The 115,405-nt window shown below is 43.3% G+C and overlaps 1 protein-coding gene and 1 long non-coding RNA gene across 3 annotated transcripts; both read right to left on the minus strand.

Annotated features, from left to right (window-relative positions):
* Nucleotides 1-40,892: 40,892 nt before the first annotated feature.
* Nucleotides 40,893-76,733, minus strand: WNT7A (Wnt family member 7A). The gene is made up of 4 exons (XM_068419912.1): nt 76,663-76,733; nt 75,543-75,769; nt 63,461-63,732; nt 40,893-41,372 (listed from the first exon to the last, which is right to left on the minus strand). Exons 1-4 carry the CDS (start codon nt 76,731-76,733, stop codon nt 40,893-40,895), a joined length of 1,050 nt encoding a protein of 349 aa, XP_068276013.1.
* Nucleotides 76,734-103,440: 26,707 nt separating this feature from the next.
* On the minus strand, nt 103,441-111,506 carry LOC137674562 (uncharacterized). Of its 2 annotated transcripts, XR_011049832.1 has the most exons (5): nt 111,433-111,506; nt 110,906-111,006; nt 106,275-106,363; nt 105,062-105,117; nt 103,441-103,595 (listed from the first exon to the last, which is right to left on the minus strand). It is a non-coding gene; the product is annotated as an uncharacterized lncRNA (long non-coding RNA). The 2 variants fall into 2 exon arrangements; XR_011049833.1 differs by lacking the exon at nt 106,275-106,363.
* Nucleotides 111,507-115,405: the final 3,899 nt, after the last annotated feature.

Here is a 115,405-nt window from a genome sequence, read left to right on the forward strand (position 1 = left end):
ATACAGAAAAAATCCTGTAAAATTGTGACTATCCTGTTTCTGCTTTTATGCAGTTCTTGAAAGAAGTTCTAGTCAAATAATGTCTAAGTTAGTTGCCAGGACTCCAGACAAATAAGCAATTTTCTCTGTTTTGGGCTAGTATGTGCCTGTTTTATTGCTTAATTATTTTTTCCAATTAAATAGCAGACAAACTTGTACAGAAATAATATTATGAAACAATGAAGAAATGTTTCAGCTAGTTCAGCTTGCAAGGTTTCAGCTCCAGTCAGACTCTGTTATCAGTTTAAGAGTGTTTGGATCAGAGTGGTAGGTCAGTAGTGGTAGCGACTTCAAGTACTCTATGAAGATTCAGATGCCTTGAGGTTTGTTGGAAATTATAAGATGACACTTTAAAGCTTTTAATAGAGATTATATTCCTATAGCTGGTGATCTATGATATCTTTTGTTGAAATTGGCAGATAGAGAGAATCTGGGTCTGCCATTTGAGAGGTGGTTACTCAAGGCTGGATATTTCAGTGTGCTTATAATTGCTGCAATATCAAAATGTGACACAAATATCAAAGTTCAGAGTTAAGGAAAGTTTCTCAGCACTTGTTTATATTTTATTGACTTTAATATACAAATTATTCTTATTTTATAGATGGAAATGAAGGTATAGGAATATCACTCCACATCATTCTTGGAAATTACTCTTGCTGAACAGAAAGAATGATAAGGAAGAGAAGTCACCTACCAAATCAAAAGCAGAACTCTCTGTGTCTGCATTTTAGGTGTGCGCCTGAATGTGTGTTCATGTGATACATTCAGCCAGCTGTTTGTGCTTCAAGCTCATAGTTTTATGAAATGCAACAGTTTGTTCTTACTCCGCCTTCTGCAATGTGACAAAAGCCACCAGGGCTCCTCTTGAAATACCAGCCCTTCAAAAGTGATGTACTTGGGCAGCACTGGAGTATGTTTATACTGATTTAGCAAGTATGTGAGGCAGCAGCATAGCAGTGAAGAGGTCTCCAGAGAGTTAAAGTGTTGTACAGAGAGATGGAGTGACCTTACTTCACAGTTCACCTGTATACCATGCTGAACACACAGTTGTCTTTTCAGACTTCCTAGAAAACCTTTTGGGGGCCTACCAGATAGGAGAGACTTGTTCTTCCCTACTTTATTATAGGACAGTGTCTTTTGTTCAACTCATCCCAGGTCCTCCACCCTAAGATTTTTCGTTGGGATGTAGAAAGGGGAAGGGAAAAGATCATGTGAAATGTTCACAGCTTGATTTGAAAGCTTTAAAATTAATAATGATCCTCTCCCTGTGATATCTGTGATCTAAAAGTTCTATCGGTGTGTGCACAGGCCATGAAGAGTAGCTATAAAATATCGCTATCTGGGCTTTGGTTTGTCATATGTATTCTTTTTGAGGCAAGTGGGTACATAAAGAGAACCACAGAAAGCTGTACCTAGTAGATAGGATACGTTAGGGTCTAAAATCATTAACACTAAAGACATTTTAAAGTGTTAGCTTCCACCTGAAGGAACAGTTTAAGTAAATTGCGTGTAAAATATCCCTGTGTTTATTCTAGAGTGAAGTGTTGCCTCACTTGACTCTGTAAAAATGTACTTCTTGAAACAGAAAGCTAAACTGAACTGGTTTTGTTTATCATATATGTGAAAGTGTATCACATTTCTTTCTTTCTCCTTCCCTAGGAGAAAACAGAAGGAAAAGCTTTGATTGCAGGTTAAATAGCGTGTGTCCTCTGACTGTTGCACCAAATTGTTTCTTATGTGCTTAATGCATTTACTTTGAATCCAAAGCCTGGAGGTTTAACTTTGGATGCCTTGAAATGAAAGTACACTTTGGTGATGAAGAAGGCATTTGCCTTCAGGTTGGGAAAAACTTAAACTACCGTCATCTCGGCATGATTAGAGTTTGCGTGTACTACTGACCTAGGGGCATGAATCAACAGGCAGGAGTCGGCAGAGACAATAAATTCATTCTCTCACTTTGGAGAGTGTAGTTATAACAAGGTGAAAATCCCTCCAACAAGAATAATAAAGTGCATAATTATTACAAAACAAAAAGATAAAAATATCTGGGAGTGACATTACAGCACTTACAGCATTCAGAGTATGGTGTGTGTGCAACGACATAAAAAGAAATTACTTTTAATCAATACAAAATTAAAGGTCAGTCTTAGGAGTACAACTTGGTTTAAAGAAATTATACTATGCTTATAGGCTTGCAGAGTTTGCACTTCAATTAACCGGTATAAGTCTGAAGAAACAGGCTTTTAAACTGCAGAATTTATATCCTTCTGCCAATTATTAAAGCCAGTCATTTCAGACTTACCACCTTTTCAAGAAGGGACCATCTTTTTGTCTTGTGGTTGTGCAATGTTAACACCTTGGCCCTCTACTTGGACGAGCTAATTAGCAAAGTAATAATACTGTGCTATTTCCACAGTAGAATTGAATCCTTGTAATAACTTCTAAGCTTGATTCCATTATCATACCGAAAACATATCGAGGTACTACTCTCCATTCTTTTTCTGTTCCTTCCTCTGTCTTTCCTTCCCAGTAGTTTCTAGCCATTAGAGCAGCTGGAGGTGGATGACAATGTGTCTCTTTCTTATCAGTAGCGTGAAGGTGACTCCTTGACTTTCAAATATCCACTGTAGCAGCTACGCAGACTGGTGAGGTCTCATAGAAATGCTGCGCTTCACGTGTAAACTCACATTGCTTTTCCTGTAGATGCATGTTGGCGTATTCCCTTTCTGTGTGCATAAGATGAGTGTAGATCTCCAGCATGAATGCTGTAGGGAAACGCACTCGTGTCCACAGAGAAGTTTCCAAAGAGCACAGAAGTGGCCAGGAAACTTTGAGGGTTAGGAGGGGTGGAGCAGAGAGACTGGCTCTCTGGTGGAGTTCAGGCACCTGCAGACTCTGGACGCCTGCTCAAAAGCCCTTGCAGAGCTTGCATAATTCCCAGCAGTGCTGGCACAGGGGCCAATGGGAGGTGTCAGCGGGTTTAGCGGGACCTGTTCTCTTTGTAACATAGGCTGCCTCTGCTTTCATGAACTTGGCAATTAACAGGCATCACGTCTGCACGGCCTCGGGCTGCCTCTCTTGGCAGCGTTCTTGCCCATTGGTTACTACACATTTCTCAGCTTGTCTCCTGCAAAACTCTCTCGAACCAGGACCTGCAAGGCTTGTCCCTAGCCAAACAGCATTTAATTTTTTTAGGCTCTTTTAAGGGAATTGTGTGATACAAACTCCTTAAGTCGTTATACCAAGTATTTCTAGAGTATGTTTTGGGATTGAGAAGTGGTATTCAGAAAGAACGCAATTCCTGCTGTTGCAACTAAGGAATGACTGTGTGATTCCGTGTATAAATACACTAACAGAGCTGCACAATACCTTCAACACATGTATGTGTTTATGCTCAGTGATTAGGAATTGGCCTCCTAATTGTAGGTGCCTCTATAAATGAGAGCATACAGTTTATAACTTCTAAAACCTCCTTAAACACAATTTAAGGATGTCCTATCAACAACTTTACAATTAAGAAAACACGTCACTCCTTTGATCTGCTGTTTAAGAGCTCAGGAGCTGGCCTTTCTGCTGGAAGAATAATGGGGATAAATTTTTTGTTTAGAAATTAATGTAGTGGTATATACATCCCTCCTTTCAACAAATTGGAACAGGCCAGCCTTCAGGTACATTTGTGTAAAGATGATAGTCCAATGCTTTTTATTGTAAAATAAGTACTTCCACGGTTTGTTCTTTGTGTGTGGAAAACTGCCAGTGAAACTATAACAGTGGCAGCCTGAATAGTGAAAGAATGATGACTCAGCAGAAAACTTCACAAGATGCAACAGATGAGAATAATAATGCTGATCCTTTCTAATCCAGACTTAAAATTTCCAAAACAAGTGAACATTCGAGGCTTGAAACCCTTTTTAAACTATTATACTATTGCCCTAGCAATATTGCCTTAGTGAATTTCCATTGAAAGTATCTTTATATACTTCACTACTGAGAGCTTAAATGGGTTGAAATGAAAGGTTTTACCATGCTTTGTCATGGAGGATCAATGTGGAAAAAATACATAACCCTATTAATGCTGCTGAACACGAATTGGAGTTAGGTTAGTTGGCAGTCTGTCTGCTCCTTCCTCAGCAGGCTCCTCTTCTGTCAACTCCAGCAGCAGACGTGTGGGCAAACGTGGTGCAGAGGCATCTCAGTAGAGAAGTCACCTCATTAGCTCCAGTGCCAAACGTAGACTGTGTGCTTTGCTGTGCTGCGTCAGTCTATGGACATGAGCATCTCCAGAGACCTCACCAAGCTCCATTTCGAAGTGGGAAAAAGGAAATACCAATTAGATGCTCTACAAATATTTTGTCTGGGTTAAAGCTAGGGTAACCTGTGTACATTCGCACTTGTGGATTGCCTAGTTAGTGTTTACGAAGGCATGGGTGAGCTGAAGTTAATTAGTAGTAATTTAACATGAGCTCAAGCTCAAGCCTAGCAATACATTTGAAGTGTTGAAAAGGGAGTAAGTCTTGATCTTCTGTGGGGAAATATATCACCAAAGGAGAAGGATCCTGAAGTTTGATCTCTGTAGACCAAATATCTTCACTGTAGCAAATAATGCTTTCTTCAGAGAAAAATGTAACAATAGCTGTGCAGTCACCCAGTAACTGGTAGTCTTGGGGTTGATTTCCATGGAAAACACATTTGTATATTATACCGTGGACAAATTTGTCATAAAAATCTGTCTCATCTATCTTTGTCTTGTTACACAGTTGGCCTTAGCAGGACCATGTGCTGAGCTCTGTTCTTCTGTGAGCTACACCAAGTGTTGCTTTTTGCATCTCTAGATTAATGCTGTGTATTATGTAGATAGCTGTGAGAGCATCTGCCAAGCTCCAGAGCTGTTCAAATGTCAGCTGGCTTCTTATCTGGCTAGGCTTCAGACACACTTGCTTCCAGGGTATATTCATTTCTAAAGTCAGATTTTTGCCCTCTGTTTTGAGGTTCTATGCTTTGGAATTCCTGAACCCTTTCCAAAAATTTCAACCCCACCCCCGACAAACCTATCTTTTAGCCTCCTTTCTCCATAAGGGATTGTGAAGCCCTGTCATAAACCAGGAGTGGATTTTGTTTCCTCTGCATTTTGCTATGAGACTACACTGATGATAGCCAGCTCCTTAAGACAGTGGTTTCCTGGACTTCCTTAGCAAAGCAGTTAGACTTGCTGTCACTGCAGGTGTCTAATTCTGCAGATACAGAAGACAGTCATTTTCTTGCAGGTGCACTAGATTGTCTAAGTTCATATTAAATTGCTGTCTAAAAGATGCCTAACCTCTTAAGTCTAGGAGACCATGGCAAATAAACCACTATACCTCACCAAAATCCTGGGTGTTTTGGCACCCTTTTCTGATGATCGGCTGTCTGATGCTGCAGCTCACTTGCCAATGGTGCTATGCCCGTTTGCTGCTATGAAGGGTTGTGTTTGTTTCAGTAGGGTATGTTTAGTGCTTGCTCTCACCAGCTGAAGGAAACCTTTGAGGTGAGGTGTGTACGACTAACTTTGGCTAGACATGTAAAAATAAAAATGTGCTTCTGTTTTGCATTCCCTGGGACTGTACAATGAGTGACCTGCATCAAAGACAGCTTATCGTACCTTTATTGGAGCAGATCAGATAAGCGCTTTCTTCTGCTAGCAAGAATGAACCGATGCAGAGCTTTCTCTTTCAGAAATTTCTTACTTTTAGAACTTATCTGAGAGTCTTTAAAGTGCCCCCTGTTATTTTTCCTTCAGTTTAGCATCATGGGGAGCTCCCTCACCCAGTAGCTGTTCTTGGTCCCATGAGATGTAGCAGGATCCTGTGGCACAGATCACCACTGCAGAGGGGCCACATTTCCTAGAAGTAACAGTAGTGCAGGGTGTGGAAATAATGACAATTATCTGTCACATCTAGGTTCAAAATTAAACCCTTAAATATGGAAGCTTTCTATTACCTTTACGAGTAAAAGGGCATCAGGTAGAACCTGAGATATAAATCCTGTTGATATACAATAGCGTCTTGTGTATTTCTTCAGCATTTTTATTTGAGCACTGGGAAGATTAATGGCATATCTCTGTGTCTCTGTCTCTGTGAGGGTTAAGAACCATAAATGAGCTGAAGAAATCAATAGCACAGTTGTGGAGAGAAGGTGGTTTTTGGTGGTCCCTTCCTGGTTCCGCTTGGATAGCCCAATGTGCTCATACATGGGGCTTTCATTGATTATTCTGCCAACCTTTGACACAATAAGTGTTTCTTGTCACGGAGAGAAATATGGTCTGCCCCCATCTCAGCCAAATACAAAAAATTGCCAGCAGGTGGCATGCAAAGGGTGCGATTTCTGGTGGCTTTTTGCTTTGGTGGGGTTTTCCCTTAAAAGTAAAATAAAATGAGAAACAGGAGCTCAACAGATGGTGAAGTGAAAAATGCCCCCTTTGCTGACAGACTGGTGATCACTGCTTCACCACGAATAAGAGAAACAGATCTTCCTTGCTTCTCCCTCCAAAACAGTGTTACAAACCATTTCTGCATTTTGGGATCTCATCGCAGGGCTCTGGAGCCGGCGTCTGTCTCTCCGCGAGGAGCCTGCACTGCCCCGTGCTGTCAGGAGCTGCCCCTCGCCTCTTCAGTGCTTTGGGTATTGACAGCAGTGCTGGATTCCTGCATGATGGCTGGCGAGAATGACAGAAAATACAAGGCACTTTGTTTCATGGTGCCATTCCAAATTTTTCTGTGACAACAGGTCAACAGGCTGGCCTACTGCCATTGGGAAACTACGTTTGGATGAAAGAAATACTATTTTTTGTTTGTAGCCTTATTACAAATGTCTGGGTTTAAGAAACTTCTGCTTCTCCCACATTAGCGCTCTAGACAAATCTTGAACCACCTTTGTGGCAAGGCCTAACAAACGCTGTCACTTTGACCTAATCCACTTTTCTGCACAGCTGTGCTAAAGTCACCTTTAGTTTTATCACATTTTAATGCAAACAAGGCCGGAAGGGTGCTTGTTTGGATTGAAGAAGCTGTGACAATTCATCTGAATGGGAACTTCAGTAACTGGGAAGAAAAATGTGACAGGGAGCTTTATCACTGCATTGTACACAACAATCTGAAAATTATTGCTTCTTTAGGGGCCTATTCTCTTCCTGAGGCCTAGCACAGTCTATGCTAAGCAGCTAGACAGAACTCTGAATGGTTTGCCAGTCCTAAAGACAGATTTTAATTCTATTGTTTGTGGGTATCCCTGACTTTGCTAAGAGGATTCAAAGACAGGCTGCAGAACAAGGCAGCTGACATAAGACTTTGGCCAATCTTTAAAATTCAAATAGCAAAGGCGGCTTTCCTCGGTGCTCCAAAACTGGTCAAACTCCAATGATGTTTGCTTTCAAATTTTGTCAAGTTCATTCAAAACTAAACGAACTTGCAAAACATGTTTTGTTAAGACTTTTTAAAAAAGTTTGCTTAACCACTAATTTCCTGTAACAGTGTGAATAAAGCAGGGAGGAAAAATCTTTCTTTCTTTTTAAAACCTTGAAATTGCCATAGCAAGAGAAGCTTTTCAGAAATTATATATATAAACATTTACCAAATATAGGCAAATATTTATATAGGCACGGGTCATGTTTGTACTAATTTTTTTTTATACTTCAAGTAAATTCCGAGTGAAACTGGACAAGTGCTTAAATGTTGAAACGCTTTATCACAGCCTTCGATAAAGCTATTGCAAACTGAATATTCAAACTATTTGCTGAACAGCGTTGAATGAATCCTTCTTGAGGCTACAGAGTAAAACATAGGTACTGGGAAAATAAGGGATTCAGTCTCCTAGGAGACAGCGAACTGGGGCTCAGGGGGATCACAGAAGCTCGGAGCTGCTTGCCTGGCTGACTCTGCTATCCCAGAGCTGTGAGCTGAGCTGGCAAAACAGCGCACAATGCGAGGAGCGCACTGCAGCAGCAAAAAGGGCCTCTCCAGGAACTCGCGTACCTGCCTGTCCTGCTGGAAAATATCGAGTTAAATTAGTTCAGGAGCTGCACGTCTTCAGCTCATGGTGTGAATGTTTTATACAGATATTAAAATACCACTTTGGCACAAATATTAACAATCTAATTGTACTTACCTAACACTGACTTCTCACAGATGGAGACACATTGGAGATGCTTTATAATTGTGTGGACAAATACATATGTTTGAGACATAGCCCCCTCTTAATGCAAGCACACGCAAGTAGACAGGACGTCAAGGACCAAAACATCCACTGTCCCCCTGACAGCTCAGCACTTGCTGTGGAAAAAATTACTGAAGGATAAGATTTGTGCAGTCTTTTCTCTCCTCCCACCCACGCCCGGTCGCTAAGATTGCAAACCGTGGTGAATAGCGGTAGCACCAAAAATCAAAAGTAATCTGGGAAATTCTGCTGTCAAACAGAAAGGGTGGCATCTGCCCAAGCTGGTTTTGGCGACCATATCTGCTTGAAAATAAATAGCGATCAGATTCTGGCACTTTTCTTTAAAGACAATTATGCAGTGGCTGGCAAATATTTCACTGTGAAAAGCTGATGGTTTTTTTAAGGCAATATGTATTTTTGACTTCTGTAGTCTTTAATAACAGCAAAACTTTACAGCAGCATGATTATCCTGGTTGTTTTCAGAAGCCATGTACTTTCTGGGATGCACAAGAGACAGTGGGCTGGTACTGAAGACCTTGGAGGACAGCTCCTGTTCTCTTTGGGAACTACAGAGTGCAACCCAGCAGCTTCTCTTCTAACAGAAACCTGTGGGGTTTATTGTGTGGGCTTGAGGAAACAGCGGGGCATCACTGGAGAGAGGAGCTAAGCCCGCAGGTCCCCTTCAGCAGCATAACATGTGCCTGGGCCCACTGCTCGCTGCCTCTGCCGTGGACAGCTCCTCGCCGGGCTCCCGGCGCGGGCAGGATGATTTCTGACCTCAGTGAAAACTCCTCTGTGCATAAGGACGGAGTCTTTCCCCCAGCAAGTGGTGCCTACGGAGGGGCCAAGGTCTCTAAGCTGCCACCCTTGGGCTGACTGGCCCCCTGGCTGGAACATATCTAATTAGTTTTGCAAGCAGCAGTATTGCAGCACAACGTTAGAAATGGACCGCTTCTGCCTGGGTGCTTTGAATTCGCCCAGGTGATAGCTAAGCATGTTTGCCAAAGGAACCTGCCATTCTGCAGAGGTTGCCTCTTTTCTTCAGGGAGTTGCATGCACTTCAGCCCTACCTAATATGTATGTTAAACTGCAAGACTGTTTTCAATATATTTGAAATGCAATTAGAATTCTCTCTAAGTGTTATGATTTCTATGCCAAGACTTGTCTGCAGTGTTGCAATTGCTGTTTCATAAATACCTTTCAATCCTTTCCATTGTATCCTTCGAGTCTTCTTACTGCTTTCCCTAATATTTGCTCATCACCTTTCTGGAACAGCACATCTTTAACTTTCCACCTCTTCTGAAAAAAAAACCTGCTTAAACTGTCCACTAATTACTTGCAGGTTAGCTCAGGTATTTACTAAGTGGCAAACATGAAGGGGAAATTGAGGACTGGGAACCCACAAAACCCCATCTCCTTATGCAGGAATTTCAGGTTGTTCTCACCTTAGCTCTGCCATCCATTTATAATCAGGCACTTTCCAGGGAAGGGAAAAAAAAAAATGATCCTTCTCTTCCTCCTTCCCTACCTGCCTGCCTCATGCTGACAGTAATTATACTGAGTGAGCTGGTAAATTCTTAAGCTTAGGTCTGCTCTTGTACTCAGTGAGACTCTAATGGATCTGGTTATACCCACAAGAGCTCTACACTCAAACCACTGTCGTGGACTCCTGTGCAAGATAATTAACCACAAAGTGAGTTATATGTCCCAGGCTGGAAACGTAATGAAAATCAAGGTCAGTTACCCTGTTGTAGGAGACTAGGAGGAGTCTTCTGTGTGGGAGTCCATATTAGGCTTCCCACTCTCTTTAAGACTGCAGTTTTTAATATTTAGTAGAATTATACCTTTAAAAAGAAATTTTTCTATCTGTTGACTTATTATGAAGTAATGAGTGGTCACGCTAATTTTTAATCCACTACTTTTTAAAAATTATTTAGAGCCCACTGGAGCTAGACTGCAGGAAAAGAAAGAAGAAAATTCTTCTAATTCATTGCTAAACAATATTCCAGCAATTGGGACTTATTCCCAGGATTCTAGGGATGTAGAGGGAATTTCTGGCAAATCTCAGCAATTTATGGGAATCAGCTTTGAAGGACTAGATCTTTGGGCAGTGCCAGAGCTGCTGTTCTAGAAGGTCTTCCTTTGATTTCTAGTAATTAAGGCCTGGGGGTTTTGGCCAAAAACAGGAGGGTAACAAAAGTTGCATCCAATGATATTTGAGATTTGAGGTAGATCAGATAAGAGAAGAATCTGTACGTGTTGTATCAACAAGAAAATTCCATTTAATTAGAGATCATGATCTTTTTATTTGTATTTTGTTAGGGATTATGTTTTAGATTTCATTGCCTTAATACCATCAAAGGGAAAAAAATAGCCACTGTCTACATAGCTACAATCTAATATATAAAACCACATTATTTTTCAAGTTGCTAGTTCTGTCTATAGGTCAGGTCATTATATTCATAAAGAGAAGTAATGGGGTCTAAAACTCCCACTGGAATACCAGAAGCAATTGTTTCGCTTGGGGTTGGGCAAGTTTAATTTGGATTACAGAGCTCACTACTGTGCCCATTACTGCATTGTCAACTTTCTTCCTTCCCAGCAGATGAAGAACATAAGCAGTTTCTTGGCTCATGGTTATGCTTCTCTTACTGTTATGGAATTGCTCCACTCCGAGTTTTATGCCATTGTCTTTTAATCTCTCACAGTCTAACTCACTAATTCTGCTTTATCTCCAGCATCTCTTTCCTTCACTGCTGTATCACCAGAAAGAGTTAGCAAATGCGCTTTGCTGATTACTTCCTTTCCTCTGTCCAAGGTAGGCAGGCTATTTTCCTCCTTAAACTTTCCCAGTTGTCTGCTGAGACAGTCCCACCCTCGAGTCAGCCAGATCACGTCCCTCACTCACAACCTACATGCTGGTTCTTGTTAATTTTCCCCCACCAGGATCCAACATTACAGCCTGACTGTGCTGGCTTATCTGTTAAGCTCTCCCTTTTTGCTGTCTGAACTTCCATATCTATTTCATATTCTCCACATCTCCAAAAGTATCAGCTGATTCTGTCTCTTCCTGCCCACTTTTGGCATGTTTTATATTTCCCCTGCTCCCTATCTCCTTGTCACAGCAGGAGTATACACTTTTCTCTGTGCTTGTAGAGCAATCTACCTTTGACTTCATTTTGCTTTGAAGTGCTTCCATTATACCATAGTTTTCTCCAGTGCTTCAATTTCAGGTTAGTAATGTAACAAGTGATCAACAAAACTCATCTTTTTGACCCAGCATCGCTGTTGCTTTCCGTCCACAACCTGACTGTTTCTTCAGTAAGCCCCTCTGCACCTGTCTGCTCTTCATTTGGGAAACACATTACATACACAAGCAGCACAGCTTGTCTTCTTCTAGGACCCTCTTTCCAGCCCCTTCTACAGAGAGATCCATAATAAAACGCCAATTTGAAGACAGTTAGGCAGGTAGCTGACTAAGAACATTTACACTGCTGACTATAAATGTGGCATAAGCATGTCTCTAGCTATTCAATTCAATCCTTCCATGCACTTACACCTGACTTTGAGATTCTAAAGTATCCTGAGTAGAAACTATGACCACATGCATTTAGAAAAATTGGATTCTTGCATTGCATTATAATATACATAAAAGCCTGTTGACTTATTCTGGGGAGTTTTATTGTATGAAATATTTTACAACATATAAGCAGATGGAAATAGATACTTTAGTCCACTTTCCCTTCAGTTTTAGTTCAGTTTGGGGTCACTGTGCTACTCACACTAAATGAAACTCTCTACACATGCAATAGATTGCTCCCTGGAGAGTAAGGAAATAAACTTAGTAGCTGTTGGACTGTAGGGCATTCTTTGCTCATCTCTCACGTAACTGCAAAGTTCAGGGAAACGGGAGTATTTTGAACAGAAATGAAACTGTGATTGTGCCTATTGCATTTGTTCCATATTTGACTTTTACAAGTGAAAGAATGGAGCTGTTGTAGTTGGGGTGATCCTGGATGTTATTAGTGACAAATACTGCACTGTGACCAGCCCTGGCAGGTAGCTAAATGGTAATCAAGGAGGTTTTTGGAAACATCTTTACAGAAGTATTTGAGAAACCAAACATAAACTCTTTACTGACTTGGCCAAGGGTTCTTTGGGAAACTTTCATTCAATGAACTCTGCTCTGATGCTGTTATATACTTGCTTACTTCAACTCTGTATGCTTGTGTTGAAAATAAGTAGCATACTTTTCCCACAGTTTGGAAATTTAGTTCCATCTGGTACTTCTTACTCTTAGCATCACTGATTCATGGCCTGGAATCCATGGGCAAAAACTTTTCCGTTCAATAAATGATGTAATTTAGTTATCACAGAAAAAATGATAGTCACAAAAGAAGTTATAGTTAGATGCAAGTCACAGAGGGATAAATATGAACATTCACACTGTTTTGTTTAATATGCTTAATACTTTTTATCACGGTTAAACCTTCTTACCATTAGTTGGACACAACTTGAAGTGACCTATTTTATGGTGTACTGACAGGGTGAGCTTTTAAACCCCTGTGTTTAGCCGTTTAACAAGTGTTTTAATAGATATAAAACAGTTGACTCTCAGAAGGTACTCATTTGTTCTTTGATTATCTGTTAAATTTTTTAAAGTACAGTTGTGGTACATATGCTTCATTTAAAGTATAAAAAAGAAAAGAATAGCACGCCTGTGACTTTTCTGAAGAAAAATTGACATTTTTACGGATACCATAAAAATTAATTTGAAATTTCAGATAAATTCAGATGTTTCAATGTTACATCATTATGTTTTCTCCATGTACTAAGAAATTGGGATGAAGCTGTTTTGCTCAAGATTAGAATAACTTAATATGAGCCATATTGTACCTGTCAAGTCCATTACAAATGATTAGATTTGCATTTCAAACGAAAGATTATTTTAGAGTTATTCTTTGTACATAAAATATAGAAAATAAATGGAAAATTAGTCTGATAAAGGTCTGGTAAATGGGGCATGAAGAACTGGGTAATCTTCGTGTCTTTTGGCCTTCTTGGGCTGAATCGCTACAGCTACACCGTCTAAGCCAAGAGGGCAAGTGAAACTTGTTGTGTCAACCTGTTCTTGCTTTGGTTTGTTCTTTTTCTTTTTAACTTTTGAAAGCTCGGAGTAAAGCAGTGTCTGGGGGGAGGTGGTCTTGTTCGAGGGTTGTTGGAGGGTTTTTTTTCCTAGGGATCTGTCTGTCTCTGTGCTGCACACTTGTGTGGTAGTTGCATAGCGTAACCGGAGATTAATATTCTGGAAACCACAATTTATGATAGCTGCGATCGCACAAGTATCAGCTGACGATACTGTGTCACGTTTTATTTCAAAGAAGTAGCGGTAACAATGGCTTATAGTAATAACAGTAATGCTCCTTCCCCTGGGGGAAAGGCAGAGAATGCTATCTTGCCACATGATCTCATTTCTTTTAAGCTTTGCACTAACCGCTGACATATCGCATAAATGCCTCCTTTATTACCTGCCAGTGATTGTCTTCTGTGTTGGGAATAGCCTCCGGAACCCACGTCCACATGCCAGCAAAGTGCTTCGCTTACTCCATGTGAATTTGTCTCTGTCTGGCGCTCCGTGAGGCCCCTCTATACACCTGAGCATCCTGACTAACTCGGGGAGCCTAAATTACACTGCCTATGAAAGGCCTTTGTTCAGGTGCCTCAGTGGAGCTGGGACTGGGAGTTGGCACAAGCTGGGGCTATGTTTCTCTATTTGCCAAGTAAGTAATTTGCCATTTTAGTTAGGGGTTGGGTTTTTTACGTTGTGTCCAGCTAGTAATGTAGCCTGGCCACACATCCCTGCAAGGATTCTGGTTCTTATCTTTTCAGTTGCTTTTAAACAAAAGCGGTATTCAGTCACATCATTTCCCTTATCAGCTTGCTAGCAGATAAAATAGTTATTTTTTAAATTGCTTCTCTCTTTCCAGTTTTAAATAGACCTATATAGATACTTTTCTATCGTTTTAATCCATAGATACTTGTTTCACATAAACAAGAATACACATTCTATTTAATATGACTGTTCATTCAAACTCCATTTCCATTTGGACAAAGCACATTCTCTGTCTTTCACTATATTATGCTTTAATCTGGTCTGTCCAGCCCTGCTTAAATTAAATGCATGGGAGACAGTAGCGCACAAGTCAGAGTGACCATTTTTCCCCAGTGGTGAATTACAGTCTACTACACACACACCTACTCAGACTAGTATGTCACTGTTTGTCCTGGTTTGGCCTAAACCAGGCCGATTTTCCTTTCAGTAGATTTGGTATTTGGTACCTTTTGGTACTAGGATTTGGTAGATGGTACCTTTTACTTTCAGGTTTTTTCCTTTATTTTTCTGCAATGTGCTATTTTGAAAATACTGGTAATTACTAAGTACTCTGAGTACAGCAAAGGACTAGGCTCTTCAATAAATTTGTGCTTTCCAGATAAATATTTTGATCGATGGTAATAAATATAGCAATGCTAATAGCAAACTGCTGTGTCTGTGAGCGGTTCCTGCTTGCCGAGTTCTGGGCCATGCAGCTTTACAGCTTCTTCCCTAACACCGCTCCTCCAGGCCTCCAAAGGTTGACAAATCCTTCTCTCTGTTCAAGCTCATCCAGCCAAGGCTGGACTCAGATTTGCCAGAGTCCCTGAGTGCAGTTTTCCAGGCGCCTGGGAGATAAGTTGATCGCTCACCACAGGGTCTCAATTTTTATCCCCTTGGGGCTCCCACCAGCTTTGCCCTTGGCTTGCGTACCACCTGTGTGGGACCACGTCGATCCCTGTTGGTGGTTCATGTAATGCCTCCCAGGCACCGAGTCTCAGAGCTGTCTCACAGGTACGTGGTTCACACACAGATTCTCACTGCTTTGCCAAAAGAGGAGTGCAAACGTTTCCAAATGTCACCTTATTTCTTCTTGCCACACACGCATACATGTTGTAACTAACAAATAGACCCTTTGAAAGCTGATTGCAAAGTATCCTGTTAGCAGGGCTGGAGCTCCACAGTCTTTTCTCCAGGCTGGAATTTTGTATGAGCTATTTGGGCTCCAGATGGCCAACCATGCAACCTAAACAGTGAGGTACCACTAGGAGAATACATTGTTCAAATGCTAGTTTTTAACATTTTGGGACAAAGCTTTCAAGGACATATTTTTCCCTCAACATTATATCTGTTTTAGCTCTATGCGTATAATCTCTTCCTGCTGAAATTAGGACCAAGGATGCACTTGTATGCTATAGTTTCAACTGCATAAATATCTACTTCACTTCTGTTGCCACTGCTCAAGCTGTCTAAACAACGGCTGGAGGGATGGTAACAACTAACATGGAATAGCCCTGGGAAAGTATAATAATGCAAACTTAGAATGGGGGCGAGGGAAATTGTCTTATTTTCTTTTCTTCGGAAACATGAACTTACTTCCCACATTTGTTTGCTTTAGTTTGCTGATTTGCCAGGTGCACGGATCCAGTAGGCCAGGGCGCACCCAAGACATTTGCCTGGATGGTTTTCTTTCCTTTTACATTGCTCTTCAGATCCTGTTGCATAAATTAACACGTCATTTTCCCACATTTGGTAATACAGGGTTAGTGGTTAAATATGGTTTCATTCTCTTTTGCGCTCGTGTTGAATCAACAGTGCACAGTGTTGGGTAGGAAGCAGGTCTCAAGTACGATGAGTTTCATTAGAGAGTAACTGCTTTCATGTTCTGGTGTGTGTGAAACTATCTCTGTTTCTTACTGTTTGCTCACAACTGTGATGGTAGAGAGTTCTTAAGTCTGCAATTTGTACTCTTGTTTGGTAATCACATAAACTTTTAAGTAAAATGTGTGTAAGCTCTTAGCAAATCTCAGTTTTGCACTGACCAATAGTAAGCTTTTTATTTGGTCCAAGTCATGTGAAGAGTAAACACCACAAATTATCCCCACAATATGGGAATTGTTCTACCCTTCAGTCTGGGCAGAAGTAGAGGTGAGCATAAATAATTAAGAATGGTACCTCCAAAACTAGCATCAGCAGGGCCAGCCATAGCAGGGAAGTTTTGGTTCAGTGATTAAAGAGAGGGACCGAAAGTCAGGACTTCCGACTGGTGCACTAAAAAGAAGGTTTATTTTTGGAAAAGAGACTGAAGCTCTCTTTGGTTTTTCTAAAATTCTATTAATTTGCACTCTGAAGTGCGCATAAGGGTGGTTGATTTTTATGCAGCTGACTTTCATTGTTTCAGTCCTTATTGGTACTTTGCATTTACAAATAGTGTTAACTGAGATAAGTATTGTCAGCATAACCGTTGGGAATGACTGCAAAGCAGTCCGCCCTGAGCTGAGGAACACATTCCTTCCCTGAGCGTTGCGAGTGCCTTTGGTTGGCTTGCAGTGGAGGATGAAGAGCTGGAAGATTAGAGTGTCTGTCCCTTTTGCTTTCAAAACGAATTTTCATTCAGTAGTGGCTAAAGCTGGTGGACAGATGGCTTCAAAAAGCCCTTTAACTAATACGTGTTGCCAGCCCTACATCCTCTCTTCTGTTAAACATTTCATTCATTATGCAGTTTCTCGAAACGGTGAGAGCCAACTCCTTCTGCCAGTGACACCCCTGCACGTAACTCCCCCTTCATTCCAAAGAGCTGTCAAGAGGCATTTTTCTTTAAAAGGGGTAGCAATCTAAGTCTTGCTACAATCGGCTTCTGAAGAGGAAGGGCCTTGCATTCAGCCAGAGCACTAGCAACTGCTGAGATGGTATTAAAAAAGAGAAGTAGTAAGAGGAGAGAAAATCTCAAAGGGTGTCAGGGGGCTATTTACCTCAAACAGCTTCGTTAGATGGAGTGTGTTGTACAGACTTTGTTTTATAGATCCAGCTCAGTGTGCACAAAGCAAGAGCCTCAGATGCTGCATAGGTTACCAACAGGGGAAAAGAGAAATGAAAATAACACTGCAGCTTTTCCATTCTACAAGAGCTTCTTAATGGCTTTGAGTAATTAGAGGCTGCAGAGCAAAAGTGGCTATTTTTCATTCCAAGTCCCATTTTAATTCAGCTCAAAGTCACCTGTTGGTAGAAGAGAAGAGGAGAAACAACCATCTGTTGGTTCTGCTTCTGTTAAGTGTCAGAATTGCTTCCCTTAAAAATGCAAGGAATGAGAGCTCCTCTGGGGACTCCGATCTTGGGATCAGCAAACGGCTCGGCTGTCGGACTGAGGGCACGGCCGTGCCTGGGGGAGAGCACGCTGTCTCACAGGGCAACTCCACGTGTGCTGTGGCACGAGGCTTTCCGGATGCTCTAAATAGCTTGGATATACTTGCATTACATTTCACCTGATTGTAAAGTATTTGGGAAAACTAATTTAAACTGAAGTGCCAAAAGATTTTTCTGATCTATTCACCTCTGAATAACGATGTGGTCGGGACAACAGACAGGCTGTGGAAGGACCAGGTTCGTGGGAGAGTCACTGTGTTCACCAAGGCTGTGTGCTGTCGCACGTAGGAAAGGAAGAATTTTTGGGTTTACCCTAAGAAGGAATAAGAACCGTATTTCCTCTCATATGTTCCTTCTCCTTTCCCATACGCATACACCTGCAAGACTGGTGTGGTTTGGACTTTCTTCATAACACGATGGACCCACTTCCCTTCTTTTAACTGGCATAGAAGCTGCTGGGGAGGGAAGAAAAAAAACCATACTCTGCGTTCTGAAATTCTCTGTTTGACCTGTTTGCTGATAATTTTTTCTGTTAAATATAAAACATTTTTAGAGTAACTTCAGCCATTCAGAGTAAATGGAAATTGAGACAGGAAGAGGAAATACATTTCTCATTTCAAAGCATGTCTCAAACTCCTTTAAATTCAAGGAATTTAAAGCATCCCAGTTTTCTGGCTGCCTAGTATGAGGAGAAAGGATAGGAATTTTCCCCAATCAGAGTAAGACTTCCTTAAGTTGCAAGAATTTTTTAAAGTGTTTACAAATCTGAGTCTGTTAACAACTGCTCACATGAAGAGCTCTAAACAGTTTGATATCAGTAGTGCATAGATTGTGAATACATGTGAAAAGTAGTTCAGCAGATTCATTTTGACTCCGGTCATAACTTGCAATTAACTTCAGTGAAATTTTGACATGTGGGACTCTGCAGACAGAATGAATCTATCTTCTGTGGGACTTCTTTGCTTTGCCTGGTGTGAGCTCTTCCCTTCTTCTAGTAATCAACATTTGGTCCTTGAGCACCAAATTCATGCTTCTGAAGGTGTCATGAAATGTAGAACTTAAATCTGAGGCTTCATACATCACTCATTTTAGAGGAAATGTGTATACATATTATTCACTGACAAAATAAATCTATCCATCTTACATGGATGTTTTAATGGAAATTCACAAAATATGACCAACCCCTTGTCCCAGACAGAATGAAACTTGATTAGTGTTTGTATGCTCAAGGAAATAAATAGCCGAAATATCTAACCTGTTCATCACGAAGAAGTGCAAGCCTGTCCAGGAGTGTTCTGATCAAGCAAACTGTGAACACCAACTACAACAGCAAGTCAGAATACAGCAGTGTGATTTGAACGGATCAGTCACTAAAGAGGTATTCTCTGCCCAATCCTCTGAGTAGGGAAACTACCGAATTTTTGGGAAGACTCTGAGGGACAGAGATGTTGGGAGAGAAAGTTCAGAGAGAAGCCAGAAAGGAGGGAGAACCTGAGATACTCCAAGGGGACCCTAACACCTTGCACTGTGATTTGGGGTGATCTTTCCAGCACCAAGAGAACAGGGAGAACTTGAGGTAACCCACAACCCTGCACCAGGACTGCTGGTACCACTATACTGATCTGCCAGACTCTTTTCCTGAGCCACATTGCCTCTTCCATGGGAAAGGGAAGTAGTATAATTGACAACATTGTATATATCTGTGTTTAGAGTGTTTTGGTATCCAAACCCATTTAGCCTTCACTTTTTAATTTGGTCTTAAACAGTGACAAGACAGAAGCGACAAACCAACAGAGTAATTCCATGGAGACTGTAGGTAATACCTTGGACATATCTCAGATGCTATTGTGATTTGACAGAGTTACTGGTTACTGGTTAAAGACTTCAGCAAAACCAGTAAGTATGTGCTGTGGGGAAAATTTGAAGATCTTTAAGGGATTTGAAAAAAAGATAGCAAACCATACAACCCATGAAAATCAAGAAAGACTACTCTGTTGTGTCACAAACTGTAATGTTTTCTCTCTGCTGGAACTCAAAATTGTCAGTGTGATCTGTGAAGTCGGAGTGTATCCATTCCTCCTGTCTCTGAGAACCTTCTGAACTGCAAGCCGGCTTAAGTCTGGGTGCAAGATGCCATAGAGGGAACAAGAAGAAGGACGTCCTGTTATTGAAATGCATGTGGCCAGTGAGATCAAAAGACATTCTTAATGGTTTCACAAATGACAGAGTGAATAGGGAGTGATGGGGCAAAGAAGCCATCGGAAGGGGCAGTTCGAAAGGACCCAGTCATTCCCTGTTCCTGGATTAAATCACAACAAATGAAAGACAATGAAATCCAAGAAAAGACTCAAATGTTTAAATGTTGGAAGATAATCTGTTCTGAGCCAAATCCTGCATTTCAAAACACCCTGACAGAATCTGAACTTACTTTAGTTCACAACAGCATTAGTCAAGGACTTTGTGTTTCAAAGGACAGCCTCAGAATTTGTGCTGAAATGGCTCAGAAAGTTCAGTTCCAGGACAGATTATAAGTATGACACGACTGTGCCAGTTTGGTCTGCAAAAATTGAGTTGGAAAATTCAAAGAGCTTCTTATGTTTGAATATTTTGGCTGCTATACTCAAACTCACAAGCACAGAAGGCGAGTTAAATAAAAGTTTCTTAGGTTTCAATGTGAGACTATGTCAAATGCATGTGTCTACATCATCCCAGAGCACAGTCCAGATCACTGTTCATTAATTAGAAAATGAGAATATGGCACATCTGTGTGATAGGACATACCAGAATTAAGCGGCCTAGTACGAGTCTCTTGCCAGCAATTACTAAGCCATGTTTAGATGAACACAAGGGTCTCGCAGAATGAAAGCCCTGCACTTGGTCTTGATGTAGTCGTGGTTCTTCAGCGCTCATCAGGCATGACCTTAGCCATTGTAGAGAATACTAATAATTTTCCCCTGCAGTTGTACATTAGAAGTGCATTTCACTGAGGAGGGGGTTTTTGCTTGTTTGTTTTTAGGGAGTGTCTTTCTACTAAAGAACTCTGTAACCTGAATAAGTAGCCTTACAGGAGTCAGCTGATCATGGCTATGCTGTATGTGTCTCCACTCTTCCCGCAGAGATGTACAAATCTTCATTTTACTCACTTTATAGCAAAGTTTTCATTTAAAAACTGAAACACTCACCTTGCCAATCCTATTTGTAACGTTTTATAGCTTAGAGAATGAGGCAATGTGCTCTAAATCATGAAATAATAGGCCCCCCACAAAATGCAAACCTAAATAGTATAATTATCATGTAATGACATTTGACTATATGAGTTCAGCTGTCCTAAATAACACACGCTTTGATGTCTCACATTGTAATGTAGTTTTTAACACCATGTGTTCTGCAGGGATCTGGGGTTTTGAGGTTTATTTTTCCATTGTTGCACCATTAAATGTAGCGGAGTGTCACTTCATTGCGTTCCTTAGTTGTTCAAGCTTGTGTGTGATTTGTCTGCTTAGTTGAGTTGAACTACCTGTGCTTTAATAACCAGTTGTAAGGATGGACTATGGAGCTATTCCAAATAACCCACAGAGGAAGAATAAATGTGTTTTCTCTCCTATGTTGATATGAATACTACTCTTGAAGGAAGAAAATCATCTTATTACATTAGAATCTAATAGGAGGATGTGCTCAATGCAATACATTAATGTACATTGGAATAGTTACTCTTGAAAGCTACGGAATAATTTAAAGTACAATATACTTGTAAATATTCAGTTATTCAGTAAACCTACTCATCTTTGACTTCGTTAGTTAAAGCTTTTTAATTGCTAAAGCAGTAACTGAAGAAGGAGGGCATCAATCTAATATAATTACCTCAGAAACACTGTGCTACTAACATCAATCCAAGATGGTACCGTTCATATTGAGGCTGCTATGGAAAGGAAATGGAGCTAGTCTAGAAAGAGATCAGGGTGCTTTGGCATTCAGGAAGGTGGAGAAGGGAAGCAATGTGCACGGGAGAAGGAGCTGTTGGGGTCTGCCAAGAATTATGAGTGCCAAGGCAAGGGACCTGTAGCTCAAGGATTGCTTCAGAACAGCACAGAGTTGCAATATTGCTTGCAGCTGCATAAAATACAAAGGTTAGTGACATTACCTACACCACAGAAGTGAGTGGGGTGCCATTGCATGTCTTGCACTATATGCAGTTCATGGAAGCCAGCAGATCTCCCTCTCCCTCCCTTTTTCTCTGCCTTTGCCATGGTCTAGAAATGGAGTGACGCTTGGCACTGAGCATTTGGGAAGACCCTCTGATTTTCTATTAATTGTCAATTTTTAAGACCTCTCTATCTTATTGGTTGCTGTATCCTGCTAGGCACCTTTAGCGATTGGGAGAAAATGGAAAATAAGTTGCATAACTCATCCCCAGTGGATGGTTCCTGCATTCATAAACTGCCACAGTTCTGCACTTCCCCTGGACTGTAGCATAGGACGCTTTACAAACACATAAACTTTACCTCTGCTGGGTCTTACTGCGCCTGAGTACCCTGTTTACTGGCAGCATAATCTGACCTAGCGTGTTTAAAAGCAGAATGCTTTCCTTAACTATATTGAGTTAATGACAAATTTTTCCAGGAAGTACAAAAAGGAGAAAAATCCTTTCCAGGAGAATCACTTGTTTAAGAATGCACACGCTGCAACGTAGGTGCATTGCTGTGTGGGTTTAAATGTTGTTCTGGATATGTCAGGTGCTGGCATCTCCATCATATGCTAGTGCCTTATTTTAGTAATAAGGAGAAGATGTATCATTTGCATGATCATAAATCTCACTGAAAGGATTAAAAGGTATTTGGATGCTCACACTTACTATGACATAGCGAAGTTGTAGTATTTCTTTACTTGAGATGTATAGGAACAATTACACATGTTGTAGAAATTATCTTAATTGATTGTCTCATTTAAGCAAGTATGAAATGCTAATATATGAAATGACTCAAACCTCATTCGTCATTTTGTACAGTATAAATCCAGTTCATAACCTTCAACAAGATGCAAGTCAGACAACAGAACAGAATTTCAGCAGTCTTGTCCCTGGCAAACCAACGAAAAATCTTGGTAACAAAAGCAAGCTGGTTAATGATAAGCTTCTAATAATTACCATTCTTGAACAAACCATTGAGGAATTAGATGAATGAGCAGATCTGTAGCCAATTCAATGATGACTTTTCGTTTATGTAACTACATCAGCTTTTAGAAGGTCTAAGACAATTTTGGCACACAATAGACTCAGATGTGATATATTGGAAACAAGGAGCAGATTTGCCTTACTAGATTGAATTGACCTGGTTCTGTGTAATCAGACAGTGAATGGTGAGATAGTACTAGTGCGAATAAAGAAATAAGAGCAAGGGGAGAGGAACTGGTGCATGAAAGACAAAGGTACTGGGATGGAGAATAGAAAGGAATGAAAAAGAATCATAGTTGTGAATTAAATCTGTCCTCATGGATTGGTACCCATTCATTTTGTTCTCTGTTTTTCAGAGGGAGAAGCTTACTTTCAGTAGCTTTTTTGCTTGTCAGTCTCTTTTATGTGTCTTTAAACAAGGTAAAGGATCTAGAACTTGGTTCATCTTGAGCAGGAGTGATGCTCTTCTTTCCCTTCAGTAGCAGCACACCAGAGTGAAGGACAGCCCTAAAGTATGTGCCGTGTTAACTGAACTGTAAAAGAACAGCCTTGTTAAAAAAAAACACCACCAACAAAAAAACCAGACATGGTTAAAGTTTGGAACCTGATAGTTTTTCCATACTTTTTCATTTTTGGACTTCTGTCATTGCCTGTATACCATGTGCTTACACAGATTGCTGGTATCCTGAAACACTGTTGTACCCTGACAGCTGTGCATGTATTTGATGTAAACTTGATCACTACACACTCCAGGTCTTGCTGTGCTGTATCTCAGAAGAATGATAACTTCCTGAGATCTAGGGCCATGGATTCGACTCTGATGTGGAATAGAGATTCTGGGATGAAGATGATACCATTCTTAATGTACAAGTTAAAGGGTGTACAACACAGAGGGCTGCACACCACCACTACTAGTAAGACAAAAATTTCATTGTCCACTGAAATCCTGTGTAGATATTTAGATGGTTACAGGTAAAAGTAGCTATAGATATGATATAGCCATATGAAGTAAAACTTAAGGGTTACTGAATATTTTGTTCTGGTACTGAATGTCCTCCTGAGAAGCAGAAAAATCTGTATAACTCTATTTTGACTTTGCTTTTGGTTGAAACCAAACCTCCTTCAAAGGTGGCTATAAGCTCTGGTCAGAAGTATGCTTTGTGGACACTACTAGTTTTGCTCTCGAGAGTACCATTTTGGAGCAAATATCCATAGAAAAAAATGACTGAAATGTCAATGACAGCAAGAACTCACATGGATTAACCCCTTCATGCAGTTTCACGTCTAGGGCTGAAGGAGAAGCAGTGGATACAGCCTGTGGTGGCTGCCTTGCTCCGTTGGTGAATGGAAGTCATTAGTCTATTGCTGGAAAGGAGAGGAGATGAAGAAATTATGATTTTTCTTGTGAAAACAATGTATTGTTTATCAAGGTAGATCTGCTTGGGATAATAGGAAAAAGGCTTTTGGGAGTAGTACTGAAGAACGGCGTGTCCTAGGCTTTTACAGTGGAAAGTATTGTAAGTTTTGGTTTGGTCATCCACATGTCCAGTATCCAGAACAAAGTGTGGTATATTTGGCTCTGCAGCTTATTGAAATACACTAATGGGACATGGCTTTCTTTCTAGTAACCCAAACTCTGCACCTTCATTGCTTTCTTGTTATTTGATTAGATTAATACAAAAAGACCAGGTTTTATTCAATAAAAAAAGAAAATTATTTTCCTCAGTGGAGGGAAGTGTGTTGGCTTTACAAGTGGAAGAACCAAAGGACCCTGCCCAAGTCTTTCCAGAAAGGTTAGGAGTTTTATCTTCTTGTTGGCTCTGTTGCTACTTCTAGACTCTCAGGCAGTTTGGTCTACAGCTTTCCCCAGGAGCTGAAATGCTGACTGTCACCACCTCGTGACAGGTCTCAGCGAGGCTTCATCATCACCAGGCATTCGTTCTCCCCTTGAACCCACACAGAAGTAATGCACATATAATGCACTTCCTGACACACAGCAGCTAGTTACTGCTCCGTGATGTAGGTTCCTAAGGGCGTTATTGCAGAGAGCTGCTGCATGCTCCATGAACGCAGCTAGGAGCAGCTAGCGTGTTCCTGCTAATGATTGATAACAATGAGTTTTCAAGGGTTGTGGCAAAGGTTTCTTGGTGTCAGGCACTGAACGTTGAAATGTGTCTATATGTGTGTGAGAAAACTGGATTCTGACTGCAAAATGTGACACTGCTCAACATCCCCAAAATACGAGAGGAGTTGGGTTTCACGGATTTTCTTAGTGAGGTAACTAACTGTGTCTCGTGTTCTTGAAGACAAAAATAATGCCCGCAGTCCCATTCTCTTGCTAGTGGTCTTTATTTATCCAAAAGTCCCACTGGATCTGGTGAGACAGACCAGATTTTATGTGGTGATTCTGTCCACAAACCCTTTCAGAGGGTTCGAAAGTGATAGCAGCAATAACTGCTACTGCAGAGCGTATCTAATTTTGAAAGCATTTTGCCGGAATACCTGTCCTAATGCAGTGTTAATGACTTTATTGCTGCTGGTGTTTCAGAGCATTTGTAATGCACGGCCTGGCTAAAACAGAAGCTCAGTGCAGAAAACTGCTCACAAGAAAGAGCTTGTTGGCTAGATTTCCCTGTGAGAAACTCCAAGGTGCCTTTGTAATGTAACCCTTTATTAATGATAGAAATGGAGTCAAAGGCAAGCCACTGAGGTTAACCAATATGCCACTTAAATATAACTGTAGTTTGTGTTATCTGTAACTGAAGAAGGTCATGGGATCTATCGTTTGCAGTGGGAGTTTGCAGTGCCAACAAATTAGCATCAAAAGCTCTGGCTTGGCATACAGAACAGGGTGATAACTACAGCCTCTGGAAACTTCTCAAGAGAGCTGTGAACGGAGAGGAACAAGCTCCCTCAAGCTTGTGATCTTACTGTCATTTATAACAACAGCCCCGCTCTTGTTGCCAGCCTTAATGTGCTTGAGAAAGTGTCAGCTGAGCCCTAGAAAGCAAACGGCAGCGATGGCAATGCCAAGGCGGCTGGGGGGAAGCTGAACCCACATGAAGCACACATCTCATGGAGCAGCACTATGGCTGCTCATGGGGCGGACACAGCCCTGGGGACAAGCAGACATCTCACCTCTTTTTGCTCTAAGGATGGGGAAGGCAACAATGGGATAAGCCCGGAAGAAAAAGGACTCCTGAGAGGGTAGAAAAGAAAAGCAATTTACTTTGAGAGCAATGAATTTGAGTGCTTTTGCCCTTTCTTAACAAGACTGGCTAAGAAGGAGAAAAAAGGGAGAAAGCAAAGTCTCCTTCTTCCCCTCCCCCTTGCAAAATCCGACATGCCCTTTTGGCAGAGATCCATCATTCACTTAATGTGTCCTGCTGAAATCAATTCATGTGTCAGGATTTGGAGAGCTAGAACAAAATTTGTTTGCTGATCCCATCCACAGATCACTCAAGAGGATTCATAAAGGTTAGCAAAAAAAAAAAAAGCAAACCCACATTCAATTTACTATGTAACGTAATGCATTAGAAAATGACAGATTCCAACAGGGAGGAGAAAAAGTCTGATTGTACAAACCAGTTGGTCAAAGCCCACGAGCACCTTGAAGCGCGTGCAATTACATGAAAGGGGATTTGCCTCCTTTGGCCATTGAAAAAACTGCCCTCTTTATAGTGAAAAACTGTGCACTTCTGAGCGAGATGGTCAGGGCTTGAGGAGACACTTCTCCCGCGGGCAGCTCAGTGAGGTGCCTGGGGAGCACAGCCCAGGGCCTGCAGAGGAGCTGGGTGGCACTGGGGCTGGATGGAGAGCGTGAGATGGAGCACACATCAGCACGACCAGAGCAGTCCCCTTGGCTGCTGGGCTGGTGCCCTGAGCCAAAGCCAGCTCCACCTCCCTGTTGTCTGTGAGGTTTGGGAGTGCACCTATCTCCTGATTCCTTCTGGGACATGTGTGAAGGAACCATCCCATTGCATACCCCATCAGGGCAGGTGGGGAGTTTTGTTCTCCAGCTGCTTGTCTTCACAGACCTTAGGCAACCAATGAAATGATTCCTGGTTTAGGATTCCCCGGTGTCTGTCTGCACTGACACATTCAACTAATGTAAAATATACCAGCGTAAACCTAACCTTTTGTGTCGTAAAACTTGAAGTGGGCTATGGGGTAAAGACAGAAACCAAGATTCAGTCCAAGTGTCTGTACCTGTCTGCTAAGGAGAGGTTCTCAGGATACAGGCATGACCTGACTTGGCCACAGCACACTGGTTTGTCTGCTGATGTACTAAGAGTTCACTTTATGCTGTTGCAACAGATACAAGTAGGACTTTGCATTTTTAAATTGTTCTTAATTAAAATACAATTAAATGCATTAAACAGAGAGCGGCTTTCTCTAATCTCACATTTGAATAAAAGGGATTGTTATAAATGTTAGTCAGCAGAGTGCTCAGGTGTGTGTAAACTCAACTAACACCACCCCTCTTGCTTTCCCAGGTTCACGCAGTCGCAGCTTCATACAGAATATTTGACCTAATTGGGAGATTAGACCTAATCAGGAGATTAGAATTATACTTATTCTAGCTGAAGATCACACCAACTACATTAACCTCCTCACGGACTGATGAGCTATTTTATAGCCTCGCTGTACGTAGTTCCTCTGGTAAATAGTGTGGGGCATGATGTCACACTTGCTGAAAGCAATTTGTTGAGTTGTAAATATCACTAATCAATTCCTGTGACTGAAGCCTGTGACCTTGGGTGTAATCCACGACAGCGCTGACTTTAATGTATTTTCTAGCCTTAGCAGAAGTACTTTGAGCTGCCCTTTCCCATTAACTTCCCATCTCACTAATAAAATACTAAGAGAATTATATTCACCACTTCTGCCAATTTTAACCGGAAACGATTCTGACTAAGGAATATTAAATGTTCCACATTGACAAATTTGATCTCCTGCTGGCCCTTGCTAGGATCAGCAGCCACCTCCTCAGCCAGACATACGTTGCAGCCCAGGGTCACTTGACCACAGCTTCAAACTTAACTTTAAGGGGCTTTTTATTTATGCCTAAAGCAGCCCAGGGTGCATGATCTCTGTCTGTGTGAGAGGTTTTATTGTGAGACTCCTCCAGCTTGAAAACTTCCTTCTTTGAGCCCAGAGTCTCCTTTCTGCCTCTCCTCCCCTCCACCAAACTTGCATGCAGAAACTTTTGGAAATGATTGGTATTTGTTTCCACTTGATCATCTCCTAAAGCATGAAAAATACTTTACAGAGTGATTGGGTTTTTATTAATAGCTTTTTGAAGAGTAGTTTTGGGGGAGGATGATTGAGGACAGGACACAACTATCTGAGAGGAAGGATATTTGCACTCAGATGGTTTTTTTCTTAACATTGGAGATGATTCCAGTGATACAGGCCCACATCATATTAACTGAATTGCCTTCACACTACAGATCACGGGTTAAAAACCTGTGCAGAGCAGCTGACCTGGCCAGGTTTCTCTGACTCAGGGCTGCTGAGCTCTGACACTTGCAATGCCATGTACGTGCACCCTGTGTTTGAAGTAAGGGCGAGAGCTCAGGAGCAGAATGTGATCTGCCAACATCTCTTTTGATGTCTTTCTGTAGTGACATGAGAGAGGAAACAGCCTCAGGTTGTGCCAGGGCAGGTTTAGATTGGATATTGGGAAAAATTTCTTCACCAAAAGGGTTGTCAAGCACTGGAACAGGCTGCCCAGGGCAGTGGTGGAGTCCCCATCCCCGGAGGGATTTAAAAGCCGTGTAGATGTGGTGCTGAGGGACATGGGTTAGTGATGGCCTTGGCAGTGCTGGGTTAAGGGTTGGACTTGATGATCTTAAAGGTCCTTTCCAACAAAAATTATTCTATGATTCTATATTTTGTTTTTCTTCTAGGCTTGTGATCCAAGTATGCCTATATTCCTTACCAGATACAGCCTTGTGGGACTCTAGATCTCTCTAGTCCCCATGGAGATTTCACACTTGTAATTCTCAGTTCTGGGCTTTAACTCTCTTCTTGGCTACAGCAAAAATCCTCACTGCTTCACAACATCTTGGTGAGAACTTGAGGTTGCAAACTTGTCTTTCATCTTTCCCTATACTGCTTCACTACCTCCAGCATCTCCAGGCCTCCCAGCAATTTAATTTCAAGTGTCTTGGCACCGTGGATTTCGGCAGATGCATCAGGCTCATTTTTGTGTTATGGACTTGATGGGCAAATCTGCAGCTCTGAGGCTCGCTGTGCTGAGTGATGTGGGCGTGTGGGTGGCAAGGAACTGCAAGTAAAGGCTGCCAGAGTCGTCGGAAAGTTTGTTCCCTAGAATCTGAACTTCAGATAAATAGTACATGCTGGCTGTAATTTAAATTCAATCAATATTCAGTTAAAAAATAAATAGAAAGCTTTTTAGATCGCTGATGTAAGGGAATGTTGGTTCAAGGAAGTAATTACATATTATGCAGAAAAAGTCAATTTAAGTTCTCAATAATTTACTTAAGTGATTTACTTGACTGATGTGTTGTCTTGACCCAGTAGGGCAGAGTAACAGACACTAAGTTATGGCATAGTTCCAGCAAAAACAGCCGTTGTTACTGTCCAACATAAATCATTAGCTACTGTCTTGTTCCAGGTGTACACAGGTGCTATTTAAAAAAAAAAAAAAGTGATAAATTTTATGTTTGTAAACATAACTCTGTCAAAACTAATCCTGTTTCTGGCAGATGAAGATGTTATCCATACCTCTCGGTAAGGCAGTGTACATTTTCAGGAAATAAAGTTCCTAGTATATAATTAGCTCAGAATGGCAGTCCATAGGGCAGTAGGGGTATGTGCCGGTTTTTAGCTGGAGAGCTGTGAAAGAAACTGCCCTCTTTGCCCATACTGCACACAAACGTGGGGGACAGCTGAAAGAATGGCTGGCGGTGTGGGCCAGCAGTGGCCAAGTGAGTGTGGCACCTGACGGCGCTGCTTCGCTGAGCAGATGGGCTCCAGGGCTGAGCCGGCACGACCGCCTCTGCTTCTCGCTCCAGGCTCTGGGCTGCGATGGGGTGTTAGTGGCTTTTTAAGGATGCTCTTTGGACTTTCCCCAGGTTTCATACCGTACGTGTGGAAGACAGAGATTTCAATTTGTAGTCATGACAACGATGCTGGCGAATACTGCCTTTCTCCTTGCTTGCCGTACCTGTGATACACAGAGTCCTTTTAAAAATTACCTTTTGTGCCGTGTTCTTTCTTTAAAGTTGAGAGTGAACTTTAGCCTCCGAAAAGATGAAACCCCAAGTGAATCGCCAGTGCTTTGGGCAAATGTGCTGAGCTGTTGAACTTAGTCTTCAACTGCGTTAAGTCCAAAAGCACAGCACTGAGTACCACATGCTCATTCCAGACATATGTGAGACCAACTGAAATCCGAATTTAATCTGCTGCTCAGTTACTAGAATGTCTGCTGATATTCCTGGGTAAAGTTGGGAAGGTACGATCCAAGATGTGAAAAAGATTCAAGCAACCCATCAGTCACCCGTGACACACCTGTTTCCCCGTTTTATACTTACTCTCTGTGTACTTATAGCAGCAGTGGTAGGGGTATGTCCCTCTAGTGCTTCAGAAGTGCCTTCCCCAGTGGATTGGGACACGTAGGGCTCAGAAAAGCAGGTTCAGATGTGGGCATCAGGTACAGCTTCCTGCAGCCATCCTTGTCTGAACACAGTTGTCCACTGGCACTTCTGAAGCTCTAATTATACTATGAACTAAAACAAAAAAATCCAAAAATATCTAAAAAAACAACAACAACAAAACCCTAAAACCACTTCCCCTTGAAAATTAATGCTGCACTGAAATATAATTCAACTAATGCTAATTCAGCATTAGCACTAGTATTCGTGATCTCCCACTAATTCCCACGGACTGAAGATCAGCAGCTCCAGAAAGAATCTCTGGAAGAAGCAGAAAGCTCAGGACCGAGGAGGGAAAACAGACATATGGTAGTTGGGCAGGATGGTGGTGAGCAGCAGAATATAGGTGCATTCTTCATTTTAAAATATGATTTTGGAATCATAATGTGAAAATGCCTATTAAAAATAATCAAACTGGGGGCACATCTGACCCAGTAAGCCACTTTGGGTAGGGGACTATAACAAGCGTTCAGAATGTAGTAAAAATGGCTAGTGGTGATTTTTTGCATATGTTCTTCTGGTAGTGAGCAGCTTAAAATTTCTTAAGCTTGGTTTGTGACTAGGTCATTAGATTAATATTTGGGACCTATTTACTGTGACAGAAAAACAATACACCTATGATCTATCGTGGGCTGGTTTTAGATTTCTACCTCCAACGGTAAATGTGGTTGATAAACTTGCAGTTAAATTAACATGATAGCCCTGAAATAGTAGTAGTATTTTGTGTTTTAAGGATAAGAACAGGTGTTGAAATTAGTTCTCAAGGAATTAACCTGAACTTCAGTCCTTTCAGGTCTTCAGTCTCTTCATAAAGCCTATAAATACCACAGACAGAGCTTATGTCATTAGTCTCTTAATGTTATAAACATTTAATGAAGTTAAATTTGAAGTACAACACATTGTAAAATCGATCTGATCTTGCTGGGGAGACAAAGGGAAGAAAATTGTTTGAGTCATTTAGAAAACAAATTAAGAATTATATTCACTTAACTTTGAGGTGGATGAAAAATTATGACCAAGACAGATAGACCCATTCTATTTCAAAGGAAAGCAGGGATCGGGAGCAGGGGAAACCTCTCGGTGTTAGATGCCGTCCGACGCACATTAACACCACCGTCGGTGGCAGGCAGCCCGACATGAATCACTCGGGAGATGACAAGCAGCGCTTTCCTAGAAATTGGAGGAATTTCACTCTAAACATTGCAGCTCAGACACGTCTTCCTCAAAGTAGCTACTTTAGCAGCTGGAGATTTCAGTGCTTTTGTCCGTATCTCCTCACTACGCCATCCACCGGTAACTTATCGGGGACATTCACCTGCTCCCAAAGTTGCTCCTGTTTCCTCGGGCACGGCATGCCCTGTTTGGCTCTCAAACGCAATGCCGCCTTCGTTGGCTGGAGGACAAAGCTATTCCTCGTACAAATGCCTGCAAATGCTTTCCTGTAATTGGCTTTCTAAGGAATATGTTGGAGTGTGAGGTTCTCTCACCTTCTACCGAAGCGGGAGCAAGTGACTTTACTGGCAGTCACCTCAGTTTCCTAGCATGGTTTAACAGCACCTAGGGTCTCCTCAAAGTGCTAAGTGGGAAGAAAAGAAAGAAATAAAAATAAATACAACCCCATTAGAAAAGGATTACTGTGTAAAAATCTAAGACAATGAACAGGAAAAGTGAAGGGGCAAGGACATGTTAAAATGCTGCAGACAACAAGCTGCTCAGAGGAAAGTGTATTTGTTCGTTCTTTTTAAAACTCGTTATTTATTTTCTCTATTCTTCAGGCCTAATGTCTCACTAATGAATTCCGGGGGAATTTTTGAATCATGGTGATATCATGGGTTAAACCCCTTCTCTACTTTTTGAATGTAAATTCTTTTTGACATTCTTACTTATTGCGGAGCATTGACTTCTTTCCTACAACAAAACCAAACGCTATTTGGTTTTGCATAGTTAACATTTTGCTAATGGGTAGCCAAGATTCTCTCAGCAGCTCAACAACATTTTCTAAAGCACACTGGCGTTGTTGTAGCAACTGGTGGCTGATCTGTGAATAAAGCAGATGTCATTGTGGCAGGATAAAGAGAGAATAATCTATCACCCGGCCACTACTGCTCCTGCCCAAACAAGTCATCAAAATGACAGCTTTGGTGTGCAGTCACTAATTAAGGTCTGCACATCACCTTATCTCTTCTTGTTGTTGTATAAACCAACGTTATGTTATAAACGCTACGAATTTCTCAGCCCCTCACCGTTGGCTTTCTCATGGAGGAAGCACAGCTAGGATGTGCTGAGACACTGACAGTTTGCCAGCTTCCTTTTAGGCTTTGATTGATTTTGCGCTTTCATCCAAGTTGGTCTGGCCTAAATAAACACAATATATATTCTGGGAAGTTTTTTTTCTTTACTGTTTAATCTGAATTCAGCTCATGTGGCTTGCAACTAAAGATGGGCAAGCATCAAAATAATCTGACTGGTACCCAAGCTGAGTACAAAAGGAGAGACAGGAGCAGATAAATTGCCTTTCTAACTTCTCAGAAAGGCTTTAATCCATTTCTTATTTTTTTTAGCTTCTATTCTACCTCTCACAATTTGTACTTAGTTGCTACAACTCATTGACCCGAGTGAGTCACCTCACATCCCCCTCTTTTGGTGGTAGAAAATACAGTGTGGTTTAGCACTGTCCTATTAAACGCTTTCCATTAGAATATTTGTTAACTTTTTTATATGCTTTCGGTGATGAAGCATCCCAGCAACTTGTCCCTGCTTTATGGACACCCTCAGACTTTGCATTGAGTTTCAGCTCGCCAGAGGCTATTTGTTCCCTCAGCGGAACGGCTGTCTGCATCTTCTGACTTTCAAAGCCTACTCTCTGCTAACTCCTTTGCCTCATATCTTTGTTAATCATTTGACTTAAGGAGACAAAACATGAGACCAGGTTTCTACGATCCCCCTGGTGCATGACTCATACTTAATGTGGAGGCTATATTAATTACTGTGTGCTTAGCATTTAATGAGGTTGAGGAGTCTCCTCACTTCAGCTATGTGCAACATGCAGTGAACCTACAACACGCGGCAAACCTACTACATGCAGCAAATATATTTCCAAAATAGTAAAATCTGGATGCGTATTTTATAAATGGAGGCAAATTAGACATTGCTCGAGTTCCTTAAAACAGGATGGCAAAAGCTGACAAATCTGGGCTGTAGCCCTAACTCCTTCACAGGCTTTCTTTGTGCCTACTGGCCAACCCTCTTGTGCTTTGTGTCTCCTGATTTCCTGTCTGTTTACAAGCATAATAGTGGTTGACTGAGGCCAGGCTTAGTGCAGAACATTTCTACAACTTGACACCACAGCATTATAGAAGACAAAAAGGAACTATCCTGATTTTTATTTTTAAATATATGAAAAAACTTTTTTTTTGTGATAAATTATATATGTTCCAGTCCTGTGTGATGGCATTATGGTCTAATGCTACCACCTGTACTGTATATTTTCTGTCCTTTGTTAACGTCTTTCTCAAGGTGCCAGGTATTTAATATCTTCTGTAGTTTAAAATAGCTCAGATCAACTTTAAATAATTTCGAAATAACCTATATGTTGAGAGATGTGGTTCCCACAGTGCATATTTCCATGGGCCCACGTGCAAATGAAAAGTTGCTAAGAAAGAAATTAAGTGCAAGAAACAACTCACAAAACAGGTTTCTTGCTGATTCAATGGAATAGATGTTTGGGTTTGGCTTGAGCCAAATGAAATTGGACTATGAGCTATGTAACTACAAGGCCGCCTTAGCTTGGGCTAAAATCTGCCCATTTAGCCAAGCCCTTTCTGTGTTCCCTGGTAGACTCAGTCATGTGCCTTCTGTGCATTGAATTTTTCAGCGGTTTTTCTCCTTGTGTGTTTTTGACTCTGTTTTCCAAAGCATTTCTGGGCTGCACCCTATCTGTAATAGGCCATTAGTTTCTTTATCTTTGAAGTTTCTTTATCTGTCTCCTAGTTAGACTAGTTCTTGTCTGATGAACTGCTTTTCTCTGACCGCTCTAAAAAGCAGTCTGATGGATCTTGGTAGAAATTACTTTTCTGCAAGATACTGTTGCTGTCACTTGGAGAATCTCTATGCTCCACTGCTGAGAATGAGTCCAAGTATGTGATAGTAAACTGTAACCCTCGGGACAATACCAGAAACCTCTCTAATGGATTTTGATTTAATTTATTCTGTAAGTTCTATAGGGCCAAAAATAAGTTTGGGAGGTTTTTGTCATTGAAGTGCTAAGAGTATTATGGCTTTTATGGCCTCTTATTGTGCAAATAATAAAAGGATTTCAGGATAAAGGGAGAAATGGCATAAAGAATCCAAGAGAGAATCTGCCAAACTAATTTGTAAAATCTTAACAGTTAAAGCAGCATTTGCTGACATTGTGTGAGTGAAGCAAGCTCAATAACATTGAGACAATGAGAAACATTAGTGACTGGAAAAGGGTTGTGACAATGAGTAAATGTGATTAACCGATAATATTAAGCACCGTCTATGGTACAGTTCATGTGAAGTCCCATTCAAATCGATGAGTCTGCCTGAGGAAGAACAAAACTCAGCACTGCCTCTGTACAGGTTTTACTACAATTTCTTATGTAAGTTTAGCTGATTAGAGAACACCTTTTTTGGTCCATTCTCTTTAACTCTGTTTTAAAAAAACATCAGTGAAGCTTTCTCAATAATATTGAAAAGGTGAGTTAGGAGAACATGGTGTACTAGGTAACTGGAGTAATTCCGTATTTCTTGTATCAGTCTGAAAAATTAAAGGTATGCTGTGAGAGGAGGAATGTCTTTTTGTGTTGAGTATCCTCCTCCTGTGTTGTACTGTAGCCCCACATCCAGACCAAAAATCAAGACACACAAGCCATCAGTGACTGGGAATGGATCGGGGAGCTTATAAACTCTCCACAGAGAGCTAAAACTCCAAGTGCTTGGAGAGGACAAAATAACAAGCACGTACATGCTGCAGACAGGCATGCTGGTGAAGAGGGGAAAGTGAAGCACTGCAGGAACAGAAAGTTGTGCACAATGTGTGGTTCCCAAGAAAAACTTCTGTGCATTCTTATAAATTAGAGTCTCACAGGGTTTTCTATGCTGGTAGTATCGGGCTTGCGATGTACTGCTAGTGAACTGTTTGTATCAGCAACCACAAAATCAGCTGTGGATCTGGTGTGATATATACAACATGTATTTTGGGGGTATAGAGAAAGGATTCAAGCTAAGCATAGGAAACACAAAAACTAGGGTTAAGTTTTCTGTTCTAAGAGAGTTTGGCTATGTGTTAATAATCATAGGTAAGAGGTGCAATTTTGATACCATCCTCTTTACCTCATTTTTGGGTTTTTTTGTGTGCACACAATCCTGGAAACATTTCTCTAAGGTAAATATAGTCTCATCTTCCCCCAGAGATATCAAAACTCTTTACAAAGCAGGCATCTTTCCTAATAAGAGTGTGATGCAGTGACTTTGCTAACAAAAATACAAGATCAAGGTAAGGAATTACATGAACCTGAGAGTACCAGTAGTAAATATATTCTGCTACACTTAGAAGTGTGATTTCTCTGGGACTTGCTTCTGACCTCCCAATTGCAAATTTCATGATATGTGCTATTGACGTATCTGTGAATACGTAATAACAACAAAATGGAAAAAAACAGTAATTTCATAAAATTCCTAAGCATCAGAAGCAGCCTGTAGGGGTTTACAGCATCGCCTCTGGTATCACAAAGTTCTGATATCCTTCTTCAAACACCTGGAGTCCTTTAGATCCAAGTACATCTCTTCATCATTTTGACTTAATCATATGTTACTGTTTTTTTCCAGAGGAAGGATTCCCTTAATTTGTGTCAAGATGAAAATGCCCATTTTTAAGGAACTATTGGTATGATTTAACCAGAAGAATGTGAATTGGGTTAGCAAATTAGGTCACTTGCCATGGTGACAACTATCTAAGATAACCATGAATTGAGGGAGAATGTTTTGGAATCTAGATGAGCATCCTTATCTGAAGTTCTGCTGAGTGATAAAATTTCTGTACTTGGTTCAATTTTGGACAGTTTTGGAACGCTCAAGCCTGAGTGGGATTGTTACACCTGTTGGTTGACAGCCACAGTGTCAGTCAGATTTGGCCAGCCCTGTCTAGGCATGTCAGTCACTGCGTCTGCAGTTGAGTCCTTCTACCAACAGCAGAGTTGGAGAGCTGCTTGTCCAGTTGGCTTCTTGGGGTTACAAGTTGGGGGCAGGGGGCTGTGTTAGTTAGTACACTCATTTTGGTTGTTCACAGTGCATATTTCCTAATATCTACTATAATGATAAATATAAAAATGTTGGCAGAAATACTTATGCTGAATCTTAATTTGAATATGTGCGCCCTGACTGCAGTCTGCGATGTTTCTGTATTCAACAAATTGATTTTTAAATGTGGTCAGTTAAAAATGGTTTTGTAATCCACAAGATAGTTCATAAAGAGCTTTATGTAATATGGCACGTGTCCATTATTTTTGTTTTCTAAGTAACTAGTACAATAACTTTACCAAATGAGCCACTTAAGAGTACATTTTAAGGATGGTTTCAGTTTAATTATCACTGTTGAAAAACATATCTCCATTAGGTTTGTGCATACATGGCAAAGAAAACTTAATCATTGACTGCTTCATGTTTTATGTAGGTACTTCGAGTATTCAAGCTAATTGTACTCAGGTTAGTTGTCCTTTTGAAAAGGCCGAGAGGTAAAATCCTTAAAACTCGCTTAGGAATCCCAAGGCAGAACTGCTCCATTCCATGAATCACGGTTCTGCTATCAAATAAGGAAGTGAGATTTCATAAATAATAGCTTCCCAACTTGCAATTATGCTTGTTCTCTTACGCTTCCTACTCCTCTTACTCTTCCTTCATCTTGAATGTATATTTTCTTTAAAAGCCTCAGCTAGGTTATTAATGTGGACAGGAATCGAGCGCTTCCCTTGGTTAGTAGAGATGAAAAGATGTATTCTCTTTTGAGGGCTGTATTGTTCTGCAGTTGTGTGCATTTCACTCCCATTGTGTGGTTCTTCACCAAGCAAAAACAGAGCTCTTCTATCCCTGAGGACAAAGAACAAAGTGTTGTCGGGGGGAGGAATATCTACAAAATCATAAATCTTTCTCCTTCTCCTGTTTATCCTTCGTGCCATTCAGGCCCATTTAGAGAACGACCAATTAACTCCAGACTCATGGCAGGTTCCGATGGGCCAGATTTCCCCTATCTAAGATGACACAGCCAAATTTCAAAATACTTTGTAGTTGAACGCAGCATTTGGTTTTCCTTGTGCTTTCATCATTTTCTTTTGATTTCTTTCATTCATAGTTCCCAAACTAATATTCCAGTTACCAAACAAATCAGCATTTTCTCTAATTAATGCACTGATCACCAGCAATTTTGTAAAATGTTGGGAAAATGTGTACCAAATTCATTTCATTGCGCATCCAGTTCTTTATTATGGTGAGTAAAACTGTTTAAAGATATTTGTCCTTCAATAATTAATCTGCTAGCTGTACATTGCACATCACTGCATACGGAAATATACAGGAAGCAGGAGTTTTACAGATTACTTTTCTATGGTAAAAACATGCTGCAAAAGTAATAATTTGTAAAATAACTCTAATCAGTGAAGAAAACACACTTTTGACTATGGTATGGTATCCACTAAGTAAAAAACCAACACAAACTGGAGGGGGGGATTGCAAAATTACATGTTAGATCTGAATTATTTAACCATAATATAGTGTTGTAATTAACGTCCATACTGTATGTCTTTCATGGCATTTTATATCTTATCAATTCTTGATGTGTGGAATTTAGAAGACCTTAAAGCAGTGTCTCAATTACCCCCAAAAATTGCTTTCATATTGCTTTATATTGACATGCCATAAGTTTGGAAGTAAATTACGTTAATCATTTCCCTTTGATATCGTGTGCTGGTGTCTGAATTGCATAAAAATTGTATGTTGTGTTAAGTGGCAGGTCTGCAAAGAAACTGTATATTTAATCCTAATTATACATTGCTAGGATCAGGTACTGCATGGGCTTGTGTCCTTACATAAATAACATTTATACAAGAAATGCATTTAAAAAAAAATACCATGCCACATTCAGACAAGTTCTAAAAGGTTAGGTTGTTATAGCGAAACTTTGCAACATCCTTTGTGATTCTTCTGGTTACTTTCTCAGAAAACTTCCTCTGTTTTCACAGTCTTAGGTGGGAGTTTTGCCTCAGAAAGCTCAATGAACACAAGATGTGTATGTGTCATCTACTCTGTGTAACGCTTGCTGTTACCAACAGGAGTCACTGAAAGGCACTGCATGCTGGGTGGGGGTTTGTTCCCTTCGCTGATGCCCCTCTTAGCCTCATTTAAGTCATGAGATCCTGTAGTCTGGAAGCAGGGAAGAATTTAGTCTGTCCTAGACAGAACATGCAATATCATCAGTAGCGCTGGGCCATGTTCCTTATCCAATGACAAAAAACATAAAAATTAGATTTTTTTTTTTTTTTATCGGCCACAAATGAGTCAAGCAGGAGGAACAGAATGAATCTAAAAAAAGAGAAATATTTACCACTCAAAGAAGAAATTAGCAGTGATAAAAAGGAAATACCGTAAAGGGAACACAAAATGCCTTAGCTGGGCTCTGAAAAACAAGTGAGCAGTCTTTAAATTTGCCTGGATGTTTTTCTGGATTTTTGAGCTCTCTGGCCGTTTGGGGGGAAAGAATAATGTAAATGCCAAAAAGAGCTGGACAAAAAGTAAGCTTTGTATCCTATCTATGAGAATCAGACGATGTGTGTCATGCTAGTTTTTACAGTCATAGTCTACAGTCTTCCACTGATTAAAATCAAATTTGACAGTAACACAATATAGAGGTTTAACTGACAGCACACACAGCACATTTGCTAGTCATAACGCCACAGTTTAATGACTGACCCATGTGGGAAGCTAATTCGGATTGTTTTTTTCTTGAATGGGATAAATGAGCATCCAGTTAATACCAATCATGAATTCAAGCCATGTGACAAAATTGATGCTACATACCCTGTTCTTGTTTTGCATATTCTGCAGATTGAGCTGCAGGAAAAGAGCCACTTTGTACACACATCCGGAGAGAAAGTTCATTCTGCTTCCCGACACATCCACCAATTGCAGCTGAATGTACCCAGCTTGCTGCTGTTGTGTCCACAAACTAATTACCCTTTCTCTGTTAAATAGCCTAAGAATTACAAATTGTATGCCTGTTTTGAGAAAAAGTACAGGTTGAACAAGCAGACGTAGTATAAATAAAATATTTATATAAAAATAGTCTCTTACAAAATATACTCTCTTATCCTATGGGTGATTTTTCCAAAAGATGGAAGTTTGTCTGGATTTTCTTATTTTTAGGCATATTCCAAACAGGATTTTATTAACGCTTCTTTCTTTAATTGAAGAAAAAAAAAAAACAACCACAACTTGGTAAAGATTTGTCACCCCTACCGCTTGACTTTTGTTCCAGACAACTAGCAGCAAATGGGAGGAAAAAAATAAACCAAAACCAAAAACCAAAAAATACCCACAAAACCAACAGTGTGTGTTTGTGTATGTACATATATATAAAGATGCCAGCTTTTGTACTTAAACATCTAGTACTGTAGAACATATCCTGCAAGTCCAACTAATAGAAATATCCTAGTTAAGAATAATATATACAGCTCCAGTTTTTCCTTGCTGTTTCTACAAAATTATTCCACAAAGAAAGCCAGCTATCTACTTTAATTGCAGAATAGTTCCAAAAATGTTGGTAGAGTTCATTTTAATTAAATAAATTAATATTAGTTTTATCTGAATAAATTGTTAAATATTGCTATTATTATGCCCAAGTGTCCCAAATCCCTGTGCTAAAATCTGCAGCACACACACACACACAAAAGAGGCAGATAAAGCAGTGTCTACAGAAAACTTCAACAGTTCTACTCGCTGTAGCAAACGGTATGAAGTGGAAAGATGGGCAAGACCAGCAGAAGCTTTTCACAAGTGTAGAAGCCTAAATCTGTGTCATCCACACACTCACACGGGCAATTCACGATGGGGCACTGTCCATCCCATCCTGTGCAAAGCCCTTTTTTGAGGATTTCTCCCCTACCGCTCCCTGCTCCTTATACACTGAAGTTTTTGACCATCTTTTTTCCAAACCAACAGTTAGTTGCCATGCTTAGAGATTTTTTTCTCTGACTGGTGTCTCTTCACAAGGCAGTCAATGCTTCTTGCTTTAGAGGTGCAGATTAGCCGAGATGATCTTTTTCTCTCTGTTTTGCATGCCAGGTGGCTCGGGGTGGGGTTGGTTTGGTTTTGTTTCTTGGCTGACTTTCATAAGAGTCTGAAATGTGTATCCACATAAGCAATGAAACATGAGAAGAAAAGAGAGGGCTCCATTCATCAGCAATTCTTCTGGGAGAGCAGGTCTTTCCTACAGTCTTGTGTAGGTATGTTGAGTGCATGTGCAAATGTATTCATGGCCAGGGACATGTCAGCCTGCCCAGCCACGTACTCACTTACAGGTATATACCTCTGTTCTTTCACTGCACGTGTTGCATTTAACATAGCAGCACCAATGAAATTTGCAGTTGCACTGCCACACTCTCGAGTACTGGTGTGTATTGTAACCTCGACCACAGCACATCAGATCGCAGCCATTGGACTGCTGGGCTGTCTTGTTGCACATCCTTCCCTGCGTTCCCACGCTGCCAGTGACAGGGTCTTCTTCACAATAATTGGGAGATTTTTCTATGTACACTAAATCTGTATCCATGGGTTTGCGATAGGAAAGTGGCTTCTTTATTTTGAGGAAGGTTGGCCGCTTGTTACGACTTGCTCTCACGGGTTCGACTTGAACAGCTTCGTTGTATTTGTCCTTGAGGATGTAGCCCAGCTCCCGGAACTTAGGCAGGGTTGTCCAGCATGTTTTAGTGGTACAGGATCCCGAGACCCCATGGCACTTGCACTCTAACTTCATGTTTTCTTCCAGAATCTGTATTTGGAAGAACAAAGAATGATGCATTAATACAAGCTAGAGCCTCTTCAAAACAACAGGGTTATTTGATGCATATTGAATGACAGTCACGGATGGGTTTGGTCTCCAGCATGAGTTGCCACCAGACATAAGCCACATTCCCACCAAAGCTCTGGGGTTTGTTTGCCTGCTGATGCTGTTGTGTCAGGTAGCAAACACTCACCAGTGTCAACTGAGTTCTGCCTGCAAAGCTGATTCCCCATTTGCACTTGGAGTTAAGCGGGGAAGATAACTTTGCCTAATTTCACAGCCCCCGGGCCAAAGGTAAAATGGGACCCTCCTTAACCACAACTTTTCTTCACTTTCATTTGCAGTATCATTGTACAGCTTCAGATTTGTCTGTCGTTGCCATTTTTGGCATATGGCAGTGAACTGGCAGAAAATCCCACCTCTACATGAAACACCACATGCAGAATGCTTTGAAAGTTCAACAATAGGTACTAGAACTTGATTTTTGTAAACAGAGGTTCAAAAATAAACTGCATTTCAGCTCTTGCACCTGAAAATAACATAAGCTGGTGCAAGATGTGAACAAGCAGATAAACTCTATCAATGCTCATCCTCCTGTTGGTCTCGTACTCGTCAACAGTGTAGAGAAGATGATCATTTATTCATTCAGGCATCATTTGTTCTAAACGTTGCAAGTTAATGCTCCAATTTGGAAATGTGTTACTTTGATATACCATAGTCTTAAGTTCTTTGCGCTTTCTGGAGGGTTTGAAGAGTTTTGCCTCCTCTCGTGTGGATAATGGAGCATACGAAATGCCCCAGCTACTTTGCAAGAAAACTAGGCCTGCCTTAGAGCATAAAGGGTAAGAGTAAAGATGAGGAATTGGTTTCATCGTTTGTCATCAATTCTTGTTAAAAATTTTCTACCTCCTTAATACTGTAGAAGTGTCTCAAACACCTCAACATCATGGCTTGCTCCACCCTGTCTCATATTCTCTTCTTTGTAGGGGTCTCAAGCCCGAGTTGTCACTACTTCCCTTTTGATGATAACAAGCTTTATCTTCCCCTCAACCGTGACATCCCTTGAAACTTTATCCTTGTATCTTCTCCCTTCTGCTGGTTGTTTACCAACCCAGTCTTTTCCAAAGAAAACTGGAGACCAGCTTAGTCCCTGCTGTCTGTCCTGAGCCCTATAACTGACCTCACTTAGCAGCTACATTGGGTTAATGCTAGAAAACATACCTAATTCCAGCAGTTTATTTCCCACTGGTCTTTGTTTGAAAGAGAACAGAATAAGTCTGATGATTAAATTCTGGCTAACCTGGCAGATACCAGCAGTGGAAAGCCCATCCAGAGGGATTATCTGGGTTCAGGGAGTGGCCACATAATTTTTCCCCTGAGAAACCCCAGCTGATCTGTGCAGCTCCAAACCTGGGCAGCCTGGACGGCTGGAGGGAGGTTGGTGATATGGAAATTTGAATTAACCCTTTGCTATAAACCCCCCACCCCCTTCAGTTTGGGATATTTGGAAAACTTACCATGCAGACACCATCACTGTCTGCTGCTGGAAATGGCAGCCTGCACTGAAGGAGCCAAGTCCAGCTCGAAGGCTAGACATGTGTGTTGGGACTTCGGGTCTAAACTCTCAGCATAAACTGGGGGTGGCAAGGAGCAAGAGTACATCTGAAGTCGTGCAGCCAGCAGATCATAAGTAGTGCAGTAACACTGGCGAAAGTAGCTCCGTCCTGTTCTTGGCAGCCTTAAAACAAGTCGTTTAAAGACTACACATAGTAGCTTGTTATTCTCAGACCTTTTGGTCTTGAGGCTGTTCCCATGTCACCTCGGCACAGTAATTGCTACTGCCTAACCTTAGGATAGTCTGTAGCTGCTTCTTTACTCGTTGTTCTCCTCTGCCCCTTTTCACTGAAGATAGGGATTTCAAAGGCATTAAAATAGCTTTATTTTTATTTTAGTCTATGAGTTGAAGTGTCAGCATGTGTGGTCTGAAGACAGGATTAAAACCCCTGGAAAGTACAGGTCCAAGATTTTGACAGATGTGACCTTAGTGTATATGAGGTCACATTTTGTGCTACTGTTTTTAAATTAGATTTTCATGCAAACTATCTAATGACTGCCCTAAAACTCAGATGTGAGAAACTTTTATATTCAGATCTACACCTTAACTTGCAGTTCTGCTCAAGCTTTGGCTTACGTTTTGCACTATCTTCTTATCTTGAGTTTCTCTCTCAGCCACTGCATACTTCTTTTATTGCTCACTCATTCATAAGGTAGTACACTTAGAAGATAGATGAGGAGACGGAAAAGGAGTTATAGCACAGAAACCGGAAAAATAACATAAATTCTTTTAGCCTCATTTGTACCTTTTTAAAAGCTCTCTTTTTTTAATTTGAAACTAGCCAGGGATACATTTCTCAGCCCTAATTCAATCACTGCTCTTGTTCGTGTGGTTGGCCTTATATCCTGGTACTAAGTTCAAACTTGCAACAAAATATTTCTAACTCCCCTTCCATCAGGATCCGCCAAATTGACTTGAAACATTTATACAAAATACATCATGGCTTAGTGTCATCTATCCAGGTAGGGCTTTTCTCCTGAAGTGTAGTTAAATAGCCTAAATTGCCCTTTGGTTTATTTCATTAACATCCCATTTACAGCCAGCAATCTCTGAAATGAAGAGTAGTTCCACGGGAAAGAGCTGAGCAAGCGGCTGGAGCAGTTCAGCAACCGGGCAGCCTCGTGTCAGGTGTTGGTCTCCCGCTCCGGGTGACACGATGCCAACCAGAACGAGCTTCTGCTTTTCTGGTCTCACTGAGCACAAGTGGTTAGGATAAAAAGGTCAGGTTTTGCCTGAACATGAGAAGTTTGAGCAATACTAGTTGAGCCCAAGTACTAGGGGTCCTTCTTAGACAACCAAAAATGCTTCGAGGGGGATGGGAGGAGGCAGAGGGATGAGAAAGAGTTTTGTCATTTAATGCTGTGCCACATTTATTTTTATTTTTTTTTTTTGTAGATAGCACTCCTAAGATTTACTGGCTCACGCTCCCTTTTCTCTTGGCGTTTGTTGGGGGTGTGTTTCTGGTACACTGTGCTAAAATTGCTCCAACGCATCTGCCTAATTGGGTCTACTGTACTCCACAACTGAACTTTCCCTTCCAGTTCTGCCGTTTCTAACCCAGCCTCTCTACCTTGCGCTCACAAACCCTTTTGTTGGTTCTGTTCTTGTACACCCTCCTCGCTGGTGCTGTCTTTCAGTGTGGTGTTTTGCAGATTCAGCCAGAGATGAATTGACTCTACAGCCTTTAGAAAATAGGCTACATGTAACTTGAACTGTCTGTCCTCAGCAAAAGCAAAAGCCTGCAATGGTGATTTGATAGTTTTATTGTACTGTGATATCAGGTGCTTGGGCTATTTCTTTTGCATTAAAATATGCGGATGGTGGTATTTTAATACCGTTACATTATTCTAGTAGCTTCTGATAAATCAGTGCCTTTATAAATTCAAGATGAGAAGTGAAAAGAGAAGGAAGAAAATAAAATAGGCGATTCTTTCGGTAGGGACAGAAGTCCTCGATCTTTCCCTTGGTTTTCATGAGCCAAAAGAAGTGCTCTGCCCTTAAAAACTTGGTCTGTGTTAAAAACGAAAAGCGTTCTTCACCCTTCAAGATCAGGATTTGTTTCTTTGAAGGCACTAGCCAGCAGCTCACACTTTTTACGTTAGATTAAAACTTTATATATGTTATAGACTGACTTTTCCTAAAATGTAAGAGCCTGAAGGGCACAAAATTTAAATCCTAGATCCTCTGTTTCTTACCGAATGACCATATCCAGCTCCGTCAGCCATGGAAAGTAAATCTGTATGCACCAGTGAATGCTCTGAACTGGATTAAATGCGAACAAAGAGCTGGAGTTCTTTTAGCTTTGTCCACTTTTTCTTTGAGCTCCTACAGTAAACTGTCAGTACTTGTTTTTCTGTCTCCCCCCCCCCCTTGCCATTAGCCTCTGGGAAATAGTTTGTGTGAAGAGAACTTGCGCTGGCTCTCTCTGTTGATGTTATCTTCAGATATAGTACCTTTGGGCACTGCCAGAAGGAACTTAACGTGTTTTTTCTTTGCCTTTAGTTTTGCAGAGCATGAGTAGGGTGGGTCATGTGAGGGTGGCAAGTTGTAGCTCTGGAGAACCATGCAGCCCAGGAGCTGCATGGGCTGGCCCCAGCACTGTGGTCCTGCAGTGGGCAGGGCACCTGGTAGTGGTACCCTGGCTGAACCAATGGTCCTGGTTTCCAGTGAAACCAGCAGAAAGTGCTGGCTGGTGCGACTTGGCACTGGAGTGGCATTTGCTTATGAGTGCTGCTGCCCTGCAGCCGCGTGGGAGGTGTGCACCCCAGGAGGTAGGATGGGTGCCGCAGGTGCTCGGGTCTGGGCAAACAGGGAGGTTGCTATGTGGCTGCCGTGCTCAGAAACACGGGTCACACTCGTGCAGTGGGTTTTCTCAGCTCAGTGTCTCCGTTACCCGAGTTAGTCAGTGGTCTGTATCTCCCTGGGTTTCCAGCATCTAAAGTCAACTGACTTTCCAAACACATCTACCAGGGCAGCCTGGGACCCCGCATGCCCACTCGCGTGGGGTCAGGTACTGCACAGCCCTGGGTTTAGTCACCAGAACACCAAAGCACCCGATGCCAAAGCTGTCCTGAAGGACTTACAGTGTGAAATATAGCAACCATCGCACCTCCAGTGCATTCTCCTTCACCAACAGGGTTTCCCATAGAAACTAAATCCTGCCTCACAGGCAACAAACTGCTAATACCATAGGGCTTGAGGCCCGGACCCTTTACTACACCATCAGAAATAACTCAGACTCCAGTCTACATGTGAAGCAGATGTAATTAGTGAAACAACAGACACTGATTCCTATCCCACCAAGGCCATAATCTTTCCTAATTTTGTCTGACATCAGATCATCTGGGTCAGGAAATACCTGTCTCCTATAAGTGCCTGCACACATACCTTTACTACAGGTCAGAGAAAACACAACTATTGGCAAAACAAGAGTGAATTTTTCACTCTGGAGAAGAACATAGCAGGGCTTGGAGAGTGGTCACAACATTTCTGTGGGCTGGAGAGGCCAATGGACAGATGCAAACCTGCCCCTTTCAGCTTGTGGCCTGTGAGGATTTATCTTACTTTCAGAGGAATTGTAGCTATAAGACAAAGCTCCTCAAACTTCAGGAATTATGTCAGAGATATGTTTTTTGCTTTTGAAGGAGGATTCATTGAGTAAAATATTGTCTTAAGCTAATATAATAAAGCTATGTCATATTTAGTCTTTCAACAAATTAACTTATTTAAGAACCAAATCATATCTAGTACAACTGGCAGTGAGGCCTAGAGTGAGACTGGGCATTGAAAAGGGCAGTGGATGCATGTGTAAGATTGATTTGACAAGCAATAAAAGGATGACGTCTAATTAAAATGACTAGGAAATGACTCTGCCACTTGTTTTATTCCAGTGAGACAGTAATTTCAAACAGATGCTACCATTTAGGTAACTTGTAGGACTGTCTTAACACCAGAGCTCTGAAACTTGAGGAAAGCAGAAATAACACTTGATGTTTTTTCACTGGAAAACAAAAATGAACACGAGGGAACATAAAAGAAGAAACACTGCTGTTAAAGACAAACCCTATGAAATCTTTCAGAACTGGGAGAAACAGCATAATAAAAAAGTACCCAAATGCAAGTTTAACATCAGCAAAGGCATATTTAAACAGAAAAGATTCTTTCCCATCAGCAGATGTTCACTAACTATATTAATAGAGCTGCTGTAAAATGTATTCTGTAGAAACATAACGTATTTTGCATTGATATCCTATGGCAAACTAACTGCGGATGAGTTTGGAACCGATTGTGTCCCATATTAAGAGTGACTCATTCCAGGCAGTCTTTCACATTTCAGTTGAATATATTATGAAGACCTTATTAAGCATAGCCAAAAGATTTTTTTCTCATGTTTTTGATTAGTAAATCTGTGCAAAAGAATATCTGAAGGCAGTATTAAACAAATTTGATATACTGAACACTGAGCTATGACTATTCCAGAAATACTACTGCCCCTGGCAGGTTGAACCACTTTTCTCATTACAAGAAATTTTTTGTTTCAAATAAAAAATGGCTGGGAAATCCCCACAGCATGTGATGTACATTGATCAAATCACCCTTGCACTTTCCTCAGAATAGATGTCTAAAGAAAATCAGGCGGCATGCTGGTCTGAGGACTAATTACGAAGACAGCCAAGAGAATGCTGATAAATGACAACGCTAGAAACATCACAGATGGGTGGTATTTCCCAACATCACCACCTGCCTTCAGTAATGGATATCCTATTTTAAAGAGCAGAAACACTTTTTCCAGATTCTAACTCGTGATACCCTTAAAAATGAGGACTTCAGAAATTTTGCACTCTCATAAGTTTAACGTTTTGTGTACAATTTCTGACTTTTCTCTATGCCACCACTAAGCAGGAGATTCCTTACATTTCTTATATGCACTTTATAGAGTTTCATAATTATTTTATACTTTATGCACTGGAATATTAGTTGCCCTTTACTTCAGCTTTGTAAAAAAAGTTGACCATATGCAGCAATTGTTTTCTAAATGCAGCTTCTATTTCCACAATATATCAAATGAGTAAAGAAAAAAATATTAGTTAGTCTTTTGGTATGGTCACAGCATTCATGCACAGTTGTCAGCACACACAACCTGAATGAGATGTTCTTCTCTTTCCCTGGGTAAGTTGTCTTGTTTAAATTGGAGGACAGAAGACCTAGTACCCTTCATTCAAGTTCAAGAAGGACAGGGAACTGCTAGAGAGAGTTCAGTGCAGAGCCACAAAGATGATTAAGGGCGTAGAACATCTCCCGTATGAGGAGAGGCTGAGGGAGCTGGGTCTCTTTAGCTTGGAGAAGAGGAGACTGAGGAGTGACCTCACTAATGTTTATAAATATGTAAAGGGCAAGTGTCATGAGGATGGAACCAGGCTCTTCTCAGTGACATCCATTGACAGGACAAGGGGCAACGGGTGCAAGCTGGAACACAGGAGGTTCCACATAAATATGAGGAAAAACTTCTTTACGGTGAGGGTGACTGAACACTGGAACAGGCTGCCCAGAGAGGTTGTGGAGTCTCCTTCTCTGGAGACATTCAAAACCCGCCTGGACGCGTTCCTGTGTGACATGATCCAGGTAATCCTGCTTCCGCAGGGGGATTGGACTAGGTGATCTTTCGAGGTCCCTTCCAATCCCGGACATTCTGTGATTCTGTGATTCAATGACTGGAACTGGGCAGAATAGTAAATGAACACAGAAGTCTGCGAGCAAGGCCAGTAAAAGCTGAGAGGAATGCAGCAAAAAATATTTTCTCCTACATGTTTTTCTTATACTTCTGATAACCTTCATGACTTGCCATGCACTAAATCAAGTTATCACCACCCCTGGGACCAAAAAACAAAAGACCAGTAGAAAATAAGTTTCACGGGAAGCTTTCATAATTGTTATTTTTGAAGAAAAGTTGGACTTAGGATAAAAAGGACATAGCAGTTTTTAAAAAGAGATTTAATGAGACAGATTCTCACACAACCTAATAACGCTCTTCTCAAATCATAAGGCATGGTCCTTGCCTTTTTCCAAACTGTAGGAACTGCTATGTGAAATAAAACAAGGCGTCACAGTACTTCAGCTTTCTGTCACCGAGAGGTCCTTCTAGGAGGACACCTTATATCCCGCTGTAGCTGCTCCTAGGATAAACTTCTGCCAAAACCCTCTCAGTTTTGCAAAGTGGATTCCATGTATGTGGCTCAGAGTCTTCATCTAGCTTGTTCATTCTTCAATATTTTTCTCTGACAGCTCTGCAAATCTAATCATGGCCCGTGAAAGTCAAATAAGATTCTTAAGTTTTTATTTATCTTCATCAAGATACTGCTTGCAAAGACAGTGGGCACGATGTGGCAACACCTGATGTTAATAGCTTAGCAAAATCTGATACGGATTTGAGAGGAATGATACACGCAGAAATCCACACTGCCACGTCAGTCCCTCCTCAGAGCAGGTCTCATGCCAGGTATTCTCCTCTCCCTCACCCCCTCCCTTTTCCATCATATCTGATAACAGCTGCAAGCTAGTCTGTGGGATTCCTTGCCTTTTTACGTCTCATGAACACATTCCAGTTTTCCCCAGAGAGAAAGTACCTGCACCCTCGCCTCTCTCTCTCTGGTCATCAAAATGTAAATCGAAACCATTAACTCACGAGCTGGAACTGTGAGCTTCAGGTTGAGTTTCGCATACTCAAGGGACGTGGCTGGTGACAAAGTTTTCTGTGTAATATCAAATGCAAAACCTTCTTACCCACCCTTCCTTCTGTTGGCAGGAAGTCCTGCTTTAAAAGTTTTTCTCAACTCCGAATTACCAAACTAATGCTTAGGTAAGTTTTATATCAGGAAACAGACTGAAAGTAGTATGTTCTGACTGTACTATTGGCAAATAGGCTGCGAGATGGGGGGTTCTTGGTGTGCGACTTTGTGTTTGCTGAGTTGCTAATGACAAAAGCTCAGTACTTGAGAGTTGGCTTGACAGTTTATTGAGGAGTTACTGCTGTGGTGGCTTCTTGGTACAACTGTCTGCAAGACTGGTCCGACTTGTGTTTTGTGTTTGTGGATTTTTCTATGTAAAAGCAGGGCAAATATTTTAACAGAAAAAAGTAGAAATAATTTGAAAACATAACTGTCAATGTGTTTGATAAACTACTTGTTTTTAAAAAATAGCTCTTGGGAGAACCATTATCACCTAGATTAGACTGGATCAATGCAGTGCCAAGTAAGTGTCATAATGTAGGAAGTCTGAAGATCAGTCATAAAAAGAAACTTGGAAAAAAGTGTTCTGAAAAAACTCTGGTTTCTTTCAATGTGCTTTCACCGACTATTATTGGATGTAGCTGAATTGTCTTAAAGACATTCAACATGTTATTTTATATTCTGTATATGTTTAAGTGAAAGCGTGATTTCCTAGCGCCTTACTGAAATGGGATTGTGAGATTAAGGGAAAATTTATCTAGGATAGTTATTTGCTTCTGTCCAAGCAAAACTGACACTGCGGATATGATGGATTTGAGCTTGTGAAATACCAAGTTGTCTCATTGTCTGGCCTACCCAGGCACTTTGTACAATGAAGCTAAAATAGACTGGAAAGGGGGAGGTGTTACAGAATTACAGAGTTGTTGGTTATATTATCTAGTTTGCCTTCCTATCACTATATAAGTTTTCTACAGTACATATCTTCATCTCCAAAATGATCCTGGATTGCATGTTCATGCCAGAAGTGAATAAAAGATGATGATCAAGCAGTTTTGAAAATGAAGAAACAACATGGTGTTCGCTGACACTAAGACAATTTACAAAGAAAATGAGACAGCAATTTTTCTGGATTTGGACATGTTACCAACATAACACTCCTCCTTAGACCATATCTACCTTTCTCACATTCTGGTCACAAATTAAAAATCACTCCAAAATACTGGTACTTCTAAAACAGCCTCTCTAAAATAGTGATCTGTGCAGTATTTTGCCATGTATTAAAAAGATGACGAATGTCCATTGTTAAAAATGCCATTTTCCCTAATCCTTACTTCAGTCTAGGAGCTCAGTCCTGCAGTCAATGTATGGATCAGAGTAATGAAGTCAATGAAATCTTAAAGGAGTGATGTCTGCCGATCTGGACCTCTTCAAAGTCAATATAATTCTTCTAGCATCCTATGTTCAGTGTCTGTTTTTAGTTTTGATCTTGGGACAGTGATCTTCATCCATACTCTGGGCTTCTAAATGTTAATGCATCAAGCTGTCATTAAAATGTAGGATGGAGTGGGGTTTTTTTAAAAAAGAAAGGAAGTAATTGTGCTTATAGTTTATATTTTAGCATGCTATTTCTGAAGAAATTGGAAGTGCTCCCAGGGAAGATGAATGAAAACTAATTTACGCTCCTCAATTTGGGAACACAATGAGTTAAAGTCTTGGGGGTTATTCAGGCAGGGATGTCATTGCTGCCCATCACTGAGCTATGTCATGGAGCCTGAGTCATTCTTCAAGTAAAAAAAATAGGGAAAACAGGAAATGACACAAGTGGAATTCATCCTCATCACAGCTAATGTACGCAGAGAGAGGAATGGCGCAGGGCTGACTCATTCCCACTAAACTTCATCTTCCGTGTAACTCTTCCCACCGGTAGGGAAGCGCTCAAATGAAGTGGTGCTGGCATTGTATAGTAAAGACTTGGGAGCAACCAGGTAGGGCATTTTGACAAATGCTTAAGCTGTCAAGAGAAAAGTTTCCAAAGAGTGATAGAAACCAAAAGAACAGTCTTACTTGTTCCAGACAACTCATCAGAAAACACCTCTTGTGCTAAACTAATAAAGCCAGGTACTGGCAGGAGTACTAGTTGCAAAATAATATCACTTCGTATTGCTTCCAAACATTTTTAACCAATAGCCACACACAGTTAATTATAGGTTCATTTAGTTGCATACCAAACTATGAGAGTTAACCCTTACGTACTCGGCAAATAATACTATGCAAGGCACATTTCTCATGCTGAAGAACTTATACATATTTTAGTACTCCAAGCCAGCAGTTTTAGTAAACAAAGCATGTTTTTCCTTTCTATCAAGCTTTTCAGGTGGTTTCAAAGTACTTCTATGCTAATTTTTCAGTACCGCCTTTATAAAAATGCAGTATTTCTTAGCTTAAATTCTTCATTAACTCCTCTGGTCTAGAAAGAAGTCGCAGGTATCTTCATGTTTGATTCACAGAGAGACATCTTTAAGCTTCAGTCCTAATACCTAATGTACTTGTCACAACTTGGTAAATGACACTGGATGTGTACCCATTGCATGCTCTGCCTACCTACCATTTATTCAGCAGGAAAGAGCAGGTAAGCTATCTCAAATTCACTTCCATTCCCTTCAGTCACACTATTTTGCGAAGGTAACGTGACCTAGACTGTGGCAGTGGCTTCAAGCCCATTGCCAAGGATGGTTGTACCTTGGGTGGGCTGTCACCATGCTGGCACATCAAGCAACATCTTCTCAGGAAAGTGATAACTATTCTTGTCATTTTAAGAGAAATTTTCCAATACTCCTCCAGCTAATCATAAGTTATCATAAGGCAGAAACTTGGTCACAATAACACATTGTGTTTTGTGAACATATTTCCATGTACTTTGTGTTTATAATTCAAAATATTCACATTATCATAAAGTAACACGATTTTGGTGTTAATTGTAATATTTCTGTGAGAATAATATTTCCACAAAGATGCCTTTCAAATTAAGTTTTATACATATGAGTTTTCTCCCTCCAGTTGCAGTTGGGACAATAGATCCACACTTCCATGTTTTCAAACAGCTTCCACTTATCAGAGATAAGATCCTACCAGCAGAGCCTATCTCTTTAGCCTAGCAGCTGCCAAGATCAGCATGCCCGTATCCAGGCCAAGAATTTTAACAAGGATCTTCTGGCCTGTTGTCAATGAAAATTTCCTCCTATACAGAAGAAAGTGGAATTTCCTAATTTTATGCATAATGACTAGTGCAGTTTAAGCAAACTTCACTGGCTTTCTGTCTTGCTTATCTGGCTTATTAGATTTTCTCCTTTTCATTCTAACAGGTATTTTAAGCAATAGTTGGAGCTTTTGTCTTACAGGTGAGCAAACACGTATTAACAGAAATTCACCTTCAAGGTGCACCATATTGATGCATGTAGTTCTGTCAGCTCACCCTCCAGACCAGCCACAGCCATTGCTCTTTGTTAATAGTTTACTACTTACAGATGACCTAAGTAGCACCATCCAACAATACCATTAATAGTTCCTCTTTATAAGCCATATATAAATGAGTCTTGATATCAAGACTGATGTTTTTAACAAAGGGCTAACCAATTCCTCTACGTCTTTAGTTCAGAAGGTTATAGGATGCCTGTAACAATAGCTTCTAATCAGCAGTTTCACCAGTACATAAACCCATCAATAAAAGAGACCATGCATGTCTGTAGCACACAATTAATATATTAACCAGATATTAATTTTATAGATCTCTCTTTAAGAGGAACCTTAATATAAAGTATAATTCTGTTAAGTAGAATTACAAAAAAATCTTAATGCTAAGGTATTCCTTAGCATAGTTATTTAAATCTATAATGTTCTGGAAAATATTTTAAGACTTTAATTACACCTTTTAGCCTAAATTTGCTCCAGCTATAGCAAGGCAGACTTCTCAGGCTGATTTCCTGAGAAAACAAAGCCTAAGTTCTGTCTTGGTGTCTGTCTCCCTTCTGCCTTCCTATCTGCTGGTGTCCCATTGGTAACAGCTGCATCTTTTTAGTAATTTCAACCAAAGGGCAGACATTTTGAAGAAACTTCTGTGAAATAAAAGACCACAGGGAGGATACGGATCCTATAAATACTCCAGGTGGCAATGTGAACTCTAGTGTTTTTAGATCCCAGGCAATTCACAAACAAAGAGTTTGCCATCGCCTTTTAGACATGCTTTTGCAGGACAGCATCTCCACTGTTTCATTCTTGATGTTTCCTGGAGCTTTTCTTTTTTTAAACAAGGTCTTAATCCAAGCCTTTTGGACACATATTCTTGTCTCCTTATTGAACTTACACACTATTGTGCCATCTCAATAGTTAATTGTTTTATGACTGCAGGATTTATATACCCAAAGATAAGAGTATGTGCTGTGACTCAATTAAAAATCTCATGTGGGAATAGCCTTGTAAGAGAACACATGGTTGTACTCATAATTGTGTGTGGTCTTATATTTAGTATAAGATCTAGTATGCTTAAGGCAAGGCTAGTTTCCTTAGTGTAAGCCACAAGCTGACACTGCCAAGAGAACCTATTGCTAGAGCACCAGCAATAGAAGTTGGCTTAGGTCTGGTTTAGTGGTACTTTCCTTCTGTTTGTCCCAGAGGACCAAATGTAGTCCATCACATACAGCTCACTTTTAAGTACCAGAAGGCTCAGGGTCATTCCAATAACCAGTTCTAATGCAAATTAATACTAGTGCCTTTTGGCACTAATTGGGCATGCAGAGCCAAGCACCCTCCCTGCAATTACCTGAAACCCTTATCCTTTAATAGATCCATTCTATGTTCTTCCAGTACCAAAACAGGCCTTGTTCGTGCCCTTGGACTAAAAGGTTGTTCTTCATTTAATCGATTTTTTAATTGTTTACTTCAAAATACCTGGAAATTCTTTCCATTAAAGCAAAAGTCTGTTCCATTTGTACAGCAAATGATGGCAATTATTGCTTTTGGTGGGTGTTCAGGGCTTCTTGACTTCAGAGTTTTCTGCCACCAAGTGTCTAATAAGGCATTTAAACCAAACCTTGGTTTAACTTTCATGTTTACCAAAACCTGTGTTATGTATCCTTCCAAATGTCTCTACTTAGCCCAGGTAACTGAGTTCATGTTACTGACTCATCATTGCAAGGCTCTTGGAAATGTTCCTGGAGATACTTTCAGCTCAGACTCTAGAGGTTTGGGTTGTGACTGCAGAAGATTCCAGTTTCTATCCCCGTTGACACGGCATGGTAGCAGAGGTCCAACCACGCAAACCTAGAGTTACGTAATGAACGGGTATACTTTGTCAGAGATGTAACGAATGAGACTGCACAGTGCAAGATCTCCACCATAGGTCAGTGTAAACTTCATGTTTAGTATAAACACTGCCTGTTTCTGTCTTAAAATTGTTCTCAGTGGAGAGCCTGGCCTAACCATTAGTTTCCTGCTGACTTGGCCAATACCTGTCTTCTGTTGGGTTTTGCTAAAATTGCTAAAACATGGAGACAGGAGTGTCTAGTTTTATGCAAGGAAATCAGCCTTAGGTTTGGAAACCTAAGCTTGAAGTGTGGCAAATGTCTTCTGGGGAATACAGGAGAAGCAGGACTGTGCTCATCAGCTATTTCTGAAAATTTCGCAACAACTTAGGCCTAAATTTAGGTATGAAGCTCAAAAATTTTGGATGCTGATTTAATTTCTCGATAAAACATCAAAAAGCACAGGTTAATAGAAATAATACAAGGCAAAATAGCCATGCTCCTAGGTCAGAGTTAAGGCTGATAGGCGCTATGTTTTTTCTTTCTTCCAAATTTTGTTACATGATCAGCGTAAGTTTTACAATACCCAAACACAGCACATATTTGCTTTGAAGAGATTATGCTTTGTGATAGCTGCAGTTGTTTCATATCAGTAATGTTTGTTTAGAAATAAGGGCTTTAATTCTGTGACATGAGAGATGCTGAAGACTCTACCAAGGGTCCCATCCAAAGGTGCTGAAAACACTGGGAGAACTGAATAATCTCTATATCAACTATTTTTGTCTAGATGATGTTCCCCTCTGAGTACTGAATGACAAGCGTATGCCCTGTGGGAAATGTTGCTAACTGTCCAAAGAGAAACACTGAATTAAAATAGAAAATGTCCAAAAATGTGTGACCCAGCCAGTGGCTTTGCTGAGCAAATTAATCACTATAGCAAGCATCTGATTATTTCAGTTATAAAAGGTGCATGATATTAAATTTGGAATTTGAGATTTTTGTTATTTATTAACAGACCCTGGCCCTCAGTCTCGGCTATCTTTGTCAGCACCATGACATATTGTCAGCTCTAGTAATCATATACATGAAATGCATGTTTTGCTCATAATGCCAGAATCCTCTAAAATTGCGACTGCAGGTAAGTGATAGCATTTATCATTCCCTAATCTTCAGCGTAAATCAGGAATTCAGTTTTCAACCACATAAGATATAGGGGGGAGTTGAAAGCCAAAATACAAGCAGGACCATGTATCACAATTTCTGATTAGCTGAAAGTGGAGGACAAGTGGAATGAAAATTCATTCTTGTGGATTACAGTTCTTGTGCAGTCCAATTCCTTCTCATAATTTAGGCTAACATTAATGTTCCCTTTATCTTTCCTCTGGGCTGTTGAGAAGATGCAGAGCTTGTCTGTCAAGTTTGGACTTGCTTTAAAACTATTATCCAAAAAAAGTAGGAAAGCCATAAAATAGAACTTTGATCCTTTCAAATGCAAACAAAATACCCTAAGAGTGCACAGGAGGTATATATTTTTTCACACCTAGGAAATTGCCCAGCAGAGCCATCTTGTGCACTGCAAACACTCAGCAGGGATGGGGTTTTTGGAAGCACTCAGCTGTGTCCTGTGGTCCCACCAACCTCAGTGGGAGTTTTCCCATTCATTGAATTGGACTTCCTCCAAACTCAGTGCTCAGGCTTTCTGGAGATCCTGCTGCCCCCCAGCAAACGTGTGGTGACGAAGTTGCCAGGAAAGACTTTGTTGCATCTAACGCTCCTTTTCTAATTGCATTGAACTACAGCTGTGGTGCCAGGCCTTGAGGCTGGAGGGTTGGGAGAGAAGGGAGGTACTCTGAGCAGGAGGGCTGTGAAGCACAGGAACTGTAGGGTGGGACAGGACTGGGTTTACCTGGCATAATGTGCTATAACTGGACCCACGTATGTGGGTGGACACTCCTCCTCTTTGCCTGTGCCTTACGGCCATGTCAGTTTGAGATTTTTCAGAAGCATTTTTTACATATTCCATCTGGTCACAGTGAGGCACAAGCCACATGTATAAACCTTCTCCTAAACCTTCTCCATTTGCCTGGTTTAATCTAGGCAAAATATCGTACAGCTTAATTAAGCAAGCCAGCTACCAGGACATTCTACATAGGCATATTTGGTGCTCCTAACACCAGATTTTCTAGATGTTACATGACATATTAGCACTGGAGCCACAGTTTTTATTTATTAAGACTTCTGCTTTGTGGAAGTGCTCTGTGTTGCTTTGGCTGAAGACTATTCTCATGGTGTTTTCAGCACGGTTATCTCCATTACTGTCTGCTTTACTCAGTTGTGCCACTGCTCTGCCCCATTCTCCACTGCCAGGATCCATGTTAACATGTCTAGCAACCTCATCTGTCAGAATTGCTACTGCCACTATCAACAAGGAGCACCCACCTGCCCACAGACTGATCTCCCCATCTTCCTATGGGAATGGACGCATAGGAGGCCTTTTCCTGGTCTTTTATCAGCCAGGTAAGAAACCTTGGAAAGGTTTGCGTGTTGCAGGTGCAGCACTGGGCTAACTGGTGTGCTTGTTGCTCTTACACGCTCAACACATCTGTTGAGGATGGAGGTCCAAGTGAGGGAGTAGTAAGGGGAGCTGGATGTAAATGAACAAGCTCTTGAGCATGCACGTCTCACAACTAGTCCTGGGTATGCTTCTCACTTCAGGATCCCTCACAGGAATTTGTAACTAGAAGTGGAAAGTTACTCCTGAAAAATGCTTTCCAATTTCAAGGCACTCTAAATCAGGAATGTACCACAGCTGTGATTGTTTCAGAAGTAGTTAGTATCTACCAGGAAGAGGAAAATCATTCATCAGCTTTGTATTTAAGGAGCATCCCTAACATTAAGAACTAGAAGCTTCTGAATACAAAATCAGGAACATTTCTGTGCCCACGCCAAAAAAAAAAAGTGAAAAACCGTTGGAAAATGTTAAGTGCAATTGCAAGGGCACTGTTAAGTTCTGAACTCCAAGAAACATGTGGCTGTGCTGCTGATACCATAATATCACTTGATTGCTGGTGCCAGGAGTATCAGGGCAGCCTCACCCAGTTCTGTTCTGCTCGAAGCTGGTCTCCTAGACTCTCTGGAGTCTATGGTAATTTTCAGCAGCTCCAGACAGAGGCAAGATTTTTTCTGATGTGCGTGTGCCGTTAGAGACATTCTTTCTGATGAAGCTGGGAGACAGCTGAACGCAGAAGTACGTGTTTTTGGTTAATATTAGCCAGTTGTGCTGTGTGCCGAGATTGCTTAGGGCCAGATTACAGCTGGTGCATGTGTATGGGAACGAATCTTTTGGCTCCACTATGGGACTCGTGTCCTCCTTGCAGGCACACCGACCGTACCCTGCTAGCACTGCGCTTGCCAGGCAGTGTGCATCCCTGATCATCTTCTGGAAACAGAGATCCTACTGGGAACTGCTGGGATGCTGGGGTCCCCCTGGAAGGTCGTAGCCTTCCTCAGGCAGGGCCACCCCAGCGGGGCTGCAAGCCCACAGGCTGCACTCCCTCTCAGCTGCAGGCCGCTGAACTGAGCGGTGGGCACGAGCAGGAATAGTGCCATGTTTTCACGTGCTTTAAGACTTAGACTTAAATCTCCAGAATTTCATGCCTATATTCAGAAAAATTATAAATGTTACATTGTTTTGCAGCCTCTTTAATTAGTCTCATCTCTTTTCTAACAACGCACTAGATGCTTACAGCCTTTCAAGTGGTTCATCCGCAAGGGCTTGTGTTCTGCGCTGCTGCTTGTAGTCAGGCTAACAGGCTAGTTAAGGTAAAAGGTATCTTGAATGGAGTAGAAATAGCTGTCTCCTCTAGAGGATAGTTAAATTCTTGCAGTGGTGTGGTGATTGCACACTATGCAAGAACTGGAAGAAGTTCAGGGAAGTTATATGGCGGCAACCTCCTCCTGAGGTCAGAGATGCTAGCAAGGAGGTGAGTGTCATAAGTGTAGGCTTTACAGAATAGCCTGGGAGAACTCCTGAGCTCCTTGCTTTCCAAATGCTGGTGTTTCACTTCAACATTATTATAGTTTTCCCTAAAGGATAAAATACTAACCACTTCAGTCTATAATGATCATTGCATGATCCACTTTAGAAACACCTTCTGGTTTCTCACAGTTTTGCTTGGTATTTGCAGCAACCCTGTTAAGCACGGACTGCACTCCTCCTGTGAGCCTTAGAGCTGAAAGGGAACACTGAAATGCTACTGATTCAGAGGATGAAGATACACTGCAAAGTTAGTGCACCTAGGTATGCCTCCAAAGAGAAATGCTGAATAAAAATCCACCTTGATGTGCTCTTGAATTGCAAAAGCCTTCTAATGCAGCCTGTGCCCATGATTTATAACAATGACTCATAATATTGCATTATACTTAATATGATGTAACGCTGATGCAAGATGCCATTTGTGGAATTTCAATGTCACAGAGAAAAAGAGAGGAGAGAGCAATGTGGTCATGTACCTCGCCATGCTGTCAAAATGAAAAGTTTACAGCCAAAATATGTAGAACCTTTCAGTACCTACTTTGCTATTTTTTAGCAGGATAACTTGGAGAATAACATTTTTATTTCCTGGAGCATAAATATCTCTCAGACATATGTTATTGTGTTACTTACAGTAATTTAATTAACTTTGTACTTGAGAAGACAAATTTGCCAACGGACAACTCAGTCTTGCAATTATAACCCCTCACATGGAAGTTTGCAGGGCAAATCAGGATTATGCCTTTAAATTAATTCAAGCTTTATCTCTCTTTTCTGACCCAGCTGTTATGAATTCTCCTCCTGTTCTCCCTGTACTGCTTGCTTCTTCCTGCAGTGAATCAGCATTTCAGGAAATACTAATTCAAAGAGGAAAGACACCCTAAACTCTGCTTCTGGAGGTCAGAAATAGCTGTTCTCCAATAGGTTTGATGATGTGAGGCTTCTCGGACTGCTTGGGGCCAGTTTTGTAGGGTGTATGCGACCCCTGTTTTGAACTCTGCCCCTTCCCCTCCAAATAGCCTGGGAACTTTCAAGTTGTGTCTATGTGCTACAGAACTGAGTCCGGGTGGTTTGTCCCAAGACAGAGAGAAACAGAGAGTTAGACCCCTGTCCTTTAACAGTAAGGAAAACTGTTACTCGCTCCACCCCAGCAGCAGAGGCATCATGGATGCTCATTCTGCAGGAACTGTGGGCATCACTGGCACTAGTTTGCAGTGTGGGAGCAGCTGGCAATGGAGACATTTCACGCATGCTGATCTCAGGTGGGAGTGTTTCTCACTGCATCCTGGGCGAGCACGCTAATATTTTTGAAGCATTGCACTAGCAAGGCTGTTCAGGAAAGGGAATAGGAGCATGGATGTTCTCCACCTATGACCTCTAAAATCCTCCACATCTGACACAGTGAATTTTTATTTACTTCCAGAAAAAGCTTGCAGTATTGCTTTGACAGAGTCATACATTCAGTAGGTTCAGAGAGACTGTTGTTGGCACCACAGGAAGCAGAGAGACATCTGTCTAGGTAAAACAAGACTATGAGAAGGTGAGAAGTCTTGGACTGAGATCTCCAAAAAGTCTGGATCAGGTTTTCCCTGATGGCTCTCTGTTGGTTTATACCATGCAGTCCTACCTACGCTCAGTTTCCCTGGTAAGCCCAGCAGACCTGCCTGCTGCACTACAAAGTCTGTCATCTCTTGCTCGCCCAGACAGAACAGATGAATTTAGCAGTGCTTCTTAAGAAGACAAATAGATAATAACATATGTATGATTTACTAGAGTGCATCCTGATTCACCTGCAGCTGGTGTCATCCTAAAAAAGGACATTTTCACAGGTCATTCGTGAGCACCAGGGGAGTGGGCATAGCATACAGCACAGTTTCTCATTGCAAGACCAAAGAAGTAGAGGGGACTGACTTTTGAAGAGCGTAGTGGTGCCTACAGGTGAAGATAACAAATTAATAAGAATTGAACATCTAGTTTATTTTTGGAAGCCCAGTAGGTGCCAGTCTGTCTCCTAGGTGTATAAATATCATCAAAAACCTAGCCATGGGCAAGTAAAACTAGACAAGAATTTGTAGCCCAGAGGAAAGCCACCAAGAACAGATGTGTGGAGGCTGATAAGATCCACATTGCTCCAAAAGGGAGAGTACCACCTCAAAACAAGACAGTCTTTGTTGTGAAAGGGTTAGGTTGTGAGAGCCCTAGCTTGCCAAACACCCATAATGGCCTCCCTCTGCCAATTGTCTTTAAATACTGTGATCTTTCACATAAGAGCAAAGCCTGAAAGGAATCTCACTAGCAAAAACATCATTTATTCATTCTCTACAGGATGATGGAGTAACATGCCTCTTCTCAGTCGTGTTACTCTTTCTTTCCCCTGAAGATTTCAGAGATTTGTTCGAACAAAGATCAGTAATTTTGCTCTGTAAGGGATGCAGGAAGAAGCGTAGAAATATCTCTAGATCAGAACAGTTCCTGAGCCTGCTGGAGAAATGGCAGATCGCCAGAGATAGGACGCACCACTGTTCTCCCAGATAACAATGCGTAGAGCTGAATCTTCCGGGCATAATCTTTTAGGACAGCAAATTGTGCACATATAGGTGAGAAACACGAGGAGCTCATGTCCTCAAGGGGAGGCTGCTGAATGCTTTGCCTTTCTTCAGGCCAGCTCCAGGACTAGTATCCCTCCTCCTCTACTCTAAGTCCATACCTGGGTGATAACAGATCCAAGAAATGCAACTTTTTTTTTTTTGTTTATATCTTTGAGCTTTGTAATTGAAACAATTCTCTAAGACAGCAGCCAGTTCCGTCTATGCTTGCAGTCCTTTATAGGCTGGTGTGTCATTTCTTGGGAATCTTTTATTGCCAGCACCCATCAAATGAAAGCAGACCTTTCAGGGAAGTAGCTTTCCCACAAAGGTGAAACTCCTCTGTTATTTTTTATTTCTGTGGAGTTGTGCTTGCATAGTAGAGCAGACTGTGGGCCTTGGTGTTTTACCAGGCTTTTCTGTATGTGCCTTCATGCTACTAGAAGCCAAGTATTAAAGATACTGAATCTCAGATAATTTGATTAGCAAATATTAATGGTTAGTCCTTGAGTTATTCTCAGAATTCAGTGTAATTTTGCTGGTGTTTTGAAGTACCATGTTTGCACTAGAGAGCCAGACAGGGGCATTTAGGATACTAGGCAGAGTAAAAACCATAATATGACCTATAAAACTACTACAGTAGCATTAAATAAAAGAAAAGTTAGGCTTTATCTTGGGGTGGAAATGGCTTTTCTTTGATGCCATCTGCTTGGCTCCAGCATAAGCGGAGATGTCTCAGAGCCTACAGGTAATTACCACAACAAAAATAGTATCCACAAATTAACTGCTGTTCCTAACTTCCTTCTCCCATTTGCTTCTAAGTCACACTAACATAATGCTAAAAGCAGTACTAATGCACGGGAGCGCAAACAGTGGAGAAGGCAAAACAGAGAGCTAAGAAAGAAAGAGGATTTACATTCGTTCCGTAAGATGTGATCAGCAAAACGGTGACCCCCGTATGGAAAGCAGCGCTGGACCATACCTGCACACGGCAGTGTGCGGGCACACAGACGTCCCCTGGCTATTCCTAGCTGGTGTAAACCAGAGCCTTCACCACTGAGACTGCTCTGAGGTATGCTGGGGAACACCTGACCTGCCAGGATCTGAGGGTCTTGAGATCAGGTTGGGTCTTGCATCTGTGATGGCTGCCATTGACAATCAGAACACTGGCCGAGTGCAGCGAACAGCAAAGGCAGCAGACGCGGGGTGGTCAGTGCCCAGGATCCCCAGGAAAAGTGTGTGTTGGAAGCTACGGGATCCTTCCCTCCCCGAGCACTGATTCTGCAGGGGCTGCTTTCAGCTACCCAGTCCCAAAGAAGGGGGACGGGGCGGGAATGTGGCTGTGCAAAATGATAAACCAGATCCGTGTAATGGTGTAACAGTGAGTCAGCCTGTGGCCTTTTTGCTAAAGTATTTTTCTCCTTGTAGAGGTAGTCGTCACACAAAGAGCAAGGTTTAAACAGTTGGGTTGAAAATGATCCCTTTTTCAAATGAGTGAGAAGTTCATGTCTGAACCTGACGAGAATCCACTCACCCACACGGTAGCAGGCAAGGTTTTATCATAAGTATCATTTGACTTTCCAGATAAAATGTTTGTTTGCTTTTTCCTTTTTACAGCTGTAAAGAGTAACATTTAGACAAACACTGGACGGACAGACAGCCCAACAAGCTTGTGTAACTTGCAAAGGTGCCTCCTTGTCTGCTGTAAAATGAGGTTAACATTAAAGCACACTGAAGTTCTCATGAACTGTACGTGACCTAACCCCACCTCCAAGCCTGGGCTGGAGATGGCCATGTCTGGGGGAGAGCAGAGGCACTTACCTTCCGCCCAGCCTCGTTGTTGTGCAGGTTCATGAGCGTCCGTGCATTTTGCTTAATCTCCCGGGCGTCCACAAACACTTTGGCGAATCCTATTCCATATCTGATGTCAGCAGAGCAGCCTCCCCATTTCCATCCTTCCTCTTTGTGGTACTGTCCTTGTTTCTCTTTGTCACAACCACAGTCACTCAGGTTGCCCTGTGTACAGGCAGCCGTGATGGCATGTGCTACTCCAGCAGCGATGATGGCATACGTGAACGCTGCTTCTCTGCTACCTGAAATTAAAACAGTGCCGTAAATACGTGATACAACATGGTGACATGAGTTAGAAAAAGGCAAGTTCCTGCAGTGCAAACATCGGAAGGCTATTATTAGAAGTGCTGTAAATCTGCAGGCATAAGCAGGTCTCTACTCTTCTAAGCATTGATTTTTGTGGATGTTCACTCTCTCAAATGATAGCTCTCCATGAGGTAGTAGGAGATAAAGTATTATTTAGGCAACTCCATATACATATATATATATTTCCAGATGGTACTAGAAGTAGCAAGTACTTTTTGTAGCAAAGGAGTGGGGTGGCAAATGTTCTAGCTCAAAAAGTAAGAAAGAAAAAGAAAATAGGTGGAATTTGGGGGGAAATTGCTAAAACCACCATATTCAACTTTTTAAAAAAATCAGCTCAGAAATGGAATTTTATTTAGTAATTTAATTCTGCACTAAAAGGTATTTTTACAGGAAAACAACCTCTGTTAGAAATCTTGTCCTGAAAGTATTTTAACTGAACTGGAGCATTTTTTTCACATTGTAGGTGTCACAAAGTTTTCAACACTGACATTTGTGCAAACTCCATGAAGTAAGTTTTGGGTTTGATTTCAAAATTTCTCACAGGATGGAAAGAAAATCCTGACCTGTTGTACGTACCATGACAAAAGCAAGGTGAAGTAACAGCCTTACCAGAGGGCTGTGAGGAAGAGGTTAAGCCAATATTGTTTTGTGCAATATGGCTCTAATGACAGGCTTCTGTTTGTTGGGGGGGTTCTCACTTTAAACCTATGATTTAATTTATCTTCTTGAAACTTTCTTGCATTCTGGTATGTGGACTTCCCACGTGTGAATCCTATGGGACTTGTGAGACTTCTGGAACCAGTTCTGCTGAGAGAGGGCCTCTCCAAAACGTAAGGATTTTTGCAGAGGTTGCCCATGTATATCAAACAGCTCTTTAACAATTCTTAGATCTCCCAAACTAAGAACTTACCCCTACTCTGATTTCTCCAATGACAAAGGGTGCTCTTGCATCCACGGGATCAGAATCAGGGTCTTAATTAGGAGAGGGCAGATGGGAAGATCAGCTTCCCTTCTCCAAACACCCGCCAGTGAAGTTCTGGCAGCCCTCAACTGCTGGCAATAGTTTATTATACATGAAAGAAGCACATTTCTGCTGTTTATTTGATTTCACAAAAAAATCATCACTTGGGAAAGAAATCTTACAAGCATTTCATTCTCGGCTACATCCCTTTCACATATATGATCTGGATTTCTCTACTTGTCACTAAATGGTTCTTTTAATGAAAAATATTCACTTCCTTGTGGCAAGGAAGTAAAACGGAAAACAAGATGACATAATCAAAACTTGTTAATAGGCAACGTTGTGCCCTTTTATTAGCTCAGGCAATATTCCCATTGATACTGCTATGCACTGTGTTTGTTGAGGAACTTGTAGTCAAGTACCAGCCTTCCCTCTTGTTTTCCCTTATTTAAAAAATGAAAAAAATCATAAAATATTGAATTGTTATGACTGTGGACTTTGCAGATGAGGCTTTCTAGAACTAATGGCTTTTTATGAAACGCTGAATGCGGGATAGAAATCCCAGGCTTTAGGTGTATTTGGAGTTGTGTTCTCAGTGCCTCTGTGCGTGGGGAGACCAGAGGAGGCAGGTGGAAGTGGGACCCCACTCCAGAGCGAATCCACAAGGAGCAGCCAGGGCATCTTTCTAGTTCCTCCTCCAGTTTATCCTCAACAATATCATTCCTACTTTAAGTACAACACTATGAAAAATGCACTGATAAACAGGGGAAGGCACAGTAAGAAGTCCTGGGTTCTCCGCTCGGAGGGGAACGATGCATTACACCAGATTCCTGTTTCATGAAGCAGCAAAAATGGGACAGCATCAAAAAACAATTCAGTTGAAATTTGCATCTGGTTCTGGTTTTCCTTCGGCTGGATGATTCCTGATCTAGCACAGGTTGTTTTCAAGATTTAGAATAAAAAATACTGGGAGATCATTTTAACCTGACGCACTCAATATCGTAAAGACTAAGTGTCTCTTTTGCTTCTTAGAGGGAACAAAACGCAATGTGGAGGATATAAAACCAGCACAAGCAGAATCAGAATCCAATGTCAAGCTTGAACACAAAATATATCACACAAATTAAGTTATTTTATAAGTTTGTCTTTTCTGTGGGAAAAGTTTAGCACCTTTTTAAAATTAAAAGTTAGGAGATTACAAAGTAAACAAAGCAAGTGTCTGGAGGAATTGATCCAGGTAGGAAGTACCTTGGCACTTGTGCACTATTGACAAAGTGGCACAGGCTTGTCACCCCTACATCAGACTATCCCTGTTTTCCATAAATGATTCACTTTTTTAGGCTTCATTACCCTTGTCTGGCTCATAGACATGTCAGCATACAAGGTAGGGGTGGGCTTAGCTCATGCTGAGCCTCTCCTGTGACAGTGCTTTAGATACCGAAAGAGCGTAATAGGGTTTTTGTAACCAAATGGGATAACATGAGAACATGCATTTTCTTTTAAATAATGAATATTACTGCTCTACTTCTGGTTTCAGCAGACAGTTGAAATGCCTGGAGGATCTCAGAGGGAAACACCGCTTTAACAAGGTACACTCAGCTGCTCCTTGAAGGCAACAGGTGGTTTCCTGAGCTTCTGCTGGTGCTCTAGAGCAGGCTGACCAGGGAAGTACTGCTCCACATTCAGGCTCATCTCAAAATATGGGTACGTTGAAAGGCACAACCTCATCACTTCTGGATTCCTAAAGATGAACTATTTGGGAAGTGACCTGATACAATCCTCCTTTATTTTCTGTCTTGTTTACTTTTCAACCTACCTTTTTTATGTGCATCTGACAGCCAAATTAGATCTGTGCCTTACTTTCCCTCTGAAAATTTAGTAGTAAAAAAATCAGGATCTTAGCGTTGAAAAAGGTCAGGCTTTAATATCAACACAATACTGAGACTCTCTCGTATTTACTTTAAGCTGTAGGTGATAGTGACTGTAGCATCACAAAATACTTCATAGGTGGGAACAGTGCTTCTGGTTCAGGAGGACAAAGCAAGCAAAGCAGGAGATACGGTACAAAATATAGGGTAAGGAAAGAACAGAACTGGCAGCAATGCATTACACCATGTGAGAGACAGAGCCCACTCTGGCTAATGACCAGAATAAGCAAAACACTTCTTTCCTTGCAAAAATAGATAGTCAGTCAGTCAGCTGATGGTAACATCAAGGGTTCCACTCTTCTGTATAACTGAAAGGGTGCGGAAAACCCTAATCTGCAGTCGTTACCTTCTCTAGATGGCTAGAAAGACCAGACAGTAGATGGAAGAGTAAACTGGTATGTTTTCAGCAGTGAGATCAGAAAAGACCTTTGGAGAGAGCTTAAATAAAATGCGCTCATTGGCATGAGCCACTCAAACTGTCTCTTGAACAATTCTCTGACCCATTCGCTAGAAAGGTTGAGTGGAGACCCAGGAATTAAATCTTCTTGCAGTCAATTCCCACTGAATCCATCCTTAAACTGAAACTGTACTTAAATCTGTGTGGGTTTTTTTTTTATATTTGGAAAAAAAAGTTGAAACGTAATTTAAAAATTAGTATAATGAACAGATCAGTTGATCTTTGTGGAGGAATGGTGCAAACTGTGATCCCAGATGCTAGGTCAACTTATGAGATTTTTAGGGAGGCTTTTCCAGCCAGTGACTTGCAAGGGTGCACATAAAACCACTTGTGATGAGTAAACTGTCAAAAGAAAGAATGCCCGAGACCTACAGGAGTTGTGGAGAAAGGTGGAGGGTTAGCTATATGTGTACAAGAATTGTAAGCCGTCCTTTCAGCTCCCAAATGACCCGTTCTTCTCATTGTCTCAAGCCAGAGCTCAACTCCACGTGTTAGAAACTTCAGGAAAGGGTCTGGCAGTCTTGCAGAGGTTGCTCTGGTCATTTACAAGGCCGGTGATCTGACAGGGGTTTCTAACCACAGCAGCAGTTCCAGGTACAACCACTGTATTACCATGAGCGACGTTCAAGCTCAGCGCGGATGCGCTGGGCTGGTGGGGGGGGGGGCACCCCCTGCGCCTGACCCCAGCAGTGCCACCCATCATTGCTCTGCCCGGCAATGGGGTGTGGGCACCGACGTCTGCCTGGCTCTGCTCCCCCCATCCAGACCTGGGGCTGTCCTCAGCCTAAACGAGTGCTGCATGAACGAAGAGGCTCTTCTTCATCTGTCAGACATAAATACCTCCCTCCTCTTTCTATTTTTTTCTGGACTTCACTGAGGTATGCAGTGTGTTGTAGCTCCGTTTGCTTTGATGGCAGGTAGCTTGGCATCCATGGCTTCCAATATTTCTGCAGCTCCGCTCTGTTGATGCAAATCATCCTCCAAAGCACTGGAGTCCCATCTTTAGACCCTTCACTGGTTAGCAGGTGACAATCCCAAGCTGTTCTTTACCTTTGTCTCTGAGCTCTGCCCAGTCAACCACCACCACAGCGTCAGATGTCACAAAGGGAAGCGCTAAGATTATCACAGGTAAGTGCAAACATGTTACCAGCACAGGTGGCTCTCCTAACGCTGAGCATAATTATATACAACTCATGCGTACCCTGGAGCATTAATCCTGCAAACACTCACATGCATATCTTTGCTCTTGTGTATAAATGCTTGTGAACTGGGCTTCGGCTGATCGGTGAGCGGCCCGTCTGTGTATCAGCTGCAAAGAGTGGTCTGCGTTCCAGTTTTAATTTGGGTAACTTATTTTTTTTAAGTTTAATCTTAAAATTTGAACAGTTTGTAAAAAAGCTTCATTCACACTGTTTAGAAACGAGAACTTAGTTTTAAAAAGAAGCACGATACCTTGATGGTGCATGGGAAACAGGACCTAAGCCTGCAAGACAGGGTGGATTTACTTGCAGGAAGCCGGTAGGTGCTCAGCAGTTCGCTACCTCTCGGGATCTAAGTATGTTTCTAAATAGCTTGGCCCGCCCTATCAGTCCCCCTCATAAATTGACTAAGCTGTGAAATAAAAAAGACAAATTTCTGTTTATCTCACTGGAAAACATGGGTTGTATTTTCTGCTATTTAAAGCCAAAGGGTCAGAGAGGGAGTTATCTGCAGTGACATGAGCTGAAATATGATTGTGAAAATATAAAGATGGAAAATACAACGTACCTTGCCAATTATGTGCCATAGCTAACATTACTTCACATCTCTCTATAGAGGCCATAACTCATAGCTCGGAAAAACTAAGAGCAGAACTCATCCTCTGCCTGCTTTGGGGTGTGCCTCCTCCTTCCTTGCTGGACTATGTATGGTCTTGCAGGTTTTTTATTTTTACCTTTCTTTAACCTAGCATGCGTGATTAATAAAACTGGTAGCTTAAAAAAATCATTGGGGTATCCCCCCTCCTATTTTTCTTTCCCCTTCTGTAACGGTTCAATGTTTTGAGGGGTTTGGTGCCTTAAAATACTGTACTGACTTGAAATGAGAATTACAGTTCCCTATAAATCGGCAGTGTGTCCTTTGCAAAGATTAGGACCACGAAATAAAATAAGTAGAGTTGTTCTAAGAGGCATTTGAGACTTTGGGGGGTTTAGTATTGCCCACTTTCACAAGCTAAAGTTTGTTTCACCAACACATGAAATTCTTGGAGAGGAAACACTCCAGGTATAGTGATTATTTTTGAAAATACCCTCTGTAAAAACTTACAAAGTTACTACTCAAGGCGTGTGCATTACAAAAATCACAGCCAGTATTTTGGAGTTCAAACAACAGCTTCCCCTTTTCAGACAGCTCTGATCCCTCCACACCACTGCCTTACTTCAGAAAATGCCACGGACTGACCCTGCGATAGGAAATACATCTTCTGCCTTTCTAATGAAATGTAATCTTTTTGTTTCTCTGAAACATGTACTCACAAGACACATCTGAAGGCAGGTATGAAAACCTTCTGATAGGAATTCCAACTGCAGTGACCTTGGGGCAATGTTGTATCTTACTGTGACAGTCCCTGCTCAGAAAGATTGACTTTTTGGCACAAAGCAGCATGCTGGGTTTTGGATGTTCAGGCCATATTTCAGCCTGGCCTCTGTTTTGCCTGCAAATAACTGTTCTTGTGCAAGACACTAAAAACTGCTTGTAAGGGCTGGAAACAGCACAGAAATGCAAATTCTGACCTTGCTTGAGTAGATAGCAAGACTCCTGTTAATTACAGTATTCCTTTCTGTATATCTCAGGGGTTTCCTAACACCCCTGGTTCAGAAAACAGAGTATTTATCAACCTATCTTCTAAGTATTGACCCCACCAACCAGTGCAGCAGCACTTAGTACCTAGTTTCCCCGACTTGTGCAGGTCTTTTTTCATGCAATATGAAAACAGCAAGCATTTTCATGACGCTCTACCACTAGTTGTTTACTGGGTCTGTTATTTTGTAATTCAAAGCATCAGACTTTAAAACCTGACACAAGAGACTACACCTGTGTTTAAAATAAAAACGCTCTACAAAATGATTGAAGATAAAATCGTCTCTTGAACACACCTGTACTGGGATGTTTTCAAAAGTGTTTCTCCTTAACACAGTGACAAAACAAAGTTTTACTGTATTATTTTTCATTTAACTCTACCAGACCAGATAGGAGAACGAGCTAGATTTTGTTCTCTTTTGCACACTGGCAAAAGAGAGTGTCCCTGGTAGCTACTGAGCAAGCTAGTTAAGAGTTTGGCTTGTACGATAGTTGTCATTTATTTCAACAGGCAAGAGTGGGAATGTCCCCTCTTCCTTTACGTTGCTGAAGCCATAGAAGAAAAGTTTAATTTAATATATGGAAAATAAATCAGTGCTCAGTTCAGTCCAGTGGGCAGTGTAGAGCTAATAGTGTGCTGTATGAAGGAAAGATAACAGCCTCTTCTGGTTTAGTGTGTACATCTGGGTACACCTGTAATGATCCCCGAGTCAAAGGCATTGTGCACAACGTAGAGGTGCTGAGTTGGCCTTGCTACGCTCAACAGTTTTAAGACCAGTTTGTCCATGAGGATTCTTGTTTTTGTTTCAGCTTTCCTTATTCACATGAGTAATGTCAGATGGATGAAGGTATCAACATGATTGTACTGAAACATTTTTCAGTGTAAAAGAAACCAAAGAAATGATGCATTTTAGTAAAACCAGGATGAAACTTGGTTGAAACCAGTTTTGCTGTAATGCTTTTTGGAGACCACCACGTATCTTCATAGCCCTCAGCTGATTCCCTCCATCCTTTCCCATGCAGGGTCCATGACAGCTTCTGCAAGGCTGTAGTGCCTTTCTTCTCATAGATCTGCACTGAAATGAGTTTCCACTTTGCTGCGTCACTTTGCAGAGGTGCAGGCAAAGAGTTTGTATTATTTTCACTTGGGAAGTCGCATTTAATAATGGCAGTGCTGCTCAGTTATGACAAAAGGACAGAGTTTTTTATCTTTGCCCTATGATGCCAATACAGTGCTGTCCTCTAGATACCACGAAATGTATGCTCATCCTAAGGCAATTATTTGAGATACTCCTTAGCTTGTGATTATCACAAACAGCAAAGTTACTGCTGCAAAAAAAGGCACCTGATGAAAAGCCTTCGCTACGGCACTTGCTCTTTCTGTGATCCATCAGAGCCCAAATCTGATTTTCAGATTCTATCAAAGGTATCTCTGGTTGCTCGGATGTTTAGGCTTGAACCACATTTCACCTGAAGAGAGGCGGGTGGGAGTTTTTTGGCCCGTCCTGCTTTAAAACCTTGGGTTTGCTTGCGGCTGGCTTTGGGAGCAGAACTGCTGACCGCTGTAACAAATGTGTTTGTTTTTAAAAGTGTCCGTAATTGCAGCGTTGCGTCATCTCCACGGTTATTTTAAAAATTCTCTTTGTGACTTTACATTATTAATAAGGTGCCTACAGAATTGTCTAGAAAAAAAATGCTTGTGTTGATCTTGATTGCGACTTTATCATTTCCTGTCACAACTGGACCAAGTCCTCAGCTGGAGTAAACTGATGTCACTTTTACTCTGTTATTTCTCTTCACGTTATTGGCACTATTGTCACCAGCTGTCACGATAAGATATCCACAGTATGTCAGTAGGGAGGGATCTCTCTTTTGAAGGGCAAACTAGATAAAATGACACAAGAAACGGAGAGTATTTGCTGTGCACTGGTTGGAAGCACGCTACAACGAGCTGGAAACTCAGTCTGTGATCACAGATACGCCGTGTGAAGCATGGGGTTGCTAACTATAACTCTACAACTAAATGATTACTAGAAGACAGATTATATGTGAACTTGTCAAAATGCAGATACACACATGCTACAGATTAGAATAGGAAAATTTTGTTTGATGCTTCCCTTCTACTGACTTCCGAGTGTTTCACCAGGGCTCGTATCCCTGTTGCCATTTTAAAAACAGGAAAAGAGAAGCACAGAGGAGGGGAGTGCCAGGGTCCCTCAGCCACACAACGGCAGAGCCACAAGGAGGACTTAGGCCTCCTGAATCACCCCCCAGTGTCAAAGAGAGAATTTAAATAATTGGGGTACATTTGCATAACGTTCATAAAACACATTACCCAGTAAAGGTGAAAGCAAAGAAACCTGGTTTTGAAGAGGTTTAGCTTGGTGTGCTGTCAAAATCACGAGCTGGGAAATAGTTCACAAGAACCTGTGGTATCCGAGGGAACTTATTTGTATGGACTCACACACACAAATCCTATTAGCATAAGAGTTACTTAAGCACATCCTCCCAAATTGATATTAGACTTTGCTCGCTGCGCACGTTCGGCGGCGCGGTGGCAAGGCGAGCCACATTACTGTCATTCTGAAGTCATCTCCTAATCATAGAGCGAGTACATCAGTGCCACTCCAGAGCAGAGCGAAGCCTCTAACAGAAAGAGGAATGAGGTCATGTGTGGCCCCCTGCCTTTACTGCAAGGGGCAAGACAAGGGTGCCCCGCGTACTGCTGCCGACGTAACAACTGTAAGGATGCAATTGGCTGAGAAATATAATCAGTCTTTGCATGCTAGAAAAGGTACTAATGTATTAGTTGCTGTAATACGCGCCATGTCAAAGGACTGAGGATCTAGAGCTGTTGCTGCTAATTAAAAAAGCTACAAGGGCACAGTACCTTTGCCCTAACGCTAACCTGGACTGCTCTTGTGCACAGTAACCTTAAAACACATCCTATAGGGTACACGGTCCTTCATGTCACACATCTCTCTCTCCTTTCTCTTTAGGATCTCCTCCTGTTTGTGGGCACCAAATCTGATTTACGGCTTTATGGCACATAGGTTTTACCCTTTTTAACCAGAGCACAATATTCACCTTTATTTCTCTGAATGGTAATGTAGAGCACACCCCGACACAGAGATCTCAGGGAAAGAGAGAGAACAGTAGGGAGCAGATGCTTTTCCCTTACAGCCATAGAAAGATGAGCTGTGTCAGATAGTCTACGTTTCTGTACATGCTGATAGGGAAGAAGTGGAAGAACAAGGAGAAAATCTGAGCAGGAGTGGTTATATTATAATATTTCATGGTGTTTGAGGGCCTGAGTATTTTTATCCTTGAGACACCATAGAATCACAGACTGGTTTGGGTTGGAAGGGACCTTAAAGACCATCTAGTTCCAACCCCCTGCCACGGGCAGGGACACCTTCCACTAGACCAGGTTGCTCCAAGCCCCATCCAACCATGCATGTCTTATGTGCAAGTAAAATTCACCATTGCAGATTTCAAACCTGTGTGATTTTTATGACAGTTTATTTTCAAATGTAAACGTACAACCTGTTTAAATTCAAAGTTTTTGGTTATTCTTTAAATGAGTTTTATAATTTGGATGCCATTCAACGCTTGACTGTGCTCCGAAACCAACGACGAATTTGCCCTATCCATCTTAGCCTCATAATGGATAGATAGAACGTATTAAGAGTTATCACCTCAAAGACAGATCAAAGTCTACTTCCTTTAATATTGACTTTCTTTAAAAGGACCTAAATATAACCCGCTAGCTAAATAATTCAAATTTGGGAGGGGGGGAGGGGCTGAGTGCATGTTTATACAACAGACCACAACAACTCTGCAGTTTTGTGATTTGTTGGAGAAGAAGAAATCCTTCTCACATTTTCTGTTTGAGGAAATGTTACTCTTAGACTAAATGAGCCCAAACCTGTCAGCCGTCCAAATGGGCTCCTCACTGACATAAGTGGGAAACGCTTGCATGGATCACTGACAGGAACAGCTCAGCTCAAGGAACAGAAACAATGAGCTAATCTGAATAAATGGTCCATTTTCAGATGTTTCACAATGTCACGCAGGGTGGTTTTTACATTCCCTACTTGACTCACCGTGTTTGATTATCAAAGGTGTTGAAAGGTCGATAACTCACACGGGGCTTTCAAATTTAGTTGTCTTGTTCTCTTTCTGTTCTTTCCTTATATATCTCTAAGTTTTGGAAAATACACATATCGGCGTGTGCACACGTGATAAAATACATGCTCAGTTAATGCTAGGCGTTCGCGGGAGCTCCGGAGCAAAGCGGCAATGCTGTGTCTCTGCATTTCATGAGAACGCAAGGAATGAGGTACTAGGGCCCTATCCTGCCATTTGTCCATATATAACTCAATGGTGCCTGGAGCCAGTCCAGTCCAGAGGGTTTCCCAACAAGAAGCCAGGCACAGCTGCGGTACAACTGCTCCGGGCACTTCTACCTTCTGTCCTCGGTCACTTCTTCCATTCTCATGAAATATTCATGTTTTCTATCACACTAAGCATCATTTGGCTGGTTTTTGTATCTACATTTTAGATGGGGAGGAGGCAGAAAGACCTCAAGGCTGGAAACCACAGATCCCAACTCCAACTTCTGGATGCAGAACGCCGTACTGTGAGTGAGTAGCTTTCAATGATGGCTTTAAAAATGGCTATACCTATATTCAGAAAAGACTTTTCCTCGCTGTCTGTATTTTAAGTGCTATGGAATCAACAGACATCGAGTAAGCTCCACTACTATGTGTTTTGCAGTACAGGGGTATGAGAATTTTAACCTCAGCTCTGTTTCCTAAGGTATTTGTGTGTATCATTATTAATGCTTGTTTCAGTTAAGAATTTTGATATATTTTGTACTGTTGCAATAACTGAAGAAAATGGAAACTAGAAATGGGCTCTTCTGCCTGTTGATGGGAACAGTCCATCTGTAAATGCCCTGACATCTCAAACCAGAACACCCTGTTCTGTCTGGTGGGAGAGAGGGCACTAGATACAGTTGCTATAGAATAACTATTTTATGTGGTGGAAATCTCTTATGAGACTGATTGCTGGACCTTAGTCCCAAGAGGTACAAACATCAGCCAGTATCCCCAGCAGTGTAATTCTAACCCTGCTCAGCATTCGGTCTCTGGCCACTACCTTTAACCAGAATCAAACACCTTTTTCCCCTCCATAAGTACGTGAATAAGGCTGCTGTCCTGCGCACGCAAACGGAAAACCTTCAGGGAGGATTTGTGAGAGCAAGACACTGAAACACTGTGGTGGAAGCTAATGCATGTGGAAGTGCTTTCCTGAACCACAGCAAGGGCCACGGCAGGTACCCTGCTAGGAGGAAGCACAGATGTCAGTCACGTCGGTGACGACAGCCAGGAGAACACGCTCAAGGTGACGGTCCTGCCCTGGCTGGCACAAGCTGCGTGAGCTAGCTGGTCTTTCCCAACGCCAACAGCTATGCCCCGTGACACTCCCCCTGTGCCCCCCTTTTGGTGTCATGCGGGTGGGAGCTGGTCAGTAGTGAGCAGAGAGGCAACGTACCCACTTTCAGCTCCTTCCCGAAGACGGTCCTCTCGCCCAGGGCAGAGCAGTTCCAACGCCCGTTGCGAAACTGGAACTGGCACTCGTTGATGCCCATCTGGGACCCTTCCCCGATGACGATAATAGCGTCGGGCCTGCTCTGGCAGATCGCCCGCTGCCGGGGAGCAAGACCCGGGATCTTGTTACAGATGATGCTGGCTCCCAGGGCCACCACAGAGGAAAAACCCCTGCAACGACAAGACAGCGGAGGTGGCTGAGGGGAGGCTCGTCCCGGAGGCGGACGCAGCACCCCGCCGCCTTCCCGCGCTGCAGGGCTCAGCTTTGGCAGGTGCCCCTGGAAAACACCCACCTTTTCCCCCCGTCGCTTCCCTCTCCCTCTCTCCCCAGCCAAAGCAGAGATAAGGAGCACGTGGGCTCCTGCCAAAACGGGACCCAACTTCCTCATTCGTACATTAAAGCGCACTCAGCGGAGTGGTGTGCCCGGGCCACGCACCGGCAACGGGCTGGGGGGGTTCCCTCTCCTGTCGAACAGTTAGAAGGAGGGAGGGAAGGGGGAGACCCCGCGCTCCCAGCCCCCGGGCTGCGCCGCCTGCCCCCGCAGCCGGGCGCACCTGGGCGGGCAGCGCCGCGGGCCGGGGATGCTGCGGAACCGGAGAGCCGCCACCCTCCCTCTGCCCTCTCGGGGAGGCTGCGGCCGCCGAGGGATGCCCGTGCGGGGAAGCGGAGGCCCGCCCCGAGCTGCGGGAGCCGGCAGGTAGCTGCGGGAGCCGGGCGGGGCGAGGGCGGCCGCGGCACCCCGCGCCGGGGAGCGCAGCCGGGGCGGAGAAGCGCCGGCTGCCGCGGGGGTTCCCCCGGACCGCCCCCCCGGCCCTTCGCGGCTCCGCACACCGCCGGGGCCGCCACCTCGCCCCGCCGAAGGCTGCACCCCCCGCCCCGAGGGTCGCTCAAAGGTGCGGAGGCTCTACCTGTCTTTTAAGAAATAACCACCACCGTCATCATTTTTTTTTTTTTTGAGACTTCCCGAGTGAAATAGTAACAGGTCTGGGCAGGTCGGGCTGAGAGCGCGAGAGAGCGATTGTTATAAAAGAAAGAAAGACCAAAAAAAAGAAAAGTTCCTTACCCGATCTTGATGTACACAATCCCCAGGCTCAGGAAGATGTGGAAGATCCAGCGCCTTGTTTTCCTGTTCATATTCCTCGCTTGCCGGTGTCTCAGCCCAACATGCGAAACGGTGCGTGCGGCGCTGCCGGCCCGGGGCCGCTTCTGGCGGTGCCGCTGCGGGTCAGGGCAGCGCGGCCCAGAGGGGCAGCCCCCGCCGCGCCCCCCGCCGCGCCCCGCGCCGCCCCGCCGAGCCCCCGCGGCCGCTCACCATGGCCCTCTCCCGCGGCTCTCCCTCCGCTCCGTCCCGCTGCCCCTCTCCCTCTGTCCCGGGTTTGTCCGCCTGTCACACGCAGCGCTTTATTGCCGGCGATGGATGCGGCTGCGGGATCCTCCTGCGCGCCCGCCGCTCCGGCCGCTCCCCCCAGGTTCAATGTTAACTATCTCCCTCGCTCTCCTTTTCTTTTTTTTTTTTCCCCTCCCTTTCTCTCTTCTTCAGCTACTTGGGCGTGTTCTCCAACGGAGGGAGTTGTCCAGCCGGGGGGGGAAGAAAGGCGGGGGGAGGTGGGAAGAAGGGTAACGAGAAATGGCAGACGGATCACCTGCCTGCGAGGAGGCTGGCAGCGATCCTCCCGGGGCCGGGAGAGCGGCTCCTCCTGCGGGCACGGCCCGGGGGAAAGCGGCAGGGGCTACGGGGGGTGTCACCGGGGGGTGCCCCCGGGGCTGGCCCCGGCCCGCCGGGCGGCATGGGGCCGCCGCGCTCGGCCCGCTCCCCGCGCTGCTCCGCGCCGGCCGGCACCGGGAGCGGGGCTGAAGTTGGGACTCCGCGACAGCCGCCCGTTCGCCGGGGCTGCCGAGCACCTGGGGCTGGTTTTATGCGTTTGCCCCGGCCCCGACGCTCCTCCCCTCGCTCTGCCTCCCCCCGTGTAACGTGCTGCTACTCTCAATCCCGGTTTCCGAGCGGAGACGAACCGGCGGGGTGAGCCCCGGCAGCCCGCAGCATCCCCGGTGCGCCGCTGTGTCCCGCACCGGCCGGGTGAGGTGGTGCCGGCAGGGACGGGGGGGCGGCAGCCCCCCAGCCACCGGCGGGCAAAGAAAAAGCCCCGTGTTGCCCAACCGCCCCGCCCGTGTACCTGCAGTGCCCTCTCCGCTTAATTTGTGATTGATCCCGCTAATGACAGGGAGAGGGACGCTCGGGCGCCCGCAGCCGGCTGTCCCGCCGGGCCCTGCCTGGCAGCGGGCTCACGTCGGGTGTCTGCGGGGCTTGGCCGCGCCGGGCCCGACCCCCCGGGGGAAGCGGCTGCCGGGGCGCTCCACGGAGCCGCCTCCCTGCCGCGGGGGGTGGGAGGGCGGCCCGGCCGAGAGGAGTACCCCGGTCCTCGTTGCGGGAATTTACACGGATATGGTGACTATTTTATTATCCACTTAAAATATTTCAAACAGGGAGGTTACCTAAATGATAACAGGGGTGTGGTGCGGGAATTGTTCTGCTGATAGTGTTATTCTGAAAACAGAAAAAAAAGCCCAGTGGAAGGCCCTCGGGGTCCGTCCGAGGGAGCCGGCTGGAAGCCCCTCTCGCGGGGCAGCGAGCGGAGCGGCGGCCCGACCCCGCCGGTGCGTCCGCACGGCCCTGCCGCTCCCCCGAACCGCCCCAGAAGGGGGGTCCGAGCGGGGAGGGCAGCCGGCCTTGGCGAGGGGTGGGCGGCAGCCCTGCCAGGCCTGGCCCCGCTCAGTGCCCGGGCACGGAGGGGGCTCCCCCCGCTCCTCTCCCCCTCCATCGCTCAGCGTTTCCCGGCGCAGCAGATGCCTTCGCATCACCTGTGCGCCGGCAGCCTCCCCGAGCCGGCCGGGCTGGGCAGCCGGAGCCGGCCGGGCCCCGGCCCTGCGCGGAGACCGCAGCGAGGTGCGGGGCGCGGGGTGCGGGGGTGGGAGCGGCGCCCCCGGCACTGCCCGCACCGGGCACTGCCCGCCCCGCGCCGCCGCCGCCGCCAGCTCTTTGTCGGGGCGCCACCTGGCGGGCAAGGCGGGGCAGCGCCGCAGGCAGCCGTGGGGACAGCGGGCAGGGCGGGCAGGGCGGGCAGGGCGGGCGCAGCGGGCAGCCCCCGGCCCCTGCAGGGCGTTTGGGGGCGGTGGGAGAAGCTGCCCCAAGGCCTTCGCAGCCTCAAGTGGCACAAAAGTGGCCAGACACGGGCCAGCGGGCCGGAGCGCACAACCTATACGCGTGAATGTAAGGCAGCACTTATTAATGAGAAGTAAATTCAAAGCTCAGGGCATGTCCTGTACGGGTGGGAGGGAAATCCCCCAGAAAATGAAAGGGCCGTTAAGAGGCAGGCAGGAAGGAACTGTTTCCATTTGCATTTGTCTGTCATCTCCGTAGGTCAGCGAGGAACACGCTGCGCTGATGCTAACAGCGAGCCCAGCCCCAGGCGCTGTGCAGGGACAGGCACCCCGCACCACTGCCGCCTGCGAGCGTGGGAAAGCAACGGGGACGGGTGTGCAACAACCGGAGGGTTGTGGAGAACCGGCGTACCCTGCACGCCACGCGCTCCTGCAGCACGTACACACGGAGATGGTCACCTGGCTCTTGGGAGGTGTACAGGCCAGGGGTTTGGGCAATGTGGGATGGGCCTGCATGAAGCAGTAGTGTAAGTTTTATCAGTTCTGTAAAGAAAGATGGATGTGATCAGTGCACTGTCCTCTTTGCACATCAAGCAGAAGTTTTCTAAGTACCAGAACCTGCCCTGTCATTGCAGCCAGTCTCCAAAGCATGTATTTTGCTTGCGTGGATTTGTGAATGAAGGTTTTTATTTTATGCTCCGTATATAGCTCAGTACAATGACGTCCCGATCCACCACTTGGGCTCCTGAGGGCTGGGGCAATCCAAAACAACCCCCAAAATACTGCAGGTGAGCAACAGAGCTGCTGCTGAGGAGGGCTCAGGGACACATGGAGAAGGTGGGGTTTGTTGTGGTGGTTTTTTTTTGTTGCTCTTAGTGCAATTGGTCGCATTGGTTCAATAGTCCTTGAGCAGAAATGGGCACAAACAGTCTCAGGAGTCTCATCCTGAAACTAAACCTTCTTTCCAAAGAACAAATCTACTCCCAAAGTGACCCTCTGAACACTAAAACAGCTGGGAGGTCATTTCAAATTTCCTTCAGAGTTTCAGCCCCTGTTCCCCACTATGATTATCTGACACATAAAACACGGCCCAGGAGCTCTTTCAGCTTCAGTTTTGCTTCTTTTGTATTTCTGACGCTGAAGCTGGAGATGTTTTGTCTAATTCAACCTCAGCAAGTGACACAGCACAGGGGTATGGGATAGGTCAGGGCTGAGCAAATTGTTGTCTTAGGGTTCAGTAAGAGCCGAAAAGGCAAAGCCTCCTCAGAAAATGAAGATAAATAATTTACTGGACTAATCAATGACTTTCTCTTACTCTGTTCCTAAAAAAAATTGTGACCTAGATACACGTGAGCGTGTGTGCAGGTGTGCATGTGCCTGTGAAGCGTACACAAAATAACATTCCTGCGCAGATTACAGAAGGGTAGTTTGTCTTGTTTGGCAAAGTTTCTCATTTTAATCACTGTTTAAAATGTTGTAGACCTTAAATGGTCCTTCCAACCACGTGGTCTTTCCAGTGGTCTATAGTAACTAATCTTTACCTACCACCTGTTTCACAGTGCATATATATACAGCTTCCTCTTTTGCACTGTCTTTATATTTATTACTTTCTAATCTCTAAAAAAGTCAGTACGAGACATTATGATAAATTATTCAATTTCTTTTAACAGAGTACAGCAATAAGTTATAGGCAAATTGGTAAATTAACACAAAACTTGGAACAACGATTAGAAATCAACGACAGAAAAGTAGGAATCAGGAAAGTGCCTGTGGCAATAGAAATGAACTTGAAACGGTGTTCTTAAAAGGGTTAAAAAGAAATCTCAGAGCTCCTGGTTCGTAAGAAGATGTCTGCAGGTGAAAATGCAGCTCTGGATTCTTCACGTGGAAGAAGTCTGCGGTCTCCTTGCAGGAACTCACCAGGCAGCTTTTGCTGCTCCATGAAGCGCAGTTGTCTGCTGCCTGTTCCAACCCTTTCCTTTGACTCTACAAGACACAGAGTCAGAGGCAGCTGGGAGAGTCGGGCTCACCCTGCCCCTGGGGAGCGCACCCAGCGTGTGGTGAGCAGCCCTTCGAGCAGCCCAGGCAGCCTGGCCGGGCCGGGACGCGGCTCTCACGGGCAGACCAGGATGCCCAGCCGGGTGTTTGTGGCGGAGCTCCGAGGAACGAGGGAAGTCAGAGCAGCAGAGGGTCTCTGCAGGCCTGAAATTACAGGTCCTGTGTACAAGTCTTGAATGTGTATCCTGGGAGAGAACAGTCACCCAACCTCAGCACCCAGCCTGCGGGCAAGCAGACACCGTATGTCACCCACAGTGGAAGAGCAGAAACCTTGAGAGACTGTTTCATCCCCGGCTATGGCAGGAGGAGGGTTGGTGCCCTGCCTCCTAGCCCACTCTGAGCCGTGGGGCTCGCCTGCCTCTCCCGAGATGCTCGCTGCTATGAGGAAACATACCCTCCAGCAGCGCGAATAGTTTTATCCCAGATATGATCTGTTCGCTCTCACCTTTTACAACCCGTTTCTTTATTTAGCAGCAGCAACTTTCTTCTGAACAAAGACTAGGCCCAAGCTACACCCTGGAGCCATCCATCACTTGTTGCCACAATGGTGTTTCTATTGTTAATTGTTTGTCAGGGTTGCTTTTTGGGGTTAGGCACTGCAATGATTTAGTACGCTAGCTAATCAGCTCTGAAAGAAAATGTATTCTCAAAATAAATTAGATCCAAAAAAGAACGTTGAAAAGCCTCTCGGTCTCAATACAATCCTTCTGGACTCTCTCACAAAACCACAACTGGATCCAGTAGTTCCCTCTAGTTAAAGAGGCTCGCTGCTGCTCCTGGGCTCTGCACTGACACGGGTTAGCGAATCTAAGCAAGGAAGTTTGCACCCCGCCTGTCTGCTCAGTGTGTGGTTGTGGTCAAGGTTATTAATGTCTCATTTTTCATAAACATAAAGAAATACAAGAAACATACCCACATAAAATGAAAAAGAAAGATTGTCTTTTTTTTTTTTTTTTAAGATGGCCTCTGATAACATGAATTCACAAGGGAGAATGTGGTTAAAAGCCCATTTTGTAACTAGATCCTAGATGCACATACCATCAATACTCCAACCCTGGCTCCCTTTTATCAGGCTAATCATAGCTGCACTGTTTTGTTGTCAAAACACCTCCTGTAGAAGGCAGACTAGACAGTCCTTTCAGTAGCAAAAAAATGTGAGGATAATATCCCAACGCTCCCTGTATTAAGAATCTCCTACCTCCTAAAAGGGTGTTTAAAAAAAATACAATAAATAAATAAATACCATTGGCAAAGCCAGTTAATTTCCCGGGCCCTTCTTGGCCCCCTCCCGCAATATCTCATATCATCAGCAACCACAGTAACTTCTCGGTTTACAGATGTATTCGTGGGACTGCAAAAGGAGCAATAAATAGCTTGCCGCAGAGTTTTTCTCTGCGAGGAGTAAATTACGTAAGGAGCTGCGGCAGGTCAGAGCTCAGGAAGGGCGAGAGCCGCCTTCCCTGCCTGGCACGGCTGACCGCGCTGCCGGACCGGGGCTGGTTTCCAGAGTAAGTCTTGTCTGGGTTTGAACATTTGTGGCATTAAGAAGGTGACATGAACCTTGTTTGTGATCAGCAGCCTTGTGACTGACTTGGTGATGTGAACAGGTGTCTGGCAAGGTCAGGACAGGGGTCTGAGAGACCTGGAGGGGGGTTGCACCCTTTCAGAGGGAAGCTCAGATGCCCAGGTCCCTCTGAGGTGTGCTCCAGGTAGGCCTCATCCAAGCCGGGCAGATGGTGACCTCAGGAGTTAACGCAAGCCAGCAGGCAGGAGTAGTTTAGGCAAGCACATGCACCTGGGTGCTAATTACCTGCAGCTTCATCTAGTTAGTAATTGATGGGCTCAGTGTTATAGGAGCTAGATGAGGAGATAGATGACTAGAAGCCAGTAGAAGATTGAGGGTGAGGAGCTTTGTTTGGGTGATTTAGGAGTCTACTCACTCTCCAGTGACTTGGAAGATGCAGTTATTTTATGCTGGTCTGGTGCAGAGCTGTGTCTGTGTGTGAGTACCCAGGCAGGCATTCCTCTGCTGTGGTCTCCTCTGCAGCTCTTGGTTTTTGGAGCTGGACGCAGCCTGAGGAGCTCCTGAAAACAAGGTATGTGAGTCCAGCATTTCTCTGGGTTTGGGTTTGCTCACGCTTTTTAATCTAAGTCCAGATGAAGGAATACTTCCCATTAAAAAGTAATTACTAAAGTAAATTACTGAAGTAATGGGTTGGTGAAGCTGCTCTACGCCTGAACTCTATCCAGCCCTGTTTTTGGGGCAAACTAGCAGGTTTTGGGTCTCAGAGTTGAGGAAGTCTCCCTGCGTGAAGAAGTGATTAGGCCTATTGAGTGTTAAAAAAAAAAACAACAGGCAGGAGAACCTGGAGGTTGTTCATGTGCTGTTCTGGAAATGCCTTGAGCTTTTTTCTGTGCTGTCTCGAGGACTAGGTAACCTGCTGTGGCTGCGCTCCGAGTGGTTTCGCATGCACCTGTAGGCTTGTGCACGTACCAGGCCTGGTGTTGGGGCCCTATTCCAAAATGGGATTGGGCTTAACCCTGCCTACAGCTGCAGCTTGTGCCCCCCTGGGTACCATCTCCTCTGCTTGGAGTTTGGACCCTGCACTTGCTGCACATACCAGAGAAGGAGCTAATGATTAATATACGTGAAGTAAAGTGCTCTCTCAGACAGTAATCCTTAACATCAACAGCAGAACCAGAGAAACAGACCTCTGTTTGTCGGTCATTTTGACCTAAGTACATGAATCCCACTGCTCTGCGTCTCCTGTTCCCTCAAGCAATGTGCGAGTGTCACCAGGTGCCCATTGCACGTCACATACTCACACAGAGACCTCTGGTTCTACAATGGCTCTTTTTTTTTTCTCTTCTCACCTTTTGTCCCCCAACAGGTATAAACACAGCTGTTTGTTCACAGGGGTGCTGCTCATCCAGGCTTTTTTTTTGTTTTTTTTTTTTTCTTGCATGGTTTCTTTGGGAGACTTTTCTGATTCCACCCCATAATAAGTTACTAATGCCAAACACACTGGGGAATATGTTGCATTTGCAAAAAATAATATTCCTCAGTTATCACAACGTGCATTAGGCAAATACTATTTTTGCCTTTTTTTAAAAAAATAAAAAGACCTGACATTTCCTTCATGCATTTATTAATGGACACAGAGGTGAAAAGATGAACTCTCAAAGCAGATTATTTGTTGCCAAAGAAAGGTCTTAAACACCGTGGACCTGATCCAGCAAACATGACACAGTCTCCAGGCAGTGTAAGAACCAGAGAGCTACAGATGCTGTTAAAAGATGGTACTGCCAAAGCTATCGGGTTCTCCCCAAGCTGACAGGGAGATGGAGGAGCAACAAGGAAGGGAGAGAGATGGGTTGCAAAACTGGATGTCAAACGTGCATCTTGGTTAGCCGTGGCTGGCTGGTGTTGAATCACAGAATCAACCAGGTTGGAAGAGACCTCTGGGATGAGCCAGAGGTTGGAAGAGACCTCTGGGATATCGGAGTCCTGCTAGTGTGGCTTTTGGTGACCAAACCTGCTGGATACCGGTGATCTGGCACAGAACATGCTGAGCTCTGACAGTCGCTCACAGCTCCGGGGCAGCGCAGGAGGAGGAGGGTGAAGCAGAGCTGTGCTTGACACCAGCCCCTGTGAAAGCACCACGAGCTCTGTTGGACAGAGTGACTGCGAGCACGGTGATGGGCAAAGCAGATAGCACGCGTGGCTGGGTGGGGGACGGCAGCGTGGACAACAAGGGTGGTGTCCATTCCCTGACTGTGCGCAGGGCGGAGTCACAAAATTGTGTATGGGAAGGGGTAACAAATAGCATGAGGAAATCATGTGGAGATGAGGGGAAGCAAGCTCGTGTTCATGGCAGGAAGGAGAGAGAGGGTGGAGAAAGCGGAATGATGGGGAGGAAGGCACAGAAAGACACAGGTCTGCTCTTTGTTCTGGTGAAGATTGACCTGGCACTAACATATTTACAAGTCTGACAATCAGCAGAAGGCACTTCAGCACTATCACTGCTATTGATGAGATTGATATCACTATAATTATAGTTAAAGTTAAAAAAACAGAACTCAAAGCCTGTCTTTTTCCAAAGTGAATCTTCCCTTTCTTTCCTCTGCTCAAAGATTTGAGCTGCACTTTTACCAGGCTGATGTTGAGGTGTCGCTAGAAACGCACGAGGCCATGGTGATATCATGGTGTGAGAGAGAGCTATGAGCAAGGCACATAAACTTTATGAAATACTGTAACTTTTTTCCATTCCATTTTAGCCATTGCCTAAATTGTAACCGTAAAACTGGTCTTAAAATAGCACTGCAGGTGAAACAAAAAGGGAAAAGTACTGAGCTACGTTTTATTTTCCAGCCAAGTTTGTTCAAACAGCATTTGCTAATAGGAGAGCTTTGGGGGAATTCTGTGAACCCTAGGAAAGGGTGTTGTATTGCAGATATCAGAGCTCTGATCAATAATTTCCCATCTCCTTGCAAAGCCAGGAGCTCTTCCCTATCTCCCTACACAGAGATATATTTCGTGTCAAGATGTGAGGCAAAATAGGCTTCCATTCAATATGTAGTTTAAAATTATGTAAACAATATTAACTGATCTGTCAAAAATGTGTTCATAGAAGGTTCTTGACTAAGCCAACTCACATTTTTGGAAAGGTTGCTTGTACAGACACCTAAAGCACATCTGTCTGCCACGGACCTGGTAATGTCTTCAGAGTGACCCACGCAGCCCCCCAGTTATACATTTCCAAACAGCAATTGTGGAGTAAATAGATTAAAGGTATCAAAACATGTAATTGTAAACTGTTGGGGGGGTCTAACGATATAGAAGACCCCATGATCATGTTCTAGCATGTACTTTGTGCAGTTGAGAAGATGAAACATGGAGACAAATCAGTACCAGGCCACAAGTGCTAGGGGTGGTTTGGGGGGGCCTGGGCCGGGGTTGTGGGTTGTTCTGCCTCGCTGACTTCAGCAGAGCTTGCTGGCTTAAGCCAGATGAACAGAGTTGGCATCAGGAAACTCAAGTTTCTTTATGCTGCATTGGCAACGCTGCCCTGTCCTCCTACTGCAGCTCCTGTGTGGCCACTCAGATGTCACTGAGACCAGAGTTAGAGGTGGGGTCACCTCTCCGATGGCCAGGTGAGGACACCCAGCAGCTTAATTATTGGTTCTAGTGTCCATCTGCCAAAACTGCTGATTGATTTTTCTAATAACCTTCATGTGTTGGTCCAAGACTGTCACAAAGTCACAGAGGATAAACACAATATTTGGTGTATGACCCAGGAGTGACTTCCAGATGTCACTTTAACTTGTGGTTCCGGTTAAAATGGCTTTCCAGCCGTGTTCTTGCTGGTCTGGTTTGAGCAAGTGCCCTTGTCAGCAAGGGTGTTTGCTGTGCTGCTCATCAGAAGGGAGAGCCTGAAAAGACACCAACGAATTCAGCCTTTACTGGAGTATTCCTGGGAAGCATCTGGGAGCCATGGCCAAGGGGTGTGTAAATGCACACACAAACCCATTAGACATCTCAGAAGTATATGCTCTTGTGAAGTTATTTTCTTGTGGACCAGAAGGTAAAGGCCATTAGAAAGGTGTCAACATTGTGCTCGAACGGAGCGGAGGTCACAGACTGAAAGGATCCCTGGGAGGATTTACATGTTTGATAAAGGATGTGTGATAGAAGAAGACTGACACTTCCATCTGCCACAGATTGTTGCGCTTTGCAAGCCGGGGCTTCTTGATAGTGATACAGACGTATTTGTTTAGCAGGTCGCCTTTCTGCAGTGTCATCTACACATGCAGAAGAAAAAGGGTTCCATCCTCAAAAAACATTATTATGGAAGCAGAAGATGAGGGTGGAAGACAAGAGAGTGAAAATGAAACCATGCTTGTTGATATTGTGAGAAGCTGCTGTGGCTGTGGGAGAACAGTGAGAACAAGCATTCGTAGGGAGTTCTAAGTGGGAATTCGGCAACCAGAAAGAAGAAAGACACTTCCTTGGAAACGTGATAGTGAGGGATAAAGACCATTGTAGTGGACCAGCCATAGAGCAGCTTCTTAATAATGAACGATAGTATGTCATGAAGGGCCTTGACAGCAAGGTCAAGGGACTCATGCTTGATGCTAACGAGGAGGTGTCAGAAGAGGGATGCAAAAGGAGGAATGTTTGTTGAAACACCGGTGAGGAAATGAACTCTGCAGTAGAGTGTTGGATTGCTGTGAGCAAAGCGGGAGTAGACTGGCAGTCTAATCCAGATGTCGGACTGAGAGTTCAACCGAGGGGATCGTTGGGAAAGGCTGTCAGCCCTTAGGACCTGTGCAGAAAAAATCCAAGAAAATTAAACCTCAATTGGAGGAGAGGAGTCATAAACTGGGCATTAGGAGAGAGATGGGAGGCCATGATGGGTTGTGGGGTGACTGACACACATAGTTACACTGTCAGTAGTGAAGGAAAGTGGGGTTATATGGAGGCATGGGCAGGAGCTTTGCTTTAGCCAGGAAGAGCCCGAGTTAAAAGTAGATCTAAATAAGAGGTGAGCTTACAGGAAGGTACTAATACTTTTTATTTGGATAGAAGGGACAAGTCTGGAGTTGAGCAGTAAAATAGGAGGTATCTCTGCAGAGGTGGTCATTGAGTTTGCACATGGAGATGAGTTTGGGGGTTTTGTTTTGTTTGGTGGGTGGTTGTTTTCCTGGAAATGAGATGGTAGGGGAAAAGAGACCAAGACTGTTCAAGGCTGATGAAGAATACTCTAGCAAACATGCCGAATGAGTGATGGGAGGCAGAAGATGAGGGGTGCAGAATCCAGAGACCAATATCTCAAGAAGAGTGTGGTCATGCTAAAAGTAAACGAAGAAGGATAGTGGAAAAAGTGTCTGACTGAATTCTTGGTAAGAAGAAGAAATGAGCGACCTTGATGAGAGAAGTTTCAGCAAGGTGTGAGGGGCAGAAACTGTTGGAGGAACATCAGGATGCTATAAACAGTAATGAGCTGTGGGATGGAGCAGTGCCTGGAAGGGCAAAAGGGGATCAAGGACGACTTGGTACATTTTAAAGAAAGGAGATGCTACAGGATGTTAATGAAGGGAAATCGAAGAATTCAAGGTTAAATGAGAAGGATTAAGGATAATTAGAATTAAAAGGGATGAAGGAAACTGAGATGGCATGGCGATGCTGTTGGAAGGGAGAATAGACCAGTGCCCTACCATGGAGACTAGGAACACCAGCCAGCTCATATTTCTTGGGAGAACAGGAGAAAGTGGTTGAGGAGTGAGAAGTTGCATCAGCCAGAATTGCAGATATATTTCCGCAGATTCAGCTGGATCTTACAGCTGCTTAGTTGGGAAGGTGACAGTACGGAGAGGTAGAGAGAATGAATTTGCTGCTGTGTTAATAGCTTCAGGGAAAAAAAAAAAGTGAAATGAAGTCAGTAGGCCAGACTCTAGGGCGGTAGTCTAGACTGGACTGGAATGAAACTTGAAAGCAAATGAGCAGTTTTCAATTGGAGAAAAGGACAGATCTGCAAACAGAGGAGGAAAGAAAAACTAATTGAATTATCTGGATGAGCAGTGACCAGAGGGGGAATTTGCACAGAGGAGAGGTGAGGAAGAGCAGTGCTAGGTGAAAAACATAGCAGATTAACCATTTCAGAGTGACTGAAAGAGTCAAACGAGCTGCAGATCAATTGAAGGCTCAAGGATACGGAGATGCCAATGTAAGAAATTGGTTGAGTTGTCACATCAGAACCTGACACCACTAAGTAGATGTGGGAATCTGGGAGGAGGAGAGAGAGCTTTGGTTCAAGCATGGAGGAGGATGGGGAGAAGTTGGCCAAGAGAAAGGGCTTGGAAGCAGCAGGAACAGGAGGGACTTCCAACCATTTGCACCATGTCTGCTCCTGATCTGGGAAGCTCAGAAAGGAAGGTACCTGGAAAAGGAAGAGAGCACAGGTGAGGTCCCAAGAGCTGGAGAAGCTGTGGGTGCCTGGGGTGAGCACACAGAGCCCAGAAACAGCCGGAAGGGGAAAGAAATGCAGTGGTGGCACTGAAAAGCAGGTAGAGGTGAGGGGTTGGTGTAGCTGGGTGGAGAGGGTGGTAGGACAGGGACTCGATCCAGCGTTGTCAAAGGAAGGGATGAGGAGCATGGTGGGAAGAGGATAGGCTTGGCATGGAAAATGGGCAGGCATAAGGAAGATAACAGGGCCAGACACTGCTATGAACAAAGGGTGAGGTCAGAGCCACGGCCGGGTGGCAGACGGACGCGTGTACAAAAACAGAAAACAAGAGGCAGCTCCTGCCTGTGGTTTCTAGGTACGGTGCTTGGCTGCCTGCAATCAGAAGTGATTGATTACAGAATTACTTGTGCTATTTTGGCCCTGTGACTTCAGATGCTGTAATCTAAGCCCACTGTGTGCTTATCCTTGCAGTGAGGATGACTCTTTAGGCACAGGGATGATTTTGGGGGAGACACGTCAGAAAGCTTTTCCCCAAACTGCGTTTGTAATCCTGCCACTCCTCTCATCAGTCATCGAGCTAATATAAAACTGGCGGTGTGCTTCCTGTTAGTGTTGTGAATTTTCAAAGGCAAAGTGCACTATTGTTTAATAGCCAATTATTCACTGGCATTGATAAACAGGCTCCGCTTGCGATTACTGCGGCAATTACTCACTCTCCTAATTTAGACACGAGGAAAAATTAATTCAAGCTTCCAGTTGATCATTTATATCTCTGGCTTTTGTAATACACATCACAGCACACTGAAAACAGCTCCACCATAAAGGAAGCTGATCTGTTCAGATTGATAACGTGTTTTACTCTCTTTCTGTCACCGAGAGGGGCATGACCGAGTCCAAGCTGAAGGGCTGTGGCTGAAGGTGGGTTTTTTTGTTTTGGGGACATAACAAAATGATTTTCATATTTTTAAACATTAAATTAAAAACAGAGGGGAGGGATGTCCCTGTGGTCAGAAGGGAACTCCATGTACAGCTAAACAAGCAAATAAAGTAGTAGGATGTTTAAGTAATTTGACCTCACCTTACCCCCAGACCACCCTTCAAGTGCTGAGGGACCCATCTCCAAACAACAGCCATCCAAGAGGTTCAGAGAAGGCTCGTGGGGAGAAATGAGAGGATGCTGGCTGCCTCGTTCAGAAGGAAGTTGTGGCAGAGGTATATAACACTGTGAACAGTTTTAGTAACGGTGAGTCGCAACCATCGTATTTACTTTTTCTCATAGTTCAGGAGCAGTGAGATGGAAAGGCATCCACGTAACATCGGGACAGGGAAATGCTTTTATTTATTTTATTATTAACATTACTCCACAAACTGGCTTTCTGTTGCAAAGGGCACAAGAATTTTGTGGTAACTGTAAGCTCGAGTCCTCCACACCTGAGAAGCGCCTTCTCCCGGTTTCCCCTGCCCCTGGGCGCTGCGGTTTCGCTTTCTGTGGCTATCTCTGCGCCGGCTGCTGGCAGCCGTTCAGCTGGCCTCGGAGAGAGCAGGAAGAGCCTTTCCTCGGCGTGCGCCGGTGCAAGCCCACGGCACACTCCTCGTGAGCGCTGAGCCTCCTCCGCGCCCGGCGAGGGACGCGCAGGGGCAGGCAAGGCCTCGCGCTCCGCCAGCAGCTCCCTTTGCCTCCGGAGCAGAGTACGTGCTGCCTGGGGTTTTGTCTTCCAAATTCTGGTTTGTTTACCCGAAGGGGTGTCGCTGCAGAAAGCTTTTCTGTTCAGGTGCAGTACAGAGCTGGGGTGACCCCAGATGTTTTTCATGCCAGGCAGCGTTTGCAGAAGTGACGCCACCGCTTTCGCCAGCCCAGGAGGCGGATGGAGGCGAAGCACAGACAAGGCTGTGGCAGCTCTGATATTCAAAGCAGACTTGGGGATGATAACTGGTTGGAAAACTGAAAGGCAGTAAAATATTGTCTCCTCTCGGGGATCGGCTCCGATTGATGTCATGGTAGCCAGGAGCATTTAGCTAAGGTAGCCAAGGCTGAACACAAGGATGGCTTATTAACAAAAATGTGAATATTATTTCAGTTGGGAGACAGAATTAGGCTTTTACTTTTTCCTCCTTCAGTGCCGCGAGTGTTTGATTAGCAGCAGATCATTATTACTAACGGTTTGCCTGCCCCTGCTCCCTGCAGCTGGACATGCTGCTGCCTCTTCCCATCTCTGGTGGGAACGTGCTGTGGCCAGGAGGGACAGGGAACAGGCAGCCACGGCTAACGGGAGTTGTGGCTGCGAACCCCGTGTCTGCACATCACAGTCCTATCTATACAGCCACGAGCAATGCGTACCAGAGAGGCAGAGACCGCAGCACCCCGAGATTCCTGGCGCTTGCTCCAGGTGTGGAGCTATCGCAAAGCACTGACCAGTACGTTATAACTGGGCTGATCGGAGGAAAGAAAAGAAAACTATCACTTGGAGTTCATCTTATCTGAGACCATCATGCACGCTCAGGAACTGTGTAATCCAGCTGCCCTGCTTAGCCAAAAGCTAAATGGTTTCTAAAGTTTATTTCCTGCCTTTATAGCAACTGTCTGCCCCTTTATTTATTTTCACTGAAAGCTACTGGTGTGCTAAAAATAATTTTTGGAGCAATTCTTGTGGCTGAGTGTATAACAATCGCAGGCTGAAGTCAGAGCAGTTGGGAAGTGAAGGATGCCTCCTTGGCCAATCTCTTCTTATGAACTTCCATAATTTTTATTTTTATGTTTTGTGCTAAAGCATTTTCTGTTCTTCGCCGTTGAGAAGAGCTGACGGCTCGCATTGTTGTTACCTTGAAAGGGCAGTTATCACAGCTAATCCACCCTCCAAGGCTTTTCCTCAGGATAATTATTGTTTCGGTGATTCATCTTGCAGACCCTGCCCTTCCTTATTCACACAAAATATCCTACTCCCTGCAATATTCCTGGGTCAGGCTCGTGCCACACATGTGATTTCCTCTTGGGCACGCAGACAAGACAAGATGGATTTAAAGGTCAGCCATCGCTGGGCCGGCCAACCTCGGTGTGTGGCTTTGTGTGTCGCTTACGGGGTGTCATCAGGTGGGTGAAGGCTTGCGGGGCCACACGGGAGCGGGGTGGTAAGGTGGAGTTCACTTGGGTTTTGTGCGGGGCGGGGGAACGGTGCCTCTCTTGTTATGCTGGAAAATTTCACCGCTCCTGTCTTCAGTGGAAAACATTATCACCAGCACATCCTGGCGTGTAATTTGCCTCATTTGTTATTGTCTATCGTTGGCTTAATGCTTATGGTGCATTTCTAAGGTACTTAAGAGGGTTGCGGTTTTTCAAGGAAACATAAGTCATGGGGGACAGGGGAGGGAGAATCCTGAATGTTTTTGGCACAAATTGAGTCAAATTTTACTGAACATGAAAAATATAACCTGTGCAGGCTTTGACATGAGTTCTGCATGGCCCCAAGGCTACGGGGAAGGGATTATGCCCAACAGGCAGGATTAGCGCTCGGGAGACCTGGGCTCTGCTTCTCCTGCCAACCTGCTTGGCAGGGTCTGTTCGTACACCCTGTGCTTCCCGGTTTGGGTGCAAACCACCAGGTTTTGTAGCAGGCAGATGTTACCCGACACTTTTAGTTGTCTCATCTCAGGTTTCTTCTCAGGATATAGAAGCTGGATGAAACCCATTGATGCCACTCAAAAAGCAGGTCAGAAGCTTGGTTTGGGTTTATTTGGGAGTTTTTCCCCCCTTTAACCTTGGTGTTTGTGCTAGGGAGGTGGGCTCACAGCTCATCCACTTGCTCCGTGACCCTCATGATGGTGTGCCACAGCAGGAGAAGGGAAGCACCATCAAAGGGAGTGAGCAAAACCCCTACTAGGTGGTTCCACCACGCTGCCCTTTGTGAGGCCCCTGGCACCAGCTGTTTTCCAGCAGACAATGGCCAGTGCTTGCCCTTGCTGATGAGCTGGGAAGCACCATGACACCATCCAGTGCAGGTCCAAGCTCAGGGTGCCCCCAGCTTTCCTGCCTCCCCTCACCGTGCTGAACAGCCGCCCCATGGCTCCCCAATACTGCTGGCTGCAAGATCACTGTAAAATGCAGCTACCGCATCTCCCATCACGGAGGAATAGCACCCGAATTGGTCGGATCTGTGAGGCAGCTTCAGGTCTGTAACTTCCAGGTGGGATGGGAAATGCATATGAGCAGGGAAGTCTTATGCAATGCTGCTTTTAGCTAAGACCAGCAGAACCTGATGGCAGTTTGGTGGCAAGCTGCTACCACCAAATTCACTTGATTTTACTTTAGGTTCTTTGAAGGAAATCAAAGTCTTGAGTAAAGCCCCTCTGGGGACAGAGGAAAAAACAGGGAGAAAAACATAAGCTTCAAACCTCATCATCTTTGTACACTGAGAGTGCAAGGTGAAGGTGGCAATGGTTGCAACTGGTCCTGCTCCCCTTTCAAGGGGTGTTAGTTAGCTGTATTGTGAACCATCTACAGCAACTGTGTGCTTGGTAACTCGGTGAGAAACTCTGTGCTTACTAAAGCCACCCCTTCTGCTCTTGTGACCCGGCCAGCTGTGCTGGCCCTTTGCTCACACCAGAGCGATCCTTATGGGCTCTGAGCACCTGTGAAATCATTGTGCTCCTGGGACTGGGATGCTTGCTGTTGGGTGTCTCTGGTAGGATGAAGCTGTGCCTGCACTGGTTGCCTTCAGCATGTGCCTGTGCTTGTCTCCTTTAACACAATTCATCTGGTGAATTGGATTGCATTTTACCAAAGTCATGCAGTGAGACACTGGCACAGGTTGCCCAGAGAGGTGGTAGATGCCCCATCCCTGGAAATATTCAAGGTCAGGGTGGATGGGGCTCTGAGCAACCTGGTCTAGGTGAAGATGTCCCTGCTCACTGCAGTGGGGTTGGACTAGACAACCTTTAAAGGTCCCTTCCAACCCAAACTACTCTATGATGACTGGCAGTGTATTTTAGCGTCACCATAGCAGTACACTCACCGTAGCAGAACACTTTTCCTGTGAACCTTTTGCACACAGGTGGAGCATGATCCCCGTGTCCAAACACGGGTGTATGGCTTTCGGTATCAAGAAATGACAACCAGCACACCCAGCGCTGACACACACAGTGAAAACCTGCACAAGTACCAGCCAAAACAAATTGGTAACGCGTTCCTCAGGGAGCCTGAGTAGCTGTCCTGCGGCCACTACCAGCCAGTGAATCGTGGGAGGGCTAAAAAACCCCAAACTGCTGCATGAGGTGCTGCATCTAGTGACCAGCGGTCAGTTTATGGGATCTCTATGGGACAGAAATGGTTCCTTGTGATTGCTGTTACTATTTTCAATACCAAATTAATTTTGTACATGATAGTAGCCTTACTACCCTTCATTGCATGGTATGTAGTTGTGACCTCTTTCATGTAAAGTAGAATATTGTAGTGATTTTTATTCTCACATTTCCTTGAAAAGTTAACTTAAACAATGACCACTGTGATTTGTTTTGAAACTTCTCCCACAAGCTTACGCTTACATTTTCAGTGTCTTTGTGTAACACCAATGGTTCAAGGAACTGGGGCTTTAGTGGCAGTACAGAGATTTAAGGTGTTACTACTTCCTTGACAGCAAAAGCTGTTAAATACTTTGAATTGGCTTCAGCGTGTCTAAAAATCCTCTTTTTTGGCACAACAGTTCTGGAGCAACGCTTTGGAGAGCAGTTCCCTGGGCAAGTAAGGCTTTTGTTCAATGCCCAAAGCATCAAAATCAGTTTCTTCTGGTTGCACAGTATTAAAATGAAACTGCTCACGTTGTACAGGTACATCTTGTACAGATTTGCTTACATTTTTACTACTGTACGGTGAAAATACCCAAGTAGTGGGCTGGTGACTGGACAGACACATGAACTACCCAAGCAATAATGGATCCAGTAAATGTTGTGTCCGGTAAAGAATCTAAAAATCTCAGGGAAGGAAGCAGGAGGGGGTATATTTACCCTGGTTTAGGCTTAGGCAGTAGAGAAAATAGAGTTTGGTTTGGTTACTCGTCTCATGGCAAGTAACGGTTTTCAAAATGCTTAGTTGGAATTAACTGAGTTTTGATGGAGCTCCCAAAGATGCATATTAAAAGGAGCTACCTATTAATTTTATGTTAGGTATCGGATACAGCATTTTGAAGGATTTTGTATGCAGCTGTCGCATGAGTTCAGGACGCAAATCCGTATGGGGTTTCTTTTAAAAGCTTTGCTGACCATAAGCAGTACGGAAACTCAACAAAACACCTCTGGAAAAATGGGATTTCTGTGTTGTGTTCTCAGAAGACTAAAAATAGAGCTCCGTCTGTTTGTTTTTCTTTATGAAGTGGCTAACTGTAACACTCCCTAACCAACCCTAAAAAAGAATTTGCATAAAAGATGGTGATGCAAAACCTTATCTCATTAGGTCATCTACGGCAGTGAAGAGATGGCATCATTTTTCCTGTCTTTTTCCCATCTTCCCTTCTCTGACCATGAACCAGGTTTGAGAAAATATGAAGGTACATATGTGCACACCACCCATGTTACGTACCTGTAAATACTGCAAATCTGTTTCTTGAACCTACAGTAAAATCTCAGTGATTAATCATCCATAACGTAACGCTCCAAGAGGGAAACTATTTTACACACGCAGTCATTTAATAATACTTGGTAATACGCTGTCTAAAGGGCATGGTATTTTTCCGGGTGTACTGAGCTCCACATCTTTAAACACTTCGAACAGTTTGTGGAGAATCAAACCTTTTGGTTCTATTGAATGATGTTCTGTTTTCTAACTTTTATTTTACTGTAGGAAAAACAGTTGTTATGGCTTATCTGTCTGACAATGAACATGTTTGGTCCTGGGCAGTTGAGGTCTCTTGCTTGTATTGCATCTACTGATGGCACAGTTACAGCCTGGAATGGGCAAGAGGTGAGAAAACACACGAGTTCACATATTTTTCTCTTCCCTTAAAAATGAAATTTAAGGCCCAAATCTATCCTGCTATACTTATGCCCTCAGTATTTATGCCCTCTACTTTTTTTTTTTACAGAATCCTGCTCTGCTTATAAACAATTATTGTGATCTGAGAACATCAGCTCTCAGCAGACAGTATTTCACACACTGAACTCTTTTCAGTTCAGACATAGTGAACCCTGCTAGAAACAGAGATGTAATGCAACAGTTGTATAAAAGCATGAAAAGGTACCAGTCACCCAGTTCTTCTGATGTCTTAATTTAATTAAATATTCTCTCTTATGCAGTAATCCCTAGATATTTGGGTTGCTCTATATATTTTTTTTCAGGGCCTAATTTAAAATATTGTTTAAAAAAAACCCCAAAAACAGTGCATCAAGGATGTAAGAGTATTTCATTGCTTCTTGATCTGTCTGAAAATAAAGACACAAAGGAACAATTAAATGTGGTAGTTCGTATGACAACTCACACTTTTCTTCTGCTGTTGAAGGCTCTTTGCACAAGAGAGGTCTAGTAGTCACCCAGTCACAGAATTTGTATTGAATCTCAGAGCAGCATTTGATTATTTTCTGTTGCTGATTTTGATGGAGGAAACTGTCTGGATTGCGAGGGGAGCTACCCAGTGATCAACCCAATACTGCTATCCAGAGTGAAACGCTGTGTTCAGTATCTAATTTGCTGATCAGCACTTTGGACACTTAAATCTTTATTTTTGGAAATTAGTTCCTGAACACTGGCATTCACATTAGTCGCGCTAAAACTAGTAAACACTATTCAAGAGCAGCTCAGGTTTGGCTGCTGTCACAGCTGCGTATAAATGCTGTGTTAAAATACCTGGGAGTCAACACTGAAATGAATTGGCAGAGCAGGTAGAAAGCTTTGTGTACAGCTGTGCTACATGCAGATCCAGAAATGGACTCTGAATTTCAGAGGACCACAATGCTGATCCAAAAACCAAAGAAAAGGGAGTCGGGGGAGATTGGGGAGGGAATTTTACCTTCTGTATTTTAAGAGAAGGTGACTGGAAACTCCCATGTTGCCCCTACTTGAAATCCAACAATCTGAACTGATGTATTTCACTGAATGAGATCTGAAGGGCAAGCAATACAGCGGATATTTTTTCTTTAACAAGGTAATCTTCGGAAGGAACTTCTTGGCCGTCTTTCAAAATTTCTGAAACAACAATGGAGTGTGCTGAGTCATGGCAATCCAGTGGGGACACAGGTCCAACCAGGGTTGAAATGCGAAACAGAAAACAGGTATTTTATTAGGAGTAACAACGTCATCGCACACCCAATAAATAGTTAAATGTCTTTGAGAATTTCATATTGTCTAATTCACTTCAATATGAATGAAGTAACAATATTGTAATAATTAACTCTGTATTGATGGTTGCTAACTGGCATCTTGCTCTTCTTGGCTAGGGTGAGCAGAGATGGTCAAGCTCCTCCCAGGAAAAGCCATCGCGGTCCCGCAGCGCAGGCCAGCAGGGGTTGGCACTGAGCGATCCGAGCCCGGCAGGCTGACTCCGGAGAGCAGCTTGCTGCGTTTTCCACACCACCACCTCCACGCAGCTTGGCTACCCACTCAGTAAACAACAAGCCTTTCCTAGCTGTGAGTAGATTCAAAAAAAAAAAAAAAAATTATCTAATAATTTTTGAAATATGTTGATTTACATAGTAATGAGTTAGCTGTTCACCTTATTTCAATCACTTGTGTAAAAAATGTACTCGGGCTCAAAGTGAAATCCTGCCCTGAGATGAAGGGAAGGCTTTCCACTGACTTCAGCTGAAACAGGATTTCAGCATGTCTGTTCCTGTCAAAGGACAGCTTTCCAGAGCTGCTCGTTGGCAGTTCATCCGTTTAAAGTATCTCCACAACAGTTTTACATACTTCATTGCGAATTTTTGTGACAGCTGAAACTTCTGAACAGCATCCTCACAAGAATCACATTTCCTGCATTTGCATCCTTCAAATGCTCATATACTCTGGTTGTTTCACACTAATTATTTATTCATTAGTTATTCTCATGCCTAATGCTCTGTTTTAATTACCTTTAGTTTTTTTCCATGGGTCTGATTAGGTTTGACCTACCTCTTTCCCTTGTTAAAGCACCAGAAATACCACACACCAATCTGTGCTGGACCGTTGTATGAGAATGGCATCTCCAGTGTCACTGCGCAGTACAGCAGTGGGATGGTGTGGGGCAGGGAACAGCAGAAATACTGTTCCATTCCCCACTGGCACAGAGAGAGATTAGTCAGACGTGTTGACTCTGCGTGTTTGCGCTGCAGTGGCAGTGCTCGCTGCTGGCTCGCTGGTATTCTCCACAGTAGCTGCATTTAACTTGGAACAGTAATAGATAAAGGAAACATACTGCATTTGTTCAAAACATTAATAACGGAGGAAAATTTGCTTTGTGCTGTCTGCCTAGCCGTGGGTTTGTGCAGCTAGGCATCACCTCCTTCATTACAGCATGTACTGTAAGGGGCAGTGTATGCCAGCTGATGAAGGAACCATCAGGACGGTATTACATCAGTCTCTAAAAACAGCTTCAGCGTTACTTTTTTTTTTTCTAAAATAAGTATCGAGGGAAGTCCTTGACGGCGCTTGCTTTGGCACAAGGTACACTTTAGTTTTATGTACCAGGTCCTAATAGCATCAGTCATAGCTTAAGAGGGCAGAATGTTAGTCATGAGCATTATTAGCTCTTTGACATTGTACAAACTCATTTTTGTAGGACTTTGTAGGGCAGTTCAAACTACACCTCTCCCTTTTGCTTCTTTATCCTTCGTTTTAGGGAGCTACTTACACACTAAAGATTCAGATGTGAATCAGGTTTCATGTGCAACAGCATTTTGGGATACTGGGATTGATTTACTACTCCTTACCACTTTCACCTAGCAATTTATGGGTAGTTGTTGTTGGGAGTACTGAGACCACAGGTATCTCCAAACGTAATGTATTAGAGGGTGTATAATATATAAGGTAATGTGTACAGGGAGTATTAAACTCCCTCACAGAACTGGGGCTTGCAATTGCATTACTTGATCCTTCTCTCCGGTTTTATGCTGTGCTGGGTTTAACTAAGCAGCTCAACATCGTTTTATAGGAGAGTTTTAATGTCAAAGGAAGTATTTTTTCAGTAACATTCTCCTATTTCAGAAAGGACCTTTTCAGTCACCAAAAATACAGTCCTTAGTAGCATTGTATGACTTGTAATAGCTTTGAAGATCACTTTAATACAACAGGCTGAAATAGGACAGCATCTTATTCTCCGATGCATATAAGCCCTCTTCACTGTAGTGGTTTTAAGTGTCTGAAACAAACCAGCATAAAAATCAAATTCCAGTAAGATCAGCTATGCAATAAGAACAAATCTGATTTCTTGTGTTGCAACAAAACATACATTGACATCTGATGCTCCCCCTAGCTCCTGCCATGGCTCAGTATTACAGAACTATGTCATTAAATATACAACTAAGCTTGTTAGTTGGATTTAGTCAAGAAAGTGGATTTTGCCTATCTCATCTGCTGGACTCGTTAAAGCTTAGCAGAGATCTGAAGGCCACACCGTGCACTGATGCCTCTAGAATTGAGGGACTTCAGTTGTCTTCTTTAAGAAAAGACTGGACATGGCACTTAGTGCCATGGTCTAGTTGACAGGGTGGTGTCAGGGCAACGGTTGGACTCGATGATCCCAGAGGGCTCTTCCAACCTGGTTGATTCTGTCTCTTGGGAGCCTCAGTTGACACCACTAATACTCAGCTGAACTTGTCACACTTGTCTGTTTTGACCACTGTTTCCAAGACTTTCCTTCCTCTCCCTTTCCCCCCCTCCCCACCCTTGAACATTATCAGGTGTTTTATAGTTTGCTTGGTAAATCCAAAAGAAGAGGAACCACCTGGATGCATCTGCTGGTTACCAAAAGAGAGAGCAAGAAGAGCTTTTTGGCATAAGGATGACATGGTGTTTCAAATGACCCCAGTATTGAATCCAGCCATCAAGGAATCTAAACATAACATGAAAATTCTATGTGTGTGTTGCTAACATCTCTGTATAGACATTTGATAGCTAAAGGTTAACTTCCTTGCATCTTTTCTCACAGGTTGGAAGGAGGCTGGATACAGAAGCACAAATGAATGGTGAAGAATGCAAATCCCCTTCCCAACCTGGGAAATCCCAATAGAGAACACCCTTTTGAGGTAGGGTAAAACTCTGCTCTATGTTCCTGTGGTGGCAGCTGTTCTCTAGGAGCTCTATTATCACCTGCATAGCACAAACTATATAAAATAACAACAGCAATTCTTGTCTGCCATGATCCTAGCTCTCAACACAAGGCAGCATAGGGGAAAGAATTTTTAATGCATGAAGTTCATATACTGTGAACATGGCACAAGTGCCCAGAATCCCCTTTGAAGCATAAGAATGTTTAGTAGTAGTGTTTTCTCTTACAGGAAAAGCTCAACAGGTCTCAGGTTTCACACTACCAGATTTCAGAGCACACCTTCCTGCATGGAAGGGCACAGAACAGAAATAATTCTCCTGGGATGTGGATCTCCATGAGGCTATATTCTATTTTTGGAGCTCTACTGGAATGTTTCCAAGACCACCATGACACAATGACTTCAATATGGGTGGTAAACATGTCTCTACTGCTACTGCAAACTTTTCTGCGCTGTTTGCTGTGCATTCTTTAACCACTGTTTCTTTATTGGAAGGATTCTTGCCGTGTTGTCACCTCATCCCTGGACCCCTCTCTGAATATACACGTGGAAAAAAGCAAACAAATCCTGTGCTTTGCTGATCAGATACCACTTACTAGGTGGAGCCCACAGAGAAGTTAAGGTATGAAATAATCTGATGAGACAAGACTGCTAAACCACAGTGTAATTCCCTTCTAGTTTGAGCCTTATCACTTAATCAAGCTGCTTCCAATTACAATGAGATAAATGCCTGTACCTGTTAGAGGTAGGACAGAATCAGTAGTAGAAAGACAGGGGTCAAGTGTTAGCATCCTTAAAGAGAAGAACTAATTAACCATCTTAAAAAAATTAACTGAGTAGTACTGCTTTCTTAAGTGAAGACATGATCCAGGCTGCTTACAGTAACGCACAAGAGGAGCTAGATTTGATGTGGCAGAACAGATACTGCAGTCGCTCTCTGCAGTGTCTGCTTATCACAGCACACTGAAAGCGCATGGAGACATTAATCCCAAAATTCAAGTACTTTTGCCTAAGCAACACTTAGGACTCTGTGAAGAGGGCTTCTGCTTTTAATACTTTAAAAAAAAAAATTCTGGCTCTATTAATAATAATGTTGAGATATATATATATATAACCTCTGTCAGACACTAAGAAATTAAAAGCTTTATCTACTTCTTGTTGAATTATACTGTTAAAGAAACCCAGCAGCACTGAGAGCCAGTATCAAGTGTTACAGCAACAGAAGGGCAGAAATAGGCACATCAAGCCTAAAACTTGCATATTACTCTAAACTTAACATAAAACAGCTACTCATTGTCATCTAGGACCCAAGTTCTATTTCTTTCTCTCACAAAAGGTGTAGCAGGTACCATGGGAGTATCACAGTAGAAGTGGCTAGCACAGATTAAGTCTTTTATAAGCATACTCCTTACACTTATAAAATGTTAAGTATATTAAAGCTTTTAAGGCATTTTGTACTGCTAAAAATCAAATGTATTGATATCTGTTTCTCTGCCTGAATCTTATCTGTTGATACTTTACCAGCATTTATGCAAAACCTGATACTTTTGATACTTTTTGCACTTATGTAAAAACCAAGGTGCAGTTAAGACTAGTAGAGCCCACCCTCTTAAAGTCTAGATTTACATGCAGCAATTCAAACTTGCACTCAGAAACCAGCTCTGGAGGAAGAGTTCCTGCACATTCATCACCAATGTTGTAAGTAAGGACTCCACTCCCCTGCCCACAGTGGTCTTGTACCAAAGCTCTTTAACAAAAGTCATAGCTAATGCTAGAATAATTTAACACTAGAATAATTAGTTAACACTAATTCTAGTTAACACTACAATTTTTGTAACATGGTCTTGACTTCAATAGCGTGAGCACTGTTTTCCTGCAAAATTCACCTCCTTGCTTTGGAGAAAGTAAAGTCCATTCACCACAGGAGTTGCACAAAATACTGTATTTTATTAACTAAATCAAATGTGTACAATTAATACAGGATGTTCAATATAAGCATAATTAACATGTTTATAATATCTACGATTCTGTCTTATTGTCAAAAGTTTAAATAGTGGCTGGTGTAGGCATGATGTGTTAATGCTAAAAGTTGCTCAGCAGTTAAAATAAAGTCTCCGTATCCCATAGTACAGGGTGTCCAGCTGAAGCCCTACCAGGACTATTGCTGTAGTGCAGTGTAATTACATAAAAAGTTATGGACTACTTTTTAACATACAATTCCATTACAGACAAACCATGCAATCATTTAACTGACTGAGAACTTCTCTCCTGCAAGACTGAGAGCTTGTTTTCTTCGGAGTGCCTGTACCTGTTGAGAAACCACCAGCTTTCAGGTGAGTTGTAAGCTGATCCTTCTGGGGAAGGAAAACTTTAGTTTTTTTCACTTGAAATGCACAAAGCTGCAGGAAGATGTATTATAGCTACCTGTTTAAGTACATAGTATTAGCACCCCAGCTGAATGTTAAGAAGTGTGTACCACCTCCATCCAATCACAGGGAACTTGATCTTACTCTTGAGGGAGTTGCCTTCCAACCACAGCCGCTTACTTGTCACAACCCGATGCCACCAAAACAGCATGTGCACCCCCCAAACGCAGCGTTTCACCATACTGAATTCCAGCTAGCAGTACTACGCTTGAGTTTGGTACCAAGCTTCCTGATATACCAGTTTCATTAAGCCTCAATATGCTTAGAAATAGCTTGTCACTTCTCTTCAGGTACCAAAGCTGCGGAGGTTAGGATGGAGCCAAAACGGTCCTGGTGTTATAATAAAGCCCTAAGAAAGGCAGCAGGTTGTATAGTTACCTCCTTGTGAGCAAAATCCCTGCCCTAAAACTATGCAACCTACTACCTCTTCCTAGGAGCCCAACGCTTCCTTTTTGCAGTTCTTCTCACTTAGCAGCTGCTCTGTGAAGTCAGTTTAGCTTACCAGCTGCTTTGGGTCTTCTGCCTTTGGGCCTGGGCACACACTGCAAGTTTACCAGGTTTAAATACTCACGAATGGCTCCATTTTCACTCTGACCTGCTATGCTAAACTTTCAGTCCCAAAAAGCATTGTCATGCTTTGCTTTGTTACTAGAGCAAGACGGTAGCTGGTCAGGCTAGTGCAGAAGCAGTTAGACTGGGTACACCTAGCATGTCAGGAGGAAAAAGAATGTGATAAGCTTCAAATGGCTTTTTATAAAAACAGTAACCACTGCAGAGAAAAAATACAGTTCTGGACCTTGGATGCTCAAACTTCATTGCTTTATGCTCCCCAAAAAAAGGTGAGGGGGTCAATTTTGGCCATTCAACCCTTTAATTTTGTATTACATTAAGTCTCATGCTAGAAGAGTTGGAGAAAAATAAGTAGACTTATTAATAAAGTATAATTGTAAGTTTCCCCTCAAACTTTTGCAGTTGGAGTCATGGGATTTTAATGCATTATGGAAATTAGGGCTCAAAACAGTTTAAGTCACAACATACAAGTTCGAGCTACCTGCATTTTTACATTCCAAACTAAACTGTTTTAGAATAATTTCCACCCGATGGAGTATTCCACTCTGTATCTAGGAACAGAGGCATTTTCAATATCCAGCCAGCACTGTGCCTTTCACCTTGGAAGAAAAGTCACATTAATCAAAAATATCATTTGGGAGCTGCACCATTCACACTGATGGTTAATCCTGCAAATTCTGTCACCGATTAATCTCATACTTTACAACCCAAAATTTAACTGACAGATCTGTTTTTACTCAATGCAGACACGAATGACTGCAAAGGACCGCAGTTTGTTTTACTCCTCAGGGAAGGCAATAGATTGTATAGTTATCTCCTGAACAGGGTAAAATAACTACCCTACAACTATACAATCTACTACCTCACTCTGACAGAGAAGCGTATACTTCAGCAAAGAGCTTAAGTAGCCAGGCAGTTTCGTTCTAAAGGGTATTTGGTACTTCAGTTAGCACTGTTAAACACAACAACTGGAACATCAATAATTTGTATTTGATTACCCCACTGTACTTATATAGAAATCAATCTACTCTTAATTTTTTTACTCATTGGAGGAGAGAAATTAATGTAGAATAACGTAGCTTTTCCAAGAATTAGAAAAATCTGAACACAATTACCCATAGGTGTTACAGACATACTTTCTCCTGTAATCAGCATTATAAGCACAGAAGTTCAGTAGAAGTTGACATTAAGTTTAAAATTGAAGTTTCCATTGTTGATTTTCTGCTGCTTTAGGAAAGACAGTAGATTGTATAGTTATCTCCCAGTTGCGGGTATGACCCTAAAACTATACAACCTACTACCTCATCCCACAGTGCAGGCATCTTCAGAGTTGATGTAGGAAGAGTGTCACTTCAGTAAAGACAAGTTAGGTTAGCATTTACATCGTAAAATACTGATCATAGAAAAAGCATTCCCCTTACTCCCCCCAGGCATGCAATAAAGTTACGTTAAAGATAAGATTCCTTAATTTCAAAATTTTACCAGTTGCTTGGGTCTTAATACATTAAGTAATACATAAGTTAGCAAGTTGTAGTACAGTCATTAAACTTCTCTGTTAAAGGAAAAGTACTATTCAGAAGAAAAGTCTATCAGACACATCATATGCAGACCTAAATTTCTTCCTCTTTAGAACTTAAAAATAATAAAATCTAGGACCATAGCTGTGCAGCCAATTTACATGTATGAGGCCGTAATATCTATAATTCTGATGAAATTAATATTATATATAGTGACTTTTTTCAGTTTTCGTAACAGTAGCTCAAAATCATGTACTGTCAGAAGCAGTATTTTGTGCTGCTTCTGTTAGTCTTAAATTACATAAAGTTCCATGCACAGGGATTCTTTTATTAGAAACAAAACTTGTTAAGATTACGGCCTATACCCTGACATTTAATTGTTAAACTGCCTTACCAAAAGGCCACTTAAAATATACATTGCTTCCAGATCAGAAACAAGTGGGTTTCTCTAACTGCTCCTGATGTAACCTTAAAGCCAATTTCTACATTAACACAGCTCAACATGATCTCAAAGTTAAGTCTTAGAATATTGAAATCAAAATACTTGCCAGACAGATGTGTGACTTACAATCCCCTTCTTAGCAAGGACATCTTGAGAACAGAGCTGGAGAGGAAAACTGTTTGTTTTGTCAATGTAATTTATAAGATAGTTGAAAATGTTTACAGAAATACAGTTTTAAAACATTAAATACATGTTTTACTAGTACTTCATCCCAATTCTAAACTGAGGTTTTTCAGATCACTCTTCAAACAAAGCCTTGATAGAACAAGAGCGCCCTAATGCATGTTAACGTCCTTGCCAAAAAACACAACGCGTGATCCAGTGCATTAATATACAAAGGGGTGACGTTATTCCTTGAACAGAGAAAAAATAAAAGTACTTTCCAACCCCCTCAACGCTTTACTCCACAATCCTTTACACAAATATTGATGACAAATTTTGGTGAATCACTCTTAAAGTCTTGCTTGTAAGTGGTATAAATCCCATTATTTGCTTTTGCTAACTCACACGCCTACCAGAACATACACTTTAGCACGCACAGATGGACACAAGCAGTTGGTCCCAATGCCCAAAACAGAAATAAATTACAACAGTAGCACTGGGACAAAGTCAAACCATTATGAAGCACTGGCACACACCACATCCCTTTGAATTAGCTCAGGCAGAGGTCCTGCTGGCAAGCAGATATTCAGTAGGGAAGCTGACAGTCCTTTCAGTTCCCTGTTCCTGCATCCAAACCTTCAACAACTGAGCAGAATTCATGCAAATAACTTATTTCTCAGTGAGAGAGGAGGCCTGTCCAGTGAATCTAGCTGCAGAAAGAGCCAACCTGATATCTTTGTTAGTTAGTGGTTCCATGAAGTTAATCAAGTCCCAGATGTTTAGTTTCAGAAGGAACTTTAAGACGAAGCTGATGATTCTCTGAGGTACTGAAGATGCTTTAAGCACTTTGAAAAACTGAATAGGTGTTACCACACGAAAAGCTTATCTCAAAAATGTAAAATGTGTAGGACAACACTTCTGAATTTCCTTTTTTAAAAGTAAGCCTGAAGGACACAAGGTTTGTAATAAACCTAGACACCAATCTGTTGCATTTTACCACCTTTAGGCAAAAGTTAATTATAAAGTTAACCAACTTGAGATGTATCAAACAGCTTTTATTTCTATTTCCATTGACAGCAGGACTTCCCAATCAAGTCCTGTTATTGGAAATTCTAAATAACTTTCTACTGCCACCACTAGATTTTCCTGTACAGTACCTGCAGCTCCTCAGTCCGTAAGAATCTGTCTCCTTTCAGCTTCCTGAAACAAGAGCCTTTCGTCTAATACAGGTCTGGATGGGCTGTTACTAAGGTAAAAAAAAAGGCTTGAAAAAATATTATCCTGTGGTTATATACAGTGGTTTGGCTTGAGACCATTAAGTGCACATAGGACATTAGGAAAACTTCAGTCTGTAACAAATATACTTTGTGAAAGATCAGCAGGTATCCTGTCTTCAGTTCTTGCAGAAAAGCCATTTCTTTGATATTACATCACTCGGGTATCATTTATTTATTTCCCTTAATACTAGAAGGGTATAGAATTAAAATTCTAGTCAAAAATCTTCTTTTGTAAGAAATTCAGATTACCTGTTGGCTTTTTTTTTGGTGTTTACTGTGTATTCATGCAAAGTCTAGCAAATCAGCGTTCTGCTTTGTATTAACCCCGCAGTTCGGGGAGTTTCTAATTTGTAGGTTATTTCTAATTGTTTTTAAAACTGTATCACCTAAGTTGCAATGTCCTTTTGCAGAATGAGATCTGCCAGGTCTCCTTGGAGGCCTGCTCTACGCTGCTTCTCTGACATCATGCACTAAGGTTTTCTGGCACACGCCAAAGCTTGACGTACAGCATGCTTGATAAATTATGCTCCTGGCACAGCCTCCACTGATTTGGTATGTTCTCATCGTCAAGTGAATCTGGTGTTGCATACACCCCTGCTACTGCAGTCACCATCCTGGTGATATCACATCTTAGTATAGCACAAGAGCTTCAGGGCTACCTACCTGTATATCCTCTCCTTCAGCAATAAACACTTAGGCTACGATAAGACTTTAAAGAAATACATGGTTAATTTGTTTTCCTTATTAACAGCTGAGTTCAAAGTGCTATTTTTCCACTCACCACGTGTTTTAAAATCCCTAAAGCAGCGAAAGTGAAGCAAATGACACTAATTGTGCAACTGTATAACTTTCACACAGCACCAGCAGAGATAAATACGTTCACTGCCCAACATGACTCCGCTGAAGCCGCCTACCGCAGCCAAGGGCCGAGGCTCCAGCCCGCACACAGCTTTCACCACACGATGGAGCTCCAGGGTTTGCAATACCAGCACTAACACCAGTTCCTCACAGTCTCACCCCATGATTTCAGCAGCATCCCCTGCCCTGGAGCCACACTTGCCGACTCCCACGGACTCTTTCTGTCGGTGAATTCCTGCCACCTTCTCCAGCCACGCCTGGAGTACCCGCACATCCAGCATCCCGGATAACTACACACAGACTTACAAGCTCAGGTTTGTCTGTTCCATGTTTTTGTTTGACTGGTGGGGACTGGAGAGGGGGAAGGGGAGCAGCGTGATTAATGCAAACTCAATTATCATTCATACTGCTTCCCCTCCCTTCACTCAACTACCCCTGCACTGTCTGTCATCACATGCTATGGACATACCTCATCACCTCTCTCCAAAAGAGGCTCAGTAAGACTACACAGTTACTGACATGAAAGTTCTAATGTGAACCAAAAATCTTTCCTCTTGTATGTTCAGTGTTGGATTGTACCTTCCTTTGTATTCACTGCTTATCTTGCTAGAGCCTTGCTCCTAACTGGTGTCCAAGAGAAGTGACAGCAGTACAATCTAAACGGGCTCTAGCACTCTGAAGTATGCTTTTCATGGTTTTCTTGACCTACCTGTAAGTTTAAAACCTCTGAAATGATCCTAAACTGCACAGAAAAAAAAAACAACTCAAGAATTTACATGTTCTTGTTTAGTAGCACACAGAAGAACATAAGCACTCTTAAGCTATTCTCCAACCTGTGAAGGAGAAAAAAATAGCTCGAGTTACAACTTTTATTCATTACTCTGCTGATAAAACAAAACGTTATGTTTGTGGAAATAAAAGTCCTGTTTCCTCTCAGTGGGATCCTAAAAGACAAATGCTTTATTCTCCCAGTTATTTTGTCCACTTTGCAGCACAAACCATCTAAAGCTGAAAGTGAGCTTGCAGAAGCAATAGCTCCTACACAAACTGTGCTTTACTGACACCTACTATATGCAGCGTGGAGGTAAACAGATATATTAACTTGAGGTGTGTGATGCTGTAGTACATCCATCTGTGAAAAGATAATTTGGAAATGGTAAATTTGTAAACAGCTTGTTATCTGAAGAGACTATTTTACTCTAGGGCTTAAATTCAGCTTCAGAAATTCAGCAGACAAAATTAAGCATAACAGAAAAGTCAAAGCTGTATGTTGAACACCTGTGTGAAGATTAAGACTGAAGACATTAGAGTTTTGCCTTTTTGTTGTGTTTTTGTGTTGGTTGTGGTTTTTTTTTTTAGAAAATCTATATCCCACTTACAATTACTTAAAACCAGAATGCTTTGTGATAAAGCACTTAAATGTAACATGAAGTATTACTGGTTTGCCACATTTTCAATTAGTATGTTTGATTTTGACTTATTTTTCTAACCATGTAGTTACAGATGGAATTTAAGTGTCCAGAAACCACAGCCTGAAAGAAATCAGAAGTCACTACTGCCCACTCATGCACTGAATGAAGCACACCTCCTGCGGAAAAGTAAAGTATGTGATCACAATTAATCATTTCTAATACGAACAAAGAACCAAAGTAATACAAATCCTAGCACCTTTCTGTACACGTACTTAATTTTACAATGTTAGTATTAAAATATCTGCATATAAGTGGTGCATGCACTACAGCACTGCACAATGCTGGCAAAACCAGTGAAATTAGGTAACATGTCGTTGTACAGAAAATGACTACACTAAAATGTTACCAGATGTTTACAAATCCTTTTTGAATACACATCTGTCAGCACGCTGGCAGAAGAAATGGATGTATGAGCACAGTTCAGTTTAGCCACAGCTCCAAATGGCACTAAGGTCTCGGCACACTTCTCGAAGGAAACCATCAGTTTGGTTAGTTGTTCCTGCTTCAAACAGGAATGTACACTTACTTGTAAATATACAAATGTGTATTTATTCACTAGACTTGTGTCTCTGTAAGCAGGCTAACTTTTTCTGCATAAAGCTTGCACGTTAATATAATTACACAAATTCGGCAAATAATTAAGTTAGTGCACGGTTTTCAAGAATGCTGTGTTATGTTATTAATTGGCAACATAATTAAACATCTCTTGCCCTTTGTAAGTCCTGGGAGCCTTTCACTATTTTGCAAATGAACTGATGTTTCCACCACTAACAACAAAGAAAAATACAGAAGGCATTTATCAAAAGGAAAGTGAAATAAGGATACAGCTTGTTAGTAGTAGTAGAAAAACAAAGCAAGTGATTTGATGTTTTATCTCAGCTTCCTTCTACCAAGTCTCTGGTCTTATTATGCAAAATAACTTCCTAGCATCACCTCTATGAATTGTTGCATTTAAGATACTATATGAAGTTGCATTTAAGATACACAAAGTACAACTTGGTGAAAAGCACAGTGAAAAAAAATTACAATAAACATCTTTATATTAAAAAAAAAATCACAATAAAGATATTTAATAAGGCCCTCTTCTTGAATTCAGTTATAATAGGGAAAAAAAATACTATTATATCTCTTATCGCATGTTTGCTACACTGGAAAGACCGCAGCAGGTTTGAACAACCAGTGGAAATAACCCGTTGGGTAAGTCCAGGCTATTTAACACCTGCGTGTTGCTGTGAACAGAATATGTCAAATCTGACAACAGGAGCCACACTAGCAAATAACTGTTTTGGGGAAGCCCCCTGGCAGCTGGGGATGCTTATCCACTTGAAGAATTATGTTGTTTAATAAGGTTAAAGAAATATTATTCTTTTGAAGGGACAGATTCATTTTCTCAAAAATTGTCATGCATTGAATTTGACCCATTGTTATGATTAAGCATCATTCTAAAGGATTTCTATGTTCATTTTTAACAGAAGCAATTTTTCCCTGCCAGCTAAGACTTGCACTACTGTCAGAAAACTGTCTGTGTACAGACAGGACAATTTAAGAGCAGCATAAACAATGTAGAAAAGGCAGATCTAGAAGGAAGGATTATTATAACCTGAACATCAGCTTGAGCTTCCACTCCTATGAGAAATAAGTCATGAAAATATACTTTAAGAAATGTTTTTCTCTAAAACTGACTGCGCCGTGCTGGAAGACAGTCACCACACGCACGTTGTGGCGCATCAGGGAGGGATTTTACGCGGTGCTAACACCAACCCCGCAGCGTAGCGCGGGTGTCGGTTCCGATCCGCACAGCACACACTGACAGAGTTTAGCCGTGTGCAGCCCCCCCTCACCCCGCCGGTCGCTGACAGTTCAGCTGCCACCGGCGGTACATTGCACCAGGGATTTTCTTCCACTTCTGCCTCCCCGTTTCTGCATCTAACGCCCCTCGGGCCGCGCTGCGCTCTGCCGGCCCTGCCCGCCGCCTCTACCTGCCCGCCCCGCCGCAGGCTCCTCCGGGCACGGCTCCCCGCGCAGGTCCGTGCTCCCCGCTGCCCGAGGAGGGGCGGGCGGGCAGCGCAGGTGACCCCCCGCCCCCGGGGTCCCCCCGCAGCCCCGGTACCGGGGGGGGTGGGGGGGCCGCCGCGGCCAAGGTCTCCCCTGCCCACACACTTGATAGCGGAAGTGACGTACCCAGGGGCTGACGGCATCCGCGGCCTATCCCCGGCGGGCGGCGGCGCCAACCCGCCACTCCGGAGCGCCCGGGGGCGGCACTTCCGGGCCTTCAAGTTAGTCTGGAGGAGAGAGGGGGGAGGAAAGGGGGGAAAAGGCCTCAGTGACAAAAATAACGACAATAAACGGAGACCCCGGGGCGGGGGGCAGCGGGCAGGCCCCGCCCGGCAGCGCCCCCGCCTCTCGCCGGGGCAGGCGGCCGCAGCCAACGCCTCTCCTCGCGGCCCGGGCCGCTCCCCCCGCCGAGGACAGCTCCCACCCCGCGGGGCGGCGGCGCCGAGCGGAGGGGCCGGGCCGAGGCCCCCGCGGCGGGGAGAGGGCCAGGCCCATCCGTCCCGCCTGCCACCCTGCCCCGCCCCGCCCGCGCCCCGACCCCCGCGCCGGGGCCTCGCCGGCCGTTTCCCATGGGCCACCCCGAGCTCGCCGCCCGCCACGCGGGCGATGGCGGCGCCCCGCAGGGACCGCACCCGCCGCCGCCGCCCCGTTACCTGCCGCAGGGTGACCCGAAGCCGCGCCGGGACCCGGATGGAGTCGCGGCCGCTCCTGCCGCCGCTCGCCGCGCGGCACCACGGGAAGGCGCGACGCGCCCCGGGCCGCCCGCCCCATTGGCCGACGGACGCCAAGCCCCGCCCACGGGCGCCGCCGGGCGGAGGGGGCCACCCGCCAATCATGCGCCGCCTCTCACGCCCATTGGGTTTGGGGCCGCGCGGCACCGCCCCCACATGGGATTCTCTCCCCTCACTGGATGGTGCGGAAAAGCGCCCCGCCCCCCTCCGCCATTTATTTCAGGCGCCTTCAGGGGCAGCCCTGAAATGGCGCCCCCGGCGGCCGGCCCGCCGTTACCGTACCCGGTGGCGCGGCCTCAGCCCCAGCCCCTCCCGCCCCGGGAGCGCCTCTCCGCCGCAGTGCCGATGCAGCAGCTGCCTGTGCCATGGCCTAGTCTGACCTGGCCCGGCCTCTCCCCCTTAGGAAGGGGCTGCCCGGCCCGGGTGGCCTCGCGTTGCCAGGCCGGCGTGTGTGTCCTCTCCCCGCGGTCACTCGGGCGTTGGTTTGTAGCCTTGGGGCCAGCGGTGGCTCGGGTTTCCAGGATGGCCGCTAGCCCTGGTTCCCATTAGCACCGTTACCAGCCTTGGGGGCTGTGGCTTCCCTTTGTCCTGTTGCCCTTTTGGGAGCTTCCATGTTGTTTTCCATAAGCTGCTGAGACTGGTGTCCTGGTTTTTCAGGGATAAAGTTGTAGAATCACTTTTCTGTTCCATGTTGTCTCAGTCTGTGGCCAGCTGTGGGCTGGTGATCAAGGCCATTAGCAGTGAGAGCCAGGGCAGCTGCCCCGGGCTGGCCCTCAGGTGTGTTCTGTAACATTAACTCAGGGTCACTATAAATGGGAAAGCTGCTGGGGGTGGGGGGGATCTTGGGTCTGCTCTCCTCTCTCTTTCTCTTCTTTTCTCAAAGGTTGCTATTCCTGGAGTGACTTGCCACCACTCTGTGGGCTAAGTATGACTTAGTGTCTTTTGTATTAGCATCAATATTAGTTTCCTTATTTTATTAAATCTCTAAAATTCAACACACGTCTCCCTCCTTTTCCCAATTCCCTTTCTCAGGCAGGGAGGGGTCCTGGGTGACAGAACAACTGGTTATTGCTCAGTCCTGGGTGTGGGCTAAACAGAGACAACTAGAAATTGGTCAAAAGATTTGAGGCTAGTGCTAATGCATGCACCTTTCCAAACGGTGGCTATCCAGACTATCGTGTGGTGCCAGGTAGTATGACACCAGGTAAATCACAAACACCAACTGCAGGCAGAATAGGTTAACCAGCCTGGGCAACTGCAGTGTCTTTAGCAAGCTCTCCTGAGAGGGTAAGGAGGAACAGTTCCAGATTAAAACACTATAGATGTGTGCGGTTTCTATCCAGAGCTCTCGTTAGCCTCTCAGCAGTGCAAGAGTGGCTTTTCTCCTTGGCATTGACAGCTTTTGTTTCCATTGTATTTTTGTAGTCTGTTTAAGTAGATGGTTGAATAAGCAACACAATTGGAGTTTTAATTGCTTTGCTGATAGCAATCTCTGATAGGTGATAATCTTGTTTAATTGGGGAGAAACGACTGAAACACTTTCTCTTCCTTTGTCCTTCCCTGCCATCCCGATGAGCTCTTGAAGTACTGAGTTTATACTGCTCCTTGCTGGGAAGAAAAAGAGTCTCTCTTCTGTCAGCACTTACCCTTGTGATTCCTGGTTTTGAGTTGCTGGCCTTTGCAGTTGGGTAAGATAAACCTCGTGCTCTATTGTGAATTGTGTATTTTTGGCAAAGTTTGTACTTTTCTCTCTGCCTCTGCATTTGGGTTTTATCCTGTTCTACTTCAGAAGCAATCTGATTTGGGAGTGTTATGTTAATGCATTGTTACTTGATAAAAATATCTTTTCTGGTTTTATATTCCTGATTGATATTTTTTTTTTAACATTTTGGGGATGTGCAGGGGCTATAAGGCACATCAAAGTCTTTCAGAGGAGGAGAGGTGGTCCTTCAGCTAATAAAAGCTGAGGGAGAGAAATGCTGTTTAAAACCAAATTTCAAACACAGGTCTGTTTTCTGTGTCTCTTAATTTTCACAAGATCATTGGGATAGAGTTACCTTTAAAAGTGTGTGAATGCACAGGGTATTCTTGTCAGTCTTTCCTTGTAAGTAAGCTTTTCTGTTTCCTTCTTTTGAGAAACTTTTGAAATAATGAAACTTTTGTGAGTTCTTAATTTTGTAAAAGCTTATAGAGTTCAAATGATGGAGTTATGATGTGTGTGGTGTCCTGTCTTACTTCACAAATAATGATTTTAATCACAAATTCGAGAAGGGAACATGGAGCCTTGTTTTCCGTGATGAGAGCAACGAACAGATTAAACACTGACCCGACACCTGTCTGGATAAGGCAGAGGTTTTGCGTGTTGAACAAACTAAATCACGATGCCTCCACAGCTAAAAGGTGAACCCAAATGCAGTTTTCATCCTTGTGCTGGTAAAACTTTGTCACATAAATTCATCCGGCTGCTAAATTACTTTTTAATCTTTACTTTCAGGTGTAATTTGACTGATTTGCTGATGAATACAGAAGCTACAGCCTGTGTTAGGGAGAGAAACTTTTGTCAGGTGTCTGCCAGGTACAACCGAGAAGCGCTTTGGTAGCTCCTGCACTTCCACTGTGGGTCACAAGATGGGGTAGGAACACCCAGAAAGATGGCTGTCCAGCTGTGAAATACCATCTTATCCTTGTATTTTGCTTAGGCACTGTAAAAATTCTTGCTAGCACACAGAATTTACTGGAAGTAGTAGTTATTAAATGTTATTTTTCAGGAGTCATATTCAGAAGGGTTGTCAGAGTTATATGTAAATGCAAGTACACGTTTTTAGTAGTTTACAGGTTGTGCTGTCCATAGGGAGGGTCGGTGGAGGGCTGGATTTGCTGGAGGAGCAGAGTGCTGTAATAAGGCAGTCAGTCCCAGCTATCAGATAAAGGAGGAGGGATACAGAAGCATTTTTCAAAAATGAAGCATTCTATAGATGACACATTTAATTTCAAAGCAGGAAATACTTATGGGGTGACTGTTCTTTTGGGCCTGTGCTTTGCCAGGTGCACACTGATTCATTGGTGGCCGTTGCTCATTATACTCGTACTTGGGAAGTGACATTGGTTTTGGCTTAGAGAAGAGAACAATTCCACTGTATATCCAATCAGGCAGCAGACAGTTGTTGATGTGACAAATTTTTCTTTGGAAAGTGAATTCTTTTATCACTTTTTGCCTAACTTCAGTCTTGTATTTTAACAAGACATGCCTGCCCATCTGTTTTACTGGACTGCACATAGTTGTGGATTAGCAGGCCATTTTCAAGAACACTATTTTAAAAGCAGATCAAGGGACATTGAAACTATGTGTCTTGAAATGTAATATCCTAGGAAGAGTCTTTGGTCTTGCAAAATAGTGCCAAATAGTTCTGTGCACCTTACTTTCTATGACAGATAGGAATTGGAGAGTCTAAATCCTTTTCTCCTTGAAGAGTGGATCACACTGTAGAAAACATTGCAGACAAACACCGTGGTCAAATGCAGTTGGTATGAGTACAGAAGAAAATAATTCAGATGTATAAGCCACTTGTTATGCTAAATCTGTCAAATGAAGTTCTTTGAAAAAGGGGTGATGTAGAAAGCCCAACCTGTGACCCTGACTGGTAGATGCAGTAAGCAGGTCATACGCTGCCGCTGGCTGCTGCGGATTTCCTTGTGCTGTACTTGAGCTTTGGTTGCACCAAGTGTAAAAGATCAGAAACAACAGTGAAGTTGCCCTGAGCATTTGACTTGCTAAGCACTGAGTGCAGCTGCAAGTGATTACAAGCTGTAATCTTAGCCATGTGAAGCTCAGGTTACCTCCTGAATACAACATTCATTACAATTAAACAGCACCTGAACAACATCTTAGGGGCAG

Source organism: Nyctibius grandis, chromosome 29, assembly GCF_013368605.1.
Source record: "Nyctibius grandis isolate bNycGra1 chromosome 29, bNycGra1.pri, whole genome shotgun sequence".
NCBI lineage: Eukaryota > Metazoa > Chordata > Aves > Nyctibiiformes > Nyctibiidae > Nyctibius > Nyctibius grandis.

Excerpts from the sequence above, each read along its gene's own strand:
- WNT7A (XM_068419912.1), bottom strand. The coding sequence starts at position 76,733 with ATGAACAGGAAAACAAGGCGCTGGATCTTCCACATCTTCCTGAGCCTG. Across the intron at positions 63,733-75,542 it reads CGGGAAGGAGCTGAAAGTGG|GTAGCAGAGAAGCAGCGTTC; the intron begins GTACGTTGCCTC and ends TTTTAATTTCAG. Across the intron at positions 41,373-63,460 it reads ACAACGAGGCTGGGCGGAAG|ATTCTGGAAGAAAACATGAA; the intron begins GTAAGTGCCTCT and ends TTCCAAATACAG.